General features: G+C 42.6%; 2 protein-coding genes, 1 long non-coding RNA gene, 1 other non-coding gene and 2 pseudogenes across 7 annotated transcripts; 3 read left to right on the top strand and 3 right to left on the bottom strand.

Moving 5' to 3' along the window:
- Nucleotides 1-3,526: 3,526 nt before the first annotated feature.
- LOC144331503 (gamma-glutamylcyclotransferase pseudogene) lies at nt 3,527-3,934 on the bottom strand (annotated as a pseudogene).
- Nucleotides 3,935-33,439: 29,505 nt separating this feature from the next.
- Nucleotides 33,440-80,135, bottom strand: KAT14 (lysine acetyltransferase 14). 4 transcript variants are annotated; one of them, XM_077951145.1, is made up of 11 exons: nt 79,420-80,135; nt 77,020-77,138; nt 70,688-70,809; nt 67,068-67,355; nt 61,214-61,395; nt 58,253-58,669; nt 57,547-58,115; nt 39,639-39,775; nt 38,190-38,365; nt 36,686-36,876; nt 33,440-34,194 (listed from the first exon to the last, which is right to left on the bottom strand). In XM_077951145.1, exons 4-11 carry the CDS (start codon nt 67,124-67,126, stop codon nt 34,021-34,023), a joined length of 1,905 nt encoding a protein of 634 aa, XP_077807271.1. In that variant the 5' UTR covers nt 67,127-67,355; nt 70,688-70,809; nt 77,020-77,138; nt 79,420-80,135; the 3' UTR covers nt 33,440-34,020. The 4 variants fall into 4 exon arrangements, with proteins under 4 accessions (XP_077807271.1, XP_077807270.1, XP_077807269.1 ...); XM_077951144.1 differs by having other exon boundaries at nt 58,253-58,672; XM_077951143.1 differs by lacking the exon at nt 67,068-67,355.
- Nucleotides 79,236-84,462, bottom strand: PET117 (PET117 cytochrome c oxidase chaperone). Its single transcript, NM_001266528.1, is given in 2 exon segments — nt 79,236-80,135; nt 84,309-84,462. Coding segments are annotated over 2 exon segments (246 nt in total). The 5' UTR covers nt 84,405-84,462; the 3' UTR covers nt 79,236-79,985.
- On the top strand, nt 81,357-84,468 carry LOC144332035 (uncharacterized). The gene is made up of 2 exons (XR_013399739.1): nt 81,357-83,910; nt 83,955-84,468. It is a non-coding gene; the product is annotated as an uncharacterized LOC144332035 (long non-coding RNA).
- Nucleotides 84,469-135,236: 50,768 nt separating this feature from the next.
- Nucleotides 135,237-135,297, top strand: LOC114670667 (U7 small nuclear RNA). Its single transcript, XR_003720363.1, has one exon. It is a non-coding gene; the product is annotated as a U7 small nuclear RNA (small nuclear RNA).
- Nucleotides 135,298-139,281: 3,984 nt separating this feature from the next.
- Nucleotides 139,282-141,014, top strand: LOC699404 (large ribosomal subunit protein eL15 pseudogene; annotated as a pseudogene).
- The last annotated feature ends 3,165 nt before the right edge of the window (nt 141,015-144,179 follow it).

A 144,179-nucleotide genomic window follows, 5' to 3' on the forward strand; every position in this document is an offset into this window, starting at 1 on the left:
AGAGAGGCCTGGAACCGTTCCTTCCCCAGCACCCTCAGAGGGAGCACGGCTGTGCCAACACCTTGGGTTTTGGACTACTGGCCTCCAGAACTGCGAGACAACAAATTTCCATTGTTTCAGGCCACCCAGTTTGTTGTTTGATATTTTGTTATGGCAGCTCTAGGAAATGAACACAGCAGCAACGGACATAGGTTCCACTGTAGTTTGTTGTAAAATTATATTGAGAAGACAATGTTCAGGGTCTCTGAGGATTTCACAAAGGTTGTCTAGTTCCCAAGCAAGTCCTCAGGAAACAGCCAGGGAGACAGACACACATTTATTATCTACTTGACTTTGGGCAAGATCCTGTCTCTGCAGAACTTTCTTCATCCTTCAAAGACGGCTACGAAACTTTCTTCCTAAGGCAGTCTAAAGAGTGAATGAGGTCGTGTTTTTAAAATTGTTTATGATGTGGCCTCACACATGGTGGCCTGTCAACAAATGTTAGGATTCCTTCCCAACAAACACGAAAGAAGACCCTCCCCTGTAGCAGGCAAGCTGGGCGTTTACTGGGAGTCTTCAACCTAATGTCTATTCAGCATAATAAATATTAATAACTACCGTAGACACTGCCAGGGCTCTGGCCAGACCCTTTCAGATCCCTTTAACTGTATTGTCTGTACTCCCTTGAGTGTGCACCCCATGACTCACACCAGAGACTCTTCTTGGAGGTCTTTTCTTGGGCTACTGGAGCCATTTTTCCCACACTCAGGTTGCTAGAAGTGCTTGTGAGTTTATATCCTCCATCTGGGGCAATCCATGGCCAAGGTCTGAAGGAGGCAGGAGTGTGACAGCCCTGTTCCTTTGCCTGGAGTCAGGGAAACTCTGAAGCATAACTCACACTCCTGAGTTCCCCCGTACGATCAGGCTGGAGCCACAGGACTTCGCCTGAAAGCGTACATTTGTTTTGCCCATCCCTACTTCCACATCAGCCTTCCTGTGAGCATGTCCGTAATGAGTTGCTTACATTCAGCTCCTCAATTAAGAGTCTGCTTCTGGGGCACCTGACCCAAGGCAATAAGCCACTGAACATCTCCTGCTGAGATGCCACATGATATTGAAGTTCTGATGGTTATAGCTAAAAAAACAACCTGACCAGATTGTACATTCCAATCATTCACTATTTTAACAGCCATAATAATTATACTAGTAACCTCTCGTTCATGTGTCCGATACGTGCATTATGTTCGATTCTAATCCTCATAACCAATGTATACATGGGTAGTTTTATCCTTGAAACAGTATTTTTCAAGGCCACAAATTTTTTGATTCTCCTGCCACCAAGAGGTAAAGTGTAGGTCCCCTCCCTTGAATCCCTTTACTTTTACAGAAATCTGCTCAATTTTGATAATGCGTCCCTCAGTGCCCAAGATGTGGCCATTCTAGGATATTCTTTCCCAAGTAAGGACATTCAGTCATATGGGTTGGTTAACCTTAAATTGTGTCTCTAATAGACAGTATACAGTTGGCTCTTATTTTTATATCGTTTGATAATCTCTGCCTTTTGACTGAAGTATTTAGTCCATTTATATTTGATATGATTAATATAGTTTGAGTTGCTGCTATTTTGCTATTTGCTTGTTTCATTTGATTTTTGCTCCTCAGTATCCCCTTTTTCTTGCATTCTTATGGTTTCATAAAATATTTGATTAAATTTAGAATTTAGAATCTCATGTTTTCTAGGCAATTGCTGAGGTCAGTGAGCTTCAAACCCGGGACTGTGAAAACACTTTAATTTCTGTAATAGCATGTTTTCTCTACTATCCATGACGATGTTTATGAAGTCAACATCAGGTTGAATTATAGTCAATTGTCAGGTAAGTAAATTCTTTAGAAGTGACTAATTTGGAGTTTACTGAAACAGGAATTTATGATTCCTCACTGTATAGAGATGTTTCCATATAATCTATGTAAAGGAGAAGTTACACAGCATAAAATAAAAAATGGATTAAACTTTAGAGAAGCCAGCCTGCAGGCAAGAAGAAATTCAGTGAGGACGGGAATTATCGCTCACCCCATTGGTACTATATTTTTGGGGCTCATAAGTGCTCCATACAATCAGATGGCACGTCTGTGAAATGTTTGATTTGGGGAAAAACCGACAAAAATGTTTGCTGATATTTCTTTAACCTATTTGTTTTATATAAAATAAACCAAACTTTATAACCACGTCTCCCTGATCTGCTCTATTATATGGTGGCTGGAGCATTGCAAACCTGTAAGTGTCTAACAAGTATTAATTGATTTATATTTACAGCTTTTGTTTCACTGCACAAAATGTCACAGGCGACAGTTTAATTAATGTAGCTTGGCAATTGAAGACATAGGAAAGAAGACAAGAAAAATAAGAGTAATTAATATTTGTTGGTTCCTGGCTATGTTCCCAGCAAGGTCCAATGGATATCTATGAGATGGGGATAGACACATGGGCCCGCACAGGGAGGTTGAGAATATCAAATGGGAAAGTGCATATGAAAGCTTTTTGAAAACTCTTGAGTGGTGTAAATTCTCTGTCTTCAGTGGGGCCACCCAGAGCAGAGCCTGTCAAATCAATCAGATGTACAGGATAGACTGAGGGGATGAACTAAATGCACTCAGGAGAATCAGAGGGAGGGATGTTGTGTGTCTTCATTTCCTAACTTGCATTTTGAGGGAAAATATCAAAAGCTATTATGCATTCAACAATCTTTGTTTTGTTTTGTTTTGGCTTTGGGGTTTTTTTTTTTTTTTTTTAGAACGGGGTCTCCCTCTGTCGTTCAGGCTGGAGTGCGGTGGTGCATTCATAGCTCACTGCAGCTTTGAATTCCTGAGCTCAAGCCATCCTCCCACCTTAGCCCCCTGAGTACCAGCCCCAAAAGAGCAATTTACCAGTACCATCATCAAGCAAGCTGCAAATCTGTCCTTTGCCAGAACAAGGAAATACTTAAGATCAACTCAAGAGAGTAATAGCTTCAAGTGTTTACCGAAGGGGTACTCACATCCATTTGTCGCACATTCCAGGACCTCATCGCCCTCTTTGTTATTGTTGTTTGTTTGTTTTTGAGATGGAGTCTCACGTCACACAGGCTGGTGTGCAGTGGTACCATCTCAGCTCACTGCAACCTCTGCCTCAAGTGACTTTTCTGCCTCAACCTCCTGAGTAGCTGGAATTACAGGCATGTGCCACCCCACCCGGCTAATTTTTGTATTTTTCATAGAGATGGAGTTTCACCATGTTGGCCAGGCTGGTCTTGAACTCCTCACCACAACTGATCTACCCACCTTAGCCTCCCAAAGTGCTGGGTAATCACCCTCTTTTATAACATTGCCTAACTTTTAACCCAGTTTATTTTTATAGTCTGAAAACAAGAATCACCCACATGAGATATTTCTTCAGAGCACTGTTGAGGATGCATCAAACTTGGAGATCCTCCAGATCCCTGTTTTCAAGTGGTAAAAATATTTTATATTAGTATACAGACTATCCTTAGATATATTCTGTTGTGTTCTAATGAGTTGGTGATTCCTTTTTGATGATATCTTCAGTTTCTTCTGAGACCTTTCCTGTATAGTCATTTGGTCCTACAGCTTTTAACTTCTTTTTGTACTACAGGGTAAAACCATTTTCTTTTGCACCTATGCAAATAATCTTTTTATATTGTGGGGATGGGGAGCACTCTCGTAATTTGTCATCAGATAATGCTGACAGGTTATTTCTCTTCCTTCTTGAGTTGAAACATTAACTGCCATGACAACATAAATTCCACCACTCCTTGCCTGCAGGTGGGCCACGCAGAAGAATGCCACCGAGGGGTTTTGGAGGTAGATCTCTCAGTTGGCAGGTTGCTGTCGTAGGGGAAGTACAGAAAACTCTCCTCATGTGGGCCCGAACGTCCTTGCAGCCTGAGTTTGCCATGTCCCGCTAGACGCCTGCACGGGAGTCTGGACCAGGGCTGTGAGGAGCCACCATAGAGCACAGTGCTGCGCCTGTGATCCTGGCCAGTGACTGCCATGCCGCTGCCTTGGGGTTAGGGCAGTTTTAAATTTTTTTGTAGAGATGGGGTTCCACTATGTTGCCCACGCTGGTCTCGAACTCCTGGCCTCAATTGATCCTCCCACCTTGACCTCTCAAAGTGAGGAGATTACAGGCCTGAGCCAATGTGCTCAGCTTCAACAACAATCTTTTTTTTTTGAGACAGGTCTTGCTCTGTGGCCCAGGCTGGAGTGCCATGGGTTGATCTGGGTTCACTGGAACCTCTGCCTCCCAGGTTCAAGCAATTATCATGTCTCAGCCTCTGGAGTAGCTGGGACTACAGGTGTATGCCATTGCGCTTGGCTAATTGTTGTATTTTTAGTAGAGATGGGGTTTCACCATGTTGGCCAGATTGGTCTTGAACTCCTGACCTGAGGTGCTCTACCCTCCTTGGCCTCCCAAAGTGCTGGGATTACAGATGTGAGCCACCTGCCCAGCCTCAATAATCATTTTTGAACACACTACATGTCAAACATGGTGCTAGGTGCTGGGGATAAAACCAACATAGGCCTCCCAGCCCTTGTGGAGCTGACATTCTAGTGGATTCTATTACTTCAGGGTCCCCTTCCACACCTCTGGGGGTTTGCTGGTTAAAGTACCTTGTTCTAAGGCACTCACCCCTAGAGTGAGGAGAAGAGAGGGACATGGCTTGGACCCAACATCTGAGAGGCCCAGAGTCCCTGCCTGACCTATGTCATTCTCATGGCTTCCCAGGGAGCCACGGAGGGGCAGGCATTATTCCACTTTACAAACAGAAATGCTGGTCCTATGTCCACCCCACAGTCATCCTCAGCATCCGGGAGCAGAAACATACTAAAAGTAACGTTTCCTTTCTACACAACTTTCTTCAGTCTTCCAGCAACCAGCATTTGAAATAAAGATGAATTTAGATTTAACATAAAGATTGGGTCATCAAAATTCTTCCATGACACTTCAGATCCCCGATGACAAACAGGTGAAGCCACCAATTCCATCTTGTCTTGTGTCTCCTTGTGGGCCCCGTCCAGGGCTGGGGTCAAGCTGGCCCCTTAGAGAGTCAGAGGAGCGCACAGAGAGGGTAATGGAGAGTGACAGTCTGACACATGTGGCTACAGCACTCTGTGTGCCCCCTAAACTTTTTGTTTGGTCTAGAAATCAGCTGACTGATGTATTGATTTTTTTTTTTTTTTGAGATAGAGTCTTGCTCTGTTGCCCAAGCCGGAGTACAGTGGTGCGATCACAGCTCACTGTAGCCTTGATCTCCTGGGCTCAAGAGATCCTCCTGCCTCAGCCTCCTGAGTAGCTGGGACTACAGGTGCATGCCATCACATCTGGCTATAATTATTTTTTACTTTTAGTAGAGATGATGTCTCGCTATGTTGCGCAGGCTGGTCTCCAATGCCTGAGTTCAAGCAATCGCCCATTCCAGCCCCGCAAAGTGTTGGGATTATGGTGTGAGCCACCTCACCAGGCCATGATGTATCAATTTTTTAAAGCACCTTTAGGAATTGCAACTGTGCTACTGAAACAAAACATGTAGTGTATACATTGCATGATAATTCTCTGAAACCCAGTATTTCTTATGATCAAAAAGTACAGTTTATGGCATCATTTGGCTGATACTGTTTCTGTGATTCTGATGGCTTGATAGCTAAATCCCTGGACAAATTACCACTTGTGAAGTTTCAAAAAGATAGTGGTAGTTGGCTCCTCAGGTATAGGAAGAACTTGGATGAGCTTTTCCTTCTGAACAAAAAGTTGAGTTTAGATGTTCACTTGCTCTTCAGCATAACCAAGCTAACATGTGGACTCATACGTTGATATTGAATGCATTACATGAATTATAAGAAGTGGGCAAAATAAGTTGTAGAACTGAGTGCTTTGCCTATAAATATTCATAACACTACTGTGGGGTTTGAGCTTTCAGGTATTTCTGGATTTTTCTAAGGTTTCTCATTACATCCCTGTCATTAATAATGTAAAACAACATCAGTATGGTGACCTTCCCCAGGTCAGGGCTTTGGAGACCAGCGAGATTTACATTCGATGTAAATGTTTGTGCTGCAAACTGTTGGAGACCATACACATGTACACATACACACTCCCATGCACACATGTGCACACACACTCACATTCACCTGCCCCCGTGGCTCAACATTTCCCCAGGGGACGCATTTTCTTTATATGAATATTTTAAGGCGGGGGGAATGACCACGTTCTGTAGCCCTGCAGCCTGAAAAGAGACTCCTGCTGAGGGAAGTTGGACCGCCAGGGGCAGGGAGAATCTCTGTGACTGAGCAGCTGCTGGATGAAGTAAGTGTAACCAAAAGAGCAAGTCTCTCTGAGGAGCTCAGCCTGGTGCTTTGCCTCTGTCTCTTTCCGGTGAAAGCTTTGTTCAATGCTGTGAAAACTACACTGCCTTTGAATGAAAAACTGTTTGGGAATGGAGTGAATGGCTAGTCAAAGGCTCCCTATTACCTGAGTGGGTCGGGGTGGTCATGAGGAGTGACTGCGAATCTGCTAGTGGGTTCATGGAGGGAAGAAGATGTTCTGAAATTGAATGACAGTGATGGTTGCATGACTCCATAAATACACTTGAAACCACTGACTTCTACACTTAAAATGGGTAAACTTTATGGCTCGTAAATTGTATCTCAGTAAAGCTATTGGAAAAAAAGCTTTATGTTGATTGCCACAAGTTGCTAGTTTTCATAGCAAGAACACTAGGCAGAGAAGTGCACATGAGCCAAGTAACACGACTTAACCATTTGGGCCCATTTCAATTTTAATAAGAGGCTTCTGATTTCTGAATCTGGATTAAAAAACAAACAAAACCAAAAAAATATGGTTACTGTGCCTAATTTAGAGTTTTTATAAATGATGAAATTTTGTTAACTCAGGGCTTTACACTGTCGTGGGACTCCCAAATCCACAGGCCTTGGGATGATAAGAAATGTTTTAATCATGATCTGAGTGGTTAAGATCAATACTAAGGAAGAGGAGCCCCAGTATAATCCTTGTGGAAATATAACCATGAAATATACTGTCCCAGTCTTGGCCCCCTCCTGCCCCATGAACTTCTCTCCCAGCCTTATGATTCCACTCTTCTCTTGCATTTTACTCTGAAAATCTAGGGTGGAAAGTTCTGGAGTATGAGTTGTTCATGTTAACTGCTGTATTAGTCCTTTCTCACACTGCTGATAAAGACATACTTGAGCCTGGGTAATTTATAAAGGAAAGAAGTTTAACTGACTCACAGTTCCACATGGGTGGGGAGACCTCACAATCATGGCAGAAGATGAAGGAGAAGCAAAGTTATGTCTTACATGGAGGCAGGCAAAGAGAGAGCTTGTGTAAGGGAACTCCTCTTTATAAAACCATCAGATCTCGTGAGACTTATTCACTATCACAAGAACAGCATGGGAAAGACCTGCCCCCGTAATTCAATGACCTCCCACCAGGTCCCTTCCATGACACATGGGAATTGTGGGAGCTACAATTCAAGATGAGATTTGGGTGGGGATACAGCCAAAGCATATCAACTGCTTATATCCTACTGACCACATTGTTGAAATTGAAGTTTCTAGTGATCTCTATCACAGGTATCTAACTCCACTGCTTCATGAATTCTTACCAAAACAGATACCTTCGAGGTCTCCACTACAAGATGGACACAGAGAGGTAATGTTTGCTTGTGGGAAAGAGCTGCCCTTCCTTACTTCACTGGCAGTTTCAAGTGTCAGATGAGGAAAACGCAACCCTCAGTCTACTCCTTGGAGGCTCAGCTGTGGATCTGGTTTTTTTTTTTTTTTTTTTTTGAGACGGAGTCTCACTCTGTCACCAGACTGGAGTACACTGGTGTGATCTCGGCTACTGCAACCTGTGCCTCCCGAGTTCAAGCAATTTTCCTGCCTCAGCCTCCCCAGTAGCTGGGACTACAGGCACGTGCCACCACATCTGCTAATTTTTGTATTTTTAGTAGAGATGAGGTTTCACCGTGTTGGTCAGGGTGGTCTTGATCTTCCGACCTTGTGATCCACCCACCTTGGCCTCCCAAATTGCTGGGATTATAGGTGTGAGCCACTGTGCCTGGCTGTTGTGGATAATTTTATTAGGTAACTCAAGGTGTACTGGGAGAGAATGTACCTTCATCTACCATGATGCTTACCTCTGAACAGGCAGTGTGCGCCGTTTCTACATCTACCAGGAATTCTTCCAAATTCAAGAATCATGCAAGACCAGGGTGTGGCCACTGTACAAAGCCTGCTTTGGAAAGCCCAGTGACAAGGCTGCTCAAATAAACAACTTCAGGTGTGACAATTCTGGTCTGGAGGCACAAGCGTTCTTTTGGGAAACTCTTTCACCTCGTGCCACATCATAGTTGGGTGAGGTCATTTAAGGAGCCCAGTATGCCCTTGGATGTTTAGGGAAACCTGATGTCACAAAAAAAAGTCCTTGCAGAAATCACGTCATTGAGGAAATCAGTTGAGACTGTTAAGTTTGAAGAGTGGAGGCCCTGCTTGACCAGTAGGGAGGGAAGGGGAAGGGACAGTCTTTGGCCTCGGGCTATTTCTCATCAGGAGAAGGGGCAGTCTCTGGTCTCAGGCTGTCTCTCCACAAGGAGAAGGGACAGTGTGTTAATTCCTCAGGACAATTCGCTCTGGGAGAGATGAACAGAAGTGATCGAAAGTTATCACGAGAAAGGTGACTTCTGAAGATGATCATTTGAGTTTTTGTCAAAAGAAGAGGGAAGAGACTCTTATGTGGCAACAGAGAACAATTTGGAGGCAGGAGAAAGAAAAATTTGGCAGAAATAATCATGCCTTTATTTTCGTATTGATTGAAGGGTGTGGGGTATTCTTTTAATGCACCTAGGCAAGGAAGATGGGCTGGATCAGTGTTTCTCAGAGTTTAGTGCAAAGGAATCACTGCATCCTGTCAAAGTACAGATTCCGATTCAGAAGGACTGGAGCAGGGCTAATACCCTGCATATCTAAAAAGCCCTCAGGCGATGACCACAGTTTCAATAGTGAGGATCTGGAGATTGGCCTTAATACATGTTGAGCTTTAAAAGAAAACCCAACATGGCCCTTGGTAAGGAACAGCTTCCTAACGCTATTGGACAAGGAGGATTTTTCCCAGTACTTGGCAAGTCAGTTATTAAAATAACAGTAAGGGCTTATGCCTGTAATCCCAGCACTTTGGGAGGCTGAGGCAGGTGGATCACAAGGTCAGAAGTTTGAGAGCAGCCTGGCCAACATGGTGAAACCCTGTCTCTACTAAAAATACAAAAATTACCTGGGTGTGGTGGCACGTGCCTGCAGTCCCAGATACTCAGAAGACTGAGGCAGGAGAATCGCTTGAATCCAGGAGGCAGAGGTTGCAGTGAGCCAAGACTGTGCCTCTGAACTCCAGCCTGGGCAACAGAGTGAAACTCTGTTTTAGATAGATAGATAGATAGATAGATAGATAGATAGATAGATAGATAGATAGATAGATAGATAGATACAGACAGATATAGATATATATGCTTCCTACTGCTACTGTGATAAATTACCACAAACCTAAAGGCTTGACACAACACAAATTCATTATCTTACAGTTCTGGAGGCCTGAAGTCTGAAATGGGGCTCAGTGAGTTCAAATCAAGGTGTGGTCGGGAAGGCTGTGCTCCTTCTGGAGACTGCAGGAAGGACCTTCCCTTTCCAGCCTCTGGAGACTGCCCGCATTCCTCAGCTTCTGGCTGTCATCCTCTATCTTCAAAGCCAGCAGTGGCGGGTGGAATCTTTCTGGGGCTGCCTCCCTCTTTCACTCTCCAATGTGCCTTCTGATAACCCCAGCTGACCTTTGCATCTCACATCGGCTAACAACCTTAATACCTACTTGCCATCCATATAACATAACAGCCACAGGTGCCGGGGATCAGTATGTGAACATCTTTAGGGGGCATTATTATGCATATATAATGTAATATAATATAATATAATATAATATAATATAATATAATATAATACATCTGCCCTCTTTTAACATAAATGGTAGCAAACCACACACTGTTCTGAATCTTGTTCTTTTGGCTTAATACATAGTATAGGTGGTTCTAGTTAAATACATAAATACTGAGGTTTTTTCCCTTTACATTGAACTCATCAATACTTTTTTTTTGAGACGAGTCTCACTCTGTCACCCAGGCTGGAGTGCAATAGCGCAATCTCAGCTCACTGCAAGCTCGGCCTCCAGGGTTCACATCATTCTCCTGCCTCAGTCTCCTAAGTAGCTGGGACTACAGTCGCCCACCACCATGCCCAGCTAATTTTTGTATTTTTAGTAGAGACGGGGTTTCACTGTGTTAGCCAGGATGGTCTCAATCTCCTCACCTCGTGATCCACCCGCCTCGGCCTCCCAAAGGTGCTGGGATTACAGGTTTGAGCCACCGCGCCTGGCCAAACTCATCAGTACTTCTATTGTTACGGTCTATTTCCCAGTAACCCTCGGCCTGCTAAGACCAGCTCTAGAATCAAATAATTGGATCTCATCATCGCGTCTCTGGCTCTTTCCTGAGTAATCTTCAACAGCAAGCTTGGTGAAAAGTGTTGGATGAAATGGCAGGCTTACCAGGGCTTGGCCCTGAGGCCAATACTTAATAACCCACTTCAAACAGGACTGCTTTGTGACTGTGCCTGGCTGCATGGCAGGGAGGGATCAGGCAGCTTCTCTCTGTGTGGGCCTTGAATTCCCAGAGGGCCTGTCTGCTCTCATCTCACCTGTCCCTACTCTTAGAGATCAGAAGCTCAAACCCATGCTGCCTCCTCTAAGCAAAGGACTACAAAGACTGGGCCTACAGGGAACACCATGAAGGCCAAGGAAATCTGTGGGAGTCAAGGGGGTTTTCACACAGAGAGGAGGCTAGTCCAGGCATTTAAACACATGACAACCACAGAAACCATTTTTCCCCAGGTAGGGCCGTTTGCATGAAAGGTACAGCACAGCCACGTGGATAGAGGCTTTAGGGAACTCAGGGCAGGGCAGGGCAGGGGGCAGCACATGTATTCTAGAAAGGCCCAGACAGGAATATTTTAGGCTTTGTGGGCCATGTGGTCACTATTGCTACTACTCAACTCTGCCACTGTAGCATGAAAGGAATCAGATGATACATACACCAGTGGGTATGACTGTGTCCCAATAAAACTTTATTAACAAAAGTAGGAGGCAGCAAAGTAAATTACAAAAATGGCCACAAACTTTTTCTCTTCTTTTTTTTTTTTGAGACAGAGTTTTGCCCTGTCACCCAGGCTGGAGTGCACTGGCACCATCTTGGCTCACTGCAACCTCCACCTCCCAGGTTCAAGAGGTTCTCGTTACCTCAGCCTCCCAAGTAGTTGGGATTACAGGCACCCACCACCATGCCTGGCTAAATTTTGTGTTTTTAGTAGAGATGGGGTTTTACCATCTTGGCCAGGCTGGTCCCGAACTTCAGACCTCAGGCGATCTGCCCTCCTCAGCCTCCCAAAGTGCTGGGATTGCAAGCATGGGCCAGAGCACCTGGCCACTTTTCTTTGTATTCATGCCCTTTGCAGTGTGACTTTTCAGCTCCTCTCAAGATGTGGGGTCTTTATTCCTACTCCTTAAATCTGGGCTGACCTTCTGGTTTGTTCTGGCCAAAAGAATGTGGCAAAGTAATGTGCAATTTTGAGGCAGACCTCCACAAAGCCTTGGCCTTTCTATTGCCTTTCTCTCTGCTCCACCTGTCTCCTACTCTCAACACCACCTCCACCCCACTACATGTAAATAAGCCCAGGCCAGCCTGTTGGAGGCTGAGAGACCACATAGATCAAAAATTCCCATCTCTCCAGCCAACAGCCAGCCAACTCCCAAAAGCCACGGTGCCTCGCTGACCTGTAGCTGGCCACAGACACAAGAGGAAGAAGCCCAGCAGAAATCAGGACTCCCCAGTTGAGCCCAGCCTCAGTTACTCACAGAATCATAAGCAAATAATAGGTGGTAATTTTGAACCACTAAGTTTTGGGGTGTTTTTATACAGAATTATTGTGGTAATAGAAAAGTGATGCAATGGGGTAATACAACTCTTACGCTTCACAGAGTTGTGGAGGAAATTAACTGGGATGGTCTTTTTAAAGTGCTTAATTGGGTTCCTGAATGAGGCAGCTTTCCATAAATGTTCATTATTATTCTTGGCCTGAGGCAATGTGTCCCATGTGAAAATCAAAACCATGATCTCACCCAAATTAATTATGCAAGAAATGGACTCCGCTTGAGCATCCAATCAGCCACTTGTGGACCATATGTGGCCCCCACCTACAGAAGCCTGGGCCCTGCCTAAAATTTCTAACAAAACCTTTTTTTTTTTTTTGAGACAGAGTCTCGCTCTGTTGCCCAGGCTGGAGTGCAGTGGCATGATCTGGGCTCACTGTAACCTCTGCCTCCTGGGTTCAAGTAATTCTCCTGTCTCAGCCTCCCAAGTAGCTGGGACTGCAGGCGCCCACCACCACACCCAGCTAATTCTTGTATTTTTAGTAGAGACAGGGTTTCACCATGTTGGCCAGGCTGGTTTCAAACTCCTGACCTCAGGTAATCTGCCCGCCTTGGTCTCCCAAAATGCTGGGATTACAGGCATGAGCCACCACGCCTGGTCCTAACAAAACCTTTTTAAAGTTATATAATTACCACACACTCATGAGTGAGATGGGAAGGGCTCTGTGAAGTTTGGTGAACATATAGTAATACTGGACTCACCTGCCAAATATGAGGGGCCTACCAAAAGACAGCAGACAGGTTTCAACAGTCTCTTCACGTTCAAGCAGAAACTCAGTGTGCCCGGCTTCTGAGATCTGCTGGCCTTCCCCCAGAAAAATGCCAGGCTTGCATGTACTGGACATAAGGTGTGAACAGCTGGCCTCTGGAGACCAGCCTTAACAGCCACGGTGGAGGAGTGTTGAGCAGAATGGATTTTGGAGGATCTGTGGTGCTACTTCACTCTGATTAAAATTCTAATTTCAGAAGTAGTTCACAGATTTGGCACCAATACAACAAGTTATATGTGCAAGCATACTGTTTGCTGCTTTGTTTGTAGGCAAAAAATTGGAAACTGCCAGAATATCAACCAATAAAGGATGGTTGAAGAAACTGTGATACTTACACACCTATGGAATACTATACAGCTCTATTTAAAAGTAAATTAAATCTATGTCTTTTGGCCTGAAGGAATGTCTATGATGTATTGTGAAGAGAAAAATCGGCCAGGTGTGGTGGCTCATGCCTGTAATCCCAGCACTTTGGGAGGCCAAGGTGGGCAGATTGCTTGAGGTCAGGAGTTCGAGACAGCCTGGCCAAAATGGTGAAACCCTGTCTCTACTAAAAATACAAAAATCAGTTGGTCGTGGTGGTGCACTCCTGTGATCCCAGCTACTCAGGAGGCTGAGGCAGGAGAATCGCTTGAACCTAGGAGGTGGAGGTTGCAGTGAGCTGAGATCATGCCACTGCACTCCAGCCTGGATGACAGAGCAAGATTGAAAAAAAAAAAAAAAAAAAAGGGGGGGAGAAAAATTAAGCTGCACAATAATGCATAGAGAATGACTCCATTTTAATAAAACAACAAAATCCCATTTTAAGTGTATAAGAATTTGTCTAGATTTGTGTGAATGTGGAGAAGGTGTGAAGGAATTTGTCTAGGTTTGTGTGGGTGTGGAGAAGGTGTGGAAGGAATTTGTCTAGGTTTGTGTGGGTGTGCAAAAGGTGTGGAAGGAATTTGTCTAGGTTTGTGTGGGTGTGCAGAAGGTGTGGAAGGAATTTGTCTAGGTTTGTGTGGGTGTGAAGAAGGTGTGGAAGGAATTCATTTAGGTTTGTATGGGTGTGGAGACGGTGTGGAAGGAATTCGTACAGGTTTGTGTGGGTGTGGAGATGGTGTGGAAGGAATTCATTTAGGTTTGTGTGGGTGTGGAAACGGTGTGGAAGGATACACGCCTGGAGGACTGGCGTAGGGGGAGATGATTAGCTTTTCCTTTCTGTTTATTTTTTATTTGGAAATAACTGCAAACACAGAAATGTTGCAAAAATAAAACAGTACAAAGAATACCTATATACCCTTTACTCAGATTGACCTACATTCCCTCCCTACCTACTCCCTTCCTCCTTCCCCTATCCCTTCCTCCATCCCTGTTTCTTTCACTCATAAATTCTGCCCATGTGTGCACATACACACAAACACACACACACGTACGTGTGGGACAATGTCCCAGTTCCTGACCAAGGCTTTGTGTTTTTCCACTGTCTTGTGCCTCTACTATTGCTGTGGTAAAGCATTCTCCTGGTGCCTGCTGTAGTGCTGCCATGAGACCAGAAGGAACATGTGTGAGGCAAACCTGAGCCCATCAGCACAACATCTAAACCCAGCAGCACACAGATTATGAGTCTTTTTTTGTTTTCTTTTTTCTTAAGACAGGTTCTCACTTTGCCACCCAGGCTGGAGTGCAGTGGCGTGATCATGGCTCACTGCAGCCTTGACCTCCTGGGCTCATGTAATCCTCCCACCTTAGCCTCTCAAGTAGCTGGGACTACAGGCACAAACCACCATGCCAGGCTTTATTTATTTATTTTTTTTTTGTAGAGATGGGGTTTCACCATGTTACCCAGGATGGTCTCGGACTCCTGGGCTCAAGCAATCCACCCACCTCAGCCTCCCAAAATGCTGGGATTACAGGCATGAGCCACCATACCCAGCCACACATAGATTGAATTAGAGTGGCCCAACCAAGCCCTGCCAACCTGTAGACACATAAGAAAGAAATACCAATTGCTGTAGACTGAGATGTTTGCATTTGCTTGTTATGGAACAATGACTGACCAATACAGTTGCTAACACATAAAACACTTGCTTTATGCTCAGTGTGCTGTAAAAATTTTGCTTATATTAACTAATTTGATAAGCAACAATCCTTCTCACAGATGAGGAAATTGAGGCTCAGTCACTTGCACAAAGCCACATAGCTAATAAGTTAACAAGCTATGTGACTATGGGACACACTGCCTCTGGACATATGCTAGGTGAGACAACAATTGATGGTGGTTTAAGCCAGTTTGAGTTGTCATTTCCATTACTTGCAACCTAAAGCATGCCACCTAATTCAGCTGTACAGCCTTCTTCCTGCCTCACTCCTGCCTTCCTTATCTCTAGCCCCGGGGATTTTGATTACCCTGGGGAGAAGCCTTGCTTTGCCCAAACATTGATTTACACCTGGGCTCCTCCATGTAAACTCCAATGGTTTAGATTTTTAGTGCACAAAATCCAGTGAGTCTGGTCTTCTGTCTATAGTAATTCAGGGAGGAAAAGGATAAGCACCAATATAATACCAAAGAAAAAGTGATTGTGAGAAAAAATGTAACCAACACGGGGTCAGCTTCTACCTACAAGAGATAAAGTGAGTCCTGCTTCATTCTGAGTAGGTCGATTACCAAACGTTCAGACAGGCCTTCCGGCTTGGAGAAAGAAATGCACTTCAGAAAGTGAAATAAGGGCCTGTCCAGCATTGGAGGCACAGTGTGCCTGGGGGCTCTTCAAGACTAGGGTTAAGCAAAGGCATAGGATCTACGGGGTGAGGCGGGTTAGATAAAGTGCACAGATAGACTTCTATCCTTGATTAGTCCCTCACACCTGTCGTTCTCAGTCTTGGCCGTCTGTCAGGATCATCTGGACTGGGAAGCTTTTACAAACCTCTATGCCAGGGCTGCACCCCAGACCAACTACATGAGATTCTCTGAGGAAGGAACCCAGGAACCTGGTGCTTTGTGCAGTGAAGGTTAGGAATTACATGGTTCTAGCCCCACACTGTTTGGGGTACTCTCTACTCCTGAGGATAACCACCATTGTTGTGTACTCACCAGTTATGAGGCACCATGTAGGACTTCACATACCCCTCACAACAAAAGATATATTTTTAACAAGTAGGGAAGCTGAAACACAGGTAGCAAATAGTAGGTACAGGATTCAAACCCAAACAATCCAAAGACCAAGTTTTTTACAGCGGCTGTAATGCAAATAACCTGAGAATCAGAAGAGAAAATAGAAATTTCTATGAGATTCAAAAGGGAGCAGGGTTAAGTGGGAAGAAAGAGCAATCTGGGGTTGCTGACTGGAGGGAGCCAGAGAAGGAATCCGGGTTCCTGGGATGGTGACACCAGGCCTTCATTGACTAATGGGAGCAGATAGAAGAGCGAATCAGGCTGTGCAACTGGAACAAAGGGCCTCCAGAGAAAGAGAACAGATGACCAGTTTTTCCTTACAGTCCCTCCTCCTAGCATTCAGAGATGAGCACTGGCGGTTGGTTGAGGCCCAGTTGAAAGACTAGAAGATGCAACAATACCTGCCTTTGGGTTGTTTTGCCTTTGTCTTGGTCTCTTTCTTCTCTTGCCCTCCCTCGCTCAACCTCCTCCTCACTCTAATAATTCATGAAATAAGCTTCTGAGGCTTCCCCGTAAATTCTCCAGATGCAATCAGTCCCCTCAGACTCGTGAGGATTACCACCAAAACTGTAGCAAGAACTTATTTAAATAAATGAGAAACACCGAGATTCCCCTAAAATGTTCTGAAAGGTATGTAGTTGTATCTCATTGTTTCAATTTGCAATTCTTTAATGTGATGTTGAGCATCTTTTCATATGCTTATTTGCCATATATATCTTCTTTGTTAAGTTTTAAGGTTATTTGTATATCTTAAATAAGTCTATTACAATTATGTCTTTTAGTCTGTGGCTTGCCTTCTCATTTGTAATGAGAAGGCAACATTTTTAACCTTAGGAAAGTCTAGTTATTTCTTTCATTAATCATACTTTTGGTATTATATCTAAAAAGTCATCATCATACCCAAGGTCATGTAGATTTTCTCCTATGTAATCCTCTAGGACTTTCATAGCTTTGCATTTTACATTTAGATCTCTGATCCATTTTGAGTTAATTTTTATGAAAGGTGTAGGACCTCAAGTTCTTCTAGCATCCTTTGTTGGAAAGACCATCTCTGCTCCATTGTATTGCCTTTGCTGCTTTGTCAAAGATCAGCTGACTATATTCATGTGGGTCTATTTCTGGGCTCACTATTCTGTTTCGTTCATCTATTTCTTTACTCTTTCATCAATACCATTACTTTGTCATGAACGTGGAATAGCTCCCCATTTATTTAGTAACTTGATTTCTTTCATTAGACTTTTACAGTTTTCCTCACATACATCTTATGCATGTTTTATTAGATTTGTACCTAAGTATTTCTTTTTTGGTACTAGTGTTAATGGTACTGTGTTTTTAATTTCAAATTCCACTTGTTCATTGCTGGTATATAAGAAAGTGACTGGCTTTTTTTGTATTAACCTTGTATCCTACAACCTTGTTATAATCACTTATTAGTTTCTGGAGTTGTTTTTTTTTTCTTTATTATTCATATTTTCAACACAATCATATCATCCACAAACAAAGATAGCATTATATCTTCCTTCACAGTCTGTATACCTTTAATTTTGTTAGACTTGTACCTAAGTATTTCATTTTAGAGGTTGCTAATATAAATAACATTGTGTTTTTTAAATTTCAAATTCCACTTGTTCATTACTAATATATAGGAAAGTGAATGACTTTTGTATACTAACTTTATATCCTGCAACCTTGCTATAATCACTTGTTAATTCCAGGAGTTTTTTGTTTATTCTTTTGAATTTTCTACATAGGTAATCATGTCATCTGTAAACAGTTTTATTTTCTTATCTTATTGCATGAGCTAGGACTTCTAGTACAATATTGAAAAGAGTGGTGAAAGGAAGAGGACATCCTTGCCTTGTTCCTGATCTTAGTGTATACACTTCTAGCTTTTCACCCTTAGTTATGATTTTAGCTGTAGAGTTTTTGTAGGTGTTCTGTATCAAGTTAAGGAAATTCTCATCTACTCCTACTTTGCTGAGAGTTTTTATCATGCATAGGTATTGAAGTTTGTCAAATGCTTTTTATGCATGTATTGATATAATCATGTGATTTTCCTTCTTTGGTCTGTTGATGAGAATTGCATTAACCGATTTTTGAATGCTGAACCAGCCTTACATTCCTGGATATATCACACTTGGTTGTCTTTTATAACTCTGTTTATACATTGTTGGATTCAACTTGCCAATATTTTGTTGAGAATTCCTGCACCTATGTTCATGAGCGATACTAATCTGTAGTTTTCTTGCAGTGTATTTGGTTTTGGTATTAGGGTAATGCTGACCTCAGGAATGAGTTAGGAAGTAGAACCTCTGCTTCTATTTTCTGAAAGATAGATTGGAAAATAATTGCTATAATTTCTTTCCTAAATGTTTGCTAGAATTAACCTATAAGCCCATCTGGGTGGGTGTTTATATCATGGAGTTGTAAGAGTTCTCTATGTACTCTGGATATAAATACCTTATCAGATATATGACTTTGAAAGGTTTTCTTCCAGTCTATGGGCTGTCTTTTCACTTTGTTGATGATGTCTTTTGAAGTTGAATGCTTTTAATTTTTATTAAATATAATTTATCAATGTTTTATCATTTGTGATTTGAGCATCATATTTAAGAAACCACTGATTAACCAAGATCATGAAAATTTACTCCTATGCTTTCTTCTGAGAGTTTTATAGTATTAGTTCTTACATTTAGGTTTATGATACATTTTGTGTTAATTTTTGTATGATGTGAAGTAGGACGTGGCGGGGTGGTCCACATTCATTCATTTGGCATGTGGATATCCAGTTGTCCCAGAACCATTTTCTAAAAAGACTATTCCTTTCTCATTGATCAGCTGATAAGGGTTTATTTTTAGGCTCTTAATTCTATTCTGTTGTTCTGTATGATCTGTCCTTATGCCATCATCACCACACTGCTTTGATCACTGTAGCTTTGCAGTAAGTTTGGAAGTGAGAAGTGTGGCTGGGTGTGGTGGTGCATGTGTGTAATCCTAGCACTTTGGGAGGCCAAGGAGGGTGGATAACCTGAGGTTAGGAGTTTGAGACCAGCCTGACCAACATGGTGAAACCATCTCTACTAAAAATACAAAAAATCAGCCAGGCGTGGTGGCAGGTGCCTGTAATCCCAGCTACTCAGGAGGTTGAGGCAGGAGAATAGCTTGAACCCAGGAGGCGGGGGTTGCAGTGAGCTGAGACCATGCCACTGTAGTCCAGCCTGGAAGACAGAGTAAGACCCTATCTCAAAAAAAAGAGAAAGTGAGAAGTAAAAGTTCTCCATTCTGTACCTCATAAGTCATCTATTCAATACTTTAAAAAGTAGGAAATTAAATATAATACATTGGGTTGAATTATAACTTTTTTAAAATTTTGTGTGCTAAAAAGGAAAGGTTCTGATGTCTACGGCCCTGCTGACATCCCCTCAGCATGCAGAAGTGTTGTGACACCAACTGGATTCAGCCATGTGGCCATTTTCCTGGGTACCTGAGCCCACACAGTGCACTATATCCTGGGAACAAGCAGTCCAGCACATCAGGGAGGCTGCTCCCAGGATATAGAGAGCAGAGGCATGCACTCCCCAGACACTGAGAGCTGCCTGCCCAGGGCCATTGCCACTGGCAGAGACCCAGCTTGTCCGGCAATGGAGCTGCTGTACACCCTTATGCATGCACCACCTGAAAGTCAATGACTGACCTGCCCAGAGTCTGCTGCTGCCATTGCTGGTACCCATGCCACTGTCATGGCTGGTCCCCATGGCCCACCTGGCCCACTGCTGCCACTTCCCTGCTCATGTGCCTGAGGACTGGCTCACCAGGGGCCCATGCTGCCACTACCAGTGCTCACATGTTCCACCTAGGGACTAGCTTGACAGAGGACCCACTGCTGCCCCCACTAGTGGCTGCCCCCTGGGGGTCCAAGGACAAGCCTACCAGGCCTGCTGCCACTGTCATCCATGTTCCCACCACCTGGGGGCCTGATGACTGACCCACCAGGGGCTCTACTGCCCACGTGCCCTGCCCAAGGGCCTGAGGACTAGCCAGCCTAGCCACTGGTCATCCCAGTCCCCAGCAAAGTCTCACCACGACCTCCACAAATTGTAGCCAAAGCCACTGAGACATTCACAGATACCACTGGCATTGATACAGTCAAAGAAATCATATAAAGACTACACTATGGTGCCCACCCATAACTAAAGGCAAAGTGCCCTACCCACTGACACTACAGATACATCTACTGGAAAAACTAATTCCCTATGAAAGCTATTCCATAGAAGCGGAAGAAGCATCTGTTACATCAGATGTGCAGATATCAACATAAAAACACAAGAAACATAAAAAAGCAAGGAAACACAACACCTCCAAACAGACACACACACACACATGCACACACACACAAAATAATTCTCTAGTAACAGAACACAAAGAAAATAAAATTTATTAAATGCCTGAAAAGGATTTCAAAATAAAGATCTCAAGGAACACATGGAGATACAAGAGAACACAGGTAACAAAACAAAGATATCAGAAAAGCAATTCACAATCTGAATGGGAAATTAAACAGATAGATATATACATATAAAAAGAAGCAAACATAAATCCTGGAAATGAATAATTCAATAAATGAAATTTAAAAATACAAGATCTTCAAAACTGGACCAGATCAAGCTGAAGAAAGAATTTCTAAACTTGAAGACAAGTCTTTCGAAATAACCCAGTCAGTCAAAAGTAAAGAAAAAAAGAGAAATTTTAATGAAGAAAGTTTACATGACATATGGGAAAACATCAAGCAAACAAATATTTGAATTTTGGGAGTTCCAGAAGGAGAGGAAATGAGGAAAGGCAAAGAGAACCAATTTAATGAAATAGTCAAAAACTTCACAAGTCTTGGAAGAGATACAGACATCCAGACACAGGAAGCTCAAAGATCATCAAATAGATTCAACCTAAAAATATCCTCTCTTAGGCACATTATAGTGAAATTATCAAATGTCAAAGACAGAGAAAATGCTAAAAAACAACAAAAAAGCATCAAGTCACATATTAGCCCCTTCAGACTAACAGCAGACTTCTTAGCAGAAACATTACAGTCCAGGAGAGAATGGGATGATATATTCCACGTGCTGAAAGAAAAAACCTGCCAACCAAGGGTACTATACTCAGCAAAGCTATCCTTCAGAAATAAAAGAGTAGTCGTCTTTCCTACACAAGAAAAATGGAGGGTATTCATCACCGCTAGACCAATTCTACAAGGAATGCTTAAAGGAATCCTATATCTGGAAGTGAAAAGACAATACATATCATCATAAAAACACATGAAAGTCCAAAATTTGCTGGTACAGCAGATACACAAGTGAAAGGAAAGTAAAAAAGAATCAAACATGATGACTACAGAAAACCACCAAATCACAAAGATAAGCAACAAGAGAGGGAGAAAGGAACAAAGGATATACAAACCGATCAAAAAACAATTAACAAAATGACAAAAGTAAGTTCTCACCTACTATCAATAATAACCTTGAAGGCAAATGGCTTAAATTCCCTAATTTAAAAATACAGACTGCCCGGGCATGGTGGCTCATGCCTGTAATCCCAGCACTTTGGCAGGCCAAGGCGGGTGGATCACTTGAGGTCAGGAGTTTGAGACCAGCCTGGCCAACATGGTAAAACCCCGTCTCTACTAAAAATACAAAATTAGCTGGGTAAGTTGGCACATGCCTGTAATCCCAGCTATTCAGGAGGCTGAGGCAGGAGAATCACTTGAACCTGGGGGGCAGAGTTTACAGTGAGCTGAGATCGTGCCATTGTACTCCAGCCTGGGCAACAAGAGTGAAACTGTGTCTCAAAAATACTACTAATAATAAAACTAACTAACTAAATAAATAAAATATATAGACTGGCTGAATGGGTAAAAAAAAAAAAAAAAGTTAAGATTTGACTATATGCTGCCTACAAGAAACTTGCTTCACCTGAAAAGACACACAAAAACTGAATGTGAAGAAATGGAAAGACATTGCACACAAATGGAAACCAAAAGCATGCAAGAGTAGCTATTCATACATCAGACAAAATAAACTTTAAGTCAAAAACCATAAAAGGAGACAAAGAAGGCCATTATATAAATTGATAAAGGGATAAATTCAGCAAGAGGATATAACAATTATAAATATATATGCATCCAACACCAGAGAACCTAGATATATAAAATAAATATTATTAGAACTTAAGAGATAAGTTCCATTGGTCTGAAAAGGCCTTTTTGAGAAAACCAAAAGGAGAGATAGACTCCAACACAATAATAGTTGGGGACTTCACCACCCTACGTTCAGTATTGGAGAGGTCATCTAAAAAGAAAATCCACAAAGAAACTTCAGACTTATACTGCACTCTAGACCAAATGGACTTAACAGATATTTATAAAACATTTCATCTAACTGCGGTAGAATACACATTCTTCACTTCAGTAATATGAACCTTTCTCCAGGATAAATCATATGTTAGGTCACAAAAACAAATTTCAACAAGCATGAGGAAACAGCGAACATACCCAAATTCGGGACATTCTACACATTAGCCAAGTACTCTTCAAAATGTCAGTGTCAAAAGACTCAGGAACAGTTCCTCGTTATAGATTAAAGAAGCATGGCAACTGAAGGCAACACTGGATCTTGGATAATCTTTTGTTATAGGGGCAGTAGTAGGACAATTAGTGAAATCTGAATTTGATCTATAGATTGGATAACAGCATATTAACACTGATTTCCCTGATTTTGATCATTGTACTGTGGTTAGGTAAGAACATTCCTTGCTTTTAGAAATACACACCAAAACATTAAGGGTAAAATGGGCATGACATCTAACTTTTAACTTGTCCAGAAAAAAAAAAGTGTCTGTGTGTATGAGTGAGTGTGCATGTGTGGGAAAGAGAGGAGGGAGAGGCAAATGTATAAAATATTAACATTTACAGAACTGCGGTAAAGAATATCTGGAAATTCTCTGTACTCTTTTGCAACTTTTCCTTAAGCCTGATATTATGTCAAAATTTAAAATAAACATTTTAAAGTTACTGTTCGGTGAGTCGTTCCCTTTGTACCTTTATCCCAACTACCCAGCTGGCTCTAGAAAGTTTCTTCCTTGAGTCTGCATCTGTTTTTTGTTTTGTTTTGTTTTTTGGAGACAGAGTCTCATTCTGTTGCGCAGGCTGGAGTACAGTGGCACAATCTTGGCTCACTGCAACCTCCGCCTCCCTGGTTCAAACCATTCTCCTGCCTCAGGCTCCCAAGAAGGAGCTTGGATTAGGCACCCACCACCATGCCCGGCAAATTTTTGTATTCTTAGTAGACACGGGGTTTTGCCATGTTGGCCAAGCTGGTCTCAAACTCCTGACCTCTGGTGATCTGCCCATCTTGGCCTCCTAAAGTGCTGAGTGGCGTGAGCCACCACGCCCGGCCTTGAGTCTGCATCTGAACAGGGCTAATTACTGCTATTTGTCTTACATACCCCTTTGAGGATCTGATAAAGCTTCAGGCCCTCTCCCCAGAAATACATACTCATATATACTTGCCTTTGCATACAACCACCTCAGATTAAGAACCCTGACTTGGGAGACCAGCAAACAAATATCTAAACAAGAGGTTTAGAGGTCCCACCAGCAAAGTGAATGGGAAGTATATGACTGGGCTCTGAATCATGAGTCCCTATTCAATGTTCAAGGGCCTCTTTGGCCTTGGATGATTTCTTCCTACATCCTACACACTTCTGCAGATAGGGAGGGGGCTGGCTGGGAGGTCCATTCTAGCCTGGACTTCGATGCTATCTTCTGCTTACTATCTGTGCATCCTTGGGGAGTTACTTAACCTCTGAAGCCTCAGTTTTCTCTTCATAAAATAGAGGCAATTACAGGACCACCTCATAGAGCTGCTGGAGAAAGAAGAGTTCAGAAATTAGAGCTTCCATTATTTTTGCATTTTTAGCACCTAATATTGTCTGCTTAATGCTTTGTGGCCTTTGCTGTTTTTACCAAGCCCAGCCTTGCATTGGCTCTGCAAGAGCTGAATAGTGTCTACTCCTCAGTGGTAAGCAACTACTGTACTCAGAGGCATGAGGCCACAGCCTAAGGCTTAATCACAAGGGCCCATGTTGCCAACAATCTTTGCTTCCTCAAGACCCTCTAAGATCAGGCTTTTGCTTTTTATCCCACTTGGAGCCTAATGTCCTTCGCTGGACATATCTTTTCATTTAATTGAACCTTTAGCAATATTCAGTTTAACTGGAATACTAGACATTTTGGGCAAATGTGAACATATTAGTACCATGTTTGCTTTTCAACTGTCATTTATCTTCAATTCAAAATTCTCTTTCTCAGAATGAAATGAATTATAAAGTGTCACTCAAAGTGAAAACAGGTCTGTCTTGAACTCCTTGAATATTCATTAGGAGGAAAAGAATGAAATTTCAGATTGGTGGTGCACATTTGTGTGTGTGCATGTGCATACACTCACTCTCTCTCTCTCTCTGGAGGCTCCTAGAGTGTCCCAAACCATAAGCTAAAACTGCCCGTCTTCTTAGGGTTTCAGCTCTACCCAAAGCTTTGGAGTAGAGTTAAAATCCATTTTAATATTAAAACAAATCAGATACACTTAAAGAGCAGAATATAACATACCTGTAATTTTTTGTTTGCTTTTTTGAGACGGAGTCTCACTCTGCTGCCCAGGCTGGGAGTGCAGTGGCACAATCTCGGCTCAGTGCAACCTCCACCTGCTGGGTTCAAGCAACTCTCTTGCCTCAGCCTCCTGAGTAGCTGGAATTACAGGTGCGCACCACCACGCCTAGCTAAGTTTTGCACTTTTAGTAGGGACAGGGTTTCACCATGTTGATCAGACTGGTCTGACTCCTGACGTCAGGTGATCCACCCTCCTCGGCATCCCAAAGTGCTGGGATTACAGGTGTGAGCCAGGGTGCCTGGCCCATAGCTGTAATTTTTAATAATGAAACCTCAAAGGACATAAGTTCTTGCCAGGTCATAGCTGGTGCCTCCTTCTGTGTTGGGGTTTTTGTAGGGCAAGGCTGGTTTAGCTCTCTGGGAAGGGGAGGAAAGCGGTAAGCTATCCAGAGGACTTGTTCTCCAGAGGCAAGCCATCACTGCTTTGGGGATCTTGGCAACTGAGCGTCTCTATGTGCCCAGGCCTCAGTCAAGTGCTGGGGAGGACAAGAGCAGCCTCAGTTCCCAGGGAGCCCAAAACCTGGTTAATACAGACAACAGCACCTACCCCTGCACAGAAGAGCCATTGCAGACACTGATACAAGCTAGCATTTTAGCAAATAAAGGCATTATTATTTGCCGAGTAAAATGTAATGTGGGGAAGCATCAGCACATGGTCTCTCATATAGTTCTCTAAATTTAGTTTATCTAACATTAAACTTCAATGGTTTCAAAAATTTTGTAACAGAATTTTGATCAAGTTGCTTCCATTTTTAAAGCTAGATCTGTCTTTAAAAACAAATAGCTGCCAGGTGTGGAGGCTCATGCCTGTAATTCCAGCACTTTGGGAGGCCGAGGTGGGCGGATCACGAGGTCAGGAGATCGAGACCATCCTGGCTAACACGGTGAAACCCCATCTCTAATAAAAATAGAAAAAAAATAGCCAGGTGTGGTGGTGGGCGCCTGCAGTCCCAGCTACTCGGGAGACTGAGGCAGGAGAATGGAGTGAACCTGGGAGGCAGAGCTTGCAGTGAGCCGAGATCCGGCCACTGCACTCCAGCCTGGGCGACAGAGCGAGACTCCGTCTCAAAAAATAAATAATTAAAAATAAAAATAAATAAATAAAATAAAAACAAACAACTTACAAATGCCATAAACCTTAAAGAACACAGAATAGGCCAGGTGCAGTGGCTCATGTCTGTAATGCCAGCATTTTGGGAGGCTGAGGTGGGCTGATCACCTGAGGTCGTAAGTTTGAGACCAGCCACGGCCAACATGGCAAAACGCCATCTTTACTAAAAATACAAAAAATTAGGCCGAGTGCGGTAGCTCTCGCCTGTAATCCCAGCACTTTGGGAGGCTGAGGCAGGAGAATTGCTTGAACCTGGGAGGCTGAGGCTGCAGTGAGCCGAGATCATGCCACTGCACTCCAGCCTGGGCAACAGTGTGAGACTCCGTCTCAAAAAAAAACAAAAACCAAAAAACAAAAAAATTAGCCGCGTGTGGTGGTGGGAGGCTGTAATCCTAGCTACTTGAGAGGCTGAGGCAGAATTGCTTGAACCTCAGAGGCAGGGGTTGCAGTGGGCCGAGATGGTGCCATTGCACTCCAGCCTGGGCAACAGATCGAGACACTGTCTCAAAAAAAAAAAAAAGAACACAGAATATTCCCTTGCAATCCCTTCCATCTGTGGCCTAGCCTTGGCATTACTCTCTAACCATTAGCCCTACTTTACTATCTGTGCATCCTTGGGGAGTTTCTTTACCTCTCGAGCCTCACTTTTCTCTTCTATAAAATGGAGGCAACTACAGGACCACCTCATGGAGTTGCTGAGACAATGTCTCTGAGAATGTCCTTCGGCTGTTACTGGATAGCAGAGGTGGCCCATAAGCATTCTCCCCGAGTCATGGGGCACAAATAAAAGAGTATATGTGCCACATACTGGACACGCCAGAAGGATGAACGCACCCACTTAGAGCTTAGTGAAGAAAACCATTTTTACATTCTTAGGAGAAAGTAAAATAATGTACTAAATATTGAATTTATATATCATTTTCAAGTAAAATCTCTTCAAATATTTTCATGAGAAACTTGATCTGGTTTTCATGGACATTTAAAAAGTATCAGATATTACCCTTGAAACGATTGCATACAATTCCTAATCACGAGCTTTTTTTTTTTTTTTTCTTAAGACAGAGTCTCACTCTTTCATCCAGGCTGGAGTGCAGTGGCGTGATCTGGGCTCACTGCAAGCTCCACCTCCTGGGTTCAAGTGATTCTCCTGCCTCAGCCTCCCCAGTAGCTGGTACTATAGGCGCCCGCCACCACGCCCGGCTAACTTTTTGTATTTTTAGTAGAGACGGGGTTTCACCGTGTTAGCCAGGACGGTCTCAATCTCCTAACCTTATGATCCGCCCGCCTCGGCCTCCCAAAGTGCTGGGATTACAGGCGTGAGCCACCACGCCCGGCAATCACAGATGTTAACAATTCTCTCTTCTAGTTCTTGATTGTTACCAATGAGAAATATTGACAAAAGTAGGTGATAAAATATTTAACCCTCCTGGCTGGGCACGGAGGCTCACACCTGTAATCCAGCATTTTGGGAGGCAGAGGTGTGTGGATTACCTGAGGTCGGGAGTTTGAGACCAGCCTGGCCAATATGGTGAACCCTGTCTCTACTAAAAATACAAAAAGATTAGCAAGGTGTGGTGGCATGCACCTGTAATCCCAGCTACTCAGGAGGCTGAGGCACGAAAATGGCTTGCACCTGAAGGAGGAGGCTGCAGTGAGATGGCGCCACTGAAACCCAGACTGGGAGACAAAGACACTGTCTCAAAAATAAAAAATAGATAAATTTTTAAAAATTTAACCTTCCTTTCTTTAGAATCTGAAAATTTCTAAGACTTGAAACTAGAAGTCTTAGCAGTCCATCTCTTTTTCTAATGGACAAATGTAACGTTGATAATTGTGAAAATGTGAATGGTATGAATCCAAAAGACTTTTTTTCAAGTCATGTGTTTTTAAGTGGCAGGAAAGCTCTAAACTAGGGGTTTCAAATCCCCAGACCATGAACCAGTACTGTCTGTGGCTTGTTAGGAACGGGGCTGCACAGCAGGAGGTGAGCAGTAGACAAGTGAGCAAAGCTTCATCTGTATTTACAGCCGCTCCCCATCGCTCGCATGATCACCTGAGCTCTGCCTCCTGTCAGATCAGCAGTGGCATTAGATTCTCACAGGAGTGTAAACCCTATTGTGGACTGCATATTTAAGGGATCTAGGTTCTCCTTATGAGATTAGATTCTCCTTATGAGAATCTAATGCCCTATGATCTGTACTGTCTCCCATCACCCCTAGATGGGACCATCTAGCTGCAAAAAAGCAAGCTTAGGGCTCCCACTGATTCTACCTTATGGTGACTTTTATAATTATTTCATTATATATTTCAATGTAATAATAATAAAGTGCACAATAAATGTAATGTGCTTGAATCATCCTGAAACCATTCCCCCCTCAACCCCAGTCCATGGAAAAATTGTCTTCCACAAAACTGGTATCTGGTGCCAAAAAGGTTGGGGACCACTGCTTTAAGCCATAGGATGTGTTCAGTAAAGTGGTCTCCCTGCAGCCAGCTTGGAAGCTACAAAAGCCACAGACAATCCAGTGTGTGTGAGGCTGTGACCTGGGCCTCCAGAAAGCCTCCCTGACCTTCCTAGTCCGCCCCACCAGCCACCCCTGGCCGCACAGGAATTCCTCGGGAGGCAGCTCCATCCTTGCCCAGGCTGACAATGTGGGCCGCATGTGGTGAGCTCCAGGAGCTGCTCACATCTGCTGCTTATGGGACCACCAGGCAAGCCATCAGACCCCATTCTGCCCAGCCCTGAGGCGGCTGCATGCAGGAGCTGGTGGTTAGATTTCCAAAGTCATTATTAAAAGTTAAATTATATACATTTACAATTATATCAATCATATTTAAAATCAATACTCAAAACGGACTAAATGTCAGCCAGGTGCAGTGGCTCATGCCTGTAATCCCAGCACTTTGTGAGGTGGGAGGATTGCTTGAGGCCAGGAGTTTAAGACCACTTGGCCAACACAGCAAGACCCTATCTCTGTAAAATACAAACAAACAAAACAACTTACTACATGACAATTATGTGACTGCTTGTTACTATAACCTGTGCTTCTGAGGTAACTTACATCTATTGTTTCTGTGTGACAGAAATACAATATAATGGTGGCTACTATATACATCTTTCTACCTCTGGGTTTAGTGACATCACATTGGTAGCTTGAAAATTGGCCGTGGTATTGGGTGCGGTGGCTCACGCCTGTAATCCCAGCACTTGGGAAGGCCAAGGTGGGTGGATTACCCGAGGTCGGGAGTCCGAGACCAGTCTGGCCAACATGGTGATATCCCATCTCTACTAAAAATACAAAAATTAGGCTGGGGGCAGTGGCTCACACCTGTAATCCCAGCACTTTCTGAGGCCGAGGCGGGTGGATCATGAGGTCAGGAGATCGAGGCCATCCTGGCTAACATGGTGAAACCCCGTCTCTACTAAAAATACAAAAAATTAGCTGGGTATGGTGGTGGGCACCTGTAGTCCCAGCTACTTGGGAGGCTGAGGCAGGGGAATGGCATGAACCTGGAAAGCGGAGCTTGCAGTGAACTGAGATCGTGCCACTGCACTCCAGCCTGGGCGACACTGTGAAACTCTGTCTCAAAAAAAAAATACAAAAATTAGCTGGGTATGGTGGTCGTGGTGGCACACGCCTGTAATCCCAGCTACTTGGGAGGCTGAGGCAGGAGAATCACTTGAACACGGGAGGTGGAGGTTGCCGTGAGCCAAGATCGTGCCATTGCACTCCACCCTGGGTGACAAGAGCAAAACTCTGTCTCAAAAAAAAAAAAAAAGAAAAAGAAAAAGAAGATTGGCCATAGTAACAGTATTTCACCATGGAAATCAGTAAACACGACAAATCAGGGGCTTGGTTTACTGCTCCCCCTCTCCCCGCCTCACCCCCCGTCTGTGGTCATTTATCAGCACATTACTGACCGCACCCAGTGCGGACAAACCCCAGGAGCTCTGGCTGTCCCAAGGGCTGAGGGGATTCACACGTGACGCACCTGGAACCTGCTCTGCTGGACAGAATGTTTGTTGGGTCTTCGGCGTTTCTAGGTGGACTTCGTCACCATGCTTGGGCCAATGGCCTTCCAGACCTATGCTCTGATGTCACCTGCAATAAAATTCCACCTTATACAAGCAGCAAAGCTACAGGGGAAGACTGAGCTGCCCTTCACACACGTGGGCTTACCTGGAGCCATTCCATCTGTGACAGCACAAACTGTCCATCTTCCAGCCTCTTAACCTGAGCAGCCATCAGTCTTTTCCTTCAGCTCATAAAACTGAAATTTTACTGCAGTCTTTGGTTACTTTTGTAGAGATTCTTCTGGCATGGGGTAACCTGTATATAATGTTGTAAGGTTCTAAGAGGCTAAGAGCTGCCTTTACCTATCCAGGCAAAGAGAAGGGGCTGAGTGCAATGAGAAACACTTATGATTTGTGATAAACAGAAAGTTTCCATGCCTATAATATTTAAAAAGTGAAAAAAACAAGAGGCATTACTGAGGTCTCTCATCACATTGAACTCCTGGTACACACAGTTCATTTTCTCCCTCCTTCATCCAATGTGTGGAGTACTGGCTCTGTGCTGGGCACCACTCCGGGCACTGGGGGAAGTACTAAGTCACACACACACAGACCCCCTAAACTATCCCCCACACCTCCCAGCCCCCTCCCCAAGGCTTAGCCAGAGCAGTGAAGGCTGCAGGCTGTGGTGCCAGACTGCCTGGCTTTGAATTCAGGGTCCTCCGTTTGTGATTTTCTTGACCTTGTTGTTCCTATTACTACAAATGTATGAGGTGGGTCTCATCAACCCTGTTTTACAGATGAGGAAGCTGAAGCATGACATTCACTAAGACTGTGAACTTGTTTCTAATAAATAACTATAATACGTTTCTCAGAGTCAAGTATGTACTAACGAACTCACAAGTATGTGAGTTAGGTATGTATTAAGGAAGAGTCTCATGACCCCATGGCCATTCCCAGTTCTGAGGTACATAATGTTTTTACTGCAACTTCCTGCTGTTAGATACCTGGAGGATATCCTTAACCACACTGTGTAATGCAACCACACATTGTGGGGTCAACTTGGATGCTTCTCTCCAGGGCTGTAGTGAAGACACCAAGCCACTTGCAGGAGACAGTTCCAGGAAAGGTCCCAAGGCAATGTGGCTTTCAGGTGATGAAAACTTTATGTAAAATATGTTAACTGTCGTTAGAAAATTTAAAATTATGTTTCTGGTTCTTAAACATCCTGCTGTAAACAGAGCTCAACCTCCCTAGAAAAAGACTGGGTAAATACGGACAATAACTAATCAGAATTCCTACACCTCCCTACGGATCCCAAAGGCCCACCTGGCTACTCCAGGCCACCTCCCAAGGGGACAATCCAGACTCTCTCATGAACACACAACTGAAGGCAGAGTTCTTCAGCTTGTCAGAACTCATTCAGAACTCATTCTCGCTTTTGTGGCATGAAAAAGCAAGGCTTCCTCCTTACTTGATATTCTGAAACTTCACAGTAAATTTTGACTGTAAATCCACCAAAACATGGCTCTTCTGCAACCCAGCCCCAAGTCTGGCACTGTGGAGACTCACTTCTAGAGGACTAGCTAAGGGTTTACTACAGGGCTAGCTCAGAAGGGCCAGAGAGAAAGGCAGATCAAAACCAACAGCTGCCCCACGCACAGGGGCCACCAAGCCCATCCCTGGGAAATGGCCCTGCCCCAACACCCAAGCAGGGACTGGAGTGGGGCAGGGAGTCAGCTGTCCCTACTCTCTGCTAAAGAGACAAGCACAAGTCCACTCCTCACTGTCCAGTCAGTCCTGCCCCATGAAAGACACAACAAGGATGCAACAGACAACCCCTATGTGGGACACACCACGGGACAACTGATGTTGTTGGTGGCAGCGCAGTCATAGGGCGGCGGCACTCTAGATGAACAGGCAGTGGAGACAGGACAGTAAGTCACTTATGTGGACCCTGCTTGGCCGCTGATCCAACAAACCAACTGTAAAACGAATTTCTAAGACAATTCGAAAGGTGTGACTACAGGTTGACTGCTAGATAATTCCAAACGTGTTCATCTTGTTAGAGGACTGATAATGAACATGAAATTATATAAGAAAATATCCTTATTTTTTAGAAATACCTATCTGAGTAAGTAGTGGTAAAATTATATGATATCTAGAATTTACCTTAAGATATTTTAGCAAAAAAAAAAAGGATAAATGAAGCAAATGAGACAGAATTTCAACAATTATTGAATATGGGTGATGGGGTTTGTGGCATCATTCTCTTTGTGTATGATTAAAATATCTCATAGGCCAGGTGTGGTGGCTCATGCCTGTAATCTCAGCAATTTGGGAGGCCAAGGTGGGCAGATCACTTGAGCTCAGGAGTTCAAGACCAGCCTGGAAAACATGGTGAAACCCCATCTCTACCAAAAACACAAAAAATTAGCCAGGCGTGGTGGCGTGTTCCTGTGGTCCAAGCTATTCAAGAGGCTGAAGCAGAAGAATCGCTTGAACCTGGGAGGTGGAGGCTGCAGTGAACCAAGATCGCGCCAGTGCCACTTCACTGCAGCCTGGGCGACAAAGTGAGACCCTCTCAAAATTAAAAAAAGGAAAAAGAGATGAAAAGGGTTTCTAAAAATTTCTCAAAATTAAAAAAAAAAATGTGAAACAGTCAGTAAAAGCAATCACAGCCTTCCTCAGCTCCTTGAAGTTATAGAGACAATTATTTGAGCCCCCCTTTGCAACAACAAATGCCTGACATTCACATACAACAATCACAAGCTGGTTTACATATGAGGAAATGTTGTCTCCTCAATTTTACTTCGTGGTGTTACAATCCATTCTGTCAGCAAAAACCTTTCAAAGAGGCAGAAAACTCTTGGGAGGCAGGGTGGGAGGTAAAGAAAAGGAAAGAAATAGACAAGACAGTGCTGCTACAGTTCCTCTCACAAATGAAATGGAGCCTCGACTGTTTCCCCAGATGACTGAACAGCTTCCAGATTGGCTTAATGTGGGAGCTCAACACATTCTCTCTCACACAAAGGAATTCGAGCTGGCTGCAAGTACAGCGTCTAGAACAGATGTTCTTAACTTGTGGTCGACAGATCCCTGATACAAAATTTTAAATGTGCATGACAGTTTTCTAGAGAGTATTCAGCTTTCTTTGGATTCTCAAAGTGATCCATGTCCCAAAAAGTTAAGAACCACCGATCTTAATTAAAGAGGGTTTGAAAGCAAACTGACTAGATCGAAGCTCTGGCCATGGGTTGTGCAAAGAAAGCTTTTTATTTGAGAACACCTGATACTTTTGGAAATGTTCTTGGATCACAAACAACCTGACTGACAGTCTATCTCCAACAGCCACAAACAAGGCAAACAGTCTAGTCCTGCAGACCATACAGGGTACATCTACAGAGGGTTCTACTTGCATCACCCACACTTCCACTCCTGTGAAACAACTGTCTTGGGTATGAGAAGTGCCAGGATAGGCCAGGTGAATGGCAGGCTGCCCAACAACCCCAATCCCAAACCAACCTCCCAGGCCATGGGTCCAAGTCCCTGCAGGAAGATGCTAATAGGCAGAACAGGTAGAACATGTAGACACAAACATCTAGTTTATTTTTTCTGACTGTAACCAAAGTCAGCAAAAGAAACAATGAAACTTCAGTGCCCTAGAAATCCTCCTGGATTCAATGACAACACATCAATGGCTGGGCACAGGGTTGGATTCCTTTTATGAAATCATCTCATAATCTCTCATCATCCCAGGAGAGGACAGTGCCTCTTGGGACTGCATGAATCTTTAATAGCTACACCACATTTTCTCATCCTTTAAGTTACGACAGACAGGTTCTCTCTCTCCAAGAGCATCAGGTTAGATGCTCTTTCACTCTTACAACCATCAGGTGGAGAGAGGACCATGACATGGTTCATTTAACTGTGGAGTCTGGGATGCTGGATGAAGGCATCTCCAGGCAGGACTGGAGGGTGATTTTGCTAAAGGCTGCTCACTGCTCATTTCACTGCATGCTGCTTTTCTCACTTCGGCTGGGAGTTTGAAGGACCATGTAATCACAGAGAAGATTAGGACTCCCTGTGAAATCAATCACTGCCTTTAGTGATTGTTCCACGATCTGTTCTCCAATAGTGCATGCATTTCTCTTTGAGCTGTATTCACATCAGCGCCGGAGCCTCAGAAAGAATGCGTGTTTACACTCTGTACTCTCCAACGGGTAATATTTATCATAGAAATCTAATACATATTCTTCAGTCTTGAATCCAAACTTCTGGTACAGTAGCATAGCGGGGTTGCTTGCTGAGACGTGAAGGGTTACGTCCTTGCCCATGCAGGTCTGCCAAAAGAGTGGAAAAATACAAGATAAAAATGGAAAGGCCTGAGGGAAAATGAGTAGGTGAAGAAACGCTTTTAAGTGTAGGCAGTTAGTTATGGAAACTGGAGAAATCAGAGACTGAGGCTGAGACATTGCAACACCTAGCAACAGCTGGAAACAGAATGACATTTTGCTGCTGATCAAAACATTCACAAGACCAAGGAAATCGATAGTATTTTGGGCGTTTTTTATTTTTCTTTGAAGCAAAGGGTCAATGGGGATACTACTATTGTCAGCTTTATTATTTATAACTCGCTTACCTTTAAGTATGTCAAACATTTCAATACCCAACACTATGATAACCTTGAATAAATACAGAACAAAATAAATTTTGTTTTTAAAACTAGATGTTATCTTGTACCTCCCCAAAACCTGTAAAAATTCCTTACTAAACCTGCTAAATTACGTGTACAAACATGAAATATTAAGAATGTAATGATAAAAAACCTGAGGCCCTTGTATAGACCTTCTGAATCCCAAAGTCCACCTTCTGTCTCTCTAAAACTGGCAGAATTAGCTTCTTAGAACTGAGATTTCTACATTCAGCTTTGACCTAATCTTAGGGGAAAAGAGTAACAATCATTCTATCAACACAAGGCAAGTCCTTAGATTATTTAATCAGCTACACAGAGTAAGGTGTCCCAAAAGTCATATCATTTAAGAACTTACTTTTTAATAAAGAAGGCACTGAAATACTGAAGTTGATAGAGTCCTTGAGATTTATAACCCATGGTTCTCTCAGGCCTCTAAGAACTCCTCTGTTGACCGTCATCTGATAGCTACCTGCTTTCTCTGCTTAACTTCCATGTGTATCCATAGGAATTTTTAGGTCAAGAGAGCACTTACTAGTATGCCAGGGACAAGAGCACCTTGTAAATTTTTAAAGCAAATTTTGAGGGGTCATGTTAGTGTTTGCAAGATTGCAAATATACGTGATCTCACCGTGGCCATCATTGAGTATCAGCGACTGTGCGCCACCTATGTTTGGGCCCTCAGGTGTATGGTCTGGCTGGAGGGGAAGATGCCCACCTGCAAAGATGAACCACTCCTCCACTGGCCTCGCAAACACTCAGCAGGGACTGACTCTGTACAGCCCTCATGCTGGGCACCAAGGACACACACACACAAGGACAAAGTACTACTGCTGCCCTGTCTTCAGGCCCTTACCAGTGACAGATAAGGCAGCAAATCCTCTAAGTGCTCTCCTAGGTTAAAAAGACGCATACTGAGAGATCTCAACTCTTGGGTGGGATGCGGCAGAGAAAGGGAGTGCTATAGAAATAACTGAGAAACTCTCAAGAGAAAACCACCACCCAAAGTAGCACGTATTAATTACTCAGTGAGTGATTTACACAGTCACCGCCTAAGGAGAGAAGGAAAACAATTTCTAGGAAAATGGTTCTCAAGGTTCCTGCCAACATTTGGGAATTATTAAGCAAGTTTCATTAAAAATTGGAGAAACAACTTTTATCATCTTCATCTCCTCTTTAAAAGGAATCTTGCCTGCATAACATATAATCCTCCATACCAAACGGTTTCTAAGTAAAAGTTAACTAAAAAAACTCTAGGGGAAAAAAATCCTTGCATGTTTTTTGATGTTGGTGTATGGTGTGTTTTCTTCAAAGGTGATACAAATATATCAAAGGATGAATTATAATTCAATACTAGAATCAAATCTTAGAAGGTTCATATCAGCCTTATACAGTGATAGTAAAATTAAAAACTATCAGCAATAAAATATGTAGCTAGGCGTGGTGGCTCATGCCCATAATCCTAGCACTTGGGAGGCTGAGGTGGGAGGATTGCTTGAACCCAGGAGTTCAAGTACAGACCAGGCAACACAGTGAGACCCTGTCCCTACAAAAACTCAGCCAGGCATGGTAGTGTGCGCCTGTGGTCCTGGCTACCCAGAAGGCTGAGGCGGGAAAATCACTTGAGCCCAGGAGGTTGAGGCTGCGGTGAGCTATGATTGTGCCACTCCAGCCTGGGTGACAGAATGAGACCGTGTCTCAAAATATATATATAAATTCTTATTGATACAGTTGTGCTAAAATGTTTACAAATATTTTAAAAAATAAAAATAATAGTCCTACCCTCACTTCTCTGAGTTGCGAAGGTGATGATCCTAAGAGCAGTAGCTATTACTAATATGAATAGTCTACCCTAAAGCTCTTGCTTTTGGTGTTTTCTCATTTTATTTACTACACATGTTCACAAACTGGTTTCTATGAAAGCTGGGTCTAAATAATAATCTTATTTTACAGGGTCGGAGATTTTTGTCTGTGTGCTTTGACAACCTCATGAATGCTGTTGACTGGCTTTCTTCACTTGGTTTCCAAGGAAACCATTCCATTGGGCCATGCTGGGAAGGGCTAGCTTAGCTTCATTCCTCCTCCAGGTTGTTCAGGGGAGCCCAGACACAGGTGATAAATCATAAACATAGACAACTTACCTGAATCAGATGATAGATCATGAAAGTTGCAATTCCTGCTCTTCTCCATTCAGGGTGGACAAAGAGAAATGAAATGTAAGCTTCATTGTATTTCACGTCGGGAACCATGAAGCCAAAGGCAATGATGACTTTCTTATAAAGAACAACAACACTGAAGTCTGGGTACTGCAGACACTCAGACAGGTCAATGCCTAAGAAAAGAAACCATCAGAGACTCAAACCACATGCCTTTGAGAATTAAGGAACACCAAGCTGTTCAGCATGTACATATGGCTACACCTGCATGCTAAAAAAAAAAAAAAAACACCAAAACTGGAGGTAACATAGATACCACACGTCCAGATCATAAAAATAAGAATGAATTTTAGAAAACACTGAAATTAACATAGTATTTTCTAAGTACATATATTAAAAGAAGAGTGGCAGAATAGGGTAGGTAGCAGTGCACAGGTTCAGAATTGGACACAGCTGGCTTTGAACTCAGCCTCCTCTACCATGTGTGGCTTGGCACATTTCAAAATGTCTCAGAGACTCCGTTCCTGCAATGCGTAACATGAAGAGCACACCTAGACCTGACAGGGTTGAATAAAGATCCCCCCGAGCGTGTTCTATCACATCCTTTACCCCACACACATATAATTTATAAGCTCTTTTGTACAAACGATACCTTTCACAAAAAATAAGTAAAATATGGTTCTATGCATAATGTATGGAAGGCACCTAACATAAGGGCAGGAAGCAGAAGATGATCCCAGAATGTTACTTTTGGCTCAATATGACTCCCAAAAGAGTGAGTGCAGCTCTGCCACCACATGCACGGTTATGTGATTATGTGACAATAAAGACGACACAGCTCTAATCTTGATGAAATCGTATCTAACACCTGAAAGGTACGTATTATTTCCTTTAGGTTTCAAGGCAGCATGGGAAAGCAGATCCACAAAGAACAGTTTATATTTAGCAATGAAAATGTGTTCCTTTAATTAATGACTTTGGTCTTCAGAGGCAATTTTGTTAAGGCTGATAAAATGACAAATTATACTGGGCCTACCCTTATTCTCAAAGTCTGTGATCAGGGTATTTGGCTTTTAAAAAACACCTTCTGGCTGTACTAACACTCTCTAAGGAACAGCTAAATAAACATAAAGAATTATTAAGCCAAAAACAAAAGTGTCCAAACACGCCCAAGCTACCAGTCTGTGTATCTTTGATAGACATTACCTGGTATCTAAATATATGCAGAAGCAAAACAGGATGAATCTTTTACTCTGGAAGCAGAGACAAACAGGGAAGAGAAACAAACAAAAACACTGTTTATTGCTGGCTTCTTCTAGATTTTAGGAAAATAAGAGGTATTTGTATTTTAGTATTTCTATATTAGCAGAGACAAACTAAATGAAATCATAAATAAAAATCTTAAGGCTATCACATAAACTAATTTTAAAAATTGCTAGAATGGACTGTACAGAAAAATGACCCGCCTGGTTTGGGAGAGGGAACATACCAGGCCAAAAAAACTCCTGACACATGGAGTTGATCGTTGGGATGTGATTTGGCCGCACGTAACAGTAATCGAGAGGCGCGTCGGGCTCCGGCGTCCAGTGAGGGTCGCTCCTGTGCAGGTGGGAACGAATCTGTGACAGGAGCTGCAGTTTGGGTGGCTTTGTTTCATAATCACGCCTCCGGTACCACAGAAGATAAACAAATTCAAGTCAAGAAAAATACCTGGTATTATTCCTAGCTTTTTGACTCATGTAAACTCTTTGATCTGCTTGAAACTTTAAAGTAACCTGCACTGTTTTACACGAAGCTGGCTTGATTACAGCTATACTTTTATGTATGAAACCTAAAATTCACTCTGAACATTCATCAGGCTAAAGCCCTCTGTACCCACCAGGGACTGTGCCAGGTGCCTTCATGAACAAAGTGAGGAAACAGAAATAGCATCAGATTCACCCCGAGGAGTCAGACATGAGGATGCATCTCCAGTGCCTTGGAGGCCAGAAGAGGGAACATTCAACTTTGTGGGGCATTTGGGGAACACCAGAGACAAAGTGAGCTTGGAGCAGGCTCATAAACAGCTTCTCACTGCGCCTGCCCAGGAATGTGGTGCTGGCATGGAGGGTGAGGGTGATCATGGAGCTGCAGGGCAGTTGGAGTGCAATGAGTGCAATAACGTGCTCTCATTTACAGTGCCAGACACTGCTGGGACCTCTCTAGCAAGCTCAGCTTCCATTTCATTGCCTGGACAATGAGATTCATTATTGGAAACTGTTTCATATACATCCAGTCTAGATGGAGGCTCAACTGAGACGTCTTTCACATTTTTTCACTTCAGACTACTAAAAATATACAACTTTAGTATTTAAAATAACATAATGAGGGCTGGGCCCAGTGGCTCACGCCTGTGATCCCAGCACTTTGGGAGGCCAAGCCGGGCAGATCACTTGAGGTCAGGAGTTCAAGACCAGCTTGGCCAACATGGTGAAACCCTGTCTCTGCTAAAAATACAAAAATTACCTGGGCTTTGTGGTGCATGCCTATAATCCCAGCTACTCAGAAGGCTGAGGCAAGAGAATTCCCTGAACCCCGGAGGCGGAGGTTACAGTGAGCCAAGATTGCACCACTGCACCCCAGCCTGGGTGACAGGGCGAGAGTCTGTCTCAAAAAATAATAATAATAATAAAATAATGATTATGATAATCACAAAGCAATCTTTCAGTTAATTTATTCTTCCTTTTTAAGTTTCTTTCAAAGGACCATGTTCTCTGTAAAAAAGTAGAGTTGAAACAAGCAAAGGACAAAACTGGAGGTGAAGCACAGAACTCAGTCCTTGCCAATGCTGCTCACAGTTTGTGATCTTTATTCTCTCCAACAGGAGAATAGGGCACAGAAACCACAATCATTATCTCTTATGACACACCTGACATCACATCTCTAGTTCTCCATATACCTGATATAAGGTTTCAAGATCCGAGAGGTATAAGGGCTGACAATACTCTGGTCCACAGCCATATCTTCTGATCCGACCAAGCGATACAAAAACTTGGTGGTCTGGTGTCGAAATCCCTTCCTGGATGGCAAGGAAGTCTATGAGAAAGAAACACTGGTTATACAGAAATAAAATTACTCAGGCCGGGCGTAGTGGCTCACGCCTGCAATCCCAGCACTTTGGGAGGCCAAGGCGGGCAGATCACAAGGTCAGAAGATCGAGACCATCCTGGCTAACACGGTAAAACCTCGTCTCTACTAAAAATACAAAAATTAGCTGGCCGTGGTGGCAGGTGTGCCTGCAGTCCCAGCTACTTGGGAGGCTGAGGCAAGAGAATGGCATGAACCCAGGAGGTGGAGCTTGCAGTGAGCCGAGATCTCGCCACTGCACTCCAGCATGGGCGACAGAGAGAGACTCCGTCTCAAAAAAAAAAGAAAAAAAAAAAGAAACAAAATTACTCTGAGGATTGGTTAATTTCCATATAATTAGTATCATATTTTTATGTGTCAAAAAGTAGGTCTTTTTGTATTACTTATTTGGAAAGCTCAAACTTCAATACAAAGTTTGTAGACACCTTTGCATAAAACTAGACATAAAAAACCAACCCCAGCTGTTTAAAATCAAAATAGTAATTTTAAAATTATGAAATCATTAAAAAAAATTTTTAACTCATTACAGTGAGAGAGATACAGGATTGAACACTGGATTTGCAGCTTCTCTAGGCTTCACTTTGTCTATATTATGCCTTCAACCCATTCACTAAATATTAACCAGCACTACTATCAAGTAGGTAACACACACGGGTCATATTATATGATCACTCTGTTATCCAAAGAGCCACTGGGGCCAACTACTACTTATATAGAATTTTTGAAATACATTTCTGATATGGTTTGGCTCTGTGTTCCCAGACAAATCTCATCTTGAATTGTACTCCCTTAATTTCTTTGTGTTGTGGGAGGGACCTGGTGGGAGATAATTTGAATCATGGGGGCAGTTTCCACCATACTGTTCTCGTGGTAGTGAATAAGCCTCACGAGATCTGAGGGTTTATCAGGGGTTTCTGCTTTTGCATCTTCCTCATTTGTTTCTTGCCACTGCACTCTAAGAAGTGTCTTTTGCCTCCTGCCATGATGCTGAGGCCTACCCAGCCATGTGGAACTGTAAGTCCAATTAAACTTCTTTTTCTTTCCAGTCTTGGGTATGTCTTTATCAGCAGCATGAAAACGGACTAATATAATAAATTGGCACCAGGAGCGGGGTGTTGCCGAAAAAATATCTGAAAATGTGGAAATGACTTTGGAACTGGGCATAAGGCAGAGGCTGAAACAGTTTGGAGGGCTCATAAGAAGACAGGAAAATGTGGGAAAGTTTGGAACTTCCTAGAGATTTGTTGAATGGCTTTGACAAAAATGCTGACAGTGATATGAACAATAAGGTCCAGGCTGAGGTGGTCTCAGATAGAGATAAGGAACTTGTTGGGAATTGGAGCAAAGGTGACTCTTATTATGTTTTAGCAAAGAGACTGGCGGCATTTTGTCCCTGCCCTAGAGATCTGTGGAACTCTGAATTTGAGAGAGATGATTTAGGGTATCTGGTGGAAGAAATTTCTAAGCAGCAGAGCATTCAAGAGGTGACTTGAAGGACAGGCATGGTGGCTCATGCCTGTAATCCTAGCACTATGGGAGACTGAGGTGGGCGGATCACCTGGGGTCAGGAGTTCAAGACCAGCTTGGCCAACATAGTGAAACCCTGTCTCTACTAAAAATACAAAAATTAGCCGGGCATAGTGGCACACACCTGTAATCCCAGCTACTTGGGAGGCTGAGGCAGGAGAATCACTTGAACCTGGGAGGCAGAGGTTGCAGTGAGCCGAGATCGCACCACTGTACTCCAGCCTGGACAACAGAGCAAGACTCTGTCTCAAAAAAAAAAAAAAAAGTGATTTGGGTGCTGTTAAAAGCATCCATTTTAAAAGCGAAACAAGACATGAAAGTTCAGAAAATGTGCAGCCTGACAATGCAATAGAAAAGAAAAACTCATTTTTTGAGGAGAAATTCAAGCTGGCTGCAGAAATTTCCATAAGTAACAAGGAGCCCAATGTTAATCCCCAAGACAATCTCCAGGGCATGCCATAGGTATTCATGGCAGCCCCTCCCATCATAGACCTGGAAGCCTAGAAGGCAGCCTGGGGACTTGCTGCCCTGCACCCCAGCCGCTCCAGTCATTGCTAAAAGGGGCCAAGAAACAGCTCGGCCCATGGTTTCAGAGGGTGCAAGCCTCAAACCTTGGCAGCTTCCACTTCGTGTTGAGCCTGAGGGCGCACAGAAGTCAAGAATTGAGGTTTGGGAACCTCCACCTAGATTTCAGAAGATGGATGGATACACCTGGATGCCCAGGCAAAAGTTTGCTGCCGGGGCAGGGTCCTTATAGAAAATCTCTGCTAGGGCAGTGCAGAGCCCTCCACAGAGTCCCTACTGGGGCACTGCCAGTGGAGCTATGAGAAGAGGGCCACTGTCCTCCAGACCCAAGAATGGCAGATCCACCGACAGCTTGCACTGTGCAATTAGAAAAGTTGCAGACACTCAATGCCAGCCCATGAAAGCAGCCAGGGGGAGGGCTATACCCTGCAAAGCCACAGGGGTGGAGCTGCCTAAGACTTTGGGAACCTACCTCTTGCATCAGTGTGACCTGGATGTAAGATAAGGAGTTGAAGGAGATCATTTTAGATCATTTAGAATTTGCCCTGCTGTAATTCAAGCTTGCATGGGCCCTGTAACCCCTTTGTTTTGGCCTCCCATGTAGAACTGCTGTATTTACCCAATACCTGTACCCCTATTGTATCTAGGAAGTAACTAGCTTGCTTTTGATTTTACAGGCTCATAGGCGGAAGGGACTTGCCTTGTCTCAGATAAGACTTGGGACTGTGGACATTTGGGTTACTGCTGAAATGAGTTAAGACTTTGGGGGACTGTTGGGAAGGCATGATTGGTTTTGAAATGTGAAGACATGAGATTTGGAGAGGCCAGGGGTGGAATGATATGGTTTGGCTCTGTGTCTCCACTCAAATCTCATCTTGAATTGTATTCCCATAATTCCCACATGGTGTGGGAAAGACCCGGTGGGAGATAATTTGGATCATGGGGGCAGTTTCCACCATACTGTTCTCATGGTAGTGAATAAGTCTCACGAGATCCGATGGTTTTATCAGGGGTTTCCGCTTTTGCATCTTTCTCATTTTTCTTTTGCCACCACGATGTAAGAAGTGCCTTTTGCCTCCCACCATGATTCTGAGGCCTCCCTAGCCAGGTGGGACTCTAAGTCCAATTAAACTTCTTTTTCTTCCCAATCTCAGGTATGTCTTTATCAGCAGTGTGAAAATAGACTAATATAATCTCTTTTCTAGTGAATATATTCGACAAAAATGGGAGTGATGTAGAATATCATCCCTAAAATAAATTTCAGTAGCACAGAGGTCCTATCAGGGGTTCAGTGAGGAAGAGGTCTCTATTCCCTAGGAAGGTATTCTAACAGACTTGGTGGATTTTATGTATTTCCTTTCAAACCCCAAGAGCTGGACTGGAAATATGTTGTTCTTCAGTGACTGCCGCTCCAGGGCTTTCAGTCATGTACTAACAGAACATGTGCAATTAGGGCTTCATAGCAAAGAAATCAGATGGAAGATTAAAAGGCACATTTATAAAGTTGTTTGCGAAGGGTTGGATGAAGTTTAAAAACCTGAGCTGTTTTTGTAGAATCAGTTTGCTCTTAACCTAGAAAATAACTTTGTTAAAAGAAAAGAGCAAGATTCCTTCCATTATAATTTGCTTTCATACCTTCCCAAACTGGACACCAAAATTTTCAAAGGCCAACTTTGAATTCTTCCAAGGCTTAAAGTCAGTTTCAAGGTAAAACTGAAAAGTGTGGTATGTAATTTCTAAATACAGCCACTAACAATTCCTCCATCCCTACAGGTGTAAGTGGCTCCTCATACCAAAAGGCAGGATAAATTTCCCCTCCCCCTGAAGCTGGGTGGACCTTGTGAATGGCTCTAACCAATCAGAAAGTAGCAGAAATAACTTTCTGGGACTTTTGAGTCTAGGTCTTAAGACAACTGGTGGCTTGCTTCCACTTTCTTCCTCCTGGAGTCAGCTAGACCAGTTAATGACTAGAGGCCACAGGGAGATGGACTCTGGAGGAAGAGAGGTTCTCCTGGTCATTCCAATCCCAAACTAGCTCCCAGGTTAATGCAGCACGAGTGACCCCAGCCTTCAGCCTACTAAGTAAAGAACCACCCAGTAGTACCCAGTCAATCCACAGGATCAGAAAAAAGACACAGGTATCAAAAGCCACTAAGTTTTGGAGTGGTTTATAATGCAGCAACAGATAACTGAAACACCAGCCACTGAAATACTTACTGCACTGCACAGAATACTCTCATTATCTGGTTAATGTCTCAAGGTAAGTTCTGGGGAGCTCCATCCAAGTTATACAGCCCCCTAACTTCTTCCCACTCTAGTGTAAACCACTCCCAAAGCTGCCTGGATCCACTGCCTCCCATTGGTCTCTCTGCTCCCACTCTTACACCCATACTATCCACTCTTGACACAGAGGCCAGAGTCTTCTAAAAACACAAATTCACTTCCCTTGAGCAAAACTCCGACATGGCTTCCTGCCACATGTTCAGAATGCAGTTCAAACTCCTTACTTATGACCTGCAGGATCCTGCAGGATCTGGCCCCTGTCACCCCAGTGGCCTCATTAGCCACCAGCCTGTTCCCTCTGCCATCACTAGGTTCCAGCCACATACACCAACCCAACTCCTGCTTCAGGGCCTGTGCCTGGGCCTTCCACCCTGACCCTTCATCACCCTGGCTCCTCCTTGTGGACTTAGTTCAAGTGCTGCCTCCTCAGAGAGGCTGTCCTGAACCCCCATAGAGCAGTGCTCCTGCCCACTACTCCTCCACTGGCCCTGCGTTCACTCTGCATGATGTAATCTTATTTGCCTGGCGAGCTAGTTAATGTCAGCTCCCTGCTCAAGGATGTCCCCTGCCTAAGGACAGGGACTTACTCTGTCTTAGTTCACAGCAGATCCCCTGCTAGAATAGCACTTGGCACTTTTTGGTTTTTTTTTTTTTTTTTTGAAACGAAGTCTCACTCTGTTGCCCAAGCTAGAATGCAGTGGCATCATCTCCGCTCACTGCAACCTCCACCTCCCGGATTCAAGCGATTCTCCTGCCTCAGTCTCCTGAACCGCTGGGACTATAGGCACATACCACTAAGCCTGGCTAATTTTTGTATTTTTAGTAGAGACGGGGTTTCATTATGTTGGCCAGGCTGGTCTTGAACTCCTGACATCATGATCTGCCCACCTCAGTCTCCCAAAGTGTGGGGATTACAGGCGTGAGCCACCACACCCTGCTTTTTTTTTTTTCTTTTCTTTTTTTTTTTTTTTGAGACAGTCTCATTCAGTTGCCCAGGCTGGAGTGCAGTGGCATGATCATGGCTCACTACAGCCTTGACCTCCTAGGCTCAAGCAATCCTCCCACCTCAGCCTCCTGAGTAGCACATGTCACCACACCTGGCTAATTTTTGTGTTTTTCTGGTAGAGACGAGGTTTCCTCATGTTGCCCAGGCTGGTCTCAAACTCCTGAGCTCAAGTGATCTGCCTGCCTTGGTCTCCCAAAGTGCTGGGATTACAGGTTTGACCCATGTTACGGCTCTTGGCGTATGTTATGTACTTGACTTACATTTGCTGAATGGCAAAGTGTGGGGGGAAGAAAGCATCCCAATGTCAAGTAAGTGTGAAAAAATGTTAAATGAGTTTCTTTAAACTTCTAGTTCTCAACAAAATGGAGAGCTAGGTGGGCTGCTTGGTCCCCTTCCAAGCCCATCTGAGAGACGCTCCAGACATGAGAGGGAAGGCAAAACACAAGGCTGGGAGAAAGCCAGGGGAGGTGACGGGTGGCTGGGTACAAGTGAGGCAGCAGAGTAGAGAGGGCAGAAAAAGGCTCTGCCCCACAGATGGGTCAGGGGCTGCTTGGTTAAGCCATGTCCTCCCCCGAGCACTTCTCTGAGAGAGGTAGATCACTGCCAATCAACTTTGCCAGCCACATATCGGCTGGAAGGTAACACCAGAGCGGCACTAGAGCCTTCCTGGGTGGAGGGTGGCCACCACTCTGGGCAGCCCCTGAGCATCCCACAGTCCTAGGAAGCAACACCAAGGGGAGATCAAAAGCAGCACCTGGGCGAGAGGTCCTGGGAGGTTCCCTGAGAGAAGACGGTGGCTGATTGTGGGAGAAAGAGAGGATGAGAAGTGGTTTTGCCCAGAACCTCCCATTTTACTAAACTTGCCGACAGGGTCAAAAGCTAGGAACCAGGCTTTTGCTCTCTCCCCCAGGTGTAAACTGCCAGCAAAGGTGCTGAAAACACTAAGGGGGTATGAGGTCACAGAGGAAAAAAAAATCAAGACTTGTAAATAAAAAGTGCAAGAAAATCGCCAGGTGCGGTGGCTCATGCCTATAATCCCAACACTCTGGGAGGCTGAGGTGGGTGGATCACCTGAGGTCAGGAGTTCGAGATGATGAAACCCCATCTCTAATAAAAATACAAAAATTAGCTGGGTGTGGTGGCGGGCGCCTGTAATCCCAGCTACTTGGGTGGCTGAGGCAGAACTGCTTGAACCCAGGAGGCAGAGGTTGCAGTAAGCCGAGACCACATCACTGTACTTCAGCCTGGGTAACAACAGTGAAAATCCACCTCAAAAAAAAAAAAAGGTGCAAGAAAACAAAAGGATAACAAACTAAACAAGCTATTACAGGAAAAGGCACACTTAATTTACCAAACAGACAAGAATTTTAAAGTATAACAGTCATCAAAGAAATGCAAATCACAACTGTAATGAGATACTACACTTCATACTCACTAGGATGGCTACAATAAAAAAGACAGACAACAACAACATGGCAAGGATGTGTGGCGAAATCAGAATCTTCATACCCTGCTTGGTGGGAATGTAAAATGGCACAGCCACTTCGGAAGACAGTCTAGCAATTCTTCAAAAAGTTAAACATAGAGTCACATTTGACCCAGCAATTCCACTCCTAGATCTACACCCAGAGAAATAAAAACGTGTGTCCACACAAAAACTTGTATACATATGTTTAAAGCAGTATTTAAGTTCATAGTCAAAAGGTAGAAACAACCCAAAAGTCCATCAACTGATGAATGGATAAACTAAATGTCTATCCATACAATGGAATATTAAGTCATATTTAGGAATACTAATATATGTTACAATATGGGTGAATCTTGAAAACATTATGCTAAGTGAAAGAAAGTGTTCACCAAAGGCCACATATTATATGACTCCATTTACGTGAAATGTCCAGAGTACGTAAATCTACAGAGGCAGAAGTCAATTCATGGGCAGTAGGAATAGGGAGTTTTGGGTAGTAACAGCTAAAGGGTTCAGGGCTTCTTTCTGGGTTAACGAAATGTTCTAAAATTGATTATGGCTCAACTCTGTGAATATATTAGGAACCTGTGAATTGTACACTTTAAATAGGTGAATTGTAAGGTATATGAACTGTATCTTAATAAAGCTGTTACGGAAGAAAAAGCATAAGAAATAGCCTCCAAGGTAATGGAGGAGCCTGGAAGCTGGAATGAGTAGTTATGAAGCATCTCTTATTCATTACCAGATATTAAACACATGATCACTGAAATAAAGCACTCAACAAATGATGTCAGGGACTGGTTAAGGATTTCATTAAAGAAGCAAAAGAAAAAAAGAAAAAAAAAAAGAAGTAATGGTGTTAACATCCATACTCAGAGTCCAGAAGAGGAAAAGATAAAGGAGGAACATATTTAAAGAAGCAATAATGGGGAATTTCCTAGATCACAGCAGCATATCCAAGGACTTCTGGTTTCCAGTCTGGCAGGTAAGAAGCTTAGAAGTCATTCCTCCAGTCTAACAAGTAAACCATTGAACAAACTGAAAAATCAAGAACTCTTGTAGATCTGTAAAAGACATGAGATAACAAGGCAAACCACTGCCCTCAAATTTGAAGAGTAAGAGAATCACAGCACACGGGAGCAGAGCCTCTGCAGGAACCAGCATCAGGCGGAAAAGCCCTGAAGAACTGAAGAACTGCTGAAGGCTCAATGCGGACAAATGGATAAAAACTCCACTCTACAAGGTTTACCTCCAGAAGTTGGACCAGGTTCTCATAGTGAATTTCAAAGAAAACTCCCCTCTTGATTCCAGCTGGAGGAGGGGAAAAGGAACCATCTTAAAATAAAACAAGCATTGTGTTCTTAGTAAACACCTGCCCTCAGGAGAAGTTATTTTTTATCAGAGCCTAACCTATTGGGATTTAATCAGAGCCTAACTCACCCGGGGGAAGAGAAATACCTTACTTCATACCCTCTAGCCATCCTGTCCCAGCTGACTGGGGAGGAAACTGAGAAGCACTTTTGGTTCCCAGCCCAGAGCACAGGCTCAAAAAAGACTGAGAACTACTCACAGAGCTATAGAGGGCTTTCCCTGCCCACACCTCCCACATTTCCAACGGCCTACTTATCACAGCTCCTCTTACCCAGAACATCATCTTCCGCTTTCAACAAAAAATTACAAGGTATACTACAGGTAAAAAAACACAGCTTGAAGAAACAGAACAAACATCAGAACCAGACTGAGATATGACAAAGACGTTACAACTACTGGACTGGGAATTTAAAATACAGGCATACCTCAGAGACATTGCAGGATCCATGCCAGATCACTGCAATAAAGTGAATGTCATAATAAAGCAAGCTACACAAATTTTTGGTGTCCCAGTGCATATAAAAATTATGTTTAAGGCCAGGTGTGGTGGCTCATGCCTGTAATCCCAGCACATTGGGAGGCTGAAGTGGGAGGACTGCATGAGTCCAGGAAGTCAACTGACAGTTACAGTGAGCCATGATTGTGCCACTACACTCCAGCCTAGGTGACAGCGTGAGACTCTATCTCAAAACAAAAAAAAAAAGTTGACACTATATTGCTGTGCGCAACAACAGCATTATGTCTAAAAAAAAAAGTATGACTTAATTTTAAATATTTTATTGCCAAAAAATGCCAATGATCATCTGAGCCTTCAGTGAGTCCATCATTTTACTGGTAGAGGCTCTTGCCTCAATATTGATGGTTGCCAACTGATCAGTGTGGTGGTGGCTGCTGAAGGTTGGGATGGCTGGGGTAATTTCTTAAAATAAGACAATGAAGTATGCCACATTAACCTGCTCTTCCTTTCATAAAATATATATATATACACACACACGTATATATATATATATATATATATATTTTTTTTTTTTTTGAGACAGAGTCTTGCCCTGTCGCCTAGGCTGGAGTGCAGGGGTGTGGTCTCAGCTTACTGAAATCTCCACCTCCCAGGTTCCAGCAATTCTCCTGCCTCAGCCTCCCAAGTAGCTGGGACTACAGGTGTATACCACCACGCCTGGCTAATTTTTGCATTTTTAGTAGAGACAGGGTTTCACCATGTTGGCCAGGCTGGTCTCAAACTCCTGACCTCAGGTGATCTGCCTGCCTCGGCCTCCCAAAGTGCTGGGATTACAGGCATGAGCCACTGCACCCGGCCATGTGATGCTGCTTGATAGCATTTCACCCACAACGTAACTTCTTTCAAAATTTGAGTCAAACTGTGCCACTAACTTATCAACTAAGTTTATGCAACATTCTAAATCTTTTGTTGTGAAATTTCAACAATGTTCATAGCATCTTTCCCAGGAGTAGATAGCATCTCAAAAAACCACTTTCTTTGCTCATTCATAAGAAGCAACCCTTATCCATTCAAGTTTTATCACGACATTTATCGGTCACATCTTCAGGCTCTACTTCTAATTCTAGTTCTCTTGCTCTTTCCACTACATCCACAGTGAATTCTTCCACTGAAGTCTTGAACCCCTCAAAAGTCATCCATGAGGCTTGGAATCAACCTTTTCCAAACTCCTGTGAATGCTGAAATTTTGACTCCTCCCATGAATCACAAATGTTCTCAATGGCATCTAGAATGGTGAATCCTTTCCAGAAGGTTTCAGTGTCTTTGCCCAGATCCATCAGAGAAATCACTATCTACAATAGCTATAGCCTTACAAAAAGTCTTAAATGATAAGACTTGAAAGTCAAAATTACTCCTTGATCTACAGGTTACAGAATGGATGTTGTTTTAGCAAGCATAAAAATAATACTAATCTTAAACCTCTCCATCAGAACTCTTGGGTGACCAGGTACATTGACAATGAGCAGTAATTGTTTGAAAACAATCTTTTTCTCTGAGTAGTAGCTTTCAATAGTGGGCTTAGAATATTTAGTAAACCATGCTGTAAACAGATACGCTGTCATCCAAGCTTTGTTGCTGTATTTATAGAGCACAGCCAGGGTAGATTCAGGACAATTTATAAGGGCCCTAAGATTTTTGGAAGAGCAAATGATCATTGGCTCCAACTGAAAGTCACCAGTTGCATTAGCCCCTAACAAGACAGTTGGCTTGTCTTTTGAAGCTCTGAAGCTAGGCACTGACTTCTCTCTAACTATGAAAGTCCTAGATGGCATCTTCTTCAAATAGAAGGCTGTTTCATCTACAGTGAATATCTTGCTTAGTGCAGCCACTTCCATCAATGATCTTAGCTAGGTCTTCTAGATAACGTGTTGCTGCTTCTACATTAGCAATTGCTGCTTTATCTTACGCTCTTTTGTGTTAGAGTCAACTTCTTTCCTAAACCTCATGAACCAACCTCTGCTAGCTTCCAACTTTTCTTCTGTAGATTCCTCCCTTCTCTAAGCCTTTACGGAATTAAAGAGTTAAGACCTTACTCTGGATTAGGCTTTAGCTTAAGGGAATATTGTGGCTGGTTTGATCTTCTGTCCAGACCACTCAAACTCTCTCCATATCAGCAATAAGGCTACTTTGATTTTTTATCAGTCGTGCACTCACTGGAGTAGCACCTTTAAGGACCTTCAAGAACTTTTCCTTTGCATTCACACCTTGGCTAATTGTTTCGCACAAGAGGCCTAGTTTTCGGCCTATCTCTGCTTTTGAAATGCTTTCCTCACTAAACTTAATCATTTCTAGTTTTTTATTTAAAGTGAGAGAAGTATAACTCTTCCTTTTACTTGAACACTTAGAGGCCATTGTAGGGTTAACTGACCTAATTCCAATATTTTTGTCTCAGGGAATAGGGAGCCTCAAGGAGAGGGGGAAACATGGGGAACAGCTGGTTAGTGGAACAGTCAGAAAACACACATTAACCAATTAAGTTCATTGTCTCATATGGGTGTGGTTCATGGTGCTCCAAAACAATTACAATAAGTAACATCAAAGATCACTGATCACAGATCACCATAAAAGACATAATAATAATGAAAAAAGTTGGAAATAATGCAAAAACTACCAAAACATGAGACACAGAGACACAAAGTAAGCACACACTACTAGAAAAATGGTGCCAACAGACTTGCTCGACATAAGATTGTCACAAACCTCCCATTTGTACAAAATGCAGTATCTGTGAAGTACAATACAGCAATGTGAATAAAACAAGGTATGCCTATAATATGTTTAATATGTTAAGGGCTTAATGGACAAAGTATACAACATGCAAGAACAGATGGGCAATTAAAACAAAGAGATGAAAACTCTGAAAATGAATCAAAAAGAAATGCTAGAGATAAAAAACACTGTAACCAAAATGAAGGTTGCCTTTGATGATGGGCTCATTTGTAGACTGACACAGGTGAGTACAGAATCTCTGAACTTGAGGATTTGTCAGTAAAAACTTCCAAAACTGAAAAGCAAAGACAGACAAGATAAAAAAAAAAGAACAAAACAGACTATCCGAGAACTGTGGAAAATTACGAAAGGTGTAATAAACACACAATGGGAATACTAGAAGACAGAAAGGAATAGAAGAAATATTTGAAGCAATAATGACTGAGAATATCCCCAATTTAATGTCAGACACCAAACCACACATTCAGGAAGCTCAGCAAACACCAAGCAGGATAAATGCCAAGAAGCATATAAAATACCTCTGACCAAAAAAACAGAGTTGTCAAGTAAGACAAATAAGAACAAACACAATTTCTGTGTTTTGGATGTGCTGGAAAATAAAAAAATAGAAAAAAGAGTATAAAGCTTTAAAAAGAGAAAATAAAAGACACTTAACATGCACTAATTAAAGATCAAAAACAAAGAGAAAAATTTTAAAGTTTTAGGAGATGGGAGAATAAAACAAGGAGTCCACTTAATTGATAAGAAACAAAAAAAAATTTTTTTTTGAGAGAGAGTCTCGCCCAATCACCCAGGCTGGAGTACAGTGGCATGATCTCGGCTCACTGCAACCTTTGTCTCCCTGGTTCAAATGATTCTCAAGCCTCAGCCTCCCAAGCAGCTGCGATGATACACATGCACCACCAGGCCTGGCTAGTTTTTTTATTTTTAGTAGAGACAGGGTTTCACCATGTTGTCCAGGCTGGTTTCAAATTCCTGGCCTCAAGTGATCTGCCTGCCTCGGCCTCCCAAAGTGCTGGGATTACAGGCATGAGCCACTGCGCCCAGTCAAAAATGTCTATTTCTTATCAATACCAGGGTTCTTAGGAGTGACACTGTATGTAAGATGATAATGAAGTCATAATTTCAAAATATCAATGGAAAAAACAAAGTAACAATTTTATATGACTGCTATCATTTAAATTAAAAAGTGAAATTAAGATATTCTTAGTCACGTAAGTTTTCAAAATTAACCTCAAAAAGCCCATATTTTTAAAGAACTGTTACAGAAAACAGTCCAGCAAGAAATTAATCTAGAAAGAAACAATGGGATGAGTGAATAATTTAGTAAAGATTTATGTCATTTAAGTAAGCAACACAAAAGAAAAAAGAGATGAATGCATGAAAATGTACTTTTTTGTTTAGGGGGACAACCACATGATATTAAAAAAAAGAATAAGGAAAAATAAATGTATCTTAAGTTAGGACCTGTAAAAAGAATAAAAATAGAATGTATAACTTTCTTTATGGTACAGAATCAACATCACATAGACTATTTTCTCTGATCATAATACAACATTACAAATCAAATCAATTACCAAAACATAGCTTAAAATTCTCATGTATCTGAAAACTAAAAAACAGAACTAAATAACCTTTGGGTTAAAGAGGAAATAATGAGAAAAATTACAAAATGCCAAGTACTGATTGGAAATAAAATAACATTATTTCAAAAGTCAAGAATCACAGCTAAAGCAGCACTTATTGAGAAATTCATAGCTACGAATATATTCAAAGAATAAATATAAAACAAGAGTATAGCTTGAATAAATGCATTTATAGCCACCCCCTGTGTAAATACATTAAAATTTATACTAAAATTCCAAGTTAAGACCAGGTTAAAACACAAGCATATAAAGCTTTACTACTTCCCAAAATCCCACTGAAACTACAGAAGCTGACTTAATTACAACAGTAACTGGTAAGCAGATGGACAAATAGTAACTGATTTAACACCAAAATCCTGAAGTGGCTTTGAGTAAGTTAAATGAGAACTAACCCAATCTATACTGCAGAACCTGCTAAAATCTAGGCGGCAGCAGCAGATTCCTCTGGAACTGGGACCAAATGGGACAACAGAATAAATAAGGAGCAGGCAAACGCCATGTGGAAAGCAGTATAATCCCCAGATCCCTCTACTCCCTCTTGCCGGGTGGCCGCCCTCCCCCAGAAGCCAGGAGGTCTGATCTCTAGAGAAGGCCTAACAGGGGCTCCAGATGGAGGGCGGAGGTGTGAGTACCTGACAAGCTGAATGCTAAGGTCCGTCTTCCCCGACTTGGCAACCAGCATCCTGAGCCCAGAAGATTCTTCCCCGGGACTTTGACTAGATTCAAAGGAAAGACCTAAAGGAAGTGCAGTGGTCCTCAACAGAGGTCTCACCTAGACAATGTGGCTGTGTATGGAATTCCCGGTTCAACCTCATTTAGCCAGGGTCTTTTCAGTATGTAGGTCTCAAATTCTACTTCCCATGCAGCTTTTCTCTGGAAGCCATTAAGAACAAGGGAATAAACCTATAACAAGGTAAAGATGGGCCACAGGAAACAGGAGATCAAATACAGAGGATGGCAAAAGAATCTCTAGTGAGGGGAAATCCCAGCACCCCTGCTGAGTTTCACAACAAAGGGTGAACAAGTATGACCCATGGGCAGACATACTGTAGAATGTAGAAAGTTTCCTCTTCAAAGTTTTCCTTCTTGTTCAAGAATAAATCCTAAGTGTTAGAAATAATAGTTTCTTTTAAAGACTAGCTTTCTTCAAGCCTCCTTGCCTTGTGCTAATAACTCTTTGTTAAGACCTATCCTATTTAACCACCGGACATGCTCACCAGCACGTTCCACAGTCCATGTCCCTTCCTTATTTGGAAATGTTATTGCTTCCTTAAACCTTCTGTAAGCAACTTCTTTGTTCTTCTCTGCACTTACCTATTTAGGAAAGTTTTAGGCTATTAGCAAATCAGGTATCAGTTTAAGATTGTGAGGTCCCGCTCCAGCCAATGGATGCAGGACACAGCAGTAAGGACGACCCAAATGCGTTAAGGGATAAATATGTCTGCTTTTCCTTTGTTCAAGTGTGCTCTTGCTTTTGTTCTATCTGCGATTGAGCACCCTTTCTACAGAAAGTAAAGATGGCTTTGCTGAGAGATCTTTTGTCTCTGTGCTGACTTTTCTTCGCAGCACCGATTATCTATTTCTAATAATTTTAGTATTTCTAATACATACTGAGGCTATCATACTTAAGTCCTTGCTGCCACTGACCATCTTTTAACCCTACAGCATCGTGGCCCAGAAATCTTATCTATGCTCAGCTTGTCTTCACCACGTACGGGTGAGCCTCCTGTACACCATCATGCCCACTCCAAGGACAAGCTGATGACGCTCACTCCACAAATAACTGCTTTGACCTTCTGCAAGCTGGAAGAAAGCTGTCAGCTCAGGCAGGAAATACACAGGATCCCACTTCCTCTGCCCAGATTTCTGCCGTATCTCTGGTATACATCACAGCAAAGTGCATACACTATGCATCATGTTTCCCAGGACTTCCTAGTGACCTTGGCCAGTGACTTCCCCAGAAGGCGTTCATGGAAGCTGAAACCAGAACATCTCTGTAAGTATTAGTTTCCTGGGGCTATAGGAACAAAGCACCACAAACTGTGTGGCTTAAAACAACAGGAATTTATTGTCTCACAGTTCCAGAGGCCAAATGTCAGAAGTCACAGTGTGGGCAGGGCTATGCTCTCCTGGCTATGCACTAGGGGAGAATTTGTTCCATGCCTTTCTCTTAGCTCCTGGTGCTGCCAGCAATCCTTGGTGGTCTTGGCTAATTATATCTGCAAAGGGCCTATTTCCAGATAAGGTTGCATTCATAGGTACCCCAGGGGTGGGACTTCAACATATCCTTTAGGAAGACACAATTCAGTCCACAACAATGACCCAGAATGACTATTTAGCTGATCTTCTCCAGGAAACTTCATCGAATAGTGGCAATTTCCTTACACAGCTAGATTTGTGCTTGCTACTCAGTATTTTTTTAAACTAAAAGTATATCTTTTAGAGACATACACATTTAAAAAGCAAATGAATAATTAACACTATAAGTCAACGTGGCTTCCTCTCAGGGGAAGAGAAAGTACACAGGAGACTTCTAAGGTGTTTACAACACTCTTTATCCAGAAGATGAATACATGGGCATTTATTTTATTAATATCTAAACTATCCCATATTTCTATGCCACCTTCTATCTGTATGACACATCTTAAACAATTTAAAAAATTAAGTATAGGCACGAAACAGGCCCACAAGAACAAAGAACAGGTGAATATTGGCCAGGCACAGTGGCTCATGCCTGTAATCCCAGCACTTTGGGAGGCTGAGGCGATCACCTGAGCCCAGGAGTTCGAGACCAGTCTGGGCAAGATGGTAAGACCCTGTCTCTACTAAAAATAAAAATAAAAATAAAATTAGCTGAGTGTGGGAATGTGTGCCTATAATACCAGCTACTTGGGAAGCTGAGGTGGAAGAACTGCTTGAGCCTGGAGTTCGGGGCTGCAATGAGCTGTGGTTGTGCTGCTACATTACAATCTGGGTGACAGAGGGAGACCATGTCTCAAAAAAAAAAAAAAAAAGAACAAGTGAATAGATGACTAACAAAAGCATATGAACAAGCAGCAAATGACTTAACAACCAAAGGAAGTCAATGCCTAAGCCAGTGGTGAAGCTAAGCAGGGTGATTTACAAAACACAGCCTCAAGGAAGTGCAGTCATCCAAGGCACCAGGCTTAGAGCCTGGGGGTATGACTATGATTAAGAGGTTCTTTAGGAGGTTAAAGCCTCCAATTATACCCCTATAGTAATTATACTGCCCACATCTAGGAAATGATCTTTCTCTCCACAGGCAGAAGACTGGAGAGGCTCAAGAGGGAGATCCTGGACACAGGAAGCCAAGGGTGGGAGCACTGTACCGAATACAGGGAGAGTCAGTTTGATGGGCTCCTGGGCTCTCCCCACTTGGCCAGTTAATACTGTGCTTCCCAGGAAAGATGGGAATTAGGAGAAAAAAGAAGAGAGGATCTATCTGGAGTAGGAATCTTGGTAGACTACAGCCCACAGGCTAAATCCAGCCCACTGCCCATTTTAGTAAAGTTTTACTGGAACACAGCCACAGTCATTCACTATAGCTCTCCAATCACAACAGCAGAGTTGAGGAGTTGCGAATGAGATTTTGTGGCCGGCAAAGCCTAAAGTAATTACTATCTGGCAGAAATACTTATTTCTTCACAGACAAAGTTTGCCAACTTTTTATCTACAGGGTCCAATATCCAAATAATGGGGAGTTCTAAAATGAGAGAACAGAAAAAATAGAAGATAGGAAATCAAGACTTTTCCATACTCAGGAAAGAAAGTTTCAAATTGAAAGGGCCCACACACCACATGTCCAGCATAAGCCCTACATAGGCCCTACATATGGCACATCACTGAATAATACCAGAACACCAGCAATGAAGAGCAGATCCCACTAGCTTCCAGAGAATAAGAGAGAAAAACGTGCAAACTCCAAACAGGCAATTCACAGACAAAGAAACAACCAGGAAATTTAGCCTCACCTGTAACCAAAGAAATGTAAATAAAAAACAAGATTTCACTTTACAGCCAGCCAATTAGCAAAACGTAAAGGCTGGTTGGTGTTGAGTGCTAGCAAAGATATAGGGAAATAAGGCCTCTTGTTCCTCCCAGTGCGAGAGTATATGCAGGTAGTTCTAAGTGGAATTAATTGTTCCCAGAAGCATCCACAAAACTTGGGTTCCACTGACCATCCTTTGAGCAACACTGCTACCACACTGATCCCTTAGCTGCTATTTCTTCATGTTGTCCTACACAGATGTCTACACACCTTCAGATCCTGTGCAGCACAGCGTCTGAGACACCGTCACGGTCTCAACAAATTTGTCAAAGCTATGACACAAGTCATGTATAGCTATCCTCAGAGAGAGAGACAGACAGATGAACCAAACTTATAGGTTATGTTTGAATGCCCAAAGGAAAAGAAAAACTCAAATGTATTCAAGTGTACTTATAATGAACAATTCTGAAATATAAAGCCCAGCGACTTTTGTATTTTTTTCCCTCGCACTTTACTTTTCTCTTCCCAAATTACTCAGGATTTAAAAGGTCACAGCATAACCGTGTCCAATGCCTGGTGCTCCCTGCCCCACCTCCACTCCTGCCCCCACCAGCTTTACAGCAAGTGCTTGCATTCACCTGGTATCGGTCAAGGATTCTGAAGTCCTGACAGGTAGTTCTGTACGTGGCTTGTCCAGCTGGAAGTCTGGAAACTCCTCCTTCTTTGGCTCCATAAATCCCATCAACCAACAGAAGAGCAGCATTAACAACTTGATCCAAGTCAAAAAGTGGTAATCCCCTATCTCTTTTTGCTTGTCTGACAATCAGTTTGCGCTTCAGTCTCCGAGCTTCCGGAGTCATGGCAACAGCACCGGGACAAGCTTCCAGCCTCTTGAGCAGGAGCTTTTCCTCGTAGATGCTCACGGGAGTATACTTGGGCTCTTTCGGCTTTGTGTCCTTCTCCAGCTGAGGCTTCCTCTTTTCTCTAGCCCTTGTTTGCAAAGACATGTTTGAATCTGTGTCTTCACTGTCAATATCCATCCTGTCAGGTTTTTCCTCCTCACTCTCTACCTCCTGCTTTATCTGTTCAGGGCCTCTGACCTTCTTTCTGCCCCCAACCACTGGCCCAGAAGCTACTGACCCAGCAGGGGGTGGGACATACTCCATCCCTGGGTCTATGACTCCATCGCCTTCCATCTCATCATCATCTGTGCAGAGTACAAAACAGTGTCATCAAGGCACGGGAAGGAAGAAATGCAGAGCACACAGCCCACAGGGTGAAAACTTGTATATTTATACCACGGCCCATACCCAAAATAAAAGACCAAAGCAACCAAAGTCTTACCATGAAACAAGGCTTGTGGGGGCATCACATCTGGAATCAGATCTGCTTCTGAAAGCAAGCTAGGCGTGGCAGAATGAGAGGCAGGTGTCCCGGGAGCAGAGAAATCCAGAGAAGGAGAAGGAGATGGGCTTGTCAGTGGGGTACGGTCAGAGGAGCTCAAGGAGGAAAAGTCAATCACTTCGCCTTTTTCCAGAATCACATCTGGCCTGCGGCCTCGGCTTATGAATTTTACAGGGGTAGAAGACGTGCTCCTGTCAAGAAAGCCAGCGGCCTCCTTCTGGGCTCTTCTAATGTCTTTTGCTTCCTGAGTTCGAGACCTTTTCTCTTTTAATTCCATGGCAGATTCCACAGGATTCCGACTTGCTCGTTTTCTAAGTCCCTCAACAGTAATGATGGGATCTAAAGTTGGTTTTGAGGCTGCTAGGAAAGAATAAATACAGGCTGAGTATCCCTCATCTGAAATGCTTGGGCACAAGTATGTTTTGGATTTCAGATGTTTTCAGATTTTTGAATATTTGCATTATACTTAGGCCTGAGTATCCCAAACCCAGAAATCCAAAATCTGAAATGCTCCAAATGAGCATTTCCTTTTAACATTATGTCGGTGCTCAAAAAGTTTCAGATTTTGGAGTGTTTTTGATTTTGGATTTTCAGATTTGGATTGCTCAACCCATATCTAAATTTTAAAATAACTACTCAACTTTAGTTTCCTTTGCTAATTTATCATTATGCATAGTATCATGTTCAAGAAAGAGAAATGTTCAATGAATGCCCTAACTAAAAAAGACTTAGATATCTCTTGAGAAAAAAGAAGTTATACTGCAAATTTAAACAAATAAATACTGTCTTTCACCTACTGGAACTGGTAAACATTAAAAGTTTAGCCAGGCGTGGTGGTGCACGCCTCTTAATCCCAGCACTTTGGGAGGCTGAGGTGGACAGATCTTGAGCCCAGGAGGTGGTGGCTGCAGTGAGCCAAAAAAAAAGTTTGATAAAGCTCAGTAAATGTATGGGGAAATGGGCATTTTTATGGGCATTTCAATGGGCACTTTTTTTTGGGGGGACAGGGTCTTGCTCTGTTGCCCAGGCTGGAATGTAGTGGTGTGATCTCGGCTCACTGCAACCTCTGCCTCCCGGGTTCAAGCAATTCTCCTGCCTCAGCCTCCTGAGAAGCTGGGATTACAGGCATGCACCACCACACCCGGCTCATTTTTGTATTTCTGTACAGATGGGCTTTCATCATGTTGGCCAGGCTGGTCTTGAACTCCTGACCTCAGATGATCCACCCACCTCGGCCTCCCAAAGTACTGGGATTACAGGCATGAGCCACCACGCCCGGCCTTATTACAGTTTCTTGGAGGATAATTTGGCAATCCTGATTAAAATTTTGAATGAATATGCCCTTTGATGTAGGAACTCTGTTTCCAGGAATTTATCACATTTTCACATGTACACAAATTTGTAGAATTGTAGCACTGTTTAAAGTAACAAAAGGTCAGGCGTGATGGCTCACGCCTGTAATCCCAACATTTTTGGAGGCAGAGGCCAGAGGATCACTTGAGCCCGACAGTTCAAGACCAGCCCAGGAAACATAGTGAGACCCTATCTCTATTATTTTTTTTAAATGTTTTAATTAAAAAATAAATAAATAAAACAACAAAAAGGTAGAAACAACCAAGATGTCCATCAACAGGAGAATGGTTTAACAAATTATCACATAATTATATAATGGATGTAATGAAATAAAATAGGGTAAATCTACATGTACTGTCACGGAAAGATGTCCAAGACATACTGGTAAGTGTGGCAAAAATGGAAAACTCATATAGTATGAGTCCATTTTACTTTTTTTAAAAAGTAAGAAAATGCTTAAATCTGCAGAGATCATTTCTGAAAGTATTCACAAAAGACAACAGTGGTTACTCTGGGAAATGAAATTGCAGGCAATAGGCAGGAGGGGGAACTTTCATACTTTACACCCTTAAGTACTATTTGATTTTCTTCCCAATTATATTAAAGCTCATCAGTCTGGTCCGGTGGCTCACCCTGTAATCCCTGCACTTTGTGAGGTCAAGGCAGGTGGATAGCCTGAGGTCAGGAGTTCGAGACCAACCTGGCCAACATGGCAAAAGACGTCTCTAATAAAAATTTTAAAAAAATTAGCTGGGCATGGTGGCATGTTATTTGGGAAGCTAAGGCACGAAAATCATTTGAACCTAAGAGGGAGAGGTTACAGTGCGCCAAGATTGCACCACTGCACTCCAGCCTGGGTGACAGAGTGAGACTCTATCTCAAATAAATAAATAAACAAACAAGCAAACAAATAAATATAAAAATTTAAAAGCTCATTAAAAACTTTTTAGATCATAAAACCAGATCAATATGTGATAGTAAGAAGTTACTCTTAACATCTTTTTAAATATGAAAATGGCATTATGGTCAGGCTGCAAAAAGGAAAGAATCCTGATCTCTTAGAGATAGTCTAAGATATTTAGAAATGAAATGTTGATTCCTGGGATTTGTTTCTATATAATCCAATAGTAAGAATGGGGAAGGTTGGGGGAAAGTATTGAGGATTTAGATAAAATGAGACTGTCAGGAGTTAATGTCAAAGTGAGGTGGAAGGTACATGGGAATTCATCATGTTATTTATTAAGGGAATTTTAAAACATCTTTTCACCTTTGTGAGAAGTTTAAAAACAAAAACCAGATGGAAAACATTGAACCTTTCAGATACCCTGGGAAATTTATAGAAATGACAGCTTGATTAGGAAATGATAAAATGTTTTTATGTGGCATTTATTTCTAGCACACACACAAGTATCATCACAGAAGTATTAAGCAGAGTAGTTCCAGAGAGGCCTGCAAGCCATGCCCAGTGGAAGCAGGAGTGTCTCCTGGACTCACACCTGCTTGGCTCTGGTCTGACTAGCATCTTTTGTACTGTTCTCACAACAGTACCTTTTATTTTCAAAGTAGAGGCAGACAACTTCTCTCCTTCAGGTTTCATCGTTGGGGGCTTGTTATGAACAAGTTTCCACCATCCCGGCTCTCCAAATTCCTGAGCACCTGAACGGAAGTACATGGGACTTCCCACGCTGAGGCAACCTGCCACGGTGCTCCACCAGGTGGACGTCTTTTTCCTAAAGAGTCCAAGAATTTGAAAATGATTGGCACTTCAATTTGCTCATTATACAGAAAAGACAGTCTGTGTATACTGTGACTCCCGGCCTGCAACATGCAATGGCACCTCCAGCTACTGAAGGAGCAGAGCACGAGAGGCAGGAGAGAGGCTCTGGAGTCCACCTGCTTCAAACCCTGGCACTACCAACTTCTAGCACCCTCGGTTTGTTCATCTGTAAAACCAGGATAATAGAACTTACCTCACAGGGTTGCTAGGAGGATTAAACGAAATAATTCAAACAAAGCATGTAAAATACTTCTCATCACAATCATCACGATTATGGAATTCTACAGGCTAATTTTAATTAAGTTGCTTTTTTATGTGAATTAAGCACAGCTCCCAAGAATAAACCATACAAAAAGTGTAACTCCAAGCCTGGGCATTTTGTGATAGAAGTTAATCACTGGCTCCAGTGAACAGCTGATTTTACCCGAGAAGTCGCACACATTTCTCAATCTGATCCTATCTGCCTTGAAGCACTAGAGTGGTAACAAAACTATGTGGCATGTTCCACAAGCACCTACTGCACGACAAAATAACCAAAATGTACAAAATGTCAACTATTTGGGGTTCCCTGTTGAAAATTCTTTTAAGGCAACTGTTCTATTTCCACCTTGAAAACATAAATCGAATGCCAAAAATCCTCAAAGACAGTCTTTCACAAGAAGACCAGTCTAACAGTTTGAAGATAATGCTGGGAAGGCAAAGGAAAAGCATTCTGAGGAACAGCGATGTATTATTAATAGAAAACACAGAAAATAAATAAGCTAAGATACAGTAGGCATAAGCACTATCTGAGGCCGGGCATGGTAGCTCACGCCTGTAATCCCAGCACTTTGGGAGGCCAAGGCGGGTGGATCACCTGAGGTCAGGAGTTCGAGACCAGCTTGGCTGACATGGTGAAACCCCGTCTCTAGTAAAAATACAAAATTAGCCAGGTGTTATGGCACACGCCTGTAATTCCAGCTACTTGGGAGGGTGAGGCAGGAGAATCTTTGAACCTGAGAGGCGGAGGTTGCAGTGAGCCAAGACTGTGCCACTGCACTCCAGCCTGGGCAACAAGAACAAAACTTGGTCTCAAAAAAAGCACTGTCTGAGATGGAGAGAATGAAACCCCCAACCTTTTGGTCCCAAAGTACCTATCCTACATTCTTCTCTTTTTCTAATCTTTCCAAACCCTAATACAAAATGTAACATAAACACATACAATAGAATATTATTCAGTCTTAAAAATAAAGGAAATCCTGTCATATGCTGCAATGTGGATAACCCTTGAGGACATTATGCTAAGTGAAATAAGCCAGTCCCAAAAAGACAAACACTGTATGGTTCTGCATATATGAAGTATTTAGAGTAGTCAAAGTCATAGAAACAGAAAGTAGAAAGGTGACTACCTAGAGCTGTAGGGAGGGGAGAATGGAGAGTTATTTAATAGGGATAGAGTTTCAGATCTGCAAGCTGAGAAGAGTTCTGGCCATCTGTGAATCTATATTCAAATATGTGAATATACTTAACACTACTGAACTGTACACTTAGAACTGGTTAAGATGGTAAATTTTCACTGTTTTCACTGCAATAAATAAACAAAAGTTTGGCAAACAGACCTCATTTCTACAAAAAAAACCCAAAAATTAGCTGGGTGTGATGGCACGTGCCTGTGGTCCCAGCTACTTGGGAGGCTGAGGTGGGAGGATCACTTGTGCCTGGGGGGTCAAGGCTGCAGTGAGCCATGACTGTGCCACAGCACTCCAGCCTGGGTGACAGGATGAAATCCTATCTCAAACAAAAACAATAAAAAGATTGACAGACTCAAAAGATTTTAAAAACCAATGTGTTATTTAGTGTGTGGAAAATGGGTGCGTACTTGTACATTGACAGTGGGACTACAAACAGGCATATACTTTCTGGAGGTTACTTTCATAATGTACAGCAAAATTGTGTGTATCCTCTGACCTCACAAATCTACTTCTAATCATAAAAACACAAAGGATATATATACAAGAATATTCCCCACAAGGCTAACTTAAACACACAAAAACTGGAAACAATATAAATCTTTATAAAGTTATTGTCCAGTGTTACAGATTTAATTGTGTTCTCCCAAAAGATGTTGAAGTCCCAGTACTTGTGAATGTGACCTTACGTGCAAACAGTGATCAGGAGGTCATGAAGTTGAACACTAATCCAATATGACTGGTGACCTTATACAAAGGGGAAACTTGGACAGAGAGACAGATGTGTAGAGAGGGAAGATGCATGAAGACACAGGGAGAATGTCATCTACAAGCCAAGGAAGGCCTGTGGCACAGAAGCTAGGGAGAGGCATAGAACATTCTCTCCCTCACAGCCTTCAAAAGGAACCAACCCTATCAACACCTGGATTTCAGATTTCCAGCCTCTAGAACTGGAATACATTTCTGTTGTTTAAGCCATCCAGTTTGTGTTACAGCATCATTAGCAAACTAATAGAGCCAGCTAAATCACAGCACAGACACATAACAAAATATTTGCATAAAATGGAATAAATTTATTGCCAGGACATATATAAACACAGTATTTATGAATGGCCTAAATAGTTTTCCCCCAATGGCCGGGCGCGGTGGCTCAAGCCTGTAATCCCAGCACTTTGGGAGGCCGAGACGGGCGGATCACGAGGTCAGGAGATCCAGACCATCCTGGCTAACACGGTGAAACCCCGTCTCTACTAAAAAATACAAAAAACTAGCCGGGCGAGGTGGCGGGCGCCTGTAGTCCCAGCTACTAGGGAGGCTGAGGCAGGAGAATGGCGTAAACCCGGGAGGCGGAGCTTGCAGTGAGCTGAGATCTGGCCACTGCACCCCAGCCTGGGCGACAAAGCGAGACTCTGTCTCAACAAAAAAAAAAAAAAAAAAGACCAGCCTGGCCAACATGGCGAAACCCCATCTCTACCAAAAATACAAAAATTAGCCGGGCGTGGTGGTGTGTACCTGTAATCCCAGCTACTCAGGAGGCTGAGGCAAGAGATTCGCTTAAACCTGGGAGGCGGAAGTTGCAGTGAGCCGAGATCGCGCCACTGCACTCCAGTCAGGGCAACGAGAGTAAGACTTTGTCTTAAAAAAAAAAAAAAAAAAAGTTTTCCCCCAAAATTATTATTGTGGTAAAATATACATAACATTTACTATCTTAATTTTTAAGAGTAGAGTTCAGTGGTATTAAGTACATTTATATGGCACAATCACCACCACCATCCACCTTCAGAACGCTTTTCAAAGGGCAAAACTGAAACTCTACAACCGTTAAACAACTCCCAATTCCACCCTCCCCACCCAGTGCTGACAACCACCGTTCTACTTTCTGTATCTGAGATTTTCACTACCCTAAGTATCTCAGATAAGTGGAATCACACAGTATGTTTTCTTGTGATTGGTTTGTTTCACACAGCATAATGTCCTCAGAGTTCATCTACATTGCAGCATGTGCCAGAATGTCCTTCCTTTTTAAGACTGAATGATATCTACTGTGTCTATATGCCACATTTTACTTATCCATTCATCTACTGATGGACACTTGGGTTGGTTCCACATCTCAGTTATTGTGAATAATGCTGCTAAAAACATGGAGATATGAGTATCTCTGAGACCTTGCTTTCAATCCTTTTGAGTATATACCCAGAAGTGAAATTGCCAGATCATATGATCATTATATTTTTAACTATTTGAGGAAATACCACACCGTTTTCCACAATGATTGTACAATTTTATATTCCCACTAACACTGCAAAAGAGTTCCCATTTCTCCACATTCTCGCCCACAGTTGTTATTTTCTGGGTTTTTTTTTTTTTTTTTTTTTGTCATCCTAAGAGGCGTGAGGTGGTATCGTGTTAATAGATTTGATTTGTGTTTCCCTAATGATTAATGATGTTGAGCAGCTTTTGATGTGTTCATTGGCCATTTTTATATCTTTGAAGGAAAGTCTATTAAATTCCTTTACCCATTTTTGCAATGGGGGGAGCTAAAACAATGGCTGCCATCTCTTTGCCCCTCTATGATTAGAAGCAGCAATCAGTGATCAGAGCACAAATACCCAATATTTGGAAAACAGGCTTATTTTTGCCCACCCTGGATGCTACAAGCTGTGTGTAAGCCACTATAGGAACACACACACAGTTTTCTCCCTAGTGGCTAGAGAAGGCGGATGGGTAGCTGCTACTGCATTAAGAACTAAAATTGACCGGTATTAACCACAATCTACTGTCTATGCCTTCCCTTGGAAACTGCAAGCCTTTATTAGACTCTAGAGTTCCAAAATAGTTCCATCGGTCTGACTGCCAGTGCAACTGCTGTCTAGGCAGGACGGCGGATGCTTCATATCTGCCACCTTCCCAGAATCCTCCTCATAAAGTTGATTGAAGAATAGATACTACAAATGCGTTCTATCATATTTCATCAATTCTAAGATCCATTAACTTTAAGATACACCATTTTATGTACAAATAAGAGCTAACTACCAATTAAATTATGACATATCAGTAACCTTAAGATGTATCTAGCTGTCAGAGATGTCAAAATTTGCAAAATTATGTATCTTTTTTTTTTTTTTTTTTGAGACGGAGTCTCGCTCTGTCGCCCAGGCTGGAGTGCAGTGGCCGGATCTCAGCTCACTGCAAGCTCCGCCTCCCGGGTTCACGCCATTCTCCTGCCTCAGTCTCCCGAGTAGCTGGGACTACAGGCGCCCGCCACCTCGCCCGGCTAGTTTTTTGTATTTTTTAGTAGAGACGGGGTTTCACCGTGTTCGCCAGGATGGTCTCGATCTCCTGACCTTGTGATCCGCCCGTCTCGGCCTCCCAAAGTGCTGGGATTACAGGCTTGAGCCACCGCGCCTGGCAAAATTATGTATCTTAAAATCAGTAAAATATGGTACTAGAAGAAAATATTCAAGCTATTCTTCACTAATCAAAACTATACCTTCTCGAAGAATTCAAGGCTAGGACTAAAAGCAGATTAAATGAACAAATATTAGGCAATTATTTAGTAATAATTAAGTTTTCATATACTTTCTAACTTGTTTCTACAATGGTACAGAAAATTATTTAGGTTAGCACTAAAAAAAAAACACCTTTCTACATTTAAACGTTAATAACATATTAAAGACATAAAAGAAAAACCTGTAAATATCTGAAAGAAAATTTAGAACTTCATTACACTGAATACTATTCTCCTAGATCTTGTGACAAATAAGAAATGGTTACAATTTTTAAGAATTTAAAGTATGTCCTGGCCAGGTACAGTGGTTCATGCCTGTAATCTCAGCACTTTGGGTGGCAGGCGGGTGGATCACCTAAAGTGAGGAGTTCAAGACCAGCCTGACCAATATGGTGAAACCCTGTCCCTACTAAAAATACAAAAATTAGTTGGGCATGGTCGGGTGTGCCCGTAGTACCGTCTCCGCAGGCTGCGATGGGAGAATTGCTTGAACCTGGGAGGTGGAGGCTGCAGTGAGCTGAGATCGCGCCACTGCACTCCAGCCTGGATGACAGAGCAGGACTCCGTCTCAAAAAAATAAGTAAGTAAGTAAGTAAATACACAAATAAATAAAATATGTCCTATGGATAGCAGAATGAAAATCTTTAGTAGCTATGAAAAAAAGTGTACCTTAAACATAAATGCTCTTTATAAACAGCTTCTCTGGGGTATGGTAATCTTGTTAACATACACAGAGATATCTGAGCAAGTGGTAACTACCCAGGGGTAGTGGCTTCAGGGATTTTCCAATCACTGATGTTTCAAGTGGAGTTCCCAAAGTGAAGAGCAGCACTGTAGCATGAAACTGGGTGGCAAGAATCATAGAGTGGTTTCTAATTCTCTTTTGCTTCTTCTGGTTAGATCAAGAGACGTTTACTGCTTTAAATTCTCATTAACACTTGTAGCCTCCCTTTTTGACTGGAAAAGAAAGCCATGGCTTGCCATTATGCGTCATGGGATCCAGCTACAATTTAACAGCAGTTTTATTTTTTATTGTTACATTCTATTTATGACAATTTATATAGGTTTCCCACTTACCATGATGATAAGTTTCTTTTAAAATTAATGTATTTTTTAAGTGACTTGATTTAAATAGGAAGATCAAATTAATAAATCCGGTGATATACCAATATGGCCAACACACTAGATAACAGTTACACTACACAGAAATTGGAGAGTAATTAATGCCTTTCATTGGCATGTTAAAAAGAAGTAAGGCTCAGCTGATTCCTCTCAAAACATGCTCTAGAAATGAACAAATGAAGCAACTAAACAAATTCTGTTAAACTCCAGCAATATCCTTAAAAACAGGCAATCTAAATCCAATTTCTTCTAGGAGATAACCCTCTAAATAGAACAGCACTCGAAGATCATGAAAACATTCCAAGATCCAATTTTATCAGTTTTTTCCCTTTCTTATCCCTTATAAATGGGGTGCATTAAGTTCCATAAATAGTGCTATATCATTAAACTAAAACAACAGATTTCCTTTCCTTATGAGAAAGAACCAGTTATAGTGTCGATTCTTTTCTTAGCACCACTAAATAGCTCAAGAACCAAAATAACCCCTTTTGTAAAAATGTAGGGAGTCTATTCCATTTTCTCACAGCAGCCTGCAGAAGGTCACCCTCCTTCTGACCGCCCTCCCGCATCTCAGTAACACAAGCAAAGCTGTGATTCCTCAGCGTTGGAAGAAACAGAGGCTGCAGTGAGCCCCAAGTGAGGAAAAGCATGAACTCCCTGCCCTGACCTGAAGCGGTCAGAGACTTTGTCATGTCTAAACTAATCTCATTATGTAAGATTCATGAATCTCACACAGGACTTCAGACAACAACTAACAATCAGAATCTCAAACAAAAATTCACCAATGTGGTAGCAAACTCACAAGTACCCAAGAGCAATAAAAGTCTTGTCAGGTCCACGTGGACCTTTAGTGAAAATACATGGTCGCAAGGTCTGTGCATCAGCATCCCCGAGTCTAATGAACCAAAGCAGCCACTGAGGTGAGCACACAGCAGCAAACTCAAAGTGCAATGGTAAACACAGTGACTAATGAACAAGCCATATACAGATGTTCCCAGACTTTGCTAAGCACTATGAAAAATAGTCAAACATATAAAAAAGTGTCTACTGAGTTAACAAAACAAATATTAGTAACACAAAACTCTATTAACGACCAGGCGTGATGGCTCACGCCTGTAGTCCCAACACTTTAGGAGGCTGAGGCGGCGGATCACGAGGTCAGGAGATCGAGAGCATCCTGGCTAACATGGTGAAATCCTGTCTCTACAAAAAATACAAAAAATTAGCCGGGCATAGTGTTGGGCGCCTGTAGTCCCAGCTACTCGGGAGGCTGAGGCAGCAGAATGGCATGAACCCGGGAGGCAGAGATTGCAGTGAGCCAAGATTGCGCCACTGCACTCCAGCCAGGGCGACAGAGGGAGATTCCATCTCAAAAAAAAAAAAAAAATTAACTAAGGGCAACCTAAATACATACAGCCAGTAATTGCCTTATTTTTCCTCTCTTGTCTTCCTAGAAGGCACTGCTGTGTTTTGGGTTTTTTTATTTGCTTGTTTGTTTGAGACGGAGTCTCACGCAGTCACCTAGGCTGGAGTAAAGTGGCACCATCTCAGCTCACTGCAACCTCCGCCTCCCAGGTTCAAGCGATTCTCCTGCCTCAGCCTCCCGAGTAGCTGGGATTACGGGCCTGCCAGCATGCCCAGCTAATTTTTGTATTTTTAGTAGAGATGGGGTTTCACCATGTTGGCCAGGCTGGTCTCAAACTCCTGACCTCAGGTGATCCGCCCACCTCAGCCTCCCAAAATGCTGGGATTACAGGCATGAACTACCGGGCCTGGCCTGGTTGGTGCTTTTTAAGAGATGGGAGTCTCACTATACTGTCCAGGCTGGCCTCAAACTCCTGGGCTCAAGTGATCCTCCAACCTTGGTCTCCTGAGTAGCTGGGACAACAGGCATGCCCCACCACACACAGCTTAAAAGAATGTAATAACCCTATCTCCTCAAGTGAAATATTGACTTATCCAACTCTTGAGTCTCATGTAATACAATTCTTATTTTCTAACATTCTAAGAATTTCTTCAAAAAATGTCATGTTCAGTTGAAATAAACACTTTCTTTTTTTTTTCTTTTTTTTTTTTTTTTTTAGATGGAGTCTCACTCTGTTGCCCAGGCTGGAGTGCAATGGAACGATCTTGGCTCACTGCAACCTCCACCTCCTGGGTTCAAGCGATTCTCCTGCCTCAGCCTCCTGAGTAGCTGGGATTATAGTTGCCTGCCACCACGCCCAGCTAATTTTTGTATTTCAGTAGAGATGGGGTTTCACCATGTTGGCCAGGCTGGTCTTGAACTCCTGACTAGAGGTGATCCACCTGCCTCGGCCTCCCATAGTGCTGGGATTACAGGCGTGAGCCACCATGCCTGGCCAAGTTTTCTTTTTTGTTTTTTCAATCTTAAAAAAGTAAAAACATTCTTTGGAATTCAAAAATTCTTTGTAATTGCCACAAGTAAACACCTAACAAGGTCAGGAACAGTGGCTCATACCCATAATCCTAGCACTCTGGAAGGCTGAGGCAGGAAAGCTGTTTGAGCCCAGGAGTTCGAGACCAGCCTGAGACAACATGAGACCCCTGTCTCTACAAAAAAATTAAAAAATAAGGCCGGGAGCAGTGGCTCATGCCTGTAATCCCAGCACTTTGGGAGGCCGAGGCAGACGGATCACCTGTAGTCAGGAGTTCAAGAACAGCCTGGCCAACATGGTGAAACCCCGTCTCTACTAAAAATACAAAAATTAGCCAGGCATGGTGGCAGGTGTCTGTAATCCCAGCTACTCAGGAGGCTAAGGCAGAAGAATCGCTTGAACCCGGGAGGTGGAGGTTGCAGGGAGCCAAGATCACGCCACTGCACTCCAGCCTCGGGGGTAGAGCAAGACGCTCCTCAAAAAATAAATAAATAAATAAATAAATAAATAAGCTAGTCAGGCATGTTGGTGCATACCTGTAATCCCAGCTTCTCAGGAGGCTGACGCAGGAGGATTACTTGAGCCCAGGAGGTTGAGGATGCAGTGAGCTATGATCGCGCCACTGTACTCCAGCCTGGGTGACAGAGGGAGACTCTGTCTCAAAAAAATTAAAATAAATCTCTAACAAGGCTATGTTAGGCAGTCTCAAATCTTGTATACTTCATTCTTTACATATTCCTTCAAGTATAAGATTTTTTAAAAACACATTACCTGTTCCCTAGTAAAAAAGTCCAATGTTTCTCAATAAAAGCACAGATATCTTCTTTCCACCTGAAATAACCTTGACGTCCACTTCCTTCTAGAGACAAGTTGTACATTGCCAACATGACGACCTGAAACACAATTGAAACAAGAGGTGGGAGAACAGCACGGTTAGGGATGTTAATCTTGAGGAGGGAAAAGTTTCTTCTGTTTTATATTCTGAGTAGGAATGGCGGGGAACAAAGGGAACAAAGGAAGGACAGTATCTTAGAATATTCCCAGGGTAGAATTTACTTCCTTTTTCACTTTCGTTAGATATCACTAATCCACTTAATTATGTGCAGAACTAAGCATCTAATCCTTAGGTGCCACACATGCAGGGCTGTGTGGCTGAACTGATGGCTACAACAGAGCTGCCCCTGAATCAGCTGATAAACAGGCATTGTCCCAAGGATCTGCACCCTACACAGTGCAGTCCTAAATCAAAGGCTATCTTCTGACAGCAGGAGGCCTTCAGGTGCCTACTCCAGCCAGCATTTTCTGACCAATGGCACTACCCTTTATCAACTATCTTGAAAATCACCCTTGTATACACTTTTCTAAGCTCTTAGTGGGCAAAAACAAGATTCTCAGAATCTCAGAACTAAAAATAATGCTACATGCCATCTACTCGGTCAGCCATTTTTACCTGTCAAACCCCTCCTTCAAATGAAATCAGCATTAGAGGAGAAACAGACAACTGAAAGGCCCAGCCACTCAGCCCATTCTCGAAGGGCTCCAAGACACCCCCACAGCTCAGGATGTAAACTCTTAATCTAATTTACTCTACTCTTATTTTACTGATGAGGAATTCATGGCCCCAAATGGGGAAGTATTTTCCAGAAATATAAATAACATATGCTCATTGTAAAATACTTCAGTAATATAGAAAAGAGCAAACAAAGGAGGAAGTAAAAATCACTTGAAATCCACCATCAAGAAATAATCCCATCCTTTCAGACATTTTTCTTTGAATCTATACTCATATACTCATATAGATTTTTTTTCTGTTTGTTTGTTTGGTCTTTTTGAGACGGAGTCCCACTGTGATGCCTAGGCTGGAATGTGATGGTGTGATCTCGGCTCACTGCAACCTCCGATTCCTGGGTTCAAGCAATTTTCCTGCCTCAGCCTCCCGAGCACTGGAATCTCAGATTTGCACCACCATTCCTGGCTAATTTTTGTATTTTCAGTAGAGACAGGGTTTTGAACTCCTGACCTCAAGTGATCCGCCCGCCTCAGTCTCTCAAAGTGCTGGAATTACAGATGCGAGCCACTGCATCCAGCCTAATCCTTATTTCTATAAAGAGCATCCTGTATCTGTAAGGAGTGTATTAAATTGCAGTTAACGCCCCCAACATCTGTATTCACAGCATTAAATCCCCAACAGTCTTACGGAAAGACCTGTATCTACACCACTCAAAGGGGCCCAGTAATTCTGACTCTTCACTAACCAAGTTTCAAATTCTCCCATTCTTAAACTGGCAATACTTGCAGACAGTCTAAAAACAATTAACCCCATGAACAGATTTTTTTAAATGTCTTCCAGTTATACCTGCATCTGGTCTACACCAGCCAACAAACATCTTCCTTTAAGCAATCAATATTCATGAGAAGTTAGTGTTTAATGGGCATGGACTTTCATTTTGTAAAGATAAAAAAATTCTGCCGGGCGCAGTGGCTCACGCCTGTAATCCCAGCACTTTGGGAGGCCGAGGCGGGCGGATCACAAGGTCAGGAGATCGAGACCACGGTGAAACCCCGTCTCTACTAAAAATACAAAAAATTAGCCGGGCGCGGTTGTGGGCGCCTGTAGTCCCAGCTACTCGGGAGGCTGAGGCAGGAGAATGGCGTGAACCCGGGAGGCGGAGCTTGCAGTGAGCCGAGATCGCGCCACTGCACTCCAGCCTGGGCGACAGAGCGAGACTCCGTCTCAAAAAAAAAAAAAAAAAAGATAAAAAAATTCTGGAGGTGGATGGTGGTGGTGATTACACAGCAATGTGAATGTACTTAATTCCACTGAACTGTACATTAAAAAATGGTAAACTATATGTTATGCATATTTCACCACAAGTTTAAAAAATAATTATTGCTCAATAAATAATTTAAGAAAATCATAGAACAAGCTTTGCCCACTCAGAAGAGTATCTCAGAAACATGTATTTGCTGATAATCTCAGTGATAAAGTATCTGTTATTTTATTTCTATGACTTTTCTGTATAATTGAGACATTTTATGACTTTAAAAAGTTAAAGTTTGCATATTTACTTGAAAATAACTTTTTCTATTATCACTTAATCTTTACTGGGAAAACTATAAACTAATATATAAAGGACCTGTTTTTCCTCGTCTCCTGGAATTTATGATCCAAAAGAATGAATCCCAGGCCAGGCATGGTGGCTCACACCTGTAATCCCAGCACTTTGGGAGGCTGAGGTGGGTGAATCACCTGAGGTCAGGAGTTCAAGACCAGCCTGGCCAACATGGTGAAACCCTGTCTGTACTAAAAATACAAAAATTAGCTGGGCATGGTGGAGCATGCCTGTAGTTTCAGCTACTCGTGAGGCTGAGGCAGGAGAATCGTTTGAATGCAGGAGGCAGAGGTTGCAGTGAGCCATTACACTCCAGCCTGGGCAACAAGAGTGAAACTTCATCTCAAAAAAAAAAAAAAAATGAACACTAGTTTAGTTTTCCGTTCTCATGCTACCAGATCAAGCTCATCAGTAATGAAGCTGATCTTGTGGACCAATGTATCCACAGGGCCTAGCTCAGAGCTGGCAGGTACTCAGTATATGCTGAAGAACAGTAGAAAAATAACGGGCAAAGATCGATCATGGTATCCTTACTTGTGCCGTAAGAATGAGTCTCCAGGAAAAGAATGTAAAACCTTCCCTATTCTTCCCAAATGTCTGATAAAGTTTCTCCTCTGTATGGAACTGCTATTCACAGGAGTCACCAACGAGGAGGAAAGGACACAGAAAGGGAGCGTGGCAGGAAGGGGCCTTTTAATCAGGAGATCAGACCACTTTACTGTAAGCATTTTATAATACAAACAAAATGCTGTTTGTGTTACACGCATTTCTATATATTTCTTTGGTAAATCTTTCAAAGTTTAAGATTTAAAGACAGAAAACCCACATTTCAATATACTAAGAATGTGGCTACATCAATGGAGTCTATTCAAGACCAACTGATTCTCTTTCAGGTCTTCAACAAGAGATGGGCTTTTTCAGATGCAACTAGAAATACTGGTCAGTTGTTTGCTAAGAATCAGATATATGCAACCTAAGTTATCACTTCACCCTACCAAGTTAGTATCCACCATCCATATGTCTTTTGGAAGTGAAAAAATAATTTGCAAGTTATGTTAGTCTAATTAAATATGCAAAGTGGCCGGGCACGGTGGCTCACACCTGTAATCCCAGCACTTTGGGAGGCCGAGGTGGGTGGATCACCTGAGGTCAGGAGTTCGAGACCAGCCTGGCTAACATGGCAAAACCCTGTCTCTACTAAAAATACAAAAAATTAGCCAGGCATAGTGGCGCGTGCCTGTAATCCCAGCTACTAGACAGGCTGAGGCAGGAGGACTGCTTGAACCTGGGAGGCGGAGGTTGTAGTGAGCTGAGATCGTGCCACTACACTCCAGCCTGAGCAACAGAGCAAGACCGTGTCTCAAAAAGATTTAAAAATTTTAAAAAAGTAAATAAATATGCAAAGTGAGCCAATATTACATAGTCTGAGCAAAATAAGCAAAAGCCAGCTTTTCTTTTAAAAAGACCCACTACAGAAAACTCACATTTTTGAAAATAACAAATTACATATATTTGCTCTTCTTCCATTATATAGCTTTTATGAGAAACCACTTGCAGGACAATACAAATCTACCTGCGTGCACGTATCACAATAATCTATTAATAAGATCTTGCCTACACACAGTATCCCATGTACACTTGAGAAAAATGTCCCAGTTATAATATTCATAAGGCTCTATCCTCAATACAAACTTCTCTTCATTTTCTACTTACATTTTTTTCAGGCAAGTCAAAGAAAAGGCTTCCTAATTCAACACTGACAGATTTCATCAGATGTCCTAATAAAGCACTGATAATTAAGATAATAGACTAATGTTGCTAAGGTAACTACAATTTACAAGGAACACCATAAATGGCTAAAATGGTATAATTTAAAATCTTTCTCATCAATCTATTTATTTCCTTCAAAGTAAAAAGTGCTGTGGGTAATTATCTTGTTGACCTGTTTATTATCAAAATTAAGTATAGAATGTCAGCTGTCTTGGGGCAGAGGCCTTAGCTGTCTTGTTCACCACAGTAGTCTCAGGCCTAGAACAGTACCTGGTTCATAATAAATTTGCTGAATAAGGCCGGGCGCAGTGGCTCAAGCCTGTAATCCCAGCACTTTGGGAGGCCGAGACGGGCGGATCACGAGGTCAGGAGATCGAGACCATCCTGGCTAACACGGTGAAACCCCATCTCTACTAAAAAATACAAAAAACTAGCCGGGCGAGGTGGCGGGCGCCTGTGGTCCCAGCTACTCGGGAGGCTGAGGCAGGAGAATGGCGTAAACCCGGGAGGCAGAGCTTGCAGTGAGCTGAGATCCGGCCACTGCACTCCAGCCTGGGCGACAGAGCCAGACTCAGTCTCAAAAAAAAAATAAAAAATAAAAAATAAATTTGCTGAATAAATAGATAAACACATAAATAGATTTGCTAAATGAATGAATGAACATAAAAACTAAGTAACATGTAATTCTTTTTTTTTTTTTTTTTGAGACAGGATCTCACTCTGTCACCACCTAGGCTGGAGTGCAGTGGCTCGATCACAGCTCATTGCAGCCTCAACCTCTCAGGCTCAAGCAACCCTCCCACCTCAGTCTCCTGAGAAGCTGGGACCACAGGCGTGCACCACCACCACACTCAGCTAATTTTTGTATTGTTTTGTTTTGTTTTTTTTGGGTTTTTTTTGAAACGGACTTTCACTCTTGTTGCCCAGGCTGGAGTGCAGTGGTGCAATCTCGGCTCATGGCAACCTCAGCCTCCCGGGTTCAAGCGATTCTCCTGCCTCAGCTTCCCAAGTAGCTGGGATTACAGGCATGCACCACCACACCCAGCTAATTTTGTATTTTTAGTAGAGACGGGGTTTTTCCATGTTGGTCAGGCTGGTCTCGAACTCCTGAACTCAGGTGATCCGCCCCACCCGGCCTCCCAAAGTGCTGGGATTACAGGCATGAGCCACCTCGCCTGGCCTGTTTTTTATAGAGACGGGGTTTTACCACATTACCCAGGCTTGTCTCCTGAGCTCAGATAATCTGGCCGCCTCCGCCTCCCAAAGTGCTGGGATTACAGATGTGAGCCACCATGTCTGGCTTCATTTGGTTGTTGAACTAAAAAGTATACATTGATACCTTATTATTATTCATATTATATATTCACCTATTGATATAGAAACAAAACCAAAACAATTTAATACAACCTGGAGATCAGTAAAAAGCTATTGTTTAGGATACAGCTGGCTTAGATTAGCATGTTGGTATTAGAGACGGTTAAAAATGAACAAGTATTTCAGCAAACAAAAATTCAAACATCTCCGAGTTCAAATGCAGAAAAGCTGGGTTATGTTGGTTTTTGCAATCAGTCACCTTCCTTCTTCCAAATCTGTTTTCAACATAGCCATCTTTCCACTTTAAAAAAAGTTTTATTGTTCTTAAAATGGCTGCCAGGAAAATAAGAATTTCATTTTCAATTATAATCTGAGCTTGGTATCACATATAAATGAAATCATGAGATTCTCAAGCCTCTCAAGCCTAATTCGCCAAGTCAGCAGTGAATATTTTGCTTTCTTTTTTTTTTTTTTTTTTTTGAAAAGGAGTCACACTTTGTCGCCCAAGCTGGAGTACAGTGGCGCGGTCTGGGCTCACTGCAGCCTCCGCCTCCCAGGTTCAAGCGATTCTCCTGCCTCAGCCTCCCAGGTAGCTGGGATTACAGGGGCCCACCACTAGCCAGTTAATTTTTCTATTTTCAATAAAGATGGGGTTTCACCATGTTGACCAGGCTGATCTCGAAGTCCTGACCTCAGGTGATCTGCCCGTCTCGGTCTCCCAAAGTGCTGGGATTACAGCGAGTATTTTTCACTCCCTTCTCCATATATTCGGTATCTAATTTCATTGCGAAATAAAAAGTGCCCCTCCGAACAATTCAAAAGCTCATCCCTAAGTTTCTAGATATTCATTCCAACAAACTCCTGGGGGAACCACCCTCATGGACTCGGGGAAGGCTTTTTACTCACTTGCTGCCATGTCAGCTTCAGCCTTTCATACTGCTCCTTGCCATCTGCTGAGCAATCCGAACAAGTAAACCTAAAAAAATTATCACCCTTAAGGTAACTGAGCTGTTCCCTCAGCTGACCTAGGAGAAAAACAAAAAGTCACATCACGGGTTTATCTAGAGCAGCGGTAACCCAAAGGTTTAATCCATTTATCACCCAGATTTTCCTTTCCTATGTTGAGTCGTATTTTCTTCAGACAACCCACAATTGCAAGATGGGGAAAAGGGAGTAAGAAAGATTTCTAATACCAAGTATACGCCCACTAAGATCTGTAGGATCCAGTAACTTTTAGGAGAAAGGTACTGGAAAAGCAGGTATTATTGCTGGATTTCCCAACTGTCACATTCCTGACTCCCAAAGGCAGGTCTCTTCACACATTCTTTCAAAAAATTTGAGCTCCCTCCGCATACCAGGCACTGGGCTAGGAACTGGGAATACAAAGTCCAAGACAGAAAATGGTGCCTGCTCTCACAGTTTGCACTTCCCTGAGGGTTGCATAGAAAATAGGTGATCACAACAGCACAGTGGTTCTCCATGCTCACAGTGCATTGGAATCACCCAAGTTGTTCTTGGTTTTCTAAATATGCTTGGTTCTAGCCCAGATAAAATTAATCAATTTCTAAAGCAGAGCCTAGGAGTTACATTTCTTAAAGTCCCTCAGGTGATGCTGATACTCTGTGACACATGAAAACCAAAGGAGTGGAATGTGATGTGTACCACAGGGCAGTGTGAGGGTAAATAAAAGGGGGGCCCAACCTATATTAGTGGGAGGCTTAGGATTAGAAATTGGCCAGGTGAAAAGGGGTGTCTTTGTGTGTAGGGAGAATGGAGGCTGTGGAGATGCATATTCCAGAGGAAAAAAACTGTGCAAAGCCCTAAGGATAAGAATTGTTTGTGAAGAATGAGAAGTTCACCCTCACTGCAAAGTTGTGTGGCCATCAAAGCAGCTACAGTTAGCAGGGTCCTGACCACAAAGGGCAGTTTAAAATTTGTCCTCACAGGATAAAGGGAAAGCCACTGAGAATTCAGGCAGAACCTGAAATTAATAAGCAGAGACCGCTCAGAAGCAAAAACCGTCTAACTAGTAAATTCTACGTTTCCCATGAAAATGTTACTATTAATTTGTTAACAGTGACTAAATTTGAAGTTGAACCCATTTTAAGAAAAACATTTCCGCATGCCAGAAAATGACCCTCTTCACAATTATATTTCTCTGACTTGGTTACAAATTATATTACACAAAGGCATTCCTCAAGTAGTATATCTTTACTAGGCTCTTGCCTAACGGGAAAATCCTGTTTCGGTATGAACCATGTGATGGCTGGCAAGCCACGCTCCTCAAGTGCCAGGAAGCTGGCCATTGAAAATCTCAAGATTAGGGCCGAGCACAGTGGCTCTTGTCTATAATCCCAGAATTTTGGGAGGCCGAGGTGGATCACCTGAGGTCAGGAGTTCAAGACCAACCTCAACCTGGAGAAACCCTCTCTCTACTAAAAATACAAAATTAGCCAGGCGTGGTGGTGCATGCCTGTAATCCCAGCTACTGGGGAGGCTGAGGCAGAAGAATTACTTGAACCTAGCAGGCGGAGGTTGCAGTGAGCCAAGATCACACCATTGCACTCCGGTGTGGGCGACAAGAGCGAAACTCCGTCTCAAAAAAAAAAAAAATTTGCCAGGTGTGCTGGCAAATGCCTATAATCCCAGCTACTTGAGAGGCTGAGGCAGGAGAATCACTTGAACCCAGGAGCTGAGATCGCTCCATTGCACTCCATCCTGGGCAACAAAAGCAAAACTCCACCTCAAAAAAGAAAAAAGAAAAAAAAACCTCAAGATTGCAGCAATCAGGGAGTGTGTATGATGTATCTCTTGCCAGCAGAAAAAAAGGAAAATGGGAAAAAAGACTGGTCCTAGAAAAAGGGCAAAAAACCCCTTCAATCTGCTAATTCTAACCTCTTTTCGGTATACAATAAGAGTTCTCTTTATATAAGTTAACCATTAACAAAGTAATTTTTATAAACTTGAACATGAATTCAACACTGGGACTGGAATTGGCCCTAAATCTCTATGATCTTGTTAGAAAAACATGGCTAATTCTTTAAGTAACACAGGATTTCCAATTTTCTCAATTTTATTGAGTTACCATCAAAAGTGTTAATTTAACAATGTGATAGAGGTTGACAGTAAGTTTCATTAGTACAAACGTGCCTATGTTTTATATAAATTTATACCTGATCGACTAGGAATAAATATAATTATCTTTTTATTTAGGTCTCTTTTACACATTCACGCTTCTTTCACAGGTTGGAAAAACAAACCTTCACACAGGAATTGACAAATCAAAGGGAGTGAGAAGCTCCTTACTGGCTGGTATCCATTTTTGGCACTTGTCACAGAAGTAGGACAGCTGCTCCTCCATCCACGACACGTCTCCTTCATCGCTGTTGAGGGAATCCCCACTCTGGTCATGCGATAAGTCCACGGATGCCTGGTCCTCGGATTCGACAATCAGGAGCGTCTCTCCCTCCACTTCACCTTCCTCCAGTCCTTCTGAGGTCGATGTTCTCGTGGCTTCGTCATCATGCCGACTGATCAGACTACTCAGGTGGATGCTACTATCCATCCCTTCCTTCTCACAAGCTCAGCAGTGGTTCACAGTAACAACCCTAAGCTCTGGACAGTGACTTTAACAGGGCTTCTACCAGGATCACACAGACAGAGACTCTTCCAAAGAGTGTCTGCCCACACTCCTTCATTCAGATATAAGGGACCCTGAAAGCAGTAATTTACAACAGATGATCCACTGTCCTTTATTTGATTAAGTGTAAAAGGACAGTGACCAGAAAAAATATGAAGATACTACTAAGCTACTCTCCATCAACACACATACAAACTCGTGTTGTCTGTCCAATAGATACTTCACATTCAAGTCATGATTTTTGAGATCCTTTTGCCAATAACGTCTTCTCTCTTTCTGCTTCAAGTTGCTCAGTCAAAATAATCTGTTCTCCCAAAAGACGAATGTTTTCTTTTTTCCGAATTTGCCTCTCAATGTCTCTGATAACTCCGTCACGAAGCCTCTAAAAACGTAAGAAACAGATTTCAGTAACATCCCGAACAGGTGGTCCCCATCCTTGTGCCATTCAAATCCAAATAACAGTGTTACCAAAATACACTTAAAACTTTCATATTCCAAATACCCAGTTACTATTTTAATTTTCTGTACAAATGTAAAATGTAATAAACGATCAAATAAATTTGGTAGTGTGCTAAATGTTATTACTGAAATGATTTCTTATCATACTTTTAGAAATTCCTGAGCATTTAGTACAGAAAATGTAATGGGAAATAACAGAAAAAAAAAAAAAAACCTGGCACCATGTTAAATTTTTTTTTTAATTTATTTTTTGAGACAAGAGTCTCGCTCTGTCAACCAGGCTGGAGTGCAGCGGTGTGAACTCAGCTCACCGCAACGTCCGCCTCCTAGGTTCAAGTGATTCTCTGGCCTCAGCCTACCAAGTAGCTGAGACTACAGGCGCGCACCACCATGCCCAGCTAATTTTTGCATTTTTAGTAGAGACAGGGTTTCGCCACGTCAGCCAAGCTAGTCTCGCATTCCTGATCTCAAGTAATCCACCTGCCTCAGCCTCCCAAAGTGCTAGATTACAGGCGTGAGCCACCGCGCCCGGCCAATGTTAAATTTTTAAACTTTAATTGATATGTAATGCTTTAAAAACTTGGCGAGTTACTATAGTAACACTCTAAACTACTCTTCAGTTAGCAATTATCCTAGCTGAACAACAAACATCAAGAGAAAAAAATGCAGATTACTAAAATCTGAACTTGGCTTCTAGCATGTAAAGTTAAAAATGTAAAAATCATGCAGAATTATTAATTAATTATATAACATAAAAAGAAGAAAAAGAAGAATGCTACTACCAGAGGAAAAAATAAATGCTCATCAATGGTAGTTACCTTAGTAAGCACTAAAAAACCACAGCATTTCAGAACATGGACCTGGCACCCAATATGAGACTTTTAAAAACATCAATTTAGTCATTACTAATAACTAACATTTTATAGTTTATTGCTCTCAAAATACTCTACAGGTTTTAGGCCAGGCGTGGTGGCTCACTCCTGTAATTCCAGCACTCCTGTAATATTAGGCCAAGGCAGGCAGACTGCTTGAGCTCAGAAATTCTAGACCATCCTGGGCAACATGGCAAAATTCCGTCTCTAGCAAAAATACAACAAAAAAAACAAAATTGCAGGGAGTGCCTGTGGTCCCAGCTACTCCTGAGGCTGATGTGATAGGACCACCTGAGCTTGGAGGCACAGACTGCAGAGCTGAGATTGCACCACTCCACTCCCACCTGGGTGATAGAACAAACCCCCATTTCTAAACAAATAAATAAATAAATAAATAGGTTTTTTGTTTGTTTGTTTGTTTTTTGAGGAGTCTTGCTCTGTCGCCCAGGCTGCAGTACAATGGCACGATCTCGGCTCACTGTAATCTCCACCTTCTGAGTTCAAGTGATTCTTGTGCCTCAGCCTCCCCAGTAGCTGAGATTACAGGCGTGCGCCACCAGGCCTGGCTAACTTTTTTGTATTTTTAGTAGAGACGGGGTTTCACCACGTTGGCCAGGCTGGTCTCGAACTCCTGACCTCAAATGATCTGCCTGCCTCAGCCTCCCAAAGTGCTGCTACCGTGCCTGGCCAATAAATAGTTTTTAATAGTGGCTGTATAGAGTAGAATTAATGGGAGTGGGGCCCAGGGCCTGCGTATGTTTGTAGGGTTTTTTCCAAATTATTTTACCTAGTTTTAAAACTCACCTAATATAAAACCTACTTGCTGGACCTCCTCCAGGTCTACAGCTTCATTATGAGGGATTTGAAGGAGTCCCAGGATTGATATAACTCAACTGAAACCCAACTGTCTTGAACCATGCACCCTGGGCAAGATCCCCACTGAGACAAAAACGGAGGTGCTTATTCCACTCCCCGGACCACAGGTCTTCCTGTCCTATGCTACTTACACCATGACACACCGATACCCACCCTCCCAAGCCCACACCATTTACCAGAATCATTCCTTCCACACCTGCCTCCCATCCTACCCTTCCTTCTCAGAAGTGTCATGTGTGCTTATGATCTGGCTCTCCATCCCATCATTTGCTATCTTCTAGGCTTCAAGGTCTATGCTGATTGCCTCACACATCCTTCCGGTGACCCTCACTGAACTACCTTTCTAACCACTAAAGACCTCTTTCTTCTTCCAACCCTAACACCTAGAACTCTGGCTCCTCATGTAGCACTGCTTAATTTTTGCTAGGTTCCTGTGAGGATTAAAGATGATATACGTAAAGTGCTTAATACACTGCCTGGTATGTGGTAGACGGTCAGGAAACAATATTCGTTATTTAATTTCTTGCTTCCTTGAATCTTCTGACACATCCAATGTGCGAAATCATTTGTCCTACTCTTTCCCACTGCTATTAATACAATGTAAGCCCCTAATGAAGAATCAGACATAAAAGGAAAAAAAAGAAACACACACACACACACACACACACACACACACACGTTATTCTGGTCAGCCTTTTCAACCTGGTCAACATTTTCTTCATCTCTAACTTCCAAATAACCACTTTTCCACTCTGTAACACAACGGTTCGTAGCCCTGTGTTAAAATTCTCTGGGTTGCTTTTAAAACATTGCTGAACCAGCTGCCCATCCCCAAGAGATTCTGGTTTAAACGGTCTGGGGTGGGGACCAAGCCTCAGTCACACTGTAAAAACTTTCCGGGAACGTCTGATGTTTAGCTAGGGTCCAAAGCCAAGCTCTAATCCATCCCTACCCAAACCCTTCAAAAATCACTTCACTGACGTCAGAACAACATCTGTCATACTAAATTTTACTGCATCTCAAGTTTTCCCAGGATCAACATCTTTTCGTTTTCCTTCTAAGAGGCGGAAGTCTTCTGCCTCTATTCCAAAAGCTAGCCCCTTAGGAGCACATTTTAATCCCAAATCTCTGATCTCTCCTGTGCCCTTTCATTAAGTCATCTCATCCCCACCCCCCTCGCCAAAATTCTTGTATCATCACATGCTTCCTCTCTTCTAATTTCCACAGTCTGTGAACACCAGGAACAAAGACCTCATCCGCTTCATCTCTATATATCAAGCACACAGCACAGTCCGAAGCTCTGGGTAGGCAAATCAAGAAAAGACTGTTTACTCTTGATTCATCCTGTCCATTATTTTCACCCTTGGTGAACTAGGTTCAACCCCAATCACTGCCAAGTTGTTCTCTGAAAATTCACCAACGACCCAATTCCCCGTTCTCAGCACGGTTGTGAATCACTGATAGGCTCTGGAAGAGTGGAGTTTCCTCATCTTCGTATTCCCAAGGTGCTTAGTGAGGTAGCTTCCACACAGCAATCAGCCATTAAAGGTCTGCCAACTTGAATAAGAAAGAAAATATGAACTGAGAGGAAAGAATAGATGGTCAGTCACTGCTGATCAGTAGGTCACGGATATTCCCTGAAATAAAAGTACCAAAAAAAAAATCTGGAGGCTGTTATCTCTGTCGTTCCCAGATTCCAGTTTCCACAGCAAACTGTTCATTTAAAAGAGAAGTTCAAATATCTCACCAAATTATCTTGGTGAAAGGCATGGAGAACGAGTATGGGGAGGGGGGCTCCCTTACCATAGGATAAAATCAAAAGCAATTAAAACACATTAGGCTTCAGCCCCAACCTTGGACCAGGAGAGAGGCTGGTAACTTGCAGAATGCACCCCAAGAAACTCCTTCCCCGCCTTCTATTTTCTAGCGGCCCAAGTGACATGTGGAAAGGTCCGCACTTCTATTTTCTAGCGGCCCAAGTGACATGTGGAAAGGTCCGCACCCTGAGGGCCAACTGTGACTTGAAAACAGAGCCTCTGGGCACCCCAAAAGCGTGCGTGCAGTGCAAGTGCGGAGCAAGGCCACTTCAGCGCGGAGCTCCCAAGGCACTAAGCCCGGCGGCCGGGTCTTCCTGAACCTCCAGGCTGCACACGCCCGCCGGAAGCTGCAGCGCCCGGAGCCCAGCAGGGCGGCCGCCGGCTGCAGCCACAAACGCGTGGGGTGCAGGGACGCGCCACTGCGGGGAAAAGACACGAGGACGAACTGAGGAACCGAACCGGCAGAGACCACGAGAGGCCCCAGGCCGCCGCCGCGCGCGGGCCCGGAAGAGACGGTCACGTGACACCGACCTGCCGGTCCCACTGCTGCTTCACATGTACGCCGGCCACTGTGGCCGCCGTCAGCAGCACCGAGAGGCCCAACACCACCTTCGAGCTCCTCGACATCCCCGCGCTAGCCGCCGCGGCCTCTCTCACCCGCTCGCCCGAGGCGCAGAGGCCTACGCAGAGTGCGCGCCGCCGCCCGTTCGGCCCAGGCTCGACCCCTCGAGCGCAGAGCCCCAGCCGTCGCGTGCCGCCCGCCGCTGCCAGGCGCGAGCAATCGAGAGCCGAGCATAGAGCGGCGCCCCAACTCTGCGGACACTTGGCTTCACTAGGGGCCTCCTGCACACCCCGCAGGCGACAGCGTTAGACCACCCCCAATTCAAATTCTAGGAGTCCCGGCCCTAACTGGCCCCGGCACCTTACGAGGGTGGAGGGTAGGGGTTCCACGCCTCAGCCAGTTCAGTACCAACCTCACCCCGGGCGGGGTCTGGGTACCGTGCTGACCCCTCTCCCACAGACGTCCCTTCTGAGCGCCTGACTGATCCAGAAGCTTTGCTCAATACCGGCTTCACCTAAATGCAGCCCCTCATTGCTCCTTTGGCGGGGCAGGTGCCACCAGGAGACCGCCTCGTTGGGCAGCTTCAGAGGCGCGGGATTCCCATCCATGGAGTTTTTGCCTGAGGACCCATTATTAAACGCTGTAGTCGCGGTCACCTGGTTTCACCTTGACGCTGTGGGGCGACTGGTCAGGCTCGGATTATTATTATTATTATTTTGATACAGAGCCTCTCTGTATCGTCCAGGCTGGAGTGCAGTGGCGCGATCTCGGCTCACTGCAACCTTACAGGATTCAAGCGATTCTCCTGCCTCAGCCTCCCGAGGGGATTATAGGCGTGACCCACCGCGCCTGGCCCCATGTAAGCTTTGTGATCACTTTTACACCCAAGTTTCCGCACCAGTAGTACAGGATTCCTTATGCCCACATTACTAGGGAAATAAATGATAGAATGAAGGCTTGCGTTGGGAATAGTTAAGCAATTGTGCAAGACGCATTTTCACTTCTTCCTTGGGTAGAAAAGGCAAGGCCTCCCAGAAACTTTAAGTATCTGATAGAGCAGTCAATGAAGACGTGTTTATCATTCAATAATTCTTTCCCACTAGAATTCACAGAGAACTAGCTTCCTCCGGTGGACACGGCTATAGACAGTATTGATTAAGCCTCACCAGGGACTTTTACAACATTCATCACTGTTCATAGTGCTTTACTATTCCAGTCTCTTATGTGAGCGTAAATGGCATAAGGGGACTATTGCTCTTAAAGGTATCTTTAAAGACACCTTTTTCAAATGTCATTTTGTCCTCTGCATTTTTTGCAGCCTAGAGAGTATGTACCACTGAAATGGAAAATGGAGTTCTTGCTGTAATGAACTTTGGAGTGAGAAGAAATTCACTTCAGGGTGTATTTGCATATTTCTCTTAAAAAATTATATTAGACTTCTTTTTATTCGTGGTATATCCTAGATATTTTTCCCTGTAAATCAGTGAGCCTTCAACAGAGCTGTATGTCCTTAGAATGTCCATCAGGGAATTAGATCAATCACCTTTCGTTTTATTGTGACTAATTTTTCAACTCGTTTTCTTGAAATGTACTCTTTTTTTTTTCTTTGTTTTCAGGATACCAGAAGCAAAAAAAAAAAAAGTATTCTACTTTTAAGAAATCATTATTAACTGTGTCAAATAAAAAAGTGGGTTGGGGGACTTAAGGAGGGTCTTGCAAAAAAAAAAAAAAAAAGGAGGTTTATCTGTTTAAATATTTATAAACCTAAGCAGTATGTTTTCCGTGATTATTGTCGCATAAACTACTGATTTGTAAGAGTGACTGCATATCATCAAACTGGGAAGCAATTTTTTTTTCTTTTTCTTTTCTTTACTTTTTTTCTTTTTAATTGAGACAGGGCATCGCTCTGTCTTCCAGGCTGGAGTGTTGTGGCGTGATCTCGCTGCAACCTTTGCCTCCCAGATTCGAGTGATTATTGTGTCTCAGCCTCTGGAATAGTTGGGATTACAGGCCTGAGCCACCACGCCCAGCTAATTTTTGTATCTTTAGTAGAGATGGGGTTTCACCGTGTTGGTCAGGCTGATCTAGAACTCCTGGCCTCAATGATCCACCTGCCTCAGCCTCCCAAAGAGCTGGCATTACAGGTGTGAGCCACCTTGCTGGCCATGAATACATTTTCAAAAAGAAAAGTTCAGACTTGCTGATCACCTCTTTTCTGGTGTTGATTACATTCATTCTTTCAACAAATCTTGAATGTGTCAGAACAATGTATTCAAGGTACCCCTCCCTGCATTCCTCAAGCATGTCAGTGCCCGGAAGGAAAAGAGACTGGTATACAAAATTATCATAGCAAAAAAGGGGAGATAGTTGACAAGAAGTAAATGTTACATTTGTGTCCCCCCAAATTCCTATGTTGAAACCCTAATCCCCAAGGGAATCTATTTGGAGGTGGGGTGTTTGGGAAGTAATTAGGGTTAGATGAGATGATGAAAGTGGAGGCCCCATGATGGGATTAGTGCCCTTATAAGAAGAGAAAGAAACTAGTGCTCACTCTGCACCTTGTGAGGACACAGTTGGAAGACTGTTGTCTGCAAACCAGGAAGAGGGCCCTTACCAGAACTCAATCATGCCAGTACCATGATCTTGAACTTTCCAGCCTCCAAAACTGTGAGAAATAAATTGTTGTTTAAACCATGTACTCTATGGTATTTTTGTTACAGCAGCCCAAACTGACTAAAACAGCAGTTAACTGTTTCCCAAAGTTAAGTGTGGGTGTGGGCCTACCCCAGCTGAGGAGAAGATTCCAGACTCAGTTCTCTGTCAGAAACTTCCAGCAACTCTCCTTCAGAAACTGAGTCCTGGTTGTCTTGAACTCCTCTCTCACCTCCTCTCTTTGCTGAATCATCACTAATGCCCAGTAAATGAAAAAGCCTTGCTTTGCCATTGATGACTCCTGGTGACAGGGACACCTGAAAAAATCCCAGATGTAAGTACAGGTAGGACTTCTAGTCCAAGGTAGAAGACAAAATTGAGGCCCTCTCCCACACAGCGAGAGTAAAAGCATCACTTCATGTTAGCAAACAGCACACTGAGGCGCAGGGCACATTTTAAAGCTGTTTATTATATCAAATTATTTCATCTTTGAGATAACCCTATGACGCAGATGCTGTTATTGTCTCCATTTTACAGGTGGGTGTGGAAATGGAAGCACATTTTGTAATGTGTCCACAGCTAGAAAGTTACAGAGCTAGGCAACCTAACTGGCTTTTGGTTTTGTTTTCAAAAGATTAAATTCGCTTGGTTTAATAAAAGTTTAAGACACATAACATGTCTTTAGTTAATAAATACAAGGGGAATGTGTATATATCTAGAATGTTCCAATTCCATATTTTAGCTACTTAGAAAAATGGGAGGAGATAGGGCAAGAAGGGAGAGACGTGACTAGACACACAGAGAGGATAGAGGGATAAATAAAACCGAAACCCACAGAGGCAGCTGCCAGGTACGTTATGAGGTAGTAGTGTTCACCCTTGTGAACACGTGAACTTGAAAACAGAATTTCAAAGAGTTTGTCTCTCTGAAATCCTTTTTCAAGTCTTCCATTCCTCACTCTGAGCTGAGGAGCCGCTGTCACCCTCCAGCAAGATGTTATTGGAAGCGGGCCTCTGTGAGCAAAGTTCTGCAGTATAAAGTGGTGGGAAGTAAGGCTCTGCCTTCATGCAGCAGCTCATTTGCTGCTTGACTTGGGGACAGTCTCTTACTTTACTGGGCCTCAGTTTCCTCCTCTGTACTATTGAGATAATAACATGTCTTCTACCTCATTGGTGGTGAGAGGATTAGTTAATAGTATGGCTTTGCCAAAGTCAGCTGTGTGGCGATCATGCCTGCTGGAGCATTCCAGCCAGTGACCTCCAGTGGTCCCCTGTGAGTCCTAAGACCTGGACACTCTCAGTGACCCTGAGGGGTGGGGAGGGAAGAAGACAGGGGGAGGCGCAGAATCTTTGTCTTTAAATATTTGCAAAATGTCTGTTTGCAGCTGAGTGGGCCTTCTGGTGACGTCCCAGCTGACAGCAGCACTTCTAACAGTTCTTGCCCAAGCTGTGAATTAGAGCTTCATTGTTTCGCAATACTTGGTGTGACTAAGTTCTTTTAGATTCAGAATTTACTTATATTATCAGGAGGAAAAAATGTCAATATTCTATTGCCATTACAAATAGAAGAAAAGAGCCGTCAGATCTTTCGAATACTATTTCAGCTGCTACAAATGTATGAATCGCTATTTTTTTTGTTTTTTTTAATGGCTTTAACTGACAATAGTATGTGTTGACAAAGATGTGGAACAACTCTGCACTCCTGGTAGGAGTGTCAGCTGGAGTCATCTATACCCCATGATCTAGCAACTTCACCCCCATATGTATATCCAGCAGAACCGTATGCATATGTGCACAAAGAAACATGCGGAAGAGTGTTCACAGCCACGCAACCACAACAGGAAAAACTGGAAACTACCCAAATGTCCATCAGCAGGAGCATGGATGGCAAATTCTGATATTTTCATACAATAAAATCCTATACAGGCTTGAGAATGAACGAACTGTTGCCACACTAAGTGATGTTTAGAGCTGGTGGCCAGACTATATTATTTAAAGCTGGTAAATCAAGCATAGAGGTCTAAATATATATATATATATGTATTTTTTTTTTTTTTTTTTTTTTTTTTTTGAGACGGAGTCTCGCTCTGTCGCCCAGGCTGGAGTGCAGTGGCTGGATCTTGGCTCACTGCAAGCTCCGCCTCCCGGGTTTACGCCATTCTCCTGCCTGAGCCTCCCATGTAGCTGGGACTACAGGCTCCTGCTACCTCGCCCGGCTAGTTTTTTGTATTTTTTTAGTAGAGACGGGGTTTCACTGTGTTAGCCAGGATGGTCTTGATCTCCTGACCTCGTGATCCGCCCGTCTCGGCCTCCCAAAGTGCTGGGATTACAGGCTTGAGCCACCGCGCCCGGCCAGGTCTAAATATATTTAAAGGCATAAAAGTAAAGCTTAAAAACAATATAATCCCTAAGTTGAGTGGTATGAAGAGAGAATATATGCTGATTCCATCACGTTTATGGAAAGGAGTGAAAAAGGCTGGGCACGGTGGTTCGCACCTGTAATCCATGCACTTTGGGAGGCTGAGGCAGGTAGATCACTTGAGGTAGTAGTTCAAGACCAGCTGGGACAACATAGTGAAACCCTGTGTCTGCTAAAAATACAAAAATTAGCCAGGCGTGGTGGCATACACCTACACTCCCAGTAACTCAGGAGGTTGAGGTGGGAGAATCACTTGAACCCAGGAGGCAGAAGTTGCAGTGAGCCGAGATCGTGCCACTGCACTCCAGCCTGGATGAGAGTGAGATCCTGTCGAAAGGAAGAAAGGAAGGAAGGAAGGAAGGAAGGAAGGAAGGAAGGAAGGGAGGGAGGGAGGGAGGGAGGGAGGGAGGGAGGGAGGGAGGGAGGGAGGGAGGGAGGGAAAGAAAGAAAAAGAGAAAGAAAGAGAGAGAGAAAGAGAGAAAGGAAGGAAGGAAGGAAGGAAAGAAGGAAAGAAGAAAGAAAAAAAGAAAGAAAGGAGTTAAAAAATACTCTCAGGAAGATCCTAGGAAAAAGTGCAAACTATGATAAGAGCATCTAACTGTATTGCAAACATAACATTGAAAGAAAGAAGCCAGGCACGAAAGAGTATTATTCATATAAATTCCACTTACAGAAGTCAGCGTGGTGGTTACCTTATTGGAAGAGAAGGAGCATTTGCTGGGAGAGGCATGAATGGGGTTTCTGGGATGCTGGTGCCATTCTGTTTCTTGATCTGGGTGCTAGTACTGGGTGTTTGTGAAAATTGGTTCAGTGGCACACCAAGGCTGTGTGGTTACACATACATGCATGATACACTTCTATACAGAATCTTACATACTATATGAACAGAAAAAAAAAGACTTTTTTTGTTTCTTTTATTGTCTTTATTTCCTTTTGATTTTGTATTGTGCGTTTTTTCTTTTTCTTTCCATTGGTTCATAGCCGATAGCTTTACATTTTATCATCATTCCTTGTATCAAATAGCTTTTTTGCTGGGAACTGTGGTTCATGCCTGTAATCTAGGCACTTTGGGAGGCCAAGGCAGGCAGATCACTTGAGGTCAGGAGTTCAAGACCAGCCTGGCCAACGCAGCGAAACCCCATCTCTATTGAAAATACAAAAATTCGCCAGATGTGGCAACGCGTGCCTGTAATCCCAGCTACGGGAGGCTGAGGCAGGAAAACCGCTTGAACCCGAGAGTTGGAGGTTGCAGTGAGCCAACATCATGGCACTGCACTCTAGCTTGGGCGACAGAGTGAGACTCCATCTCAAAAAAAAAAAAAAAAAAAAAAAAGGCCGGGCGCGGTGGCTCAAGCCTGTAATCCCAGCACTTTGGGAGGCCGAGACGGGCGGATCACGAGGTCAGGAGATCGAGACCATCCTGGCTAACACCGTGAAACCCCGTCTCTACTAAAAATACAAAAAACTAGCCGGGCGAGGTGGCGGGCGCCTGTAGTCCCAGCTACTCCGGAGGCTGAGGCAGGAGAATGGCGTAAACCCGGGAGGCGGAGCTTGCAGTGAGCTGAGATCCGGCCACTGCACTCCAGCCCGGGCTACAGAGCAAGACTCCGTCTCAAAAAAAAAAAAAAATATATATATATATATTGATCAGGAACTATGTGCAGGAACAATGATCAGGAACTATTTTTAACATAAAACCTGTTATTTAAAAGAGTTAGACTCCAAGAAGAATGTTATCAGGAAATTTTATCCAAAGTTGACATTTAAATCTACCCCCAAGATTTGCTTTTTTCTTCTCATAATTATATGTCATTTTTTTTGTTTTTATTTTTCTTTTTTATAAGAATGCCATGTAAAGGAAATGTAAATAATTATTACCCATGAAGCTCCTTTTAGGATTATCCAAGCTCGCTCAAGTTGATCCCAGTGAGTTATACAAATATCCTTATTTTTATGTTTACCAAGGTGGGACGAAGCTTAGGAAGCATGGCTGATTTAACACAATTTGCTTGTAAGGTCGGAACATGGAACTTTGTGTATTGCTATATTCTAGTGTCTTGGTATCCTAAGATCACATCAGTTCCTGCCCCTCTCAGGTTTGGATTGACTTAGATGCGCCCAGAATGGCCACTGCTTTCCTGGAGAGGACAGTGGGTGCCTTGCCCTGCCATTGGCCTGCCTTCAGAGTGAACTTACCTCCAAAGACAAAAATATGAAGTTGACCACCTTAAAAACCTCTCAGTGGCTCCCCATGCCTACAGGATAAAGTCCCATACTCTTTAGGACAGCATACCACCCTGTCCTTCCCTTCAGAATCCTCTAAGCAAGAGACAACATCAAAAAAGAAGTACAGTTGGAAGTCAGGGCTTGGAGAAGAATCAACAAATGAAAACTAAGGGGAGGGAATGCAGTCATCTCCCTGTGTTTGAACAACGTGGTCACATAATCTTTGTTCCACCTTCACTCACATAAGGGTGGGGACTTGAAAAAAATGCCTTCCCTACTGAGTGTGTAATTTGGCTTATGTTATTTGGGCTTATGTTATTTGGCAGCTCTCATGGAAGAGCTGGGTTTCGAGTCACTTCTGTCTTAAAGAATAGTAAATCACTAGTACCCTAGCAGGAGGTATCAGTAGAAGGCACAGGTTTAAACTGGACTTGATGGTGGGCATGAATGTAATAGGTCAAGGCAGAGGCATCAGGCAATGATCAGAAGCTCGTAATCATTGGAGCTGAGAGAGAAGGAGGAGGCAGGGAGAAGGAGGTTTGTTTGGGAAGAAGGTGGAGGGTGTCAGCTGAACTGGCACCAGTGACTGATAAATTTATCAGTCTCAGCACTAAATGATTACAGAAACATCACACCACAGGGCGCCCCATAAAGCACCATTATGACTATTTTAAATGCCAGCAAGAAGGCTTGCCTTGTGTATGGCCCTGTAGTGGGCTGTACAGGCAGACAAGGCAATGACATCCCACCTTCTGCAGGCTGAGGCTCTGAAGTCAGCATATAACGAAAAATCAGAAACAGTTAAAACCACCCTTGAAAACGTCTTGGGAAGGTGACATGTTGAAGAAAATAGATATTTTCTCAGGAACTCCAAAAGAGCCAGTTTTTCTTCCAGCACTGGGATTAATCACCATGAATTCAATGCAGTATCTATCTAACTAATCTGAAATTCTGCACAGGTTTGTCTCTTCTCTCCCATTCAGTAACTGATTCTATCATTCGTTTAGATCAGTGTGGACTGGTGGGTATTTATTTTGTACTTTGGGTTATAATCCAATATTACTTTATTTTGTTGCTCAGATGTCTCCAGCTTTGGCCATTGGGAGATCTTTCAGCTCCTCTGCTTCTCTGACAGACCCTCATCAATGTGAATTTTCCTTGTTTAACACTTGTCTATTTTCTGGCACTGCACAATATTCTGGGTTAATCTTGTATATTTCCTGCCCAAGTCTCAGAATCTGCCATTTCTCCAAGAATCTAAGGTTCTTTTTATTGTAGAATATATTGGAATCCAAGATGTAGGTCCTGGCATGCTTGCTGCTACTGGGACTTTGTTTCTTTTGGGCCCTCTCAGCTGACAAAGCACAGAAATATATGCGTGTATACTTATCTGTGCATGTTACATATCTACAAATATTTCTGTATGTAATTACCTGAATCTATATTGACTAAAATGTGAGACATTGCTGATGTCTCCAACTCTAGTCCATTACCACATGGATTATTCTAACTTCCTTTGTTTATTGGTAAATTCCTACTCCATCAGTGAGGAATCAGGCTCCATCTTCCACCATCCACTTGTGCAATTGTTTGATTCCAGTATACATGTATAGCAGTCTCAGGATTGTTTACCTATAGCCTGTGGGAAACAACTTTACCTACTAGAGTACCATGTTTTTTGCAGTTCCTATTGCTTTTGGCTTTATAGACCTCATTTATTCCAAAGTTACCAAATCAGCACCTTTGCCTTCCACCCCTTCGGTGATATCATTTCATATGTTTGCAATACAGTTAGATGCTCTTATCATAGTTTGCACTTTTTCCTAGGATCTTCCTGAGAGTATTTTTTAACTCCTTTCTTTCTTTTTTTCTTTCTTCTTTCCTTCCTTCCTTCCTTCCTTTCTCTCTTTCTCTCTCTCTTTCTCTTTCTCTCTCTTTCTTTCTTTCCCTTCCTTCCTTCCTTCCTTCCTTCCTTTCTTCCTTTCGACAGGATCTCACTCTCATCCAGGCTGGAGTGCAGTGGCACGATCTCGGCTCACTGCAACTTCTGCCTCCTGGGTTCAAGTGATTCTCCCACCTCAACCTCCTGAGTAACTGGGAGTGTAGGTGCATGCCACCACGCCTGGCTAATTTTTGTATTTTTAGCAGACACAGGGTTTCACTATGTTGTCCCAGCTGGTCTTGAACTACTACCTCAAGAGATCCACCTGCCTCAGCCTCCCAAAGTGCATGGATTACAGGTGCGAACCACCGTGCCCAGCCTTTTTCACTCCTTTCTATAAACGTGATGGAATCAGCATATATTCTCTCTTCATACCACTCAATTTAGGGATTATATTGTTTTTAAGCTTTACTTTTATGCCTTTAAATATATTTAGACCTCTATGCTTGATTTACCAGCTTTAAATAATATAGTCTGGCCACCAGCTCTAAACATTCAGGAAACCAGCTGTATTAGTTTGTTCCGATGTTGCTGTAAAGAACTAACTGAGCCTGGGTAGTTTATAAAGAAAAGAGGTTTAATTGACTTACAGTTCCACAGGCTGTACAGGAAGCATGATTGGGGAGGCTTCAGGAAACTTACAATCATGGCAGAAGGTGAAGGAGAAGCAAGTACATCTTCACATGGCTGGCAGCAGAGAGAGAGAGAGAGAAAGGGGAAGTGTTACACACTTTCAAACAACCAGATTTTGTGAGAACTCTACTATGAAGCAGCACTTGGGGGGTGGTGCTAAACCATTAGAAACCACCCCCGTGATCAAATTACCTCTCACGAGGCTCCACCTCCAACACTGGGGACTACAATTCAACATGATATTTGGGTAGGGACACAGAGCCAAACTATATCACCAGCATACTTGACCTATCTCCTATCTTCTGCTTTTTCTCATTCAGCTTTTGTTGGTTATATCACTCCTTCACTGTCAGAGTTTATAACATACACATTTTGCTCTTTTTTTTTTTTTTTTGAGACACAGTCTCGCTCTGTCACCCAGGCTGGAGTGCAGTGGCTCAATCTCGACTTACTGCAACCTCCATCTCCCAGGTTCAAGTGATTCTCCTGCCTCAGTCTCCCAAGTAGCTGAGATTACAGGTGCACCACCATGCCCAACTAATTTTTGTATTTTTAGTAGAGGTGGGCTTTCTCCACGTTGGCCAGGCTGGTCTCGAACTCCTGACCTCATGTGATCTACCCGCCTCAGCCTCCCAAAGTGCTGGGATTACAGGCGTGAGCCACCACGCCTGGTCTACATTTTGTTCTTTAACCATAATTGCCATGTTTGTTTTCATCTTAGTTGCATCTTTAAATGGATTTGATGGTCATCGCCAGTCCCTTTGTGTCTTTTCTCCATTTACCCTCTATTAGAATCTTTTAAAAAGTGTTGTAGAAACTATATTTCCTGAATTCTTGCACATTAAAAAACATGTTTGTGTTGCCTTGTCTCTGAAGTACAGTTCAGCTGAGTAAAAATTTCCTGGGTCACAGTTTCTTTGCATGAAGACTATATAGACTTTTCCCATCTGTCCTCAAATATCAAATATAGCTGTGGCAACTTGGAGGCCAGTCTAATTTTCTCCTTTTAGTTAATTACTTTGCATAGTCGCTTAAAGCATACTTTCTTTATCTTTGAAGTCCAATAACATTACAAGAATATATTTTTGAGTCAATTTTCCTTGGACATGAGGTACCCATTCAATTTTTAGACTCATACTTTTAACTCTGGAAAATTTTTAAAATTACATCTGTAAATACATTTTCTGTTCTATTCAAATTTCTCCTTCAGGAACATGAATTATGTGCATATTGGATCTCCCGTGCCTGCCTGTCACGTTTATCACTTTCTGTCTAATCCTTTTTAAACTTTGGTCATTTCCATTTCATTTGCCTTCCTTTCTCTATTCTAATCGATAGGTCTATCTTACTTCAATGGTGTCTATTCTACCCTGGAAAAGTACACTTGGAAATAATTTTTTAAATGCTTTTTTGAAATTCTACTTATTTACCCAATGCTTTTAACTCATAGTTCATCTTTTTAAAATTGTGTAAAATACACATAGCATAAAATTTACTATGTTAACCATGTTTAAGTGTACAATTCAGGGGCATTAAGTACACTCACACTGTTGTGCAACCAGCACCACTATTCATCTCCATAACTTTTTCATCTATCCAAACAGAAACTGTGTCCATTAAAACGTAATTCCCTATTCTCCCTCCCTCTAGCTCCCTGGTAAGCGCTATTCTACTTTCTGCCTATACGAATTTCCCTATGTTAGGTGCCTCATGTAAGTGGAATTATGCAATATTTGTCCTTTTCTTGTGTGACTTATTTCACTTAGCAATAACACCTTTGAGGTTCATTCATGCTGTAGCACATGTCAGAACTTCCTTCCTCTCTAAGGTTTACTAATATTCCATTGTATGTATATACGACATTTTGTTCATCCATTCATCTGCTGATGGATATTTGAGATGTTTATACCTTTTGGCAATTGTGAATAATGCTGCTGTGAATGTTGGTGTGCCAGATTCTGATCCCTGCTTTCAATTTTTTCAGATATACAGACAGTTCCAGTTATGATGGCTCGACTTATGATTTTTCCAGTTTACAGTGGTGTGGAAGTGATAGACACTCAGTATGCTTCTCAACTTATGATGGGGTTGTGTCCAGATAAATCCATCATAAGTTGAAAATATCAAAAGTCAAAAACTCTGGCCGGGCACGGTGGCTCATGCCTGTAATCCTAACACTTTGGAGGCGGAGGCAGGCAAATCACCTGAGGTCAGGAGTTCGAGACCAGCCCCGCCAACATGGTGAAACCCCGTCTCCATTAAAAATACAAAAATTAGCCAGGCATGGTGGAACATGCCTATAATCCCAGCTACCCAGGAGGCTGAGGCAGGAGAATCTCTGGAACCTGGGAGATGGAGGTTGCAGTGAGCCGAGATTGCACCACTGCACTCCATCCTGGGTGACAGAGCGAGACTGTCTCAGGAAAACAAAACAAAGTCCAGGTGCAGTGGCTCACGCCTGTAATCCCAACACTTTGGGTGCCATAGGCGGGCAGATCACTTGAGATCAGGGGTTTGAGACCAGCCTGGTCAACATGGTGAAACCCCGTCTCTGGTAAAAATACAAAAATTAGCCGGTCATGGTGGCACACACTTGTAATTCCAGCTGTGTAGGAACCTGAGGCAGGAGAATCACTTGAACCCGGGAGGTGGAAGTTGCAGTGAGCCGAGATCACACCACTGCACTCCAGCCTGGGTGACAGAGTGAGCCAAAAACTCATTTTCAATTTATGATATTGTCAACTTTTTTTCCTCTATGGGTTCACTGGGATGTAAACCCGGGAGTGGAATTGCTAGATCATAGGGAAATTCCACATCTAACTTTTTAAGGAACTGCCATCCTGTTTTCCACAGAGGGTGTATCATTTTACATTCCCACCGGCAAGGCACAAGGGTTCTAATTTCTAGACATCCTTGCTGACATGGTTTGGGTCTGTGTCTCTGCCCAAATCTCATGTCTAATTGTAATCCCCAGTGTTGGAGGTGGGGCTTGGTGGGAGGTCATTGGATTACTGGGGTGGAGTTCTCATGAATGGCTTAGCACCATCCCCACTTGGTACTGTATAGTGAGTAAGTTCTCATGAAATCTGGTTGTCTAAAAGTGTGTAGCGCCTGTAATCCCAGCACTTTGGGAGGCCGAGACGGGCGGATCACGAAGTCAGGAGATCGAGACCATCCTGGCTAACACGGTGAAACCCCGTCTCTACTAAAAAATACAAAAAACTAGCCGGGCGAAGTGGCGGGAGCCTGTAGTCCCAGCTACTTGGGAGGCTGAGGCAGGAGAATGGCGTAAACCCGGGAGGCGGAGCTTGCAGTGAGCTGAGATCCCGCCACTGCACTCCAGCCTGGGCAACAGAGCGAGACTCCGTCTCCAAAAAAAAAAAAAAAAAAGTGTGTAGCGCCACCTCACTTCCTCTCTTCCTCCTGCTCCAGCCATGAAAGACTTGCTTGCTTCCCCTTCACCTTCTGTCATGATTGTGAGTTTCCTGAGGCCTCCCCAGAAGCAGATGCTGCTGTGCTTCCTGTACAGCCTGCAGAACCATGAGCCAATTAAACCTCTTTTCTTCATAAATTACCCAGTCTCAGGTATTTATTTATAGCAGTGCAAGAACGGACTAATACACTTGCCAACACTATTTTCTTTTTCTTTCATCTTCCTTTTTGTATAATAGTAGTCATGCCAACAAGTGTGAAATGGTATCACATTGAGGTTTTTATTTGCATTTCCCTAATGATTAGTGGATGTTGAACATCTTTTCATGTGCTTATTGGCCATTCATATATCTTATTTAGAGAATGTTTGAGTCTTTCACTCTTTTTTTTTTTGAGGCAGAGTTTTGTCTTGTTGCCCAGGCTGGAGTGCAATGGCATGATCTTGGCTCACTGCAACCCACGCCTCCCAGGTTCAAACGATTCTCCTGCCTCAGTCTCCCGAGTAGCTTGGATTATAGGCATGCACCACCACACCTGGCTAATTTTGTATTTTTAGTAGAGACAGGGTTTCTCCATGTTGGTCAGGCTGGTCTCAAACTCTCGACCTCAGGTGATCTGCCCACCTTGGCCTCCCAAATTCCTGGGATTACAGGTGTCAGCCACTGCACAAGGCCTTTTGCTTTTTGAATTGAATTGTTTGATTTTTTGTTGTTGAGTTGTAGGCATTCTTTATATATTCTGGATATTAATCTCTTATCAGATATATGACTTGCAAATATTTTTTCCCATCATGTAGGTTGCATTTTCACTCTCCTGATAAAGTCCTTATGTATACAAAAGGTTTTAATTTTGATAAAGTCCAATTTATTTGTTTTTTCTGTTTATTGCCTGTGCTTTTGGTGTCATACTGAAGAAATTATTGTCAAATTGAATGTCATGAGGCTTTTTCTTCTAACAGTTTTCTTCTAACAGTTTTATAACTTTAACTCTTTGTTTAGGTCTTTGATCCACTTTGAGTTAGTTTGTGTATATTGTATAAGGTAAGGACCAACTTCAATCTTTTGCATTTAGATATACAGTTTTCCCCCCCAAAATTTGAAAAGACTGTCCTTTCCCAATTGAATGATCTTAGCACCCTTGTTGAAAATCAATATATAGGTTTATTTCTACACTTTATTGTTCTGTAGTGGCCTATATGTCTGTCCTTATGCCAGTCAGAACCACACTGTTTTGATTATTACAGCTTTGTAGTAAGTTTTGCAACAAAAAAGCATGAGTCCTCCAACTTTGTTCTTTTTAAGATTGTTTTGTAAGCCGGGCATGATGGCTGACTCCTGTAATCTCAGCACTTTGGGAGGCTGAGGTGGATGGACCACTTGAGGTCAGGAATTTGAGACCAGCCTGACCAACATGGTCTGTCTCTACAAAACTACAAAAATTAGCCAGGCATGGTGGTGCTTGCCTGTAGTCCCAGCTACCCAGGGGGCTGAGGCATGAGAATCGCTTGAAACCAGGACGCAGAGGTTGTAGTAAGCCAAGATCAGGCCATTGTACTCCAGCTTAGGCAACAGAAAGAGACTCCATCTCAAAAAATAATAATAAATAATAAAAATAAAAAAAGATTGTTTTGGCAATTAAGGGTCACTTGATATTCCCTATGAATTTTATAATGGGTTTTATTTTTATGAAAAAAATCATGTTGGATTTTGATGGCGATTATGCAGAATGTAGATAGCTTTGGGTGATATTGTCATGTTGTCAATATTAAGTCTTCCATTCTATGAATTAGAGGTGACTTTGCATTTAATAATGTCTTTTTAAATTTCTTTCAGAAACGTTGTATAGTTTTCTATGTAAAGTATTTTGCTTCTGGTGTTACTTTGTAAATATTCTATTATTTTTGATGCTGTCGTAAGTAGAATTTTTTTTTTTTTGAGATGGCGTATCGCTCTGTCACCCAGGCTGGACTGTAGTGGCGTGATCTCGGCTCACTGAAATCTCTGCCTCTTGGGTTCAAGGGATTCTCCTGCCTCAGCATTCCGAGTAGCTGGGATTACAGGTGTGCGCCACCATGTCTGGCTAATTTTTGTATTTTTAGTAGAGACAGGGTTTCACCATGTTGCCCAGGCTGGTCTCCAACTCCTGACCTCAAGTGATTCTCCCGCCTCGGCCTCCCAGAGTGTTGGGATTACAGGCGTGAGCCATCGTGGCTGGCCCCAAATGGGTTGTTTAGCTCTAAAAGTTTCTTTTAATGAAACCAACCTTTAGGGTTTTCTACATAGAAGATCAAGCAATCTGCAAACAGAAATGATTTCATTTCTTCCTTTCCAATTGGAGGCCTCTTTTTTTTTTTTTTTTTTTTTTTTTGAGGTGGAGTTTTGCCCTGTCGCCCAGGCTGGAGTGCAATAGCATGATCTCGGCTCACTGCAACCTCCACCTCCCGAGTTCAAATGATTCTCCTGCCTCAGCTTCCAGAGTAGCTAGGATTACAGGTGACCATCACCATGCCCAGCTAATTTTTGTATTTTTAGTAGAGACGGGGTTTCACCACATTGGCCAGGCTGGTCTCAACTCCTGACCTTGTGATCCACCCGCCTCAGCCTCCCCAAGTGCTGGGATAACAGGTGTGAGCCACCAAGCCCTGCCGGACGCCTCATTTATTTTCCTTGCCTTATTGCTGTGGCTAGAACTTCCAATACTGTGTTAAATAGAAGTAACAAAAGTGTGGCTGGGGACAGTGGCTTACGCCCTCTAATCCCAGCACTTTGGGAGTCCAAGGCAGGTAGATCATTTGAGGTCAGGAGTTCGAGATCAGCCTGGCCAACAGGGTGAAACCCCATCTCTACTGAAAATACAAAAATTAGCTGGGTGTGGCGATGCAGCCTATGATCCTGGTTACTGAGGAGGCTGAGTCAGGAGAATCACTTGAACACGGGAGGCGGAGGTTGCAGTTCCAAGATTGCACCACTACACTCCAGCCTGGGCAACAGCAGAGTTTGACTCTTTTAAGTCAAAAAAAAAAAAAAAAAAAAAGTAAGAAAGAAGGAAAGAAAGAAAAAAGAAAAAAAAAGCAGTGCCCAAAGTGGGTATCCTTGTTTTATTGCTTATCTTAGGGGGAAAATTTTCAATCATTCTCCAATATTAGTTGTAGATTTTTCATATATAGCTGTCTTAGTCCATTTGTGCTGCTATAACAAAATACCTTAGACTGGGTACTTTATAAAGAATAGAAATTTATTTTTTACAGTTCTGGAGCTAGGAAGTCCAAGATCAGGGCACCACCACCGGTGTCTGGTGAGAGCCACTGTCTTTCCAAGATAGCATCCTGTTGCTGTATCCTCACATCCTAGAAGGTGGAAAGGCAAGAGAGTGCTCCCTTCATACTTCAGCCCTTTTATAAGGAAGCCAATCTTATTTATGTGGACAGAACCCTAGTGATTTAGTCACCTTCAAAAAGCTACCAGTCTTATAATTGCACTGGGGATTAAATTTCAACATGAATTTTGGAAGGGAATCATCATTAAAATCATAGCAACGGTTTTTATCATGATGAGGTAGTTTCCTTCTATTCTTACTTTGTTAAATGTTTTTATCACGAAAGAGGATTGGATTTTGCCAAATGCTTTTTCTGCATCAACTGAGATGATGACCATGTTTTTTTTTCTTTGTCCATTAATGTGTATTCTTTTCATCTTCATATATTGAATCATTCTTGTATTTTAGGAATACATTTTACTTGTTAAAGGTATATAATCTTTTTTAAAATGCCACTGATTCCAGTTTGCTATTATTTTATTGAGGATTTAACATCAATATTCACACAGAATATGTGTCTGTTCTTTTTTTGTAGTGTGTTTTCTGGTTTTGGTATTAGGTTGATGCTGGCCTCATAGAGTAAGTCAGGCAGTATTCCATTCTCTTCAAATTTTTATAACTGTTTGAGAAAGATCGGTGTTAATTCTCTTTAAAATATTTGGTAGAATCAGTCAGTAAAGAAATGTGGTTCAGGCATTTCTTTTTTGGGAGATTTTGGATTACTAAATCAATCTCCTTATTAGCTACAGGTTTACTCAGATTTTCTATTTCTTCATGATTCAGTTTTTGTGGGTTATGTGTTTCCAGAAATGTGAGAATTTTGTCTAGCTATTTAATTTATTGACTTACAAATGTTCATAGTATTCTCTTTTATTTCTTTAAATTGGTAGTAATATATATATACATTTATTTCTGATTTTAGTAATTTAGTCTTCTCTCTTTTTTTACCTCATCAGTTTAGTTAATCATTTGTCAATTATGTCGATCTTTTTGAAGGGCTAACTTTCAGTTTTGCTAATTTTCTCTCTTATTTTTCTAGTTTTGATTTTATTTTTCTTTATTCTGGTCTTTATTATTTCCTTTCTTCTGCTGGATTTGTGTTTTATTTGCTTTTCCTTAAAGTGTAAAGTTAAGTTGTCGATTTGAGATCTTTCTTCATTTTCAATGTATGTAGGTTTTAACTATAAATTTCTCTCTTAGCACTGCTTTCACTGCATTCCATAAGTTTTGGTATGCTGTACTTTTATTTTCATTTGCTTCTTGGTTTTTTATAATTTCCCTTGTGATTTCTTCCTTGACCTACTGGTTGTTTAAAATTGTATTGTTTAATTTTCATATATTTCTATATTTCCAGCTTTCCTTCTGTTACTGATTTCTAGCTTTATTCTATTATGATCTGAAAATACATTTTGTACAACTTCAATCTTTTAAAATTCATTAAGAATTGCTTGGTGGTCTACACATTGTGTATCCTGGAGAAAGTTCCATGTACACTTGACAAAAAATTGTATTCTGCTGTTGTTGGGTGGAGTGTTTTGAATATGACTATTTGTTCTATTTGGTTTATTACTTTGTTCAAGTCCTCTATTTTCTTATTAATATTCTCTCTGGTTGTTCTATCCATTATTGAAAGTGGTGTTGAAACCTCCAAGTATTATTTTAGAACTATTTCTCCCTTCATTTCTATCAATGTTTCCTTCAAATATTTTGCAGCTCTAATATTTGGTGCACATATTTATCATTGTTTTATGCCTTGGTGAATTCACCGTATATCTTTATATAATGTTTTCTTTGATCTCCTGTAGCAGTCTTTTACTTAATTCTATTTGGTTTGATATTAGTATAGCCATCTCATCTCTCTTTTGGTTACATTTGCATGGAGTATCTTGTTCCATTGCAGGCATACCACAGAGATATTGTGGATATGGTTCCAGACCACTGCAATAAAATGAATATCGCAATTTTAAAAGTCACATTTTTTTTTAGTTTCCCAGTGCATATATAAATTATGCTTTGGACTGGGCACAGTGGCTCACGTCTATAATCCCCGCACTTTGGGAAGCCGAGGCGGGTGGATCACCTGAGGTCAGTAGGTCAAAACCAGCCTGGCCAACATGGCAAAACCCTGGCCCCACTAAAAATACAAAAATTAGCCAGGTGTGGTAGCAGGCACTTGTAATCCCAGCTACTCGGAAGGCTGAGACAGGAGAATCACTTGAACCCGGGAGGCGGAGGTTACAGTGAGCCAAGATCACACCATTGTACTCTAGCCTGGGCAACAAGAGCGAAACTCCACCTCAAAAAAAAAAAAAAAAAGTTATGCTTATACTATACTGTAGTCTTTTAAGTGTACAAAAGCATATGTCTTTAAAAATGTACATATCTTAATTTAAAATATGTTATTGCTAAAAAATGCTAATGATTATCTGAGCCTTCAGCAAGTTGTAATTTTTTGCCGGTGGAGAGTCCTGCCAAAATGTTGATGGCTGCTTACTGATTAGGGTGGTAGTTCTGAATGTTAGAGTGGCTGTGGCAATTTCTTGAATAAAACAATAGTGAAGTTTGCTATATCAATTATTTTTTTCCTTTTTTTTTTTTTGAGATGGAGTCTCGCTCTGTTGCCCAGGCTGGAGTGCTGTTGTGCAATCTCGGCTCACTGCAACCTTCACCTCCTGGGTTCAAGCAATCCTCCTGCCTCAGCCTCCTAAGTAGCTAGGATTGCAGGTGTGTGCCCCCATGCTCAACTAATTTTTGTATTTTTAGTAGAGACGAGGTTTCACCATGTTGGTCAGGATGGTCTCAAACTCCTGACCTCAAGTGATTTGCCTGCCGCAGCCTCCCAAAGTGCTGGGATTACAGACGTGAACCACCACACCCAGCCTGATTATTTTATTATAAGAAGTTAGATTTACTAATTTTGTAGATTGGGAATGTTCTTTTAAATATCTGAGGGTAGGTAAAAGTTGAGCAAACTGAAACATCAACAACTCTTCTTAGATTTGTAAAAAATAAAAATAAAAATAAAAAAATGGAGCTCACAAGGAAGGTAAAATGTTGCCCCCCACAACTGGAGAGACAAATAGGTAGGTGACTACAGAGAATCACAATATACTGGGGCAAAAACTTGCACTGGAACCAGTGCCAGGGGAAGGAAATCCTGAACTGTAATTGATTATTTGCCAGAGGCTGATTGTGGAAAAGTCTGAGAGTTAAAAACTCCAGAGTCATGGGGAGGGGAGGGGGATCCCCACGCTTTTGTGAGTGTTACCTCTAGGAGCAGAACCAGTTCTCACAGTAAATATATATCAGAGAATATTAGTAAAGAAAACCCCCTCATGCTTCCTGCAGGGGTGGGGAGAAGGAACAATTTTGAAATTCCTCAGAGGATTCTGCTCTTCTTAACAAGATTTGCTCTCAGGAGAAGCTAGTTAACCAGAACAAAGACTGGAAAAAAGCAGAACAGCATATACAAGAACTGTGGAACAATTATAAAAGATATCACATATGCATACTGCGACCACTAGAAGGAAAAAAGAAACAGAAGAAATATTTGAAACAATAATGACTGAGAATTTCCCCAAATCAATGTCAGACACCAAATCACAGATCTAGGAAACTTAGAGAACACCAAACAGGATAAATCCCAAACAAAAAACAAAAAGACAAAAAAAAAAAAAAAAAAAAAAAAAAAAAAACCAGGAAAAACCTATACAAGGCATATCATTTTTCAAACTACAAAAAATAAAAGATGACGAAAAAATTCTGAAAGAAGCCACAGGGAAAAAACAACAATCTATATGGGATCAAAGGTAAGAATTACATCCGACTTTTCCTCTGAAACCACATAAGCAGGAAGAAAGTAGAGTGAAATATTTAAAATGCTGAGAGGAAAATACCAACACCTAGAATTCTGCAAAATTGTCCTTTAAACGTGAAGGAAAAAGACTTTCTCAGACAGAAAAATTGGGGTAATTTGTTGTCAGTAGGTCTGCCTTACAAGAAATAGTTTTTCCCTCCCTCCCTCCCTCCATCTTTGTCTCTCTCTCTCTCTCTCTCTCTCTCTCTCTCTGTCTGTCTCTCTTTCTCTCCTTCTTTCTTTCTTTCTTTTGAGACAGAGTCTCTCTCTCTGCCACCCAGGCTGGAGTGCACTGCTATGATCTCAGCTCACTGCAACTTCTGCTTCCTGGTTGCAACTGATTCTTGTGTCTCTGCCTCCCAAGTATCTGGGATTACAGGTGTGCACCACCACACTTGGCTAATTTTTGTATTTTTATTACAGAAGGGGTTTCACCATGTTGGCCAGGCTGGTCTTGAACTCCTGGCCTCAAGAAATCTGGCCTGCTTCAGCCTCCTAAAGTACTGGGATTACAGGTGTTAGTCACCATACTAAAAAAGGTCTTTAGAGACAAAGAAAAAAATACAGGTCAGAAAATCAGCTCTACATAAAGAAAGGAAGTACACTGAACAAGGAATAAATAAAAGTAAAATGAAAACTTCTATTTTTCCTTTTTTTTTTGAGATGGAGTCTTGCTCTGTTGCCCAGGCTGGACTGCAGTGGTGCGATCTCGGCTCACTGCAACCTCCGCCTCCCGGGTTCAAGGAATTCGCCTGCCTCAGCCTCCTAAATAGCTGGGACTATAGGCAACCGCCACCATGCCTAGCTAATTTTTTTTGTATATTTAGCAGAGACGAGGTTTCACCATGTTGGCCAGGTTGGTCTCTAACTCCTGACCTCAGGTGATCTGCCTGCCTCGGCTTCCCAAAGTGCTGGGACTACAGGCATGAGCCACTGCACCTGGCCGAAAACTTCTATTTTTCTTATTCTTGATTGTTCTATCAGATAACAGTTCATTCAAAATAATAGCAACAATTGTATTTGATCATGCAGATTTCTGTGTATGCCTCGTGTGTGTGTATGTTTATATGTATTTATATAGAAGCATAATGAATGACAGCAATGATATAAGGGACAGGAAGGAAGAATTAGGATACTTTTTTTCTTTTTTGAAATGGAGTCTCACTTTGCCACCCAGGCTGGAGTGCTGTGGCGTGGGCTCGGCTCACTGCAACTTCCACCTCTCAGGTTCAAGTGATTCTCTTCCCTCAGCCACCCCAGTAGCTGGAATGACAGGTGCACGCCACCACACCTGGCTAATTTTTGTATTTTTAATAGAGATGGGGTTTCGCCATGTTGGCCAGGCTTGTCCTGACCTCAGGTGATCCACCCGCCTCAGCCTCTCAAAGTGCTAGGATTACAAGCATGAGCCAGAATTAGGATTATTTTATTACAAGGTACTCACACCACTGGTGAAGTGGTATAGTATTATTTTAAAGTAGGTTTTAATTAGCTGTAAATGTATGTTGCAAACTCTAAGGCAACCACTAAAAAAAGTGAAAAAAGAAGTATAACTAATATGCTAAGAAAGGAGAAAAAAATGAAATCATATAAATGCTCAATTAAGACCAGAAAAGGGGAAAGAAAAAGAAAAAAAAAAAGAGTGGAAGACAAAAATAGGGAAAAAGAACAAGGGCAACATATAGAAAGCAGAAGCAAATGTTGCAGACAGTAATCCAATTATATCAATAATTACATTGAATGTCAATGGTTCAAATACAGGAATTAAAAGATAGAGCCGTGGATGTTGGCTGGGCTCGGTGGCTCACACCTTTAATCCCAGCACTTTGGGAGGCTGAGGTGGGCAGATTATCTGAGGTCAGGAGTTCGAGACCAGCCTGGCCAATATGACGAAACCTCGTCTCTACTATAAATACAAAAATTAGTGTGGTGGTGGGCGCCTTTAATTCCAGCTACTTGGGAGGCTGAGACAGGAAAATCACTTGAACCCAGGAGGTGGAGTTTGCAGTGAGCTGAGATTGCGCCACTGCACTCTAGCCTGGGCAACAACAGTGAAACCCCATCTCAAAAAAAAAAAAATAGAAATGATCATGTGGATCAAAAAACAGGACCCAACTACATGTTGTCTACAAGAAACCCACTTCAAATATAAAGACACATACCAATTAAAAAGTAAATAAATGGAGAAAGACATACCATGTTTACATGAATCAAAATAAAGGAGGAGTAGCTATGTTAATATCAGACAGAGAAGACTTCAAAGTAAGGAAAGTTATTAAGAATAAAGAAGGGCATTATATAATGATAAAAGGATCAATTATCCAAGAAGATATAACAATCCTTAATGTGTATACATGTAACAACAGAGCATCAAACTACATGAGGCAAAATCAGATAGAACTGCAAGAAGAAATAGATAAATCCTCTATTATAGTTGGAGACTTCAACACCCCTCTATCAGAAATGGACAGACCTAGCAGGCAGAAAGTCAGTAAAGACATAGTTGGTGATACACAACACCATCAATCAATTGGACATAATTGACATCTATAGAACTACTTCATCTAATGACAGCAGAATACACATTCTGTCAACCACATAGAAATTCGCTAAGATAGGGACCACATTTGGGGCCGTAAAAAGCACTTTAACAAATGTAAAAGAATAAACTATGAACTATAAGAAAACATTGAGGAAACTCTCCAGGACATCAATCTGGGCAAAGATTTCTGGAGTAATGCCCCATAAACACAGGCAACCAAAGGAAAAATGGACAAATGGGATCATATCAAGTTAAAAGCTTCTGCACAGCAAAGGAAACAATCAACAAAATGGAGAGACAACCCAGAGAATGGGAGAAAATATTTGCAAACTATCCATCTGACAAGGGATCAATGAGAATATGTAAGGAGCTTGAACAACTCCATAGGGAAAAAAAGTCTAATAATCTCATCAAAAAATGGCCAAAATATTTGAATAGACATTTCTCAAAAGAAGACATACAAGTGGCAAACAGGTGTATGAAAAGGTGCTCTACATCATTGATTATCAGAGAAATGCAAATTAAAACTACAATGAGGTATCATCTCACCCCAGTTGAAGTGGCTTTTATTCAAAAGACAGACAATAACAAATGTTGGCAAGGATGTGGAGAAAAGGGAGCCCTTGTACACTGTTGGTGGGAGTGTAAATTAGTACAACCATTATGGAGAAGAGTTTGGAGGTTCCTTAACAAACAAAAAATGGAGCTACCATATGATCCAGCAATCCTACTACTGGGATTTCCAATAGAAAGAAAATCAATATATTGAAAAGATATCTGCACTCCCATGTTTGTTACAGTTCTGTTCACAACAGCCAAGATTTGGAAGCAACCTAAGTGTCCAAAAACAGATGACTGGATAAAGAAAATGTGTGACTTATACCCAATGGAGCACTATTCACCTGTAAAAAAGAACAAGATTCAGTCATTTATAACAACATGGATGAAACTGGAGGTCATTATGTTAAATGAATTAAGCTGGGCACAGAAAGATAAACATTGCATGTTCTCACTTATTTGTGGGGTCTAAAAATCAAAACAATTGAACCCATGGAGGTAGACCGTAGAAGGATGGAAGGGTAGTGGGGGGTGTGAGGGGAAGGTAGAGATGATTGATGGGCACGCAAAAAAAGAACGAATGACTAGGGGCTAGTATTTGGTAGCACAACGGATGACTATAGTCAATGATAATTTAACTGTACTTTTAAAGATAACTAAAGAAGTATAATTGGATTGTAACACAAAGGATAAATGCTTGAGGGGATGGATACTCCATCTTCCATGATGTGACTATTACGCATCACATCCCTGTATCAAAACGTCTCATTACCGCATAAATATATACACCTGCCATATACTCACAAAAATTAAAAATTAAAAAAAAACAAATTAACACAAGTAGAAATTATACAATGTCTGTTCTCAGACCACAATGGAATGTAACTAGAAATCAATAACAAAAAGATAACAAGAAAGTCTTCAAATATGTGGAGATTAACTGCTTCTGCACAACACATGACTCAAAGAAGAAATCTCAAAAGAAATTTTAAAATATTTTAAACTAAACAAAAATGAAAACACAGCACTAATATTTATGAGATGCGGTGAAAGTAGTACTTACAAGAAAATTTATAGCATTGAATGCATATATTTGAAAAGAAGAAAGATAAAAAAATCAATCGTCTAGGCTGGTCTGAAGGTAATGAGTTATCTCAATTGATGGTTCACAGTCAGTTACAGATCAAACTCCTTGTTCTACTCTTTCTCCCCTTCTCACCACTGCACTTGACTAGTCTTAAAGAAAAAAAAGAAAAAAGAATAGAAAAATCAATCATCTAAGCTTCCACCTTAGGAAATTAGAAAAAGAAGAGCAAATTAAATCAAAGTAAACTGAAATAAACAATAAAAATTATAGCTGAGGCTAGGCACGGCAGCTCATGCCTGTAATCTCACCACTTTGAGAGGCCGAGGTGGGTAGATCACCTGAGGTCAGGAGTTTGAGACCAGCCTGACCAATGCAGTGAAACCCCATCTCTACAAAAAATACAAAATTAGCCAGCTGTGGTGGTGCATGCCTGTCATCTCAGCTACTTGGGAGGCTGAGGCAGGAGAATTGCTTGAACCTGGGAGGTAAAGGTTGCAGTGAGCTGAGACTGTGACATTGCACTCTAGCCTGGGCAACAAGAGCAAAACTCCATCTCAAAAAAAAAAAAAAAATTACAGCCAAAGTCAAAGAAATTGAAAATAGGAAGTCAGCCAGGTGCAGTGGCTCACGCCTGTAATCCCAACACTTTGGGAGGCCAAGGCAAGTGTATCACCTTAGATCAGGAGTTCAAGACCAGCCTGGCCAACATGGTGAAATCCTGCATCTACTAAAAAAATACAAAAATTAGCCAGGTGTGGTGGTGGGTGCCTGTAATCCCTTAAGCTACTCGGGACGCTGAGGCAGGAGAATCGCTTGAACCCAGGAAGGGGAGGCCACAGTCAGCCAAGATTGTGTCACTGCACTCCAACCTAGGCAACAGAGTGAGACTCCATTTCAAAAAATAAAAAAAAAAAATAAGAAAATAAGAAGTCAATAGAAAAAAAATCAATGAAACCAAAAGCTGGTTTTTGAAAAGATAAATAAAATGGATAAGACTGTAATCAGGCTGACCACAGGGAAAAAAAAGAGAAAGAGGATACAAATTACTAATATAATGAGAAAAGGATCATCACTACAGATCCCATAGATAGCAAAAGGATAATAAAGGAATATTATGAAAAACTCTATGCCCACAAATTTGATAACTAGATGAAATGGACCAATTGAATAAAATACTTCTGCCAAAACTCCCACAAAAAGAAATAGGCAATCTGAATATATATATATTCAGATTGTATATTCATTCATATATATTCATATATGTAAATATATACATTCATATATATATATTCATAAATATAATAAACTGGAGCAGTAATAAACAACTATCCAAAATCGAAAACACCAGACCCAGATGAGTTCATTGATGGGCTCTACCAAACATTTAAGGAATAAATTTTTATTTTTTGAGACGGAGTCTCACTCTGTTGCCCAGGCTGGAGTGCAGTGGCTCAATCTCAGCTCACTGCAACCTCCACCTCCTGAGTTCAAGTGATTCTCCTGTCTCAGCCTCCTGAGTAGTGGGGATTACAGGCATGTGCCACCATATCTGGCTAATTTTTGTATTTTTAGTAGAGATGGGGTTTCACCATGTTGGCCAGTCTGGTCTTGAACTCCTGACCTCAGGTGATCTGCCCACCTTGGCTTCCCAAAGTCCTGGGATTACAGGCGTGAGCCGCTGTGCACCCTTAAGGAAGAAATTATATCAATTCTTTATAATCTCTTTCTAGAAGCTAGAAACTGAGGGAATACGTTCTAATTCACCCTATAAGGCCAACATTACTGTAATAACAAAACCAGACAAAGACATTATAAGGAAAAGAAAATGGTCGGGTGCAGAGGATCACACCTGTAATCCTAGCACTTTGGGAGGCCGAGGTGGGTAGATCACTTGAGGTGAGGAGTTCGAGATCAGCCTGGCCAACATGGGGAAACCCCATCTCTACCAAAATAAATATAAAATATAAAATACAAAACTATAAAAATTAGCTGAGTGTGGTGACATACGCTTGTGATCCCAGCTACTTAGGAGGCCGAGGCATGAGAATCACTTGAACCCAGGAGGAGGAGGTTGCAAGGAGCCAAGATTGCGCCACTGCATTCGAGCCTGGGTGACAGAACGAGACTCTGTCTCAAAAAAACAAACAACAACAAAAAAAATAGGAAAGGAAATTATAGGCCAATATCTATTATGATTGTCGACACAAAATACTCAATGAAATATTAACAAATCAATCAAATTCAATAATGTATAAAAAAATTATACATCACAATCAAGTGGGATTTATTCTAGGCATTCCAAGCTAGTCCAACATTTGAAAACCAGTTCACGTAATCAACTACATCAACAAGCTAAGGAAGAAAAATCACATATCAATAGATGCAGAAAAAGCATTTGACAAAATTCAATATATCTATTCATAATAAATACTCTCAGTAAACTAAGAATAGAGAGAATTTCTTCAACTTGATAAAGAATATCAAGCTAATATTATACTTAATGGTGGGAAACTAGAAGCTTTCTCATTAGGAGCAGGAACAAGGCAAAGGTGGCCCATTTTACCACTCCTTTTCAACATTATACTGAAAGTCCTAGATAACACTACAAAGCAAGAGAAGAAAATAAAAAGTATACAGATTGTGGAGGAAAAAATAAATCTGTCTTTGTTCACAGATGGCATGATTGTTTATACAGAAAATCTGAAAGAATAGACAAAAAAAAAAAAAAAACACCCTCCTGGAACTAAGAAGCAATTTTAACAAGGTTGCAGGATATACGGTTAATATACAAAAGTCAATGTCATTCCTGTATACCAGCAATGAATAAGTGAAATTTGAAATGAAAAACTCAATACCCTTTATATTAGCGGCCCCCAAAATGAATTAGGTACAAATCTAACAAATTATGTATAAGATCTATATAAGGAATGTGACATAACTCTAATGAAAGAAATCAAAGAGCTAAATAAATAAGGAGAAATTCCATGTTCATAACTAGAAAGACTCAATATCACCAGGATGCCACTTCTTCCCTGTTTGGACTATAGATTCCATGCAATCCCAGTCAAACTCCCAGCAAGTTCTATTTTATAGATATTGATGACTGGGCACAGTGGTGGCTCACACCTGTAATCCTAGCACTTTGGGAGGCCAAGGGGGGGATTGCTTGAGGTCAGAGGTTTGAGACCAACCTGGGAAACATGGCAAAACCCCATCTCTACAAAAAAAATACAAAAATTGGCCAGGCATAGTGGCATGCACCTGTAGTCCCAGCTACTCAGGAGGCTGAGGTGAGACAATGGTTTCGGCCCCAGAGGCAGAGATTGCAGTGATCCAAGATTGTGTTATTATTGCACTCCAGCCTGAGCAACACAGCCAGACCCTGTCTCAGAAAAAAAAATTAACTGGGTATGGTGGCATGCACCTGTAGTCCCAGCTACTTGAGAGACTGAAGTGGGAGGCTCACTTGAGCTTGGGAAGTCAAGGCTGCAGTAAGCCAAGATGGCACCACTGCACTCCAGCCTGGGAAACAGAGCAAGACCCTGTCTCAAAAAAAATTTTTTTTTACAAAAAGATATTGACAAACTGATTCTAAAGTTTACACGGAGAGGCAAAAGACCCAGGATAGCCAGCTTAATATTGAAGGAGAAAACAAAGTTGGAAGACTGACATGTCTGACTTCAATACTTACTAAAAGGCTATATAGTAATCAAGACAGTGTGATATTGGTGAAAGAATAAACAAATAGATCAATGGGACAGAATAGTAAGCCCAGAAATAGACCCACATAAACACAGTCAACTGAGCTTTGACAAAGGAGCAAAAATAGTCTCTACAGCAAATCGTGCTGGAACAATTGGACATCCACATGAAAAACAAAAAGAAGAATCTGGACAGACATTACTCCCTTTATAAAAACTAACTCAAAATGCATCACAGACCTGCCAGGTAGAGTGGCACCCACCTGTTGTCCCAGCTGCTCAGGAGGCTGAAGTGGGAGGATCCCTGGAACCCAGGAGTGCAAGGTCAGCCTGGATAACATAGCAAGACCCTATCTCTTAAGAAAAGAAAAATCACAGACCTAAATGTAAAATGCAAAACTATAAAATTGCTAGACAATAATATACAAAAAAATCTAGATGACCTTGGGTTTGGCGATGACTTTTTAGATACAACACCGAAGGTACAATCCATAAAAAAAGAATTGATAAGCTGGAGTTCGTTAAAATTAAAAGCTTCTGCTCTGCAAAAGACACTACAAGAGAATGAAAAGCCAAATCACAGACTGGGAGAAAATATGTGCGAGAACATGCCTGGTAGAAGACTGGTATCCAAAATAGATAAAGAACTCTTAAAACTCAGCAGTAAGAAAACAAACAATCCAATTTAAAAATGAGCAAAAGACCTTAACAGACACCTCAGCAAAGAAGATATACAGATGGCAAATAAGCATATGAAAAGATGTTCCACATATGTCATAAGGGAAATGCAAATTGAAACAATTTACCACTACACATATATTAGAATGGCCAAAATCCAGAACACTGACAACACCAAATGCTAACAAGGATGTGGAGAAACAGGAACTCTCATTCATTGCTAGTGAGAATACAAAATGGTACAGCAACTTTGGACGACAGTTTTACAGTTTCTTACACAGCTAAATATACTCTTACCATTCAATACAGCAATCATATTCCTTGGTATTTACCCAAAAGAGTTGAATATTTACATCCATACAAAAATCTGTTTAGCATGTTTATTCATAATTGTCAAAACTTGGGAGCAACCAAGACTTCAGCAGGTGAATGGATGAATAAACTGTGAGCTAAAAAGAAATGAACTATCAAGCCATAAAAGATATGAAGGAAACATAAATGCATATTGCTAAGTAATACGGCAATCAGAAAAGGCTGCTTACTGTGTGATTCCAACTATATGACATTCTGGAAATGGCAAAACTACGGCGACCATAAAGTTGCCTGGGCTTAAGGGGAGGGAAGTATACATATGCAGAGCATAGAGGATTTTTAGGGCTGTGAAAATACTCTGCATAATTCTACAGCGGAGGATATATGTCATTGTGCATTTGTCCACATCCACAGAATGTTCAACACCAACAGTGAATAGAGGCTGGGTGCAGTGGCTCACGCCTGTAATCCCAGTACTTTCTGAGGCCAAGGAGGGTGGATCACCTGAGGTCAGGAGTTCGAGACCAGCCTGACTAGTATGGTGAAGCCCCATCTCTACTAAAAGTACAAAAATCAGCTGGGCTTGATGGCATGTATCTGTAATCCCAGATACTCGGGAGGCTGAAGGCAGGAGAATTGCTTGAACCCAGGAAGAGGAGGTTGCAGTGAGCCGAGATCGCGCCACTGTACTCCAGCCTGGGCAACAGAGTGAGGCTTCGTCTCAAACAAAACAAAACAAAACAAAACAAAAAAAGAGCGAATAAACTATGGACTTTGGGTGATGATGAGGTGTCAGTGTAGATCCATCAACTGCAACAAATGTACCACTTTGGTAGGAGCTGCTGGTAAAGGGGAAGGCTCTGTGTGTATATGGACAGGAGGTATATAGGATAACTCTGTATCTTCCTCTCAACTTTTGCTGTGAACCTAACACTGCTCTAAAGAAAAACAGAGACTTTTTTCTTTTTTTTTTTAAGTAACAAACAAACAAAAACTGGTGTTGGAGCTGTGTGTGTGCTGTTTCGTGTGTGGTGGTAGCTGACTGGTATTCCCTTTAGTGGATTGGGCAAGGATTGACTGTTTCTTTGGGGAACCCTGCATGTTTATATGTGAAAGTCTTTTCTTTTCTTTTCTTTTTTTTTTTTTTTCTTTTTACATTTTCTAGAAGCCGCATTAAGAAAGAGATAAACAGTCTGAGCGTAGTAGCTCACACCTGTAATCCCAGCACTCTGGGAGGTCGAAGTCAGGAGTTTGAGAACAGCCTGGCCAACATGGTAAAACCCTGCCTCTACTAAAAATACGAAAATTAGCCGAGTGTGTGGCACACACTTGTAGTCCCAGCTACTCGGGAGGCTAAGGCAGGAGAATTGCTTGAACCCAGGAGGCGGAGGTTGCAGTGAGATGAGATCACACCACTGCACTCCAGCCTGAACAACAGAGGAAGACTCCATCTCAAAATAAAAAAAAATTAAAATTAAAATTTAAAAAAGTGAAATTAATTTCCATCTATTTATGTGACCCAATATATCCAAAACATTATCCTTTCAACATGTAATCAATATAAAAATGTATTAATGAGATATTTTACAACTTTTGTGTACTGTCTTTAGAATCTGGTGTGTAATTTACACTTACAGCACATTTCAATTCAGACTAGCCACAATTCAAGTGCTCAGTAGCCACATGTGGTTAATGGCTGCCATATTGGACATTCAGAGAGGGAAAATAATCATTATTGCCCTTGAAGGAACTAAGCTCCAGAAATTTTTTGCCTGTGTGTCTTCTGTTCCAAGTATCAGATTTTTAGGAGGGAGCATTTCATTGGGTAGGCCCAGTTTTGTCTTGCGCCTGTCCTGGACCAAGGCCAGAGGCCATCATATCATATTGAAGGGAGACGTGTTGGGTGTCTGAGAAGCTGGAGCTGTAAATCAGGCACCCATCCCATGAAGGAGCACATAAACGCTCCTGTCATTATTTAGTCATTTCACATGCAATATTATATCAATCGTGGTTTTTTTTTTTCTGTATTTCTTGATGCTTTAACATCCTGAGGGCCTTGCTGACTTGGAGATACTGCCCCTCCTAGAGCTAGCCAGTTCCTAAAGGTAGCAAAGGACTCATCTGCGAGTGCACCTTTCCAATAAAAACCAACCGATCTGAAGCCCATACCCCAACCACCTCCTTTATCAGACTCTCATACCTGGCCCAGACTCTCATATTCCCCTGCCCTATTCACTCCAAGGACAGGTACCAGGAAAGCAGGGACAGCTCCTTTACACTAGAGCCGACTGAAATTACTCAAAGTAGCCAAACCCAAGCCCGCTTACCCTGCCTCACCCATTCCCTCCCATGGAATCCACAATAAAGACGTTTGCCCACACTCACTCCCTCTGCCTCCTGACCAACTCTGGTGCTTCCCTGCGTGGCCCTGCATGGCGTGCTCTGCCTCCAGTTTCTGGTATCTGTGAACATAACAAACTTCTTCCTTCATGATAGTCATTTCCATGTCTGCAGGTCTTCCCATACCTGAATACAACAAATGCTGGGTATAGTTTAAGACAGATATTAGACATTTCACAGGGTTTCCAAGGACCCAATGGAACTTAGCAAAAACCCTCCTGTCCATGTGCACAGTTCTTCTTCCATGCCCCCTGGATACCCTCTGTCTTGGTTTTTCCTGGATCTTTCCAGAGTTTCTTTAAGTGTATTCAGGCAAATACAAACCTTTTTACCAAAAAGGCAGTATAATATACCCACTGCAAAAGCTTTTAATCATCTCACGGCCACCAGTATCACTTCTCTTATTCTTGGTGTCCTTGTAGTAATATTTTTAAATTCTTTTTTGTTTTGTTTTGTTTCTGTTTTTGTTTTGAGACGGAGTCTCGCTCTTGTTGCCCACGCTGGAGTGCAATGGCATCATCTCAGCTTACTGCAACCTCTGCCTCCCGGGTTCAAGCCATTCTCCTGCCTCAGCCTGCCAAGTAGCTGGGATTACAGATGCCCGCCACCATGCTCAGCTAATTTTTGTATTTTCAGTAGACATGGGGTTTCACCATGTTGACCAGTCTGGTCTGGAACTCCTGACCTCAGGTGATCCACCTGCCTCAGCCTCCCAAAGTGCTGGGATTACAGACGTGAGCCACCCTGCCTGACCATTTTTACAAATTCTTATATGGTCATATGTGGTTTATATATTCTTGTATTGTTATTTGACAAAAGCTGTGTCTTATCTTTTACAGAGCTTCATCTATTACAGTGCTTCCCACATTGTCAGTAAAAGTGAGCTAAATTGTAAAAGATAGTGAGCAGATCTTTGTGGAATAAATGAGTGAATATTGGGAAAGTATATGCAGCACCCATTCTTTTTCAACAGTAATTGATTTTATAACTACTGTGCTTCTAAAATAATATTTTTTTAAAGTATAGCTGTCTCGGTTTATGTTTGGAATTTGTTGTGCATTTTAAGGGAAAGCAGATAGTATCTAGGACGCTTGGAAAAAGGTAAGTGTAAAAATCATATAGAACTTTATTCAAACCTAACATAGGTAAATAACCTCCTCAAATAAATGAGTCAAGGTTCAGTATTTGTCTTACAAGGAATAGACTTACATTTTTAATTTGGAAACTCTGTTATGAGTTCAGCATAGGACAAAAGACGCATAAATCAGACGAAAATGGAGACAAAAGAAGTACAGTATGTTCCCAGAAAACTCTATTAGAAGTTAAATGGCACATAGAAAAATCCCTGCTCCTCGGATCATTCTGGTATGGATTCTGATTCATGCTTTCTTACAGTTCAAAAGCAAGTATTTCCTTTACAAAGGGCCTGTAGTAAAAGCTAAATCCTCTTCCAATCCCAAAGTGGTAGTTTAGGCACTTATTTACTTATTTTTTTCGAGACAGGGTCTGATTCCGTCACCCAGGATGGAGTGCAGTGGCGCCATCTCAGCTCCCTGCAACCTCTGCCTCCCAGGCTCAATCTATCCTCCTACCTCAGCCTCCCGAGTAGCTGGGACCACAGGTGCATAGCACCACTCCTGGCTAATTTTCATAGTTTTGGTAGAGACAGGGCTTTGCTATGTTACCCAGACTAGTTTCAAATTTCTAGGCTCAGGCCGGGTGCGGTGGCTCACGCCTGTAATCCCAGCACTTTGGGAGGCTGAGGCGGGCAGATCACAAGGTCAGGAGATCGAGACCACGGTGAAACCCCGTCTCTACTAAAAATACAAAAAAAATTAGCCGGGCGCGGTGGCGGGCGCCTGTAGTCCCAGCTACTCAGGAAGCTGAGGCAGGAGAACGGCATGATCCCGGGAGGCGGAGCTTGCAGTGAACCGAGATCGCGCCACTGCACTCCAGCCTGGAGAACAGAGCGAGACTCCGTCTCAAAAAAAAAATAAAAATAAAAATAAAAATTTCTAGGCTCAAGCAATCCTCCTGCCTCAGCCTCCCAAAGTGCTGGAATTACAGGCATGAGCCACTGCATCCAGCCTAGTTTAGGCACCTTTTTTTTTTTTTTTTTTGAGATGGAGTCTCTCTGTCACCCAGGCTGGAGTGCAATAGCATGATCTCGGCTCACTGCAACCTCCACCTCCAAAGTTCAAATGATTCTCCTACCTCAGCCTCCCAAGTAACTGGTATTACAGGTGCCCACCACCATGCCTGGCTAATTTTTGTATCTTTAGTAGAGGCAGGGTACACCACATTGGCCAGGCTGGTCTTGAACTCCTGACCTCACGTGATCCACCCTCCTCGGCCTCCCAAAAGTGCTGGGATTACAGGCATGAGCCACAGCGCCCAGCCTAGTTTAGACACTTTTAAAAAGTGTTCTCCTTTTGAGAAAAATGGTTGTTTGTCCTCATAGGGCTTCATTTTCACCCAGCAGAAGGCAACATAATCCTGAATTTCTTGGATTCCAAATATCATCATCCCCTTTGTTATCGAAAGCAAACATTTATCAAAGGTAGGGACTGCTTCTTTGTTCTCCTGTGACCCTGGAGCCAGCACAGCGCCCTGTGTTTGCTGACTTGAGATAAGGAGTCAGCTGTCAAAGAACTAACAATCAACAATAAATTTTAGCCCCTTGCATAACACCTAGACAGGTATAAATCAGTTGAAAATAATTTACATTTTAAAACACTGGGGTATTATTTTTAAAAGCAAAAGTACAAATCTTTTTTTTTTTTTTAAAGTACAAATCTTAAGTGTATATGGCCACATGCAATGGCTCATGCCTGTAATCCCAGCACTTCGGGAAGCCGAGACAAGTGGATCACTTGAGGCCAGGAGTTCAAGACCAGCCTGGCCAACAGGCAAAACCCTATCTCTACTGAAAATTCAAAAATTAGCTGAGCATGGTGGTGCACGCCTGTAATCCCAGCTACTCGGGAGGCTGAAGCATGAGAATGGCTTGAGCCCAAGAGGTGGAGGTTGCAGTGAGCCAAGATCTCACCGCTGCACTCCAACCTGGGTGACAGAATGAGACTCTGTCTCAAATAATTAATAATAATAATAATAATAATAAAATAAGTGTAGAGCATGATGAACTTTAACAAATGAATCTTTTTGTGAAGCTGCCATGCAGGTCGCAATATATTTCTAGTACCCCCAGAAGGCTCCTTTATGTCCCCTTCCAGTCCTGTCCTGACTGTATCATCTCAATCTGGCCCATTTTGAACATTATGCAGATGGAATCATACAGTGTGCTCTCTTTTGTGTCTATCCTCTTCCACTTACTATTACATCTGGGACTCATCCGTGCTATTGCATGTTCCAGTAGTTTGTTCTTTTCCAGTGCTGGGTAGTGTTTCCCAGTGTGAACCAACATACCACAATTTGCATGTTTGCTCTGCACATAATGGACTTTTGGGAGGCTACCTGTTTAGGCTGTTATAAATGCACCCTCTATGAACATTCTTATACCTATATTTTTAAAATTATTTTTGTTCATTTGATTGACTTTTTGGTGTGCAATTCTATGGATTTCAACATGTGTATAGATGTATATAACTACCACAATATCAAGAAAAAGTTGGTTCTGTCACCCCAAAAACTCTCTCCTGCTATTCCCTTAGAATCACAAGCCCCACTTCTTTTCCCAGCCCCTTACAGCTACTGATCTGTCTTCCATTACTATGGCTTTTGGCTTCTTGAGAATGTCATATAGATGGAATCATATAGCATGTAACCGTTGGAGACTGGATTCCTTCACCAAGATAATTCCTGTGGTATTCACCAACACAACAGGCATGCGCCACCACAAGGTCGACTCTGTCAACAACAGATCACATATATGACAGTGGTCCCATAAAATTATAAAACCTTATTTTTCCTGTACCTTCTGGTTTAGGTATGTTTAGACATACACAAATACTTATTTATCAGAACCTATCCCTGTCACTACACAGTGCATGGCTGTACATTCCTTTTTATTGCTGACATTACTACAAGTCTTTGATGGACAGACTTCTACTGGTATAGTCAAGGGAGTGGAATTGCTTGATCATAGGGTCTTCATATGTTTCACTTTAGCAGGTACAGCCAAATCGTCTTCCAAAGTGGTTGAGCCTGCAATGTAAAGGAGTTCCCATTGCTCTCTGCCTTCTTCGCCATTTGGGAAGCATTCTGGTCAGTGTGTAGGTAACATTTTAGCTATTTTTGTGTGTGTGTGCGTATAAATTACCTTTTAATATTTGCCATAAATCATACAAAGAATTAGCCATCCTCTGCAGCAGATGCTGTTGGTGCCTTGTGCGGACCCCCTGGGATCCCTTTTACTTCCCCCAGCTGCTGCAGATGCTAAGGCTCACACCTTCTGCTTTATCCAGTGCTGCTAGGCAGTTGGGGCTGCCACACAATTTTCATCCCCACCATCTCCCAAACACACACACACACACACACACACACACACACACACACACACACACGGCAGACAGATTCACAATGTTGCAACTTATACTTCAGAGCTCCTGAATCAGGATCAGGCTGAGACAGGACTTCACCTGAAACCACATGCCTGTCTGGCTTTTCCTCTGGGCCCAGCCTGCTTCGATCACTCCCTTACAACACTTACTTACAACACTGGGCACCCTTACAACACTGGGTACCACCACGCCCAGCTAATTTTGTATTTTTAGTAGAGACGAGGTTTCTCCATGTTGGTCAGACTGGTCTCACACTCCCAACCTCAGGTGATGGCCTGCCCCGGCCTCCCAAAGTGCTGGGATTACAGGTGTGGGCCACAGCACCTGGCCTATTTTCATTAAATTTTTCAAGACATCTTTCTAGTTTTGTCTCCTCATCAGAAACGCTCAGGCCAGCGCAATGGCTCATATCTAATCCCAGCACTTTGGGATGCTGAGGTGGGCGGATCACCTGAGATCAGGAGTTTGAGACCAGCCTGGCCAACATGGTGAAACTCTGTCTCTACCAAATATACAAAAATTAGCTGGGCGTGGTGGTGTACACCTGTAATCCCAGCTACTGAGGAGGCTGAGGCAGCAGAATCACTTGAACCCTGCGAGGCAGAGGTTGCAGTGAGCCAAGATCGAGCCATTGCACTCCAGCCTGAGCAACAGACTGAGGCTCCCAGTAAAAAAAAAAAAAAGAAAAGAAAAGAAAAGAAAAAGAAAGAAAGAAGGAAAAGAAAAAGAAAGAAAGAAGGAAAAGAAAAAGAAAAGAAATGCTAGATAAACTCATTCATTCTCAGGTATTAATGACATTTACTAATTCTTTTTTGTTGTTGTGTTTTGTTTTGTTTTGTTTGAGACGGGGTCTCGCTCTGTCGCCCAGGCTGGAGTGCAGTGGCATGATCTCCGCTCACTGCAAGCTCCGCCTCCCGGGTTCACGCCATTCTCCTGCCTCAGCCTCCCGAGTAGCTGGGACTACAGGCGCCCGCCACCGCGCCCGGCTAATTTTTTCATATTTTTAGTAGAGACGGGGTTTCACCGTGTTAGCCATGATGATCTTGATCTCCTGATCTCATGATCCACCCGCCTCAGCCTCCCAAAGTGCTGGGATTACAGGCGTGAGCCACTGCGCCCGGTACATTTACTAATTCTTTGGTTCAATTTGTGTTTATAGAGGGCAGGACCTAGTATCTGAATCAGGTGTGGGGTTTATAAATATGGATAATATATTGGCCTCTTTTAAAAGGCCCTGTGTGCACAGGTATACATGCATTTTCCACTCTTTATTGTAGCTGTTATTTTATTTTGTCCAGTAGATTGTAAGCTTCTTGAGGTCAAGAACGATGTTTTATCTCTGTGCTACTAACTAGCATAGTACTTGGAATACACCATACATGTTTCTGGAAAACAGCATAGCCAAGAGAGGTGGTTCATGCCTGTAATCCCAGCACTTTGGGAGGCCAAGGTGGATGGATCGCCTGAGGTCAGGAATTCAAGACCAGGCTGACCAACATGGTGAAACTCCATCTCTACTAAAAATACAAAATTAGCCGGACGTGGTAGCACATGCCTGTAATCCCAGCTACTTGGGAGGCTGAGGCAGGAGAATCGTTTGATCCCAGAGTGGGCGGAGGTTGCAGTCAGCAGGGATGAGGCCATTGTGCTCCAGCCTGGGCAACAAGAGTGAAACTATGTCAAAAAAAAAAAAAAAAAAAAAAAACCACCAGCACGGCAGGTAGGATAGAAAGGAAAGAGAGGCAGGAGGCGGAGGAGTGGCACTAGATTAACCACCAAGGCTGGGCATGCTGGCTCATGCCTGTAATCCCAGCACTTTGGGAGGCTGAGGCAGGGAGATTACCTGAGGTCCAGAGTTCGAGACCAGCCTGGCCAACCTGGGGAAACCCCGTCACTACTAAAAATACAAAATTAGCTGCATGTGGTGGCGCACGCCCGTAATCCCAGCTACTCAGGAGGCTGAGGCAGGAGAATCACTTGAACCCAGGAGGCGGAGGTTGCAGTGAGCCGAGATCGCGCCATTGCACTCCAGCCTGGAAAACAGGAGTGAAACTCTGAATCAAAAAAAAAAAAAAAAAAAAAAAAGGCCACCAATTCCTTGTAGTTTTCTCCATTGAGAAGTGGAAGTGGAAGCTATTTTTGCTCACCTTGAATCTGGGCTTACCTTGTGACTTGCTTCCATAATGAAATACGGTGTACATGATGAAGTGCCAGCTCCAGACCTATGCCTGAAAAAGGTCTGGCACCCTCAGGGAACTACCCTGAGACTACCATGCTGTGAGGAAGCCTCAGATAATAATCTCGTGGAGAGGCCACATGGAGATAACTGAGGAACCCAGACAACAGCAAGGGTGAGGCCTAGACATACCCTAGTTGGATTGTTCCAGCCAGACCTCGGCTATCTGAGCCATTCTAGCTGAGACCCCGGACATCATGGAGCAGAGATGAGCTATTCCCACTATGCTCTGGTCAAGTTACTGACCCACAAAATCATGTTCCAATAAAATGTTGTTTTAAGTCACTAAGTTTTGGGATGGTGTGTTACACAGGAAAAAAAGAAAATCTGAAATTGGAGATATTCACCATCAAAAGAACAATGTACTGTTTCATCGTTTCCAGTAGTCTTTATTCTACCTGAGATATGCCTGCAGGAAGACAGCAATTCTTTTCTTTCTTTCTTTTTTTTTTTTTGAGACAGAGTTTTGCTTTTGTCGCCCAGACTGGAGTGCAGTGGCGTGATCTCAGCTCACTGCAACCTCCCCCTCCCAGGTTCAAGAGATTCTCCTGCCTCAGCCTTCAGAGTAACTGGGACTACAGGCATGCGCCACCACGCCCGGCTAATTTTTGTATTTTTAGTAGAGATGGGGTTTCACCATGTTGGTCAGGATGTTCTCAATCTCCTGACCTCATGATCTAACCGCCTCGGCCTCCCAAAGTGCTGGGATTACAGGTGTGAGCTACTGCGCCCGGCCAAGAGCAATTATTAATACAAAGAAAAGGTTGTACAAGTAGATATATTTGGGGGCAGAGAAAGTATTTCCAACACATTTCTCATATCCTACCAGGGGCTGGATATGAAAATATCTCCACTACCAACCCTTGGTAGGATATGAGAAATGTGTTGGAAATATTTGCTTGGTTATGTTGGGCATCTTGATCTGGGGTGAAGGAAGGCTGGGGTCCGCCACAGGAAACTCAATTATCTCCTGTGGTCTGGGAGCGAAGGTTAATGAGTGAAGTGGATCAGGAAATGGTGACAGTGGATGGACTGGCAGACACCAACACTCAACTCTGGCCATTTATGGTCATGAGGGAACTTGGGCCCTCTATTACTGGATCCTTCATTTTTTTTTTTTTTTTTCAGAAGCAAAATAGCCAGATTTTTATATGAAATCTCCAAATTGTATATTTGGACTGTTGGGTTGCTCGTTTGAGCTCCCTGGTCCAATGACTGAGAGCACCAGGTGAGGTGTCATACTCATCACTTTGCATGTGTGTCTCTCCAGGCAGCTTGTGGCTTTGCAAAATGAAAGTTGTCTATGTGCTTTCCGGCAGAGTCCAACTGGATCAGACTCACTGTGTGAAGTTCTAAGGGCTGGTAGGGACGTGCAGCAACTGGAACTCTCACACATTGCTAATGAGCCTGTGAATTGGTACAGTCATTTTAGAAAACAGTTTGGCAATAACTACTAAGGCTGAACATATACCTCCCCTAGCACTATGACCCAGTAGTGCCACCGCAAGGCTTGGTGAACACGTATCTGCAAGAGAAATGCAAATACATGTTCACCATAAGGGAGGAGACCACCCCTCATATTGTCTTATGCCCAATTTCTGCCTCCAAAGAAAAAGTAAAAACTAAAAGGCAGAATGAAATCCACAAGCAGACAGCCCGGCGCCACACCCTCGGCCTGGTAGTTAAAGATCAACCCCTGACCTAATTGGCTGTTATCTATAGATTACAGATATTGTATAGAAAAGCACTGTGAAAATCCGTATCCCGTTTTGTTCCAATCTAATTACTGGTGCATGCAGCCCCCAGTCACGTACCCCCTACTTGCTCAGTCGATCACAACCCTCTCACACGCACCCCCTTAGAGTTGTGAGCCCTTAAAAGGGACAGGAATTGGTCACTTAGGGAGCTCAGCTCTTGAGACAGGAGTCTTGCTGATGCCCTGGCCAAATAAACCCCTTCCTTCTTTAATTCGGTGTCTGAGGAGTTTTGTCTGTGGCTCGTCCTGCTACATTTCTTGGTTCCCTGACTGGGAAGCAAGGTGATTGGCAGATGGTCAAGGCAGCTCCTTAGGCAGTTTAAGCCTGCCCTATGGAACATCTCTGCGGGGGACTCCGACCAGCCCAAGCGATGCGGATCCTGAGAGCTCCCGGGTATGCATTTACACTGGTGGGACGCCTCATCAGAGCAGTGTGTGGCAGGCCCCCGTGGAGGATCAACGCAGTGGCTGAACACCGGGAAGGAATGGGCACTTGGATCTCGACATCTAAAACTTGGTAAGACTAGTCTTTAAACTTGCCCACTCCATTTGAGTGGAAGTGTGGCCTGATCACCGACGGCGTGCCTTTATCGGCACTTTGGTTTTGGTTTTGACTTGATTTGAATTGCTTGACAGGACTGGTCTTGGGAACTTGCCTACTCCATTTGCATGGAAGCACGGCCTGATCACCCATGGTGTGCCTGTACTGGCACTTTGGTTTTTGTTTTTGACTTGACTTGGATTGCTTGATACTTTGGTTTTGGTTTTGACCTGGCTTGGATTTCTGCATACTCTGATTTTGGTTTTGATTTTGGGTTGGTGCCAACTGCAAAAGTGCATGTATGCCCTTTTTACCCATTCTTTGTTTTGTGGTGTGTGTGTGGTGTGAGCGTGGTGTTTTGTCTCGAAGAAGCATAGGTCAGGCACAAATAAGCCCACCCTATTAGGAACTATGTTGAAAAATTTCAAAAAAAATTTTAAGGAGACTATGGAGTACTATGACACTAGGAAAACTTAAAACTTTCTTTAAGATAGACTGGTCAGCATTAGAGGTAGGTTGGCCATTAGAAGGAAGCCTGGACAGGTCCCTTGTTTCAAAGGTATAGCACAAGATAACCTGTAAGCCAGGGAACCCAGACCAGTTCCTGTACATAGACACGTGGTTACAGCTGGTTTTAGACCTCCTGCCCCCAACACACAGTGGTTGAGAGAACAGCAACATAAGCGGTTGGCAGAGGCAGGGAAAGACCAGCAGAGAGAGAGAGAGAAAGGAAAGACAGAGAGGAAAGAGGCAAGGAGAGAGAGGAAGAGACAGAGAGGAAGAGACAGACAAAGAGGGAGTCAAGGAGAGAGAGAGAGAAAGAAAGAGGCAGAGAGAGAGAGAGGAAGAGACAGACAAAGAGGGAGTCAAGGAGAGAGAGAGAGAGAGAAAGAGAGAGGCAGAGAGAGAGAAGAAGAGAGGCAAAAGGAAAGTCAAAGAGAGAGATATACAAGTAGTTAAGAAAAAAAAAGTGTACCCTATTCTTTTAAAAGCTAAGGTAAATTTAAAACCTATAATTGATAATTGAAGGTATTCTCTATAACCCTATAACACTCCAATACCACTTTGTTGTCAGTGTAAACAAGGGCGTATCCCAAAAGCACTGAGGCCTTCCTATCAAAAATCCTTAACCCAGTAACCTGTGGATGGCCCAAGTTCATTCAGTCTGTAGCGGCAACTGCTTTGCTAACAAAAAAAAAGGGAAAAAAAATTAACTTTTAAAGGAAACCTCGTTGTGAGCACACCTCACCAGTTCAGAAGTATCCTAAGGAAAAAAAAGGGGGGGCGGAATTTATATAAAAAGAGTATTATATGGTAAATTCTTGTCCTGAAATAAAATTAACTGGTTGTTTAAAGAAAGAAATATTTGTAATAAGTCAGTAAGTTGAGGCATGTCAAAGAATTGTCTGCGAAAGACATGAAAAAGAAATATGTTATAAAAAAAGAATTTATGCAAAAAATGTTGTGTAATTTAAAAGTAACTAGGCCTCCTGAATGTAAAACTACTGGAAAAAAAAAAAATTTATATGCAAGGTGTATAAGAAAAGTAAAATACACCTTTGGTAAAAGGATTATAAGGAGGCATAAGAAGGTACATTTTTACTTACATTAAAAAGTTTTTTTAAAAAGTATTGTTTTGAAGGTTTAAGCAAGTTTTAAAATGCTAATTGTAAAGAAAATTCTGTGTGTAAACTTATTAGCTAAAGTTACAGACGTAACATCCAGTTCTTCTGTGAACTGGACATTAAAGTAAAAGCATAACAGGTTTCTCTTAAAGCACCAACCTGCTCTTTAGCAAAAATTATAGAAGGTTAAAAAGAGTCTATAAAATCTTACCTTACGGTCAAACATTTAAAATTAAATAAATATATCTACAAGGTTTTATTAAAATTGGGTTTAACATTAATAACACACTAATATAAAGATAAAATTTAGCTTATCCTGTATAAAAATCATACAAGAAGCACTGATAAATGTAAAATGGTATTTGGCTTTCCTTGGTTTAAAAACTAATAAAAATAGGTGCTAAAGGACATTTCTCAGTAAAAAGGCACTAAGGACTATAAAGTCCACTGCCAAGGTCCCCACATATAAAACAAAAGGTCAATTTCTTAAAAATTACATACTTGGTTTATCTTCCACTTTCCTTTCTTGCAAAAAAAAAAAAAACTAAAAGTCTTTTAGCACATGTACCATCCCTAGAATTTCCAGTAAACCAGCACCAGCCTGAAGATCACATTCTCATCAAAGGGTGGAAAGAAGAAAAACTCGAGCCATCCTGGGAAGGACCCTACCTTGTGCTGCTAACCACCAAGACTGCTGTTCGTACAGCAAAAAAAAAAAAAAAAAGGATGGACTCATCACACCCCGAGTCAAGAAAGCGCCACCCCCTCCAGAGTTGTGGGCCATAGTCCCAGGGGAAAACCCTACCAAACTAAAGCTAAGAAAAATTTAACTCTTTTCATCTATTCTGTTGCTCTTTCTTCTTTCCTCTTTCTATTGCTGACCATCTAGTTATTAACATAACCAAGTCAATTTCACCTCAAACTATTGCATTTAATGCTTGCCTTGTTATACCCTGTGAGGACTTGCCAAGTCAAAGATAGCTCTCTACTTCAGAAAAGTACTTCTGTCCCTCTTGACTCTCCTTAGACTGGGCATTAGTAAACTAGGACCATTTAATCTAGGGAGATTTCGATAAAGATCCCAGGGCCAACCAGGAGTCTTGCCCCCCGATGTAGAGCTTACATGCCATAGTTGGTCCAAAGTTCTGTGGACCACTAAAGAGCAAGGATGGACTGCCCCAACTGGTTTCTGTAATTTCCTAAAACCATACATTCATTTTACTAGAGGATCATAGAAGTTAAAGACTTAAAACAAACTTTAGCAATTAAGACAGGATACCAAGATGCAAATGCCTTGTTAAAACGGATCAAATATTCTATCTGCATGTTAAACAAAAGCAATTGTTATGCTTGTGCGCATGGCAGGCCAGAGGCCCAGATTGTCCCCTTTCCACTAAGATGGTCCTCCAGTCGACCAGGTGTGGGCTGCATAGTAGCTCTTTTCCAGGATTCTACAGCCTGGAGTAACAAGTCATGCCAAGCTCTCTCTGCTATATCCCGAAGTCCAGCACCCTGCAGGTCAGCCCCTGAGGGCCATCCAGCCTCCGTCTCCCAACACTGAGTCCACTTCATGTCTCTCACAACGGGGAGGAAACAGCATTCCTTGGAGACCTGAAAGGATGCAGTGAGCTTAAGAATTTTCAAGAGCTAAAAAAAACAGAAAAACGTTATACCTATTTCAGATTGGTCTAAGTATTATGAGTAGTAGGTTTTAGAATATAGCCATGAACAGTGTAGGCAAAACCTCAACATCACTGAGTTTAATTGCGTGTATGTGAATGGAAATATATAGTAACAATAAGTATATAATGCAATTTCAGATACTGGTATGTGCTTTTCTTGCTACTGTATGAGCTTTTCTTATAATCCTGTGAAGCTGAAAAAGGGAGGCGGAGAGAGAGAGAGAGAGAGATTGAGAGAGAGACAGAGAAAATTTACATTTATTACTGGTTTTAAAATTGTCTTTGTTTTTGACCACCTGATTAGTCATAAACCGCTAATGCTTTGTGTCGTCCATACAATTGTGTACATTTTTCTTTGAGTTTTAATTTTTTTACTTTATATAGTTCTAAGCTGTAATATTGAACACATAATCTTATCATTACTGTAAAGTCATCATTATTGTATTATACTTTAATCAATGTAAATTGGTCATTTACAATTTTAATACATTTGCTTGGAATTTACTTATCTACTAAATATTTTGCTGCAAAAAAAAAAAAGAATTTTCAAGAGCTTATCAGTCAGCCCTTATTCATCCCCAAGCAGATGTGTGGTGGTATTGTGGTAGACCTTTACTGGGCACTCTGCCGAATAACTGGAGTGGCACTTGTGCTTTAGTCCATCTGGCTATCCCTTTCACCCTGGCATTTCATCAACCATAAGAAAAAAAATAAGACATTGTAAAATGAGAGAAGCCCCTTATGGGTCTTTCCACTCTCATGTCTGTTTAGACGCAACTGGAGTCCCACGAGGAATACCAGATCAATTTAAAGCTTGAAATCAAATAGCTACAGGATTTGAGTCAGTATTTTGGTAGGTGACAGTTAATAAAAATGTAGATTAGATAAACTACATCTATTACAACCAACAGCAATGAGCTTTTCATGAGTTAAAAGAAAAACTCATGTCGGCCCCAGCCCTGGGGCGGCCTGACCTGACAAAACTCCTTCCACTCTATGTGTCAGAAAGAGAAAAAATGGCAGTTGAAGTTTCAACCCAGACTGTAGGGCCCTGGCCAAGGCCAGTGGCCTATCTCTCAAAACAACTAGACAGGATTTCCAAAGGCTGGCTTCTAAGTCCAAGGGCCCTAGCAGCAATGGCCTGTTAGCACAAGAAGCAGATAAACTAACCCTTAGGCAAAACCTGAATATAAAGGCCCCCCATGCCGTAGTAACTTTAATAAATACCAAAGGGCATCATTGGTTAACAAATGTTAGATTAACCAAGTACCAAAGCTTGCTATGTGAAAATCCCCACATAACCATTGAAGTTTGCAACACCCTAAACCCCACCACCTTGCTCCTGGTATCAGAGAGCCCAGCTGAACACAACTGCATAGAGGTGTTGGACTCAGTTTATTCTAGCAGACCCAACCTCCAAGACCATCCTCAAGCATCAGTAGACTGTGAGCGGTACGTGGACGGGAGCAGCTTCACCAAACCCTGCAAAGTGACTCTGAAGAAAACGACAAGCCCTGCTCCAGTCACACCCAGAAGCTGACTGGTCCACACACGGCTGAAGCATGAGGAAACTCATCGCGGGACTAATTTTCCTTAAAATTTGGACTTGTACAGTAAGTACTTCAACTGACCTTCCTCAGACTGAGGACTGTTCCCAGTGTATACACCAAGTCACTCAGGTAGGACAAAAGGTTGCTACAGTCCTATTATTTTATAGTTATTATAAGTGTACTGGAGCTCTAAAAAGAACTTGTTTGTATAATGTTATTCTATACAAGGTATGTAGCCCAGGAAATGACCAACCTGAGGTGTGTTATGACCCATCTGAGCCTCCCATGACCACAGTTTTTAAAATAAGATTAAGGACTGAGGACTGGTGGGGGCTCATAAATGATATGAGTAAAGTGTTAGACAAAACAGAAGAAAGAGGGTGCCCAAACAAGTCACCTTAAAATTTGATGCCTGTGCCATCATTAATAGTAATAAGTTAGGAATAAGGTGTGGTTCTCTTAATTAGAAAAGAGGCTATATGGCAGAAAATAAGTATATTTGTCATAAATTAGTACTGTGTAGAAATAAATGTAAATACTGGTCTTGTGTCATTTAGGCCACTTGGATTGAAAAAAAAAAGATCCAGTCCACCCTCAGAAAGGCAAAAATGGCCCTTCCTGTACTAAGCAACAATGTAACCCCTTAGAGCTAGAAATAACCAATCCCCTTGATCCTCGCTGGAAAAAAGAGGAGCGTGTGACCTTAGGAATTGACGGGGCTGGACTGGATCCTGGAGTAAATATCTTGGTTCGAGGAGTTTACAAACGAGCTCATGAGCCAGTGTTTCAAACTTTCTATGATGAACTAAATCTGCCAGTACCAGAAATTCCAGGAAAAACAAGAAATTTGTTTTTGCTATCAGCCAAGCATGTAGCCCAGTCTCTCAGTGTCACTTCATGTTATGTATGTGGAGGATGTAATAGGAGATCAATGGCCATAGGAAGCCCGAGAATTATTACCTACAGACCCAGTTCCCGATGAATTCCCAGCTCAAAAAAAATCACCCTGATAATTTCTAAGTCCTAAGAGTCTCAATTATTGGACAATATTGCATAACTAGAGAAGGAAAAGAATTCACTCACCCCGTAGGATGACTTAGTTGTCTGAGACAGAAACTGTATAATGGTACCATAAAAACAGTCACTTGGTGGAGTTCAAATCACACAGAGAGAAATCCATTTAGTAAATTCCCAAAGTTGCAAACTGTGTAGATCCACCCGGAGTCCCACCGGGACTGGACAGCCCCCACTGGATTATACTGGATATGTGGACATAGAGCTCACACCAAATTACCTGACCAGTAGGCAGGTAGTTGTGTTATTGGCACTATTAAACCATTTTTCTTCCTACTGCCCATAAAAACAAGTGAACTCCTAGGCTTCCCTGTCTATGTTTCCCACGAAAACAGAAGCATAGCTATAGGAAATTGAAAAAATGATAAATGGCCCCCTGAGAGAATCATAACAATATTATGAGCCTGCTACTTAGGCACAAGAGGCTCGTGGGGATACAGGACCCCAATTACATGATTAAGCGTATCATACAGTTACAAGCTGTCTTAGAAATAATCACTAATAAAACCGCAGAGCCTTGACTATTCTGGCCCGGCAAGAAACTCAGATGAGAAATGCTATCTATCAAAATAGATTAGCTCTCGACTACTTGCTAGCAGCTGAAGGAGGAGTCTGTGGGAAAGTTAACCTTACTAATTGCTGCCTACACATAGATAATCAAGGGCAAGTCGTTGAAGACATAGTTAGAGATATGACAAAACTGGCACATGTCCCCATGCACATGTGGCATGGATTTGATCCTGGGGCCATGTTTAGAAAATGGTTCCCAGTGCTAGGAGGATTGAAAACTCTTATAATAAGAGTTATAATAGGCCGGGCACGGTGGCTCAAGCCTGTAATCCCAGCACTTTGGGAGGCCGAGACAGGCGGATCACGAGGTCAGGAGATCGAGACCATCCTGGCTAACACAGTGAAACCCCGTCTCTACTAAAAAATACAAAAAACTAGCCGGGCGAGGTGGCGGGCGCCTGTAGTCCCAGCTACTCGGGAGGCTGATGCAGGAGAATGGCGTAAACCCGGGAGGCGGAGCTTGCAGTGAGCTGAGATCCGGCCACTGCACTCCAGCCTGGGCGACAAAGTAAGACTCCGTCTCGAAAAAAAAAAAAAAAAAAAAAAAGAGTTATAATAGTAATAGGACATGCTTACTGCTCCTTTGTTTGCTACCTGTACTTCTTCAAATGATAAAAAGCTCCATCGCTACCTTAGTTCACCAAAATGCTTAAGCACAAGTGTATTACATGAATTACTATCGGTCTGTCTTGCAAGAAGACATAGGTAGTAAAAATGAAAGTGAGAACTCTCACTATTGAGTGACAGTCTCAAAGTGGGGGAAGAAGGGAGGAGACCACCCCTCATATTGTCTTATGCCCAATTTCTGCCTCCAGAGAAAGAAAAAGTAAAAACTAAAAGGCAGAAATGAAATCCACTAGCAGACAGCCCAGCGCCACACCCTGGGCCTGGTAGTTAAAGATCGACCCCGACCTAATTGGTTATGTTATCTATAGATTACAGACATTGTATAGAAAAGCACTGTGAAAATCCCTATCCCGTTTTGTTCTGATCTAATTACTGGTGCATACAGCCCCCAGTCACGTACCCCCTGCTTGCTCAATCGATCATGACCCTCTCATGTGCACCCCCTTAGAGTTGTGAGCCCTTAAGAAGGACAGGAATTGCTCACTCAGAGAGCTCAGCTCTTGAGACAGGAGTCTTGCTAATGCTCCCAGCCGAATAAACCCTTTCCTTCTTTAATTCAGTGTCTGAGGAGTTTTGTCTGCGGCTTGTCCTGCTACAACCAAAAGACATCTATTAGAAGGTTCATAGAAACACTATCAGTACTAGTCAAATACTAGAAATAAATACTGTCCATCATCTGTAGAATGGATAAACAAAGCATCCATTTACAGAATATTACACAACAATGCAAAAAAAAAAAAAAAAAACACAAGAGAAATTTGTTGCATATTTGCTGCATGCAACAACACAGATAAAACTCACAAACTGTTGAGTGAAAGAATCAGTTACAGGACAGTCCATACAGGACGATATATGGTGGGTGAAAATTCTGGCTGCATCACATCTTTGTATACCGACACTTAGTATATGAAGTTCAAAACAGAGGCAAAACTCATGTGTGGCATGATGGTTGTTACCCTTTTTTAAAAGTTTTAAATTATTTTTTAATCTTTTGAGACAGGGTCTCACTGTGTCACTCAGACTGGAGTGCAGTGGCAAGAGCATAGCTCTGTAAACTCAAACCCCTGGCCTCAAGTGATCCTCCTGCCTTGGTCTCCCAAAGTGCTGAGATTACAGGTGTGAGCCACTGCACCTGGCCAATAGTAGTATTACAGCAAAGAGGTCATAGCCCAGACCCAGGAGAGGGTTCTCAGATCTCGTGCAAGAAAAAATTCAGGGAGAGTCCACAATGCAATGTGAAAGCAAGTTTATTAAGAAAGTAAAGGAATAAAAGAATGGCTATTCCATAGACAGGGCAGCCCCGAGGGCTGCTGGTTGCCCATTTGCATGGTTATTTCTTGATGATATGCTAAACAAGAGGTGGATTAGACATGCCTCCCCTTTTTAGACCATATAGGGTAACTTCCTGACATTGCCATGGCATTTGTAAACTGTCATGGTGCTTGTGGGAGTGTACTAGTGAGGACAATCAGAGGTCACTCGTGTCGCCATTTTGGTTTTGGTGGGTTATGGCTGCCTTCTTTACTGCAATCTTTTATCAGCAAGGTCTTTATGACCTGTATTTTGTGCTGGCCTCCTGTCTCATCCTGTGACTTAGGATGCCTTATGCGTCTGGGGATGCAGCCCAGTAGGTTTCAGCCTCGTTTTGCCCAGCTTCTATTTAAGATGGAGTTTTCTGGTTTACACACCTCTGACAGTAGCAACCCTTGAAAGTGAGACGGTGACTAGATGGGAGTGAGGGGACTTCTGGTGCAGTGGTCATATTGTTTCTTGTCTGTGCATTGGTTACATGGGTACGTGGGTGTGTTCACTTTGTGAAAGCCACGGAGCTATACACTTTTGATTTCTGCACTTTTCTGTATACATGTTGTATTTCAATACAAATGTTTTTTTTGTTCTTGTTTTTTGTTTTTTTCTTTAGACGGACTCTTGCTCTGTTGCCAAGGCTGTAGTGCAGTGGCATGTAGTGTAGTGGTGCGATCTCGGCTTACTGCAACCTCCGCCTCCTGGGTTCAAGTGACCCTCCTGCCTCAGCCTCCCAAGTAGCTGAGATTACAGGCGTGCACCACCACATCCAGCTAATTTTTGTACTTTTAGTAGAGACAGGGTTTTATCATGTTGGCCAGGCTGGTCTCGAACTCCTGACCTCATGTGATCTGCCTGCCTTGGCCTCCCAAAGTGCTGGGATAACAGGTGTGAGCCACCCAGCCTGGCCAATACAAAATTTTTAAAAGCGGCCGGGCGCAGTGGCTCAAGCCTGTAATCCCAGCACTTTGGGAGGCCGAGACGGGCGGATCACGAGGTCAGGAGATCGAGACCATCCTGGCTAACACGGTGAAACCCCGTCTCTACTAAAAATACAAAAAAAACTAGCCGGGCGAGGTGGCGGGCGCCTGTAGTCCCAGCTACTCCGGAGGCTGAGGCAGGAGAATGGCGCAAACCCGGGAGGCGGAGCTTGCAGTGAGCTGAGATCCGGCCACTGCACTCCAGCCCGGGCTACAGAGCAAGACTCCGTCTCAAAAAAAAAAAAAAAAAAAATTTTTAAAAGCAACATTTGAAAACTGTAGCACTTGCTCCTTCAACCTGGGTTGTAAAGTGAGGACAACAGCAACCTGGAACAAGCCTCTAGCCTCTAGCTTACCTGAGCTGAACATGTAGCAGGAGAGAGAACTAAGGCTTTGTGTGTGTGGTTTTTTTTGGTTTTTGAAGTCCTTAGAAAATAATGCAGCACTCTAGGCCTTCTAGTTGTCCTCCTAAATCTATTTTCCATCTTCCTGGATACATGGCTGCCTAACCAGAGGCTACATTTCCCAGCCTCTAATATTGGGCTAATGAGGAGGCAGGAGTGAATGATCTGAGCCACTTCTTGCTATTTTGCATTTACCCTTTCTCAGGTGCCTCAATGTGGAGATGGCAAGGACAGCAGAAGCAACAGCACTTAGGAGCTTGTTAGAAAGGGAAATTCAGGTTACAGCTCTTGTAGAATTTGTCTATCAGGTTTTCCTGTCTTCACTGGAACTCCACAACTCCCAACAAAAAAAGAAATGGACATATTCAGTTGACCTTTGAACAACGAGGGAGGGAGGGGCTGGGGTGCCACCACCTGCACAGTCCAAAATCTGAATTAACTTTTTTTTCTTTTTTTTTTTTTAAGACAGGGAGACTTGCTCTGTTGCCCAGGCTGAAGTGCAGTGGTGTTATCTCGGCTCACTGCAACCTCCACTTCCTGGGTTCAAGTGATCCGCCCATCTCAGCCTCCCAAGTAGCTAGGATTACAAGTGTGCACCACCACACCTGGCTAATCCTTGTATTTTTAGTACAGACAGGGTTTCACCATGTTGGCCAGGCTGGTCTCGAACTCCTGACCTCAAGAGATACACCTACCTTGGCCTCTCAAAGTGCTGAAATTACAGGCGTGAGCCACCGTGCCGGGCCTGCATTAACTTTTGATTCCCCAAACACTTAACTACTAATACCCTACTGTTGACTGCAAGCCTTACAGATAACCCAGTTGATTAACACATATTTTGTATGTTATATAAATTATTACTATATTCTTACAACAAAGTTAGCTAGAGAAAACAAAATGTTATTAAGAAAATCATAAGGAAGAGAAAATACATCTACTATTCATTAAGTGGAAATGGATCACCACAAAGGTCTTCATCCTCACCATGTTCACACTGAGTAGGCTGAGGAGGAGGAAGAGAAGGGGTTGGTCTTGCTGTATAAAGGGTGATAGAGGCAAAGAAATCTGTGTATATGTGGAAATCTATGTATATGTGGATCTGCACAGATCAAACCCGTGTTGTTCAAGGGTCAACTGTTCTTGGTTCCCACCTGAGACCTAATGAATCAGAGACCCTGTGACTGGGCTCAGCAATTTGTGTGTAAACAAGCCCTTGGGGAAATCTAACACACTCAAGTTTGAGGACCACTGATTTACAGGAGTCAACAAACCTTTTCTGTAATGGGACAGACAGCAAATATTTTAGAGATCCCAGGCCATACAGTCTCTGAGGCAACTACTTAGCTCTGCCATTGTAGTGCAAAGTAGCCGGAAGACAATCTGTAAATGAATGGGTTAGCGGGATTTGGCCTAAGGTGGGACTCAGAGAATTAGGTATATGCTTAGAGTACAAGTAACCGCCAGGCAAAATAGTTTTCTTATCTTTGAGCAGAAGAATGTCCTCTGAGTCTCCCTCATGCCTCTTATCAGTCTTAACCTCTACTCTGAGCATACCGGAGTGACCAGTGCTGAATCCTTTATCCTCTGTGGCTGAGCCCTCCCTTCCAGGTTCCTTACTTCTTGCACCCTGCAAAATCTGCTCTGTGAAATTCTATAATAACCCTTGTGTAAGTATTAAAGTCTACTAACAGCCAATAATGCCACTTGGGGTGGAGGCACTGGCATTTTAATTTGGGGCAATGCTCGCCGGGCAGGGGGAAGATTGTGTCCCAATACTGTCTTGGGCCAACTGGTGGGTCTGTGGAGTAGGAAGTGCTTCCAGTTTCCCCAAAATCGCTTTCGGGAGAGAGACTGCTTTCGCGTAATTTCTGATTTGTCTTTTTCGAGTTCAGATTTTCCCAGAAGAAAAGCAAAGACCTGCCGACTTTATTATTATTATTATTATTATTTTTTAGACTGAGTCTCGCTCTATTGCCCAGGCTGGAGTGCAGTGGTGCGATCTCGGCTCACTGCAACCTCCGCCTATCGGGCTCAAGCGATTCTCGTACCTCAGCCTCTCAAGTAGCTGGAATTACAGGCATGTGCTTGTATTTTTTAGTAAAGACATGGTTTCACCGTGTTGGCCAGACTAGTCTCAAACTCCTCACCTCATGTGATCCGCCCGCCTAGGCTTCCCAAAAGGGATTACAGGCATGAGCCACTTGCGCCCGGCCAGATCTGCCGATTTTTAATCCCACCTGGGTGTAGAGTGAGTGCAGGGTTCGTATGGCGCTGTTTGCAGTTTTGTTCCGTTCTGGCTTCAGCTTTCCTACAGGGAGCCCCAGCTGAACATACCGTCAGTCCCTCCTTCCGCTGGGCCTGACCCCCTGGGCTGGGAGTGCCTGGCACCCTCCAGGGAAGGGAGCAGCCCAGGTGGGTTTCCCCTTCTACGCAAGCAGAGATCACTTCCCGCCACGTCTGTCTGAACTGCACCTGCTCGGTCACAGAGCCAAGGCAGCAACCACCTCTCTCTCTGTTTCTCATAAGTGAGACCCAGGGGAAGGCCCTTTCTCTGTCTCGTATCCATTAGGTATCTTAGTCACAACTCAAAATGGGTTTAATAGGGAATTTCCCGACTCGTTTCACTGAAAACTCTAGGGATAATTCTGGCTTGAAGCACAGCTTGATTCAGGGGCTCAAACACTACCACAGGGCCTGGTTTCTCACTCCGTCCAGCAGCCCTCCTTGTTGGCTCCATTTTCAGACAGGCTGGCAGGTGATGGCGGCGGATCCAGGCTTCTTTCTCCCGGGTGCACAGGCAGCAGGGCGGGCCTCTCTACCCGCAAAGCCTCCTCACACCTCATTGGCTCCAAACCGGTCACAAACTGCCCTTGAGCCATTTCCTGTGGCTGGTAAAAGATCAATGCTGATTGGCTAGTTGTGATCCGTGTGCCCTGCCCTGGGGCTGGGATGGAGCCACTGGAAGCGCACAGAGGGAAAGTGAAGGAGGGGTGTGTCAAGGAAATCAGAACCCAGCTGCCCTTACTGAGAGAGTGCGACTGGATGAATCTTAATGTGAGGTCGCCCAGACTCTAGTATTCAATTGCAAGTAGTTTGAGAGATGATTTCAGGGAGTAGGGAAGCAAGATAAGAAAAGGAAGAGAGCCAATAAAGAAAGCTGCTTTATCGGCCGGGTGCGGTGGCTCACGCCTGTAATCCCAGCACTTTGGGAGGCCAAGGAGGGCGGATCACCAGGTCAGGAGATCGAGACCATCCTGGCTAACACGGTGACACCCCGTCTCTACTAAAAATACAAAACATTAGCCGGGCGTGGTGGCGGCGCCTGTAGTCCCAGCTACTCGGGAGGCTGAGTCAGGAGAATGGCGTGAACCCGGGAGGCGGAGCTTGCAGTGAGCCGAGATCGCGCCACCGCACTCCAGCCTGGGCGACAGAGCGAGACTCCGTCTCAAAAAAAAAAAAAAAAAGAAGAAGAAGAAGAAGAAGAAGAAGAAAAAAAAAAAGAAAAAAGAAAAGAAAAGCAAAAAGAAAGCTGCGTTATCAGCAAGTTACCTCTGCGGGCACCTGGAGCCCGCTCCTCCTGGAGAGCTTGGGAGACGGTGTAGAAGATGCTTCAGAGTTCTCCCAACAGAGCGGCGAGAAAGCTGCAGTGTGAACCCGACAGCTCCTCATCTATCATTGACAGAGAACTTCCAGCTTGCCCTATTTGCCAGCCTAGCTTGCTCTTCAGGAAGGGGCAGGGGCGGGGAGGAGGAAGTGGGAGAGAGAGGGAGAAAGAGAACCTTCCGGCAGAGGAGGACTTAGAGATGTTTGCAGTAGCCAGCGCTCAGTGTGTAGGGGTGCATGCCAAGGGGTTGTGCATGGCATATGGGCAGTGTCTGCCACAGGGTGCTGACAACAAACGTCCTGTTCCTTTCCCGCATCCCATCCACCAGGAGTCTTTTCCCATAGTAAGGACTAGGGCCTTCTCTGGCCCATCTAGGCAAGACGCCATTCCTTCTTCTGATGAATGAAGAATATCAAACCCATAAACACAGAAATAAAACAGTACCCAGAGTTTCCCTTAGTATTAAACATACCCTATTTCACAGGGACGTCTCCTGCAAAAGGAAAAAAACAGAGTCCTGGGCCAGAGGCTAAAGCTCTCTAAACCGCGTGGTTGACTCATTGGGCAGGAACAGATAAGCTGAATTTGAGACAACTCCACCCGGACCGTGTGGAACAGGGTTGGGAAAGGGTAGGTATTCAAACAGAACTCGGAGCTGTCACTGGGAGTGGAGTGGCTGGACGCTGCACCAAAATTCCCCACAGATGTTGGCTGCAATGGCAACTCTTTTATTTGTTGATGTACAAATATGCAACATCCGTGAGTTCCCCAACACGAGTATGACAATTTAACCTCTTTACATTCCCTACTTCTCCGCTCTCTTTCTCCCATTATTTAATTATTAAATTCTATTAGTTACCTTTGTAACTTTAAAAAGAAGACCTTTATTTCTTTTTCTTGATTCATTAACCAAATTTTTAAAAATATATTTTATTTTAAAAAGTATTTTATGGGCTATTTGCTTGGTTCTTGGTGTCTGGCTCTTCTGATTTTGTTTTCTTTTTCTCTTTCTTTCCTTCTCTCCTTCCTTCCCTTCCTTCCTTCCCTTCCTTCCTTCCCTCCCTTTCTTCCCTTCCTTTCCTTCCTTCCTTCCTTTCCCTTCCCTTCCCTTCCCTTCCTTCTCTCTCTTTCTCTCTTTCTTTCTCTTTCTTTCTTTCTTGCTTTCTTGCTTGCTTGCTTGCTTGCTCGCTTGCTTTCTTGCTTGCTTTCTTTCTTTTGGACAGAATCTCACTCTGTTACCTAGACTGGAGTGCAGTGCTGCAATTTTGGCTCACTGCAACCTCTGCCTCCCAGGTTCAAGTGATTCTCTTGCCTCAGCCTCCTGAGTAGCTGCAACCACAGGTGCATGCCACCACACCCAGCTAATTTTTATATTTTTAGTAGCGACAAGGTTTCGCCATGTTCGTCAGCCTGGTCTGGAACTCCTGACCTCAAGTGATCTGCCCGCCTCGGCCTACCAAAGTGCTGGGATTACAGGTGTGAGCCACCGTGCCTGGCCTCTGATTTTGTTTTCTTTCAGAAAATATTTTGACTGGGTGTGGTGGCTCACGCCTGTAATACCAGCACTTTGGGGAGGCTAAGGAGAGAAGACTGCTTGAGCCCAGTAGTTTGAGACCAGCCTGTACAACATAGTGAGATCCTGTTTCTACAAAAAATACAAAAATTAGCCAGGCATGGTAGTGCATGCCTGTAGTCCCAGCTACTTGGGAGACTTAGGCTGGAGCCCAGGAGGTCGAGGCTACAGTGAGCCATGATCGCACCTCTGCACTCCAGCTTGGGCAAAAGAGTGAGACCCCGCCTTTCTGTCTGGCAGCAGCCATCAGGTAAGCCACAGTGAGTGCATACAAGTACATCCAGGAGCTATGGAGGGAGAAGCAGTCTGATCTCATGCGCTTTCTTCTGAGGGTCCGCTGATGGCAGTACTGCCAGCGATCTGCTCTCTGCAGGGCTCCCCAGTCCACACGGCCCCATAAAGTGCGCCGACAGAACTACAGGGCCAAGCTAGGTTACATTATATATAGGATTTGTGTGTGCAGTGGTGGCCAAAAACACCCAGTTCCTAAGGGTGCAACTTACAGCAAGCCTGCACATCATGGTGTTAAGCAGCTAAACTTTGCCTGAACCCTCAGTCCATTGCAGAGGAGCAAGCTGGACACCACTGTGGGGCTCTAAGAGTCCTGAATTCTTACTGGGTTGAAGATTCCACGTACAAATTTTTTGAGGTTATCCTCATTGATGCATTGCATAAAGCTATCAGAGGAAATCCTGACACCCAGTGGATCACCAACCAGTCTACAAGCCCAGGGAGACACGTGGGCTGACATCTGCAGGCCGCAAGAGCCATGGCCTTGGAAAGGGCCTTAAGTTCCACCACACTATTGGTGGGTCTCGTCGTGCAGCTTGGAGAAAACTTGATATCCTCTCAGCTCCACCGTTGCCACTGATATAAGTAAAGTTTGTAAAATTCATACCTAATAAACAATTTAGGACAGTCAAAAAATAAAAATAAAAAATAATGAGACCCTGTCTCAAACAAAACACAAAATGTTTTGAAAAGTTTTTTATTCTTATTTTATACAGTAGAGACATACACTACGTAATAATTAGCTGATCCTTAATAACTGAGACCCTTGAAGGATTTCACTGGTAAACTGGGCCTAAATCTTGTTCTTCTGTCTTTTTAAAATTGATATATTATAGTTACACATATTTTGAGAGTACGTGTGATATTTTGATACATGTGTGCAATGTGTAATGATTAAGTTAGGGTAATGAGGCTATCTATTACCTGAAACATTTATCTTTTCTTTGTGTTGGGAATGTTACAATTCTCCTCTAGCTATTTTGAAATACACGCTAAATTATTGTTAACTATGATTTCCCTACTGTACTATTGGACTAGAACTTATTCCTTCTATCATATTGTATTTTTGTGCATATTATCCAACTTCTCTTCATCTCTACTTCCCTCTACTAAGTCATTCTTAAAAGGTAATTTTTCAAACTTTGTTTTCACTTTATTTTAGATGTGTCTTTGTGTAAGGAGTTTATCACTGAGTTTTTTGTTTGTTTGAGACCGAGTCTCACTCTGTTGCCCAGGCTGGAGTGCAGTGGTATGATCTCAACTCACTGTAACCTCCACCTCCCGGGTTTGAGCAATTCTCAGGCCTCAGCCTCCAGAGTAGCTAGCACTACAGGTGTAAGCTACCACGCCTGGCCAATTTTTGTATTTTTAGTAGAAATGGGGTTTTACCGTGTTGGCCAGGCTAGTCTCAAACTTCTGACCTCAGATGATCTGCCCATCTTGTCCTCCCAAAGTGCTGGGATTACAGGTGTGAGCCACCACACCTGGCCCGTTTGTTTTTAGATGAAGTTTTGCTCTTGTTGCCCAGGCTGTAGTGCAATGGCGTGATCTCAGCTCACTGCAACCTCCACCTCCCGTTCAATCAATTCTCCTGCCTCAACCTCCCAAGTAGCTGGGATGACAAGCATGTGCCACCATGCCCGGCTAATTTTTGCATTTTTAGTAGAGACAGGGTTTCACCATATTGGCCAGGCTGGTCTCAAACTCCTGTCCTCAAGTGATCTGCCCACCTCAGCCTCCCAAAGTGCTGAGATTACAGGTGTGAGCCACATCACCCAACTAATCAACTGATTTTTAAAATAGGGAGATTGTACTGGAATATGCAGGCAGACCGAAAGTTTTCACAAGGATCCTTAAAAGAGGAAGACAGCCTGGGCAACATGGCGAGACCCTGTCTCTACAAAACAATAGCCAGTTGTGGTGGCAACCCATCCATAGTCCCAGCTACTTGGATGACTGGGGCAGGAGAATCACCTGAACCAGGAGACAGAGGTTGCAGTGAGCCAAGATTGCACCACTGAAGTCCTGGGCAATAGAGCAAGACACTATCCAAAAAAAGAAAAAAGAAAAGAAGGAAAAAAGAAAGAAAGAGAGAGAGAGAGAAAGGAAGGAAGGAAGGAAGAAAGGAAGGAAGGAAGGGAAGGAGAGAGGGAGGGAGGGAGGGAAAGAAAGAAAGAAAAAGAAAGAAAGAAAGGAAAGAAAAAGAGAGAAAGAAAGAAAGAAAGAAAGAAAAAAAGAAAGAAAAGAAAGAAAGAGAAAGAAAGAAAGAAAGAGGAAGAAAAATAAGGCAGGGCACAGTGGCTCACGCCTGTAATCCCAGGACTTTCGGAGACCTAGGCAGGCAGATCATCTGAGGTCAGAAGTTCAAGACCAGCCTGGACAACATGGTGAAACCTGCTCTCTACTAAAAACACAAAAATTAGCCAGGTGTGGTGGGCACCTGTAATCCCAGCTACTCGGGAGGTTGAGGCAGGAAGAATTGCTTGAACCTGGGAAGCAGAGGTTGCAGTGAACCAAGATTGTGCCACTGCACTCCAACCTGAGTGACAGAGCGAGATTCCATCTCAAAAAAAAAAAAAAAAAAAAAAGAAAGAAAGAAAAAGGGAAAAAAATTGGGAGAGGGAGGCAGAAAAGGAGGTTGGAGTGATGGACATGGGAATTCAACTTGCCATTGCCGGCTTCGAAGATGAAAGGGACTGTGGGCTGAGGAAAATGGGCAGCCTCTAAAATCTGGAAAAGAGAAGGGTATGGATCCTCCCTTAGGGCCTGCAGAGAGGCATACAGCCTGCCGACCCTTTGCTTTTATCCCAGTGAGGGGCGTGTCAGACCTCTGACCTTCAGAACTGTAAGGTAAGAAGTTTGTATTGTGTTCAGCCATGACATTTGTGGTAACTTGTTACAGCAAAAATACAAATCTAATAGAAGCAGAGTACCTACATAATATTTTGGATTTCTTCTGCATAGGAAAGTTAGTTGTCTTTTCTCACCCGTGTCATCTAATCTTTAGGAAAGTTGTATTTTTATTCTGGTGAATATATGTAAATGTATGCAATATACTTAGACTCAGTTCTCTATTCCTTTAGACATTAGGTGAGATGTTCACTTCCTGCTATGAACAATGGTAAAACTATTATGCTTTTCTTCCTTTCCTTTCCTCTATCATCTAATGCTAGCAATAAAATTATCTTTGCAAATTTTAATTGTATGCTATAAAATATGCTGTATTGCGTTCAATTCACATGCCTTCCCAACTTGACTCAGCTATGTATTCCCAGGTCCCCTCCGAGCCACAGCCAGTGATTTTAGAAGTATTCTGGCCTTCCCTGGGCTTCCACCATGTAATGGACCGCTGGGTCCGCAGCTGCCTCCTAGAAACTGGGTCAATTGTGATCCCCCTCCTTCACCATCAGCCTAGTTTTCCATCCAGATTGAGGAAGCCCTACTTCTTTGGCCTCCTCCCATTGTTAATGGGCTCAGGTAAAGTGCAGCCTTGCAGGGCTCTGACTTCTCCAGAAGATACTGGGGGAACCACAGAGTGCAGTTAACACAACAAAAGTTTACTACAAGTTCCTTGCAAGGGCTTCTGATAATAAGGTGCCTTGAAGTCATGAAACTCCAGAGTCAAAACTGTCCATGTACTCCCAAATGATTTCTCTACATTGAGAAAGAAAATTAGTGTGAGCAAAGAGGTGTGTTATTAGACCAGAGGTAAGTATGAGATGAGATTAAGCTATCACGGTTCACAGTTAT

The sequence above is a fragment of the Macaca mulatta genome, chromosome 10 (genome assembly GCF_049350105.2).
Source record: "Macaca mulatta isolate MMU2019108-1 chromosome 10, T2T-MMU8v2.0, whole genome shotgun sequence".
NCBI classification, from domain to species: Eukaryota; Metazoa; Chordata; class Mammalia; order Primates; family Cercopithecidae; genus Macaca; species Macaca mulatta.

Coding starts and splice junctions, on each gene's coding strand:
- KAT14 (XM_077951142.1), bottom strand. CDS start 79,678: ATGGATAGTAGCATCCACCTGAGTAGTCTGATCAGTCGGCATGATGAC. Junction 70,810..77,019: donor TGAAGCTGACATGGCAGCAA/GTGAGTAAAAAG, acceptor ATTGTGTTTCAG/GTCGTCATGTTGGCAATGTA. Junction 36,877..38,189: donor TCAGGAGTTTTTTTGGCCTG/GTATGTTCCCTC, acceptor TTCTTTTCTTAG/GCATTGACCTGTCTGAGTGT.